General features: G+C 44.1%; 1 protein-coding gene across 6 annotated transcripts; it reads right to left on the reverse strand.

Annotated features, from left to right (window-relative positions):
* Positions 1-28,303: 28,303 nt before the first annotated feature.
* On the reverse strand, positions 28,304-97,989 carry arhgef37 (Rho guanine nucleotide exchange factor (GEF) 37). Of its 6 annotated transcripts, none has more exons than XM_084332317.1 (17): positions 97,861-97,989; positions 97,054-97,148; positions 85,552-85,659; positions 83,229-83,362; positions 78,390-78,964; positions 75,318-75,447; positions 70,098-70,245; positions 65,894-66,093; positions 65,298-65,428; positions 56,403-56,507; positions 54,389-54,502; positions 53,082-53,251; positions 50,643-50,790; positions 49,435-49,563; positions 44,826-45,021; positions 43,396-43,565; positions 28,304-32,787 (listed from the first exon to the last, which is right to left on the reverse strand). In XM_084332317.1, exons 5-17 carry the CDS (start codon positions 78,948-78,950, stop codon positions 32,554-32,556), a joined length of 2,436 nt encoding a protein of 811 aa, XP_084188443.1. In that variant the 5' UTR covers positions 78,951-78,964; positions 83,229-83,362; positions 85,552-85,659; positions 97,054-97,148; positions 97,861-97,989; the 3' UTR covers positions 28,304-32,553. The 6 variants fall into 6 exon arrangements, with proteins under 6 accessions (XP_084188443.1, XP_084188444.1, XP_084188445.1 ...); XM_084332318.1 differs by having other exon boundaries at positions 83,229-83,366; XM_084332319.1 differs by lacking the exon at positions 85,552-85,659.
* Between the last annotated feature and the right edge of the window lie 46,190 nt (positions 97,990-144,179).

Below are 144,179 nucleotides of genomic sequence, written 5' to 3' on the forward strand. Positions count from 1 at the left end.
AGCTATATGCCAAGGTTCTAGCCACCCGACTTCAAAAGCATATGACATCTCTAGTTCACCCTGATCAGACCGGCTTCATAAGAGGCCGCCTGGTTACTGACAACATCAGACGGTTACTGCACGTGATTAATACCAGCAAGGATGTCCCTACAGCAGTCATGTCCTTGGATGCAATGAAGGCATTTGACAGATTGGAGTGGTCTTACTTGTGGGCAGTTCTTAGAAGGATGGGATTGGGTGAGGGTTTCATTCATATGATCAAAGTTCTCTACACAGGGCCTTCGGCCATGATCTTAACGGGGAAGTTCTGCTCGCCACTCTTCTCTGTCTCGCGCTCTTCCAGGCAGGGTTGTCCTCTTAGTCCCGGACTTTTCGCCTTATCCCTCGAACCTCTAGCTCAATACTTAAGACAATCCCAAATGATATCTCCTGTTTCAATTCAGGGCACACATCACCATATCGGCTTATACGCAGATGATGTACTCCTGTTTATGCAGAATCCCTCCGTCTCTCTACCTCATCTGCTCAGTGTGATAGATGAATTTGGCAGCCTGTCCGGCTTTAAGATCAACTGGCCAAAATCTGCTTTTCTTCCACTTAATGAGCCTGTGAATGCTACCATCCTACCTGCAAACATACTTTTTTTTTAATCCACTTTTTTTCCCATTTTCTATTTTTCTCCCATCCCAATTTCGTATCGTCCAATTCAACCCTCCCCTGTCTTTGAACGCTGTTTCATGCCTCCCACAAGCCGGCTGCAATGTGGACTAAGTCATACATAGCACGAGTCCCCTCTGATACTCGAGGTAACAGCAGTCGCATCTTTCCACCTGCGCGGCTCGATCTTTCAGCATCGGGGGTCTGGGCTTTGGAGGGGCCCCACCCCCGTCGCGTCCTGATTTTACTGCGCAGGCGCACCAACCGACCTGTAGGAGTCGCTGTCCAGAACGCCCGATCCCCACCCATCAGTTTCCCTCCCCCTAATACTGCCAATGTGTATTAGTATGGACGACCAGCTAAACTGAAAGCAATGTGGAGTGCTGGGCTCGAACAGGGAGATGATCTGTTTGAGCCCAGCCTCCAGTATTCGTGGTGAGCGCCTTGCCCACTGCACCACGTAACCGCCCTACCTGCAAACATACTTATGGTGGAGCACTTTAAATGTCTCGGGATTGAAATATTCCCCACTATTAGCCAGACGGTAAGGTATAATTACTCCAGCTTGGGTGACAGGATTATGAATGACTTCAACAGATGGTCCAAATAAAAAAATGCATTACAGGCCCGTGCGTCAATAATTAAAATGAATATTTTACCCAGAATTAACTTTATCAGCTCCATGCTCCCGTTACCTCCTCCTGTTGGTTACTGGCAGAAGTTGCACTCTGCCTCATATAAATTCGTTTGGAACAATAAACGCCTGCGCTTGAAGAGATCAACTGCCCAAAGGAGTAAACTCGATGGGGGCTTAGTATTTCCAGACTTTAAATATTATTTTCAAGCTTTCTCTCTGAGACCTCTGATCACTTGGTTTGACGCTCAAGCAGCCGTGTCTTGGCGACCATTGGAGGAGAAGATGGTGTCCCCATATAGACTTCAGGATATTGTGTATACCAACATATCAATTAAGCAATGCAAATTACGATTTGGCCCTCTTATCACACATGTGATCCAAACTTGGCGTGACACCCAGAAAGTGGGTACTAACCGCCATCAATGGCACACGCATTCCCCTCTATTCAGTAACAATCTCCGCCTTATTGGACAACAACCATAGGTACCCTAGATGGGAAAAGAAAGGCATCCACATGTTGGGGGATATCTTCGATAACTCTGGTATCCTCTCTTTCCAGGATCTATCCAACGGATAATAAGAGCAGCTCTGAAGGCTCATGGCGTTCCATGGGACGTTCCACTAGTGCATCACCGTTTTCACAAATTATTTTATGACAAAGTGACATCGAGAGGCTTCGTTTCTGACTTTTATCGCCATTTACTTATGTCCTTGTATAAAGACCTCCCCCTGGATATGATTTGGAGAAAGGATGTCCCGGAGTTGGATGTAGATTTTGATTGGGATGCAGTCTGGGAAAATGTTCGGTTATCCTCACGCAACCCAGATCACCAACAGATTCATCAACATTTTGTTCACAGGACTTATTTAACCCCTAGACGATTGAATCTAATGGGTCTCAGACCTGAGGAATGCCCTCCTGTTGAGATTTTTTGGGAAAATGTTACCTCTCAGCTCTCAGACATTTTCTCTCTGACCATACCTGTATCTCCTTCTGTATTGTTATTGAATGATGTCTCTCAATTACCGACCTCTACACATGTGAAAAGACTCATTTTGGCCGGCCTCACAGCCGCAAATATTTGTATTGCCTCACGTTGGATTCACCCAGACAAACTCTGCCCAAAGGTATGGATTCTCACCTAACCTGATGTGATCTATCTGGAGATATCCACTGCACGTGTTATAGGGGTTAATGAATCTAATATAGCGATTTGGTTGGCTGCTGTGGAAATGTTAAATGAATGCATATACATTTGGAAATTTTGATGACTGAATAGTATATTGTGTATATGGCGCACGTTGAGGTCCTGGGGTGAGCTGGGGGGGGAGCGAGCGAGTGTCCATGTATATGTCTTGTGTTTTTTTGGTGTTTTTTGTATAACTAATTATGTATATGTTCTGGGCCCCTTTGGCTTTGGGTCGGAGGGTCACAAGCTCGGGGTGGGGGGAGGGCCCTGGTTCTGGGCCTCAAGGGTTGGGGATCGTGGCTGCTGTGGATGGTGATGGAGGGGGCTCGGGATGATAACTATACAGTCTGTCTCAATTATTGTCTAGTCATTGTTGTGTTAGGTTATTGTCCTGGGATGGCTTTTTGTGTATTATTGTTATTATTGTATTGTGATATGTTTTGTTTCATGTTGGAGAAAAAAATTTTATTAAAAAGATGTGATCAAAAAAAGAAAAAGCTACCCAGCTAGCTCACAACACGGCTACTCAGCTAGCTCACAACACGGCTACTCAGCTAGCTCATGACACAGCTATCTCACAACATGACTACCCAGCTAGCTCACAACACAGCTACCCAGCTAGCTCACAACACAGCTACCCAGCTAGCTCACGACACAGCTACCCAGCTAGCTCACGACACAACTACCCAGCTAGCTCACAACACAGCTACCCAGCTAGCTCACAACACGGCTACCCAGCTAGCTCACAACATGGCTACCCAGCTAGCTCACAACACAGCTACAAAGCTAGCTACTGTTCCCCACTCCCGTTACGGCTCCCGAAAAAGCGACTGAGTTGTGTGAGGGCCGACCATGTCAGCTTGCTTAATTTCTCTGTCATTACGGTAGTGTTCTCAAACGTACATGTCGCGACTAAAAACATTTCCTATGTCCCCGCTACTCCCGAAAAAGCGACAGAGTTGTGTGAGGGTGTAGATATGGTGCAACATGTGTAATTGTGTAATTGTGTATGTGTGTGTGTGTTCTGGATGTAACAGTACTGTATATCTACTCCAGTGCCTCTGACAGATTCGGCCAACAAACGCTGCTGCTGGCGTGTGTAACAGAGATGTATATCTGTTATTTAGTCCTACTGGACATTTTCGTTGACATAAGTAGATTTTTCGTTTTTGTTTATTTATTAAGTTAATATAAACCTTTTTTAAGTGGCAAGTGACGTCTTTTTCGTGCTTATTTGAGAAGGGTCCAGCTGCACAGCCGGAGAGCAACACTCTCAGGGCCGCGCTGTGACTGCTGTTATGTCACTCTCAGCCTAATAGTGGGCCGGTCATTGACCAAACTTTATTTAAATTTTTTATAAATCAATTATAACGGCCCAAAGGCGCGTCGGCCCACCGGAAAAATGTCCAGATTACCAGTCCGGCAGGTAATAGGTATATGATTCAGATGTAAATGTGGGGGCGACAGTGGCTCAGGAGGTAGAGCAGTCATCTGGCAATCCGGAGGTTCCCGGTTCGATTCCCGCTATTCCCGGGCAGTGTGTCGATGTGTCCTTGAGCAAGACACTCAACCCCTAATTGCTCCCGATGAGCAGGTTGGCACCTTGCATGGTCGCCTCCGCCGTCTGTGTGTGAATGTGTGAGTGAATGGGTAAAAATGTGAGGAACAAATTGTAAAGCGCTTTGGATAAAAGCGCTATATAAATGCAGCCATTTACCATTTAGATGTTGTAGCATATTCAATTGACAAATGATCTCTCTCTCTCTCTGGTTTAGGCAAGGTTTAGGTTCATCCTACTCCTTTTCGAACATTACTGTTTTGCTTGTTTGACCCCGTCTGACTCACAGGATGTTGACTGCATACAATACTCTATTTCAGTTGCCGTTCTCCTCTCCTTCCTCTCACATATTTGTTTTACTGTTTTATAAATCTGTCTGTCTGTCTGTCTGTCTGTCTGTCTGTCTGTCTGTCTGTCTGTATGTCTGTCTGTCTGTCTGTCTGTCTGTCTGTCTGTCTGTCTGTCTGTCTGTCTGTCTGTCAGGTCATGGGTCATTAGATCTGACATCTGCATATCAAGCAACACCAGAAGGTGTGTGTGTGTGTGTGTGTGTGTGTGTGTGTGTGTGTGTGTGTGTGTGTGTGTGTGTGTGTGTGTGTGTGTGTGTGTGTGTGTGTGTGTGTGTGTGTGTGCGTGTGCATGTGTGTCTCTCACTTCGTCTCTCAGCAGTGTCTTGGCAAACTCCAGATGGTGTCGCTCCAAGATGGAAGACCCGTGAAGCTTTGCCAGTGGGTTACCAGACCTGGACACAAGAGTGCACATAACAAACACACACACACACACACACACACACACACACACACACACACACACACACACACACACACACACACACACACACACACACACACACACACACACACACAAGTACACGCACACAAGTGCACACACACACAGGGAGGGGTTACAGAGACCAATCATATATCTTGACCTTGGGTACGCTTGGCACTTTGTGTCACAAGGTAACGGAGGCCTAATCAACCAAATCAATCACCATGTAGACTATAGATGAGCCATGTGTCAAGTCAATAACGACTCATTGATCTGCTCCCTCAGGCAGCTTCACCTGGTCTCAAACTCATTCCATCGTGGGCCAAGTTTTCATTTGAACTATACATTGCACCAGGTGAGTTAGTTGAAGAGGTGAGCCAATTAGTGAAATCATCAGCTGGTGTTTAGGCAAGGCTGGAATGAAACCAAGCATACACTCTGCCCACAATGGAATGTGTTCTGCGATAGACAATGCTGAAATTAAAGAACAGGACCCTTTTTTTGCATTAAAATTATTTAATGCACTTCTCCATTGAAGGTAAACTAACATGGACGGCATTCACATCACAGCATGAATAATATCACAATATTAAAAACAGAATGGTGTATCCTGAATAATATCACAATATTAACCACAGCATACTGGATTATCCTGAATAATATCACAATATTAAAGGCAGAATACTGGAGTACCCTGAATAATATCACAATATTAAAGACAGAATACTGGAGTACCCTGAATAATATCACAATTATAAAGACAGAATACAGGAGTACCATGAATAATATCACAATATTAACCACAGCATAATGCAGATCTGACTGTCTATTCTTCTGATAGCAGGTGTTTAATCAAAGATCCCCACTTTCTAGTGTTGCACAAGGACCAATCAGCATGGGTATGGGCGGGTTCATGTTCCATTGATGGGGATTTGATTGGCTGTTTACCTGCGGTCGCAGGATTAATAACGTTAACATTAGTTCGGCCAGATAAACAATCAAAATATACTAATTAAAATGGTTGGACCTGTGAGATTTGTACTTTGTAGGTCTGCATTTTAAATGTAAGGAGTAAAAATTATGTTTTTTTTCTCTGAAATGTAATGGAGTAAAAGTACAAAGTATACAAACCTAATAATACTCGAGTAAAGTACAAATCCCCCAAAACAGTACTTAAGTATTGTAAGGAAGTACAATTACTCAAGTACTTTACACCCCTGTATAACCAATAATTTTTTTTGCTCAAATTGACAGAACGGAGGAACTATAAACTGAATAAGTATCACTGCCCCTGGCTGGTCTCCTCTTAGTCAATTAATCGGTCAGTTTTGGTCTTAGTTGATTGATCAGTAGTTTATATTCAGTTGGTTTGGTCTTAGTCAACTAATCAGTAGATAATATTCAGTCGGTTTGGTCTTAGTTGATTAATTAGTAGTTCATATTCCTTAGTCTTAGTTTTTATTGATTGATTGAAACCTTTATTTATACTCTGAGGTGAGGCCACCTCATTTACAGAACTGCTGAGTGTACAACAAGATAAAACAACAAAACAATGTGCAGTGCAATCAGTTAAAAACAGTTACAACATGAATCATTTAGAAATTAAATCATCCACTCAGGGCATTATGGGGTAGAACACATAGTAGCATACTACAAAAACCTAGGGGTCCGCAAAGACGACTTCAAACTATAAATGGTAACAACCGATGAGGTACTCAAAAAACTGAGCGCCCTCCAACCTAACAAGGCCACTGGCCATGACAACATCCCCTCCAAATTCCTCAGAGACTCAGCAGCCGCCATCACCCCAGTCATCACACACATAATAAACCTCTCCATAAAACAGGGACACGTCCCCAAGGACTTCAAAATTGCGAGAGTGACCCCTCTGCACAAAAAGGGCAGCAAATTAGACCCAGGCAACTACCGCCCTGTTTCTATTCTTACCTCCATCTCGAAAGTCATGGAGAAAATAGTCTACGAACAGGTCGAAAAGTACCTGGCGGGAAAAAATCGTATCTATGAATTCCAATCTGGCTTCAGAACATCCCACTCCACTGACACATGCCTTCTCTATTTGAACGACCACATCAAACAAGAGGTGGACGTGGGCAAATACTGCGGCATGGTCATGCTGGACCTACAAAAGGCCTTTGACACTGTCAATCACTCCATTCTGATTGACAAGCTAAAAGAAATTGGTTTTGATAGTTTATCAGTGAGCTGGATGCAATCCTACCTCGAGGGGAGAGAACAGATGGTGGAGGTAAACGGTACTCTATCCCCCCCTCTCACAGTGAGCTGTGGTGTTCCACAAGGAAGCATACTAGGACCGCTACTGTTCCTAATTTATGCAAATGACATGTCCAGCATGTGATTGCAACTTGTTCTTGTTCGCAGACGACTCAGCCCTGCTGGTCTCTGACAAGAACAAGTTACAGGTTGAAAAATACCCTCAGCTCTGAACTCGGCAGAATCTGCACCTGGCTCGCTGATAACAAACTATCATTACACCTGGGTAAAACAGAGTCCATTCTCTTCGGATCAAATAACAAACTCAGCAAGACCGACGGCTTCTCAGTTACAGTGGGTGACAATAACGCGCTAAAAACAAGATTACAAACATCACAAAACAAACTTGTCAGACTTCTACTTGACCTTACCCCTAGAACCCACCTCACCCCTGCCCACTTTGACAACCTAGGATGGCTTAGAGTAGATGACAGAGTACAGCAACTTGCAATGGGCCTGGTCTACAAGATACACTATACGACTAAGGTACCCATGTACATGTCAAAATACTTCCCAAAGGTCAGTGAATACCACGACCACAACACCAGAGGAAGCTCAACAAATCATGTTAAACCCAGATTCGGCTCAAACAAGGGACTAAACACGTTTCGCAATTATGCCACATCAATGTGGAATGCCCTACCCAAAGCTGTAAAGCAGTGGTCACCAACCTTTTTAAGCCCAAGATCACTTTTTTTTTTTTGGTGAAGGCAAGATCTACCTATTGAAGCGTTGAGAGAAAAAGACAGCCAAGATTGTACTTTAAACTAAATGACTTTTATTTGCCTGTATTCTAATTACATGCAATGCTTTGGTCCAACATTAAAACGTCAAAGTAGAACTATTATGTACGTTCTCAGTCAGTGCTAAGTGCAGTCATCTTATGCAGCATCACTTTTCACATCAAAACAAAAGTAGAACTGTAATGTGGACTTTCTCATATTATTAACATTGACAAACATATTTACAATTAGCATTTTATAAAGTAGAACTGTAATGTGTACTTTCTCAGTCAGTGCTAAGTGCAGCATTACTTTTCACATCAAAACAAAAGTAGAACTGTAATGTGTACTTTCTCAGTCAGTGCTAAGTGCAGTCAGTGCTAAGTGCAGCATCATTTTAACATCAAAACAAAAGTAGAACTGTGTACTTTCTCAGTCAGTGCTAAGTGCAGCATCACTTTTCACATCAAAACAAAGGTAGAACTGTAATGTGGACTCTCAGGGTAGATCTAATTTTCATGGAAAGATCTACAGGGACAATCTCAAAGATCGACCAGTCGATCAAGATCGACGGGTTGGTGACCACTGCTGTAAAGGAATGTGAATCCCTACCCACATTCAAAACCTACGGGAGGCTGCAATTCGAAACTGGCCACCGTAAATGTCCAAACCCCCCCACCCCCACCCCCTCCTAATAGAGAGTCTCCTCCCCACCGCATGTATATATTCTCTCCCCACCGTATGTATATTTCTCTCCCACCCACCCACCCCCTCCTAATGTACAGTCCCCTCCCCATCATATGTATACTCTGTCAGGATCTATGGCTAACAGTACTGTATATTTGCATATCGTATATGTCATAAATGTAACAGTACTAAATACCTGTATGTCATGTATGTCCCTATGCCATAAATGTCATGTATGTTGTGTATGTCATAAATGTCACTATGAATTGAAAATGGGGGACCCTGATGTAAACAAGACAAACTTCTTTCTCTGGTCTGCATCCCCTTAACAATTGTGTGTATTGAGCCGTACTGTATTGTACCCATCTGTTAAATAAAGTTTTAATTCATTCATTCATTCATTCATTCATTCATTCATTCATTCATTCATTCATTCATTCATTCATTCATTCATTCATTCATTCATTCATTCATTCATTCATTCATTCATTCATTCACATTTAAATGCCCTAAGGGAAGGAAGAACTTCGAACTTTAACTTTGACTGAATGTCATTCCAGGACTTTGGGACTGCATAAGAGAATGCTGTCCTGCAGAGTCCTGTACTAGTCCGTGGAACTGTAAATGTGATCCAGTTACTAGATCGTGTTTGATGGGCTGGAGCATTCCTGTCCAACAGGGCAGCTATATACGGTGGCTGTTTGCCGGTCAATGCCTTGAAAATTAGCCAATGATAGTCTCGCCGAGCTGCCAGGGATGGCCAACCAACCTTACTGTAAAAGGATACAATGGTGTGCAGGCACGTGCACACATAGAGCCCAAGGGGTGCTTGAGCACCTGCCTTTTTGAGCCTCATAAAAAAAATTGCCGTTACGCATATAGACTGCCCTTCCAACTGAAAAATGTCAGGATAGAATCAAAATATTAGGTAAATAGAGAGAGATGCCCCATATTCCATTGCAGTTTGCACGGCCTCCTCACCGTGCCTCTCCGCCTATATTTAATGCATAGCGTGGGTGGTGATGATGATGATGATAGAAACCGCTGTGGCGCATACAGTTGAATGCTGGTATTACACTCATTGAGGGACACGAAGAAGTCAAGTCCGATGGGATTTGGGAATCTCAAATACAAATCAGGATTGGAATATAAAATGCATTTATATTAAACAATACAGAATATACAGCACTTCTTGGGGTCTGTAGGGTAAGCACTTATTCCCTCCCCCCTGAACATTTATGGAGATGTATGGGCCTTTTAAGTCAGTGATAAAAGTGTCTTTCAAGGATAAGTGAGCTCCTGCACTGATTATTATAGTTCAATATTCAATATTTGATCACCAAAACCCCCCAAAAAGCATAAAAAGGGGGCCCCCCCCCCGCCCGAAAAGGGACCTTAAAAATCGGGCTTGCGCGCTACGCGCAGTCGGTTAGAACACACACAGGTATAGTGCCCTTTTCAGCCTTTGAGCACCTGCCCCTCTAAAGTCCTGTGCACGTCCCTGATGGTGTGTATCATCATACCTATCTCCAAGAAGAGAAACTGAGAAGTTTCTCAGTATGAAATTTAAAGGTTCATTTTCCGTCTATCCACAGGCCCAGATATTTATATTCAGTGACTCTGCTAATTTGTGTACCATTTAGTGATGATATCTGTAAACTATTGTAATATAAATGTTTTGCCCTGGAAAATATCATGCATTTAGTTTTATTAGAATTGAGAACAAGCTTAAGTTGATGTGGGGCATCTTGCAAAGCAATAAAAGAGAGCTGCAAGTTTTCAGTAGCTAACTGCACAGAATCCGCCATACAATAGATAACTGTGTCATCAGCATATAAATGGGCTTGACAGAATCCATTTAAAGATGATAAAATATTGTTTATGTAGATTGTGAAGAGGACAGGGCCCAGCACCGAACCCTGCGGAACTCCCTTGCCTATGGATAGAAACTGGATGTTAAATAGTCATGAAACCAGCTAAGGGCATTGTCATCCAGACCAATACTAGTTAGTCTATGCAGTAGAAGGGATTAGTAGATTAATCAGTAGTTAATAGTCTGTTCTGACTTAATCGACTAAATCTCTTGGTCATTTTCTATGCTTTAATTAACAAGGTCCTTTTTTACGAGGCCCTTCTGCATGATTGCACCTGGAAAACACACTTTTACAGACAGCCATACACTTGTTTTGGAGCTGTCCTTATACCATAACATTTAGAAAATAATTTGCAATATATTCGTTGTAACATCTCTGTAAAAATGTTATTACTATACAAAGATGTGCTGTTTGGTTTTTATGACTTTATGACTTTACTTTTATATTATAAATATTTGTATTATTTTTGCAAAATTTCACATTCACAAAAGTATATTTTATAATAGAAATCCTTTATTTAATATCTTTATGAATTAAATGCAACGATACATACACAATTACACACTATTCTGCATTCTACAAACCTCAAACCCTTAGTATACACAAATTATATAATTGTCTGAACTGCTGAACTTTTCTTTTTAATATTATAATTTTCTTTTCTTTCATCATATAAATGTAAAACTACCAACAAGTTGGTCGCAGTCAACCAGCAACTGCTAACGGGTTGAACATTTAACTCAGCTGGTTAGTGCGGCCGCCTGTGGATCCTATGGTCCCAGGTTCAAATCCACACTGGTGGCAGTGGTGGGATCTCACTGCCCTGTATCCAGGTTCACGTAGCAACAAGTCAAGTCAAGTCAAGAGTTTTAATTGTCACGGCATACAGGTATACAATGAAATGCGGGTGGTCTTGCCCGCAACGATGTGCAATACAGTAGTACAACATATAATAGAATCAAAAAATGAAAAAACAACATTGTGCAGTAAACAGGTAACAGGTAACATGGAGTGACATCTCGGTATCTGTACATAGTTATTTACAGAGCATGTGGGACATGCTAGTTAGCTTTGGTAGTGCAATACACTGTTCCTGTTATTCTAATTTAAAGTGTCCTTTCCTTTGGCCATAAGTGTGCGTGTGTGCGACATGAGTGTGTGCCCGCTCATGTTAAAGTGTTAAGTGACTGCTCGTGTGTGTGTACAGGGGTTGGATCTTAGTGCCTTAACCCCTGGGAAGGTGTGTGCATGGACGAAAGAACATGCAAGGACGGACTTCTCTGGGAGAGGACGACTGTAAAACTACAAAAAAGGTGGTCGCAGTCAACCAGCAACTGCTAACGGGTCGGATCCTTTAGCTCAGTTGGTTAGTGCGGCCGGATCCTATGGTCCCAGGTTGAAATCCACCCAGTTACATAAATATTATTTATTTACCCCTTACTTGCATACCGTATAATATGTACAGTATGTGTATGTATTATGTACAGTATTTCAATCTTGCAATAAAACAAAATAAATCGAATAAAAACAACTGTTAATCTACCTACACTTGAAAGGCGCATTGTCTGCATGCAGGTTTAAATTGGCGGCTTCCATCATTGTTTTTGGTTGTAGCATAAATCAGTTTAGTCACACCTTTTATTGCCCTTTTATAATTATAATTATAAGTCCACTTCCTGAAAGTAATCATGCCAAGCTTACTCGATGTTACGACCCTGGGTCATATGGGGTTTATCTTGTGTATTTATTATTCTGTTTTGGTACTGTCCATTGGCTTTCCTTTCCGGGTGTGTCTTGAGTGTGTGTGGGCACACCTCTTCTTATAGGCTGAGTGATTGCAGTGTGCCTGGTGGCTGCCACTGATTGGCTGATCATCATCTCTACGACCATATATAGGCGCTACCTGACCTACAGTCTGTGACAGTAACCTCCTCTCACACTTCCCAACCAGACCTCTTTGATTTAGTTCCTATTGTGTTTGTGACAATTTTATAATGTTAGTTTGGGAGCCATAGGAGTGGGCCTCCTTGTTTTCTCTTGTGTTTGAAATAGGAGTCAGGTATCCACTGTAGATTTGTATACGTTTAGTACTGTATTTTATTCTTGGGACTTTTTTGATCATGTAGTTTAGTTTGATTATTTAAAAGGTAAGATTGTTTGTTTGTTATTTTGGACTTGGTCCACTCCCTTTATTATAATTTGTATGGAAATACAGTATAATAGATTGTTAATATTTTGCCATTTACTCTTTGTTATGATGAGATGGATTTTTGGGAATTGAGATTGGAGGGTCCACACAATGTTATGCATTTTGAGTATCCCCTAGACGGGGCACAACACATAATAAAACCCGGAAGACAGACATCCGGGCAATTTTAAGATTACTGAAGGGGTAAGAAAGGTCTACTCAACCATCAAAAAGTTAAGAATACTGAACCTTGTACTGGACTGATCATACACAGTAAATTTCGCAGAGTAAATTTTACTCAAACTGAGTTTGAGTAAAATTTACTCTGCGAAATTTACTGTGTACTGTGGGGATGTTCAGACACAGCCTCTCTCTGTTCCTCTCACTCACTCTCTCCCCCTCTCTCCCTCCCTCTATGCACACGCATGCAAGGTCACATGCACATAGACATGTATGACACAAACACACATGGAGCATTTTATTACCACATCAACACTAAAGAGACATCAGGGCATAAGCAGCAAACATGCAGGTAAATCATTTTACACGAACACACACAGTCCTACATGATAAAGTCATCCATGACCTCGGACGAGAGGAGGAGAAATGGAGAGGCAGGAGAGGAGAGAGAGAAGGGGAGAAGATAAGGAGCAGAGGAGAGGTCATTACTCGGATGAGAGGAGGAGAGATGGAGAGGAGGAGAGGTCATTACTCGGATGAGAGGAGGAGAGGAGGAGATAGGAGGGTCACAGGTTGAATAGTGGTGACAGGAGAACAGAGGGGAGAGGAGTCGCAACGCTACCAGACGACGGGGCAGAGGACGGAGATAAGGAAGAGGAGGAGGAGAGGAGGTATAGAGAGGAGAGGAGATGCAGGACAACATGGATTCATTCATGATGATTCCTCCACATAGCTGGTGTGAAACAACTTGGGGGAATAAACGTCAAAGCTGCAAAGGATACACTGAGAAAACTTGTGATGTTTACAATGAAAGAGAACAAGGAGGAGCTATAATCACTATGATGATTCCTCTATAGCAGTGGTGCCCAACCAGTCGATCGCGATCGACAGGTAGATCGCGGGCTGATTTCAAGTAGATCTTGATTAATAAAATTTGATTATACATTTTTTTTTTTTTTTTTGCTAAATCAACTCTGCCTCTCTTTGTTAACTACAACAAGCAATGCTGTTTGAGGTCGGACTCGGCACTGACAGATTTGTGTTCATTATGCTGCTTTTATAAAGCCTCAAATGACGGCTTACAATATACAATTTTGGCTGGTAGCTCTCGGGCTAGGTGGTAAATAAAAAAGTAGATCTTGGTTCAAAAAAGGTTGGCCACCCCTGCTCTATAGGGTCACTAATGTAAGGTATAATGAGGGGTCAGCTATAGGAGAGGAGATGGAAGAAGGGAGGAGTTGAGCCATCATATTTTTCATACCAGTGCTTGTATTCCTATGCTTTTTTGTTCTTACTTCTATTTTTATTTTAATAAAAAGAATGTCTTAAATACTTTAGATACTATTGCTACTATGTGTGTATGTATGTATGTATGTATGTATGTATGTATGTATGTATGTATGTATGTATGTATGTATGTATGTATGTATGTATGTATGTATGTATGTATGTATGTATGTATGTATGTATGTATGTATGTATGTATGTATGTATGTATGTATGTATGTATGTATGTATGTATGTATGTATGTATGTATGTATATGTGTTTATATTACATGTACTGTATATATGCATATACATACCAGTTATTTGCTTGTTCTATTTTACATCCATCTATCATCCATAGCAACACCCATATATCACCGACACCCTGATGGGGATCCCTTTGAACAGCCCATCTATTTCTAGGTTTTAGGGAGTTGTTCCTTATCCTCCTTGGGGGTGTTGCAAAATTGTGGATTTTATGGTGGTTTTTATTGTGGATCTATTGTGATGTTATTTGTTGATCTGTGAAGCCCATTGAGGTAATTCGTTGTGATTTCGGGCTACACAAATATATTTGATTCGAGTTGGTGTTAAGATGACTCTAAAGATGAAGTGAAGAGGAATAAGATGGAGCAACCAGTGCTATGATGACTCATATAGGCTCACTAATGTGAATAATGAGAAGCAGAAGAAGAACAGAGGGAAGGAGAAGAGGAGAGGAGATGGAGGAGTTGACACTAACATGACTCTTGTGTGAGTTTTGGAGATGATAAGGATGAGGTACGTTGAAAAGAAGGAGGAGGAGGAGGAGGAGGGATCAATGCTCCACTGATTAGTTGATCAATTGTTTTTCAAATGCTCTTCCTTTTGCGTTTATTGTGTTGCTTTATTGTATCTGGACATCATTGTAAATTAGTTGACTTGCCCTCAATGATCTTCTGAGATTAAAGACACTAGGAGGATCATTCTGACATCAATATGTCATTGTAATTTCAAGGTCTTTGTCTTGGCAGTATCCCTGTAGAGTTGAGACAGAGGAGAATGAAAGACACTTGACGAGTCCATCGATATCCTTTATTTTGGATTGATATTGTGTTTTTCCGGGTTGGACTGGGAGTTCTGCAGAAGGCATTATGGCGCAAAGTAAGCCTTTCCAAAGAAAACCTGCTTTAAGTCCAAATTCTCAGTTAGCAGGGCCAGGGACGTGCACAGGACTTTAGAGGGGCAGGTGCTCAAAGGCTGAAAAGGGCACTACACTTGTGTGTATATATTAACCGAGCGCTCGTAGCACGCGGACCTTTAAAAAAGTGAATATCAGGAAGGCAGCAGGTCCAGACGGACTCGTCAAGTGTCTTTCATTCTCCTCTGTCTCAACTCTACAGGGATACTGCCAAGACAAAGACCTTGAAATTACAATGACATATTGATGTCAGAATGATCCTCCTAGTGTCTTCAAAAACCCTGGGTAGACAAATCCGTCCGTGAAGCTCTGAGAGAGCGCACCAAAGCATACAACGACGGCCTAGAGGCAGGCAACATGAATGACCACAAGGTGGCGCGATACAACGTAAGGAGGACTGTGTCAGAGGCCAAACGACGCTACAGGGATAAAATTGAACTCCAGTTTGAACAAGCTGACTCTAGAGCTATGTGGCAGGGGCTCAAAACGATGACAGACTACAAAGGCGCCTCCCTCAAACTGAACAGTGACATCTCCTTAGCAAATGACCTCAATACCTTCTATGCGAGGTTTGATGCTGGTAATAACAACACCAGCTCACAAGCCTCGGCAATGGGGGGGGGGGGGGTCGGCTGCTGATGGAGGCGCAGTGTTCAGGGTAACAGAGCATGAGGTGAGGCGGACCTTTAAAAAAGTGAATATCAGGAAGGCAGCAGGTCCAGACGGCATCCCCGGCCGCGTCCTAAAAGTCTGTGCCGACCAACTGGCCCCAGTATTCACTGACATATTTAACCTGTCCTTAGAACAGGCTGTCATCCCCACCTGCCTGAAGAAGTCCACTATTATCCCTGTACCCAAAAAATCCAAGCCTGCTTGCCTCAACGACTACCGCCCTGTAGCTCTCACCTCCATAGCCATGAAGTGCTTCGAGAAGCTAGTAAAGGGCTACATCTGCTCCTCCCTCCCCATCAACATGGACCCCCTGCAATTTGCATACCGCCCCAACAGGTCCACGGAGGACGCCATATCCCATGTGCTGCACACAGCAGCATCACACCTGGACAAGAGGCAGGGGAACTATGTGAGAATGCTATTCATCGACTACAGCTCGGCATTCAATACCATAGTCCCCTCCATACTCATAGCCAAGCTCAGGGACCTGGGCTTGGGCTATGACCTCTGCCAGTGGGTCTTGGACTTCCTGACTGGCAGACCCCAGGTGGTGAGAGCAGGCAACTGCACCTCCTCATCCATCACCCTCAACATAGGGGCCCCCCAGGGCTGTGTTCTGAGTCCCCTCCTCTACTCCCTGTACACACACGACTGTGTGGCTCAGCGGAGTAGCAATACAATCGTCAAATTTGCTGACGACACAGTGGTGGTGGGCCTGATCTCTGCCAACGACGAGAGGGCCTACCTGGAAGAGGTCAAGGTCCTGGCGGGATGGTGCCAGGAAAACAGCCTCTCCCTGAACGTCAGCAAAACAAAGGAGATGATTGTGGACTTCAGGAGGTCGGGGGTCAAGGACTACAGCCCCCTCAGCATCGACGGGGCACCGGTTGAGAGAGTCAACAGCTTCAAGTACCTCGGAGCCCACATATCCGAGGACTTGACATGGACCACACACATTAACAGTGTGGTGAAGAAGGCACGACAACGCCTCTACTTCCTCAGGCGCCTAAGGAAGTTCCAAGTCAGCCAGAAGATCCTTAAGAACTTCTACTCATGTACAATAGAGAGCATCTTGACCGGCAACATCACCTCCTGGTTTGGGAATAGCACTGCAAAAGACCAAAGCAGACTACAAAGAGTGACACGTTCAGCCGAACGCACAATTGGAGGGGGGCTCCCCACCCTCCAGAACATTTACTACAAGCGTTGCAAGGGGAAGGCTAAGAGAATTATTAAGGACTCGAGCCACCCGAACAACTGCCTCTTTGAACTGCTGCCGTCAGGCAAGCGATACAGGAGTCTCAAGGCGAGCACAGAAAGACTCAGAAGTAGCTTCTATCCCCAGGCCATCAGGCTGCTAAACGAACAATGAATGAACACTACACAACAACTACCACCAAACACACATAGCACACACATCCACACGCACACACTCACTTTAAACAAACACACTGTAGCACCCACTCCACACACTTTATAGCACACACCCACTTTAAACAAACACACTGTAGCACCCACTCCCCACACTTTATATTTATGGATGAAGGATTGCACTACAACTCGTACACCTTACTGTAAATTGTACCTAAAATTGTACCTCATCCCATTTCTGCTTTGCACTAGATAGTACTGTACATTAGTACACTGCATAGTATTGTGTATTGTATATTATATGGTAACTCAGAACATTGTACATATGTCTATACCGAACACTGTGACCTCATTTTCTTCTTCTAAATTCATGCTATATTATGTTATTATGTTATTTGATACTATCTTGTCTAGCACAATCTCTGGAGCGTAACAGTAAGAAGCATTTTGTATGAAAGTATTCTGTACTTCTGTATGACAACTATTAAAGAACTTGAACTTGAAAAAAGAAAAAAAAGCACGATTTTTAAGGGCGCTTTTCGGGCGGGGGGCCCCCTTTTTATGCTTTTTGGGGGGTTTTGGTGATCAAATATTGAATATTGAACTATAATAATCAGTGCAGGAGCTCACTTATCCTTGAAAGACACTTTTATCACTCACTTAAAAGACCCATACATCTCCATAAATGTTCAGGGGGGAGGGAATAAGTGCTTACCCTACAGATACCAAGAAGTGCTGTATATTCTGTATTGTTTAATATAAATGGATTTTTTATTCCAATCCCGATTTGTATTTGAGATTCCCAAATCCCATCGGACTTGACTTCTTTGTGTCCCTCAATGAGTGTAAAACCAGCATTCAACTGTATGCGCCACAGCGGTTTCTATCATCATCATCATCACCACCCACGCTATGCATAAAATATATAGGTCCGCGGAGAGGCACGCTGAGGAGGCCGTGCAAACTGCAATGGAATATGGGGCATCTCTCTCTCTTTACCTAATATTTTGATTCTATCCTGACATTTTTCAGTTGGAAGGGTAGTCTATATGCATAACGGTAAAAAAAAAAAAAAAAAATTCAAAAAGGGCACTTTTTTGATGATGCTCAAAAAGGCAGGTGCTCAAGCACCCCTTGGCCTCTATGTGTGCACGTGCCTGAGCAGGGCTGTTCACCCTCTCCTCTCTTCATCAAAACAATCTCCATGCCGGTGGGCGGGAACAACCGGTAAAACAGGAAGTGACAGGATTAATGGAAAATGTGGTTATTATCATGATAATTTGGCTATTGTTTCTGCAATGGTCTCATTTGTTTACTGTAATTATACCAAGGTATTACACCCAATCTGACAATGATATATTTTGTTGAAAATCCAAGCTATCTGTAGCTTTAAATAAAGGTTGAATTAATGAATGAATGAATGATTGATTGAATGAACGCATTCATAAATCAATGAATGAATGACCCGGTGTGAGGTACATCTCCCCACGCTAAATCTGTTCTTTCCGGGTTGAACGACTAACATAATAAATTAATATATAAAGTTAATCTTGGTAGGCGGCTGGGTGGCGCAGCGGACATTGCGCTCGTCACCAACGCAAGAGACACCGGGTTCGACTCCGGCTGTCGGCGTTGCCTCCAGCTTGGGCCAGTCGTAATACTAACTCAATTGGCAGAGTTAGCGGGTGGAAGTCGATGGGTGGTAATCTTGACGTTGTGGACAGCGACTCCTACAGGTCGGTTGGGGACGCCTGCACAGCAGAGACAGGAAATGGCGGGGGTAGTGTGAGCCTCCCACACGTTACACCTCGCCAATGAGAGTCCGCGCTGGCAGGTGAAAAGATGTGACAGGCTGCCTCCTCGTGTATCGGAGGGGACACGTGATGCAAGGCTTCTATCCTCCCTACAACCGGCCAGTGGGGGGCATATGCGAGCAACGTTCAAGACACGGGAGGGGAGAATTGGCACAGCGAGTAATTGGGATGGGAGAAAAATAGAAAAAGAGGAGAAAAAGTGGATACGTTTTTTTTTTTTGACATTTCATGTTAACCTAACCCTAACCTTGACCCTAACCCTAACCACTGACCCAGAAATCTGGTGGATAAGCTGTCTCCAATCACTGTTATGTTTGTGCTTATTCAACACTTACCTCTTATCTCTAGGAACATGGAATTTATCCACCACCTTGAGTTCATAGTACATCTTGATGGCACACTTGACCAGGTCCAGCTCGGTGTGTTCAAGGTCATGGAAGTGGAACTCAAAGATCTCTGCCTTCTTAGAGTTTGGAGGGAGGGAGGGAGGGAGGGGAGGGAGGGAGGGAGGGAGGGAGGGAGGGAGGGAGGGAGGGACAGACAGACAGACAGACAGACAGACATACAGGCAGGCAGGCAGGCAGGCAGGCAGGCAGGCAGGCAGGCAGGCAGGCAGGCAGGCAGGCAGGCAGGCAGGCAGGCAGGCAGGCAGGCAGGCAGGCAGGCTGGCAGACAGACAGACAGACAGACAGACAGACAGACAGACGCAGGCAGGCAAACAGGCAGGCAGGCAGACAGACAGACAGACAGACAGACAGACAGGGGTAGGAGTGGGGGGGGGAGGTTGGGTAGGAGGGGTGGGTGGGGGACACTGTACAACTGTACAAACAAAACTGTACATTGGAATATTGACAAGACCATACTTGGTCATTTACTGTACATTGGAGGGGGTTGTTAGGACATTTACAGGGGCCAGTTTCGAATTGCAGTCTCCCGTAGGTGTTTTTTGAGAGTGTTTTTGAAAGTGGGTAGTGATTCACATTCCTTTACAGCTTTGGGTAGGGCGTTCCACATTGATGTGGCATAATTGCGAAACGTGTTTAGTCCCTTGTTTGAGCCGAATCTGGTTTAACATGATTTGTGGAGCTCCCTCTGGTGTTGTGATCGTGGTATTCACTGACCTTTGGGAAGTATTTTGACATGTACATGGGTACCTTGGTCGTGTAGTGTATCTTGTAGACCAGGCCCATTGCAAGTTGCTGTAGTCTGTCGTCTACTCTAAGCCATCCTAGGTTGTCAAAGTGGGCAGGGGTGAGGTGGGTTCTAGGAGTAAGGTCAAGCAGTAGTCTGACCAGTTTGTTTTGAGATGTTTGTAATTTTGTTTTTAGCGCCTTTGAGGTGCTTTGGTACCATGAGGTGCAAGCATAGTCGTAGTACCCTTGAATGAGTGCTCCTGCCAGAGTCTTCAGGGTATTCTTGTTTACCAGTGAGGAGATCCGGTACAAGAATCGAGTTCGTTGGTTGACTTTTTTTATTACATTGGATGCCATTTTGTCACAGGAAAGATTTGCCTCTAGGATGGAACCCAGGTAGGTAATATCTTCTTTCCTTGTGACAATATTGTCACCCACTGTAACTGAGAAGCCGTCGGTCTTGCTGAGTTTGTTATTTGAACCGAAGAGAATGGACTCTGTTTTGCCCATGTGTAATGATAGTTTGTTATCAGCGAGCCATATGCAGATTTTGCCTAGTTCTGAGCTGAGGGTTTTTTCAACCTGTAACTTGTTCTTGTCAGAGACCAGCAGGGCTGAGTCGTCCGCAAACAGGAACAAGTTGCAGTCACAAGCTGACGACATGTCATTTGCATAAATTAGGAACAGTAGCGGAACTAGTATGCTTCCTTGTGGAACACCACAGCTTACTGTGAGGGGGGGGGATAGGGTACCGTTTACCTCCACCATCTGCTCTCTCCCCTCCAGGTAGGATTGCATCCAGCTCACTGATAGACTATCAAAACCAATTGCTTTTAGCTTGTCAATCAGAATGGTGTGATTGACAGTGTCGAAGGCCTTTTGTAGGTCCAGCATGACCATGCCGCAGTATTTGCCCGCGTCCACCTCTTGTTTGATGTGGTCATTTAAATAGAGAAGGCATGTGTCAGTGGAGTGGGATGTTCTGAAGCCAGATTGGAATTCGTAGATTAGATTTTTTTCCGCTAGGTATTTTTCGACCTGTTCGTATAAATTTTTTTCCATGACTTTCGAGATGGAGGTAAGGATAGAAACAGGGCGGTAGTTGCCTGGGTCTAATTTACTGCCTTTTTTGTGCAGAGGGGTCACTCTCGCAATTTTGAAGTCCTTGGGGACGTGTCCCTGTTTTATGGAGAGGTTTATTACGTGTGTGATGACTGGGGTGATGGCGGCTGCTGAGTCTCTGAGGAATTTGGAGGGGATGTTGTCATGGCCAGTGGCCTTGTTAGGTTGGAGGGCGCTCAGTTTTTTGAGTACCTCATCTGTTGTTACCATTTCCAGTTTGAAGTCGTCTTTGTGGACCCCTAGGTTCTTGTAGTATGCTACTATGTGTTCTACCCCATAATGCCCTGAGTGGGAGGGTAATTTGTTTACCAGTGTTGTGGCTATGTTTGTGAAGAAACTATTTAAGTAATTGGCTACATCCAGCTTTTCTGTGATGAGTGTGTTGTCCGTCTTTATGTTTATGTTTGAGAATCTGGTTTTAAGTTTTTTACTGCAGCCTAGTTGGTTATTGAGTAATTTCCAAAGTTCACATGGTTTGTTTTTGTTTTCCTCGGTTTTGTCATTGATGAAATTTTTTTTTGCTGTTTTGATCATGGAGTTTACATCATTTCTTAGGCTATGGTTAGACTAGTGTATTCCTGGCGTTTTTTTTATACGTTTTTGACGACGTATGATGTCCTATCTACACAGAAACGTGTTTTTTGGCGTTTTTTTGTGGATACGGCTGAAACGCAAAATTGTGTTTGCGTTTGGAGATACGCAAAAAAACGAGTCGACAAACAGCGTGTAGTCAGCACGCTAGCCGTTGTTGCGAAAACGCCCATGCGCAGTAGATACCATCTGCGTGCCCTTCCGGTGACAGCAGAGTGTGTGTGTGTGTGTGTTTGGGACAGAGCTCCGTGTCCCAAATAGCTTCAGCTACCATGTGTTGTCAAGTTATTGTTATAAGGACCCCAGTCCAAGCTACAACAGTCTGCATTCCCTTAACAATTGTTTGTATTGAGCCGTATTGTATTGTACCCATATGCAATATGTTAAATAAAGTTTACACCCATTCATTCTGCTAGCATTACCGATGGCATGAGCAGCTGGCTAACGTGAGCTATCAGGATTCAGACCCTGTTAGCTCAGAGTTCCTCTTTCAACTTAAGAAGCATTAAACAAAATGGCCCAGTCATCTATTCACCTTTGTTTAATACACACAGCGTTGTCTCTAATGTTATCTAACTACTGATAGCTCGCGATATCATCAGTTTTGATGCTGGCTAAGTAGCGTGAGCTAACGTTAGCTTCTAGCCACAATGCTATATTGTTATAATGGCATACTCCATTGACGTTAGCATGCAGCTAACAATGCTACAATGCTACCGATCGTTTTTTAGCCTAAACTATCCGCTCTTGGTGGTCACTTGTGTTGATGTTAGTTTTGTTTCATCAACAAATGACAGGCAGAACACACAGTGAATGTATCCGTTTTGTTTATTGCACTTTTATTAGGCTTTGCTGAAAAAAGAATTGCTGCATTGAGCAAGATGGTGGCGCGGCATAGGCGCCTGCCTTATTGACATTTTGCTGGAGCTTCCAGGAAGTGTATTGGCACATTTGTTCTGATTGGTTGAAATTGCCTTCATGTTTGCCACCTACTGCCACCTACTGCTTTGGCAGTGTACTACATCAGTGTGCTCTGGTGACAAAAACGAAAAAAAAACGAAAGTGTGACTCGAGGCGCATGACGTCGCGGCGATACGCGGCGATGCGTATAAGAAAACAATACGAAGATGATACGAAAGGTGTAACCTCAGCCTTAGTCTGTTTCTTTCCAGTTTGAGTTCAGTCACGTGGGCTTGGAGTTCACTGCTCGTGCTTATGGTAAGCTTTGACTGACTTTTACGAAACTCAGAGCATTTTTTGTCTCTGGTTTTCATAGCGGTCAGTATTTCAGCGTGCATCCACGGCTCTGCGCGATTTTTTACCCTGGTGGTTCTTAGGGGGGCCATGTTGTTTAGTATTGTTGAAAATTTGGTTTTGAAGCCAAGCCATGTTTCTTCAACCAGTGTACCATTGAGCTCATCTGACCAGTCCAGACCCTCCAGTTCAAGGTTAAAGGCCTCGCTAGAGTAGGTTTTGTGGTCTCTAGATGTGACTGTTTTGTGACAGCCAGCCTTTTGTTTTAGCTTTTTGCGGGTACAGAATATCATATAATGATCACTTAACCCGCATGCTATAACCCCTTTATTGGCGATCTTGGACTTGTCAGAGGTCAGGATGAGGTCAATGGTAGTCTGTGTTGTCTCACATACACGTGTGGGTTGTGTGATTAGCTGGCTGAGGCCGTGCAGATCACAAAACCTATTGTAGGATTTGAAGACGGGTGCATCTTTTTGTTGCATATCCGTGTTCCAATCCCCAATAAGTAGAGGCGTTGTAGAGGAAGTAGAGGTGTTGTCGTGCCTTCTTCACAACACTGTCAATGTGTGTGGTCCATGTCAAGTCCTCGGATATGTGGGCTCCGAGGTACTTGAAACTGTTCACTCTCTCAACTGGTGCCCCGTCGATGCTGAGGGGGCTGTAGTCCTTGACCCCCGACCTCCTGAAGTCCACAATCATCTCTTTTGTTTTGCGGACGTTCAGGGAGAGGCAGTTCTCCTGACACCACTGTGAGAGATTCTCTAAGATAAGATAAGATAAGATATTCCTTTATTGATCCCCTTGGGGAAATTCAGGCATCATAGCAGCATGGGGGGGAGGGGGGGAGGGGTACAGGTAGTAAAACAACACAGTATACAGGTAGTAAAAGACAACACAGGCAGTGTAAACAATTTGATCAATATGGTCAATATAATTTACTATCTGACTAGCTGAGGAATATTCACATTATTCACAGTGTCACATGAGGTGCAGTATGCATGAGGTAGTGTTATAATTTACTATCTACTGAGTATACATTAATCAAAGTACCAGGGTAGTCTACTTTGTCCCCCTTGGGTTCCTATAAGTCCCAGGTCAATGTCTGGTAGCAGTCGCTGTCGCTGCCCCCTGTTGTGGGGCCTGGAGGCTGCTAGTCGCTGCCCACTGTTGTGGAGCCTGATGGCCGCTGGTATGAAGGACTGTCCGAGGCGGTTAGTTGAGTGTCGGGGGGGGATGAGTCTGTGGCTGAACGAGCTTCTCATCTTGACTAGCTCGTCGTAGAGGGGGTGGTAGGGGTTCTCCATGATGGCATCCAGCTTCCTTATCATCCCCCTCTCTACCATCACCTCAAGTCTAGGTAGCTCGACTCCCACCACGGAGCTAGCCTTCCTCACCAGCTTGTTTAGCTTGTTGGTGTCCCTTGAGTTGATGTAGCCTCCCCAGCATGCCACAGCATAGAAGAGGATGCTGGCCACAACAGACTGGTAAAAAGACTGCAGCAGTTTGTTGCACACATTGAAGGACCTGAGTCTCCTCAGGAAGAACAGCCTGCTCTGTCCCTTCCTGTAGAGGGCCTCTGTGTTGTCCGACCAGTCCAGTTTATTGTTCAGGTGTACCCCAAGGAACTTGTATGAGTCCACCATCTCCACATCCACCCCTCGGATGGAGATGGGAATCGGGGGGGGCCTCTTCTTGCTCCTCCGGAAGTCCACCACCAGCTCCTTGGTCTTACTGGTGTTGAGTTGGAGGTGGTTGCTGTCGCTCCACCCCACGAAGCTCTCCACCAGGGCTCTGTACTCCTCCTCATCATCGTCTGTGATGTAGCTTACGATGGAGGAGTCGTCTGAGAACTTCTGCAGGTGGCACCCGCTGGAGTTGCGGCAGAAGTCTGAGGTGTAGAGGGTGAAGAGGAAGGGTGACAGCACAGTTCCCTGGGGGGCGCCGGTGTTGCTCACCAGTACGTCAGACTGACTGTCCTTTAGTCTGACGTACTGTGGCCTCTCAGTGAGGTAGTCCTTGATCCTCTTCCAGTACCTCTTCCAGGTAGGCCCTCTCATCGTTGGCAGAGATCAGGCCCACCACTACTGTGTCGTCAGCAAATTTGATGATTGTGTTGTTGTTCCGCTGTGCCACGCAGTCATGTGTGTACAGGGAGTAGAGGAGGGGGCTCAGAACACAGCCCTGGGGGGCCCCTATGTTGAGCGTGATGGATGAGGAGGTGCAGTTGCCTGCTCTTACCACCACTCTTTACTTAGATTTACTGTAGTACTTTGAACGATTAAAATGTATTTGACTGTAGTGTTCTCCTATCAGAAGGACTCCTTGAGTCATTGTGTCCTCAGTCATCCTTGCGCCACCAGCAGCCAGTCTGTTGTTATTCCATCATTTATTTTCTTTGTTGACAAAACCTGGCCCCCACTTATTTTATAAACCTATGCATTTGAAAAGGTTTTTTCTTTCCCCAGCCAATCTCTTAATTACATCAATATTGTGCCGTCAGAATAGTATTGTGTTTGTAGGTGAAGTATTTACCTGCCTTGTTTAACAACCAGGAAATATGCTCAAGAGAAAGTTGTAAATAAGTAGTTGAAATCTAATAATCCATGCACAAAAAAATATGTCTCCAGTGAAACTCTTGGTTAAAAGATTATGTATAATTATCAGAGTGGCTCCATGCTACCTGCTAGTGGTGAAAAAACTATTATTGTAGCTCTAATTTCACTGATATTTTATTTACCGGAGGTTAGTACAGTGAGAGAATGTATAAGAGTGAATATTCTCATCATAGGTTTCACTGTTATCACCTAAATCCCATATTCTCAGGTGTGGCTCCCTGGCCTGGGACACAGTCTAATCAGATGGAGTCAATGGCCTATTACGTCTAAATTTGGAGGTCCTTGAGATTAAAGCTTTTGAGAACCACAGCTTGGAGCAGTTAGCTGTGGTTCTGTCAGTGACCAGTAGGTGGCAGTGTGTTGCAAGGGCATCCAGTGGACCAGAGGAAGAAGAGTTGCTATTTTTAGACCAGCTTCAACTAGAGGACAAGGTATTTATAGCCAGGCCTCAGTGCTGCCATACTGCTGGGGGTATCAGCTTCACACATGTGCGCGCACGCATGCACACACACACACACAAGGCATGCAGTCACACACAAGAGTGAATGCATAAAAGCAGCACACACACACACAGTCATTGAGAGGGTATCACTTGTCTGCAGGGAGTGATACTGTATCAAACCTCAGCTGACAGAGAAAATGGGAGCTGACTCAAGCACTGATGCAACCACACACACGCACACACACACACGATAGGCTGGCATCTAGACAAACCTGAGTTGAAACATGCAGCATCTACACAATGCATTCAGCCCCCTTAACTTTTTTCCACAATTTGTTGTTTTATTTTAAATGGATTTGATAGATTGAACTTAACATATATCATATGAAGCAAGAGTCATGTCATGTTAGCTCACTAGAAAAGGTGATAAACCAGTTAAGCTAAATTCTGGAAATAAAATGGGCATGAGCATTTAAAAAATGTTGACCTTTCACCTCAAGATATCAGAATGAAAAGGATATCTTACAGCCATGCCCAATTCATGCTAGTCCAAAACCATGCAGTGCACCTTTGCATGCAGTTTATTTGACAATAAATAAAGGCAATCAGATGATTACAACACAGCTTAGATTATTAATTCATTGTCTTAATACAGTCTTGTTTCCATTGTAGTCCTTGATGTGTTGACAGTGAAGACGACTTAAGTCCAAGGCAGCATCCAACAAAACATGTTACTTTTTGTAAGTAAATACCAATTGTAGAATACACTGGTATATTGTGTAAGTGTATGGTAAAAGAGTACATCTAATCTAATCCTTTTTGAATTAAGTATGTGGAAAGTAAGGGGTTGAATACTTTACGAAGACATTGTATGTTGATAGACGATGCAGAGTAATAAAACATGATACCGGAGTCTCATGGCAAGCACAGAGAGACTCAGAAGAAGCTTCTATCCTCAGGCCATCAGAATGCTAAATGACAATAACACTATGTAACAACCATCAAATGCACTCACAGCACACACATCCACACACTCACTTTAAACAAACAACTCACTGCAGCACCCACTTTACCCACTTTAGAACACCTAAACACACTTTATATTGATTGGTAAAGAATTTGCACTACAACCCATACCTCATTACACCTTACTGTAAATTGTACCTAAATTGTACATCATCCCATTTCTGCTTTGTACTGTATAGTATATTGTATGGTAACTCAGTTACTTCTACTCGGCATTGTACATTGTATATATGTATTGTATATACTGAACACTTTTGTCTACGTACTTGACTTCTATTTTATACTTGCTATACTTATTTTATACTTTCGTCTAGCACAGTCTCTGGAGCAAAACAAACAGAAAGCATTTTGTATAAAAGTATTCTGTACTTCTGTATGACAACTAATAAAGAAACTTGAACTTGAACACAGTAGCAGTGTTTAAGTGGCTCTAAAAGCCTATAGCCACTTCTAGTACACACTTCACTGACCACTGAATCCTACTAATGCTCCCTTTGGAAAAGCTGTGCTCACTCTCTCAAAGATACAAACACGGGTTCTCTCTAGAATACACACATCTGTTGGACATACATGATAGAAGAGTTGGGGTTAGCAGCATACAATACTAATATAAATAATAATGAAACCTCTGCTACAAATACCTTAAGAATACCTTAAGAATACCTTTCAGATACCCGTTTTTAGAAGCGATTACTAAGCAAAAGCAATCTGGTGGGGACCAGACTCGCCACGGTTCAAATACAAACAAATGCAAAAGGTCCACACAAGAGCAATATCAATCAATAAGAATATTTATTGAATTAAGGCAAAAATCCAGTTTGATAAGCAAGAGAATAGTCACAAGACAGTCCGATGGTCAAAAACACAAAACAGGCTCGCCGACAGAAAAAGGGATTGTTCAATACTCAGGGTAGTCGTCCGGTCCAGGGTCAGTACACAAGGGGGAATCTCAGCCAGTCCAGGGTCCAGTACACAAAGAACACCTACTCGCTTTCTCCTCACCTCGGCTCTCACTACCTCTCACCGTCACAACTCTGAATGCTCAATCTCTCTCAATAACACAACTCCTCAACACACTTAGACAGATATCTTTTCATTCATCTTTACTCAAATCAATCAGTAATCTTTCCATATGTTGCCTTCAAAATGTACCCATGTGTTTATGACCTTTACACACTTAGTAGCGTCAGTTCTTCAGTATCTCAGTGGGCAGTCCAACCCGGGACTAGTACCGCTATGGTTGGGGTCCGGTTCACCGGGGCCAACCATGCTACACCTAGAAGCGTACAGTAGTCTCCAGATTGAAACGCACACCTCGTCCGCGCCTCAAAGCACCTACTGTAGTGATTGGGGGCAGCGGTGGCCTAATAATAATAATACTAATAATGCTAACTAATGGTTAGAGAAGCGGGTTTGTGACCGGAAGGTCGCTGGTTCGATCCCCCGGACCGGCAGGAAAGAATATGGGCTGGGGAAGTGAATTAATAACTCTCTCCTATCCCCTTAACACCAACCGCTGAAGTGTCCTTGAGCAAGGCACTTAACCCCCAACTGCTCCAGTGGAGTTGCTCAGTGGCCAACGGTGGCAGACTGTGGTTGTACTGGGCAGCTCCCAGGTGTCAGACTGTGGTTGTACTGGGCAGCTCCCAGGTGTCAGACTGTGGTTGTACTGGGCAGCTCCCAGGTGTGAATGGAACTGTGTGAATGTGAAGCAGGGCATTCCTGAAAAAGAGCATCTGTGCTCAGCGAACCTACCCTGGGTAAATAAAGGTTAATAAAATAAAATAAAAACTCTGCGCTTCAAAGCACCTCCTGTAGTGACTTTTCAATCGCAAATTTGATCCTGGTATTTTTTATCATGTCTATTTTATTTCTATTCTATTATTATTCGATTGTATTTCTTTGCACAATCGAAGCGGGCATGGCCACCTTCATTTCACTATATGTCTTGTGTATGTATGTGATGAATAAACCTCTTGGATCTTGAATCAAACGCTTCAAGGACAGAACTCACCCCAGTGCTCAACCAGCTACATGTACAGTATGATACTTACGGACAGGACCGCAGTTTCAATCGCTCGTTGTCATTGGAACAAACAACACCCAGTGGTAGAATTACCAAAATGGTGGCATATTTCTGTGCCAATAGATGTGTTTTGAGCTGGAGAGAGTCTACTGTATGCGTCCGCGATACTTGTACGGTCGTTCATTGTTATGCCGATGATACTCAACTCTTCCTCTCCTTCCCTCCCTCAGATATCCACGTCTCTGAGCGGATCTTGGCCTGTCTGTCCGACATCTCCGCCTGGATGACCACCAACCACCTCAAACAAAACAGAATTGCTCCACCTGCTGGCCAAATCCTCCCCCCTGACCGACCTCTCCATCACAGTCGAGAATGCAGCTGTGACCGCGTCCCCGACCGCCAAGAACCTTGGTGTCGTCCTCGACGACCAGTTGAACTTATCTGCTCACATCGCAGCGAGAACCAGAACCTGCAGATTCCTCCTGAGCAACGTCAGAAGGATACGCCCCTTCCTGACAAAAGAAGCCACCCAACTCCTCGTCCAATCAACAGTCATCTCCCGCCTCGACTACTGCAACGCACTGCTAGCTGGCCTCCCGGCCACTGCCACCAAGCCTCTTCAACTCATTCAAAACGCAGCGGCCCGCCTGATCTCAAACCTACCGAAGTCAGCCCATGTCACCCCACTTCTTAGGGACCTGCACTGGCTCCCCATTGCTGCACGTATCTGCTTCAAGGCCCTCGACCTAGCATACCGTGCGGCAAAGGGAACCGCTCCCGCCTACCTCCGGTCAATGGTCTCTAACTACACACCGTCAAGACCCCTACGCTCTGCATCTTCTGGCCGCCTCAGACCTACTCCTATCCAAGCTCCCGGAGGGTCATCAAGGAAAACCTGCCTTTTCTCAGTCCTTGCCCCACAATGGTGGAATGAACTACCCATCCCAGTTAGGACAGCCGAATCCCGTCCAATCTTTCGCCGTCGACTAAAGACTCACTTCTTCAACCATTATCTGAAATGATAAAATAAAAAAAAATAGAAAACTTACTGTCATGCACTTGTCCTAATAAACTAACCTACACTGTAACACGCAACACTTTGATGAACATTGTTACTCAGCTGATAGAGTTGTGCCCTTCTTGCTGTCTTGTCGTACAGAACTTGTAAGTCGCTTTGGATAAGAGCGTCAGCTAAATGACTAAATGTAAATGTAAATGTAAATGTACGGTGCTTTGGATAAATGGTGCTGCTGCCGTTCTGGAGATTAAAAAAAATACACCGTGGACTCGTTGGGTTTCTTGTACTTTTATTCAGTCCACAGTCAGTCACTCCGCATGATAATGATGCAACAAGTGCTGCATTGCAGAAGCTGTTCGTATGTCTACGGTGTGTGTGTGTGTGTGTGTGTGTGTGTGCATGTCTACACACTCTATATATGTATACCTGTGTGTGTGTGTACTATAAATGTATACCTATGTGTGTGTGTGTGTGTGTGTCTGTCTGTATGTACTATAAATGTATACCTATGTGTGTGTGTGTGTGTGTGTGTGTGTGTGTGCGCGCACGTTGTTCAGTAAATTTTTGGCAACACTTGAGTCAAAGACCTTCACGATTCACCCAAGGCACAAGAAGCCCGGCTACAATCAAATAAATAAAACAAATCAAATAACAGTTAATAAGCAATAAATTAGAATACAAAAAATTTCACATACAGCTTGTAATGAGACAAATACAGCTATACATAAAATACATATGTTAAATGTGCCACGAGAGCAGCACGCGCCGAGGTGACGTCAGGTGAAATCTACAGGTCAACCTGGACAATACATTATATACAGGGTTACTTCAAAGCTGGTTGTGCAACGAGCACCAATACTGACAAAAGTTATCTCTCTCTCTCTCTCTCTCTCTCTCTCACACACACATGCACACACACACACACTTTGTAGCTAGCATTGGTCTATCACACCCTCCAGTGGTAAGATTGAGGAAAGGCACCCGGGCACGCAAACACACACACACACGCGGGCACACACACACACACACACACGCACGCACGCACGCACACAGGCACGCACTCACACACACACGCGCACACACACACACACCAGGGTAAGTGTGTAGGCGCTCACAGACACAGTTATGTATGCGTGCACCGTCTCCTAGCACCCTCTCTGACATTCACAGTGATGACAAGGCTCATTCCGGGCCCAGCGTGGGAGCTGCTGCCGGGGCCGCGTGACGACACGCCACCGGGATCACGGGTCCAGTAACAGCCTCTCGTGTTGGGCAGCACTCGACTCCAGAGACACGTCCTCGTCGGAGCAGCGGGGATCCCACTGGAGGAGACTAAATCATGGAGGATTTTGCTTGTATCGAAAGGGGTTATTAATACTAGGCGACTCTGGTAAATTAGTGGTGAAGTCAGAAGTGTCTACATTGTTCCTCTGTTGTTGCTGTACATTTTCCATAGGGTCTTATTTTCGATTTTTCAGACTGGTGTTTAACATCATCGGTAAGTGTGAGGTAAGCCTTGGAGAGGCTGCACAGAGGAACTTGATACAAACAGTAAGTAACAGCTTGATACAGTATAGACAGAGAGAGTGGTGCGTTGCCTTAATGGACTCAGGAGAACTTCAATCCCTCTAAAAGCAGAGAGAGAAAGGAGAGAGAGAGAGACGGAGAAGTGACTGAAAGACAGGCGAGTGGAGAGTAAAATAAAGAGGATGAGATGGAAGTTAAAAGAAACAGCAAGAGAGATAAAGAGAGAGAGCAGGAGATATCCAGACCGATGACTGTGTTTTCTTACGTCTGATTCACTCCAGTCAGCATTCTCTTTCTCTCCTCCTTCGCTCTCTCACCCTCTACTTCTCTGCTCTTCTCTCCATCTTCTCTCTCTCTCTCTGCACCTAATCTCTCTCTCCCACTTTTAAGTGGATTTCCGTGTGTACTCTGAATGTAAGCAATCACGCAAAAGCGCACGCACACACACACACACACACACACACATACACACACACACATGCATGCAAGCAATCACCCACACACACTGCTGATACATGCGCTCATGCACGCACGCACACACAGACACACACCCTGTAAAAAGTGACATTGGGGTGGTGCCTAGAGTACACTGCAAAAAGTCTTCAAGTGATCCTCTCTTGCTAGGGATCATGGGATAGGAGTTCAGTGTCATTAAAATCCATTCAGTTCCTTCCTTTCCCTCTGGGAATGTCTCTGATCTCTCCCATCTCCTACTCCCTCCCTCCCTCCCTCCCTCCTAGCGGCGCGGCGCGGAGGCGGTGGTGGGCGACGCCCCGGGCAGCATGGATGGCATGGGCATGACTCTCAGGTAGTTGGAAGGCACGTAGCCTCTCTGCCCGCCCAGCGCCTCCACCAGGCTCCACTCCGGGCTGCCCCGCTTGTCGTGGCGCTCCAGAACCCTCACGGGCTCGCCGGCCCTCATAGACACCTCGTGGTTGCCCCGCGCCGTGAAGTCGTAGGCTGCGATCACCTGGGGACAACAGAGAGAGGGAGGGGGGGGGTTTGATTGATTGATTGAAAATTGTATTAACAGATCGCAGAATGGGTACAATACAGTACGGCTCAATACACACAATTGTTAAGTGGATGCAGACCAGAGAAAGACTTTCGTCTTGTTGGGCTGGGCGATATGGCCTCTAAATGATATCACGATATGTTTTTGCTCCATCACGATATATATTGCGATATTTTGCTATTTCCTCTAAAGCACTTAAAAATGCTTGATTTAACCCTTTGATGGATACAGTCACGCCAATATGATGATTATATAAACCTCTGTTGTCAAGGCTCGTCAATATAACCCCCCCCACCCCCCCTTTCTTCACTAATGGAACTGGTGTCGTGGATCACTCCCCTGTGAGCGTTTCCAGGGTTAGCGGCTAACGTTAGTTAGCTTAGCTTAGTTAACGGCTAACTTAGTTACCACCTCTCTAGGCGTATGTGCGTGTACGTGACGTAAATTGGGCGAGTGTGTGTGTCTGTGTGAGGGAGAGAGGAAAGTGCTGCGCTAAAGTAAGTCTCATCTCAGCCGCGGCGGCTTAGAAACTGACGTGAGGTTTTGTGCAAAACATCACAATGTCCACGATATGTTTAAAAAGTGTATCGTGAATGAATTGTACCCGATATTTACTTAATATCGTCATATTGCCCGCCACCTCTAGATCAGGGTTCCCCATTTTCAATTCATCATAAGGGTCAGTAATGATAAGAAGGACTAGAACTTCTTCATGGAGTGATGTATTCAAAATCACAGGTACTTGTATGACAGACACACACTTTACCAGTCAAGCTCACTCTTGAATTATGACAAGGCAGCAGTGAGATTCCTACCAAGGCCACCCACACTAAATACATATACATTCATGTTACTTAACTGAAAGGCACTTGGATAAAAGCTTCGGCTAAATTGCACATGTTCCGTTATGCCGTGCAATACAACATAAGCGAGGTAGGTTGAGACACCTGGTTTATAGGACACAGGCATTCAAAATACAAGTCCAAACACACACAGGCTTACTAATGACCAGAGTCGTGTATTGACATGATGAAGTGTCCCGTCACTGCTAAATATACCTGTGTTTGGCCTCCTGCTGGTCATTAGTACCTCTCAGTTCACCTCTCGACAGTGGGGACGTTAGCTTAGCCTCATATCAGCCTCAATTAGCATTTGGCGTGTATAATAACTGAGAAAAAAAAGTGCTAATGAACGATCCAGGGGGGGGCTAGGTCAGAGGTGTGAGTGTTTTGCCTTTCCCCCATACTCATCCTCAATTAGCTTTTCACCAGTGTCATGGCTGATATGAGAGACAGACTCAGGAACATGGCTGACGGTCACATGAGAGACAGACTCAGGAACATGGCTGACGGTCACATGAGAGACAGACTCAGGAACATGGCTGACGGTCACATGAGAGACAGACTCAGGAACATGGCTGACGGTCACATGAGAGACAGACTCAGGAACATGGCTGACGGTCACATGAGAGACAGACTCAGGAACATGGCTGACGGTCACATGAGGGACAGACTCAGGAACATGGCTGACGGTCACATGAGAGACAGACTCAGGAACATGGCTGACGGTCACATGAGAGACAGACTCAGGAACATGGCTGACGGTCACATGAGAGACAGACTCAGGAACATGGCTGACGGTCACATGAGAGACAGACTCAGGAACATGGCTGACGGTCACATGAGAGACAGACTCAGGAACATGGCTGACGGTCACATGAGAGACAGACTCGGGGACATGGCTGACGGTCACATGAGAGACAGACTCGGGGACATGGCTGACGGTCACATGAGAGACAGACTCGGGGACATGGCTGACGGTCACATGAGAGACAGACTCGGGGACATGGCTGACGGTCACATGAGAGACAGACTCGAGGACATCACATGGCTGACATGAGACGAACAACCTCTTTGGTCCGAGCCATCACTCACTTTTAAAGGCCAGACATAGCTACATCATCTGCGCACATATACACACGCAGACATCACGATGTACACACGCAGATGCACGCGCACACACACACACACACCATACTGTGTGTTCATGGGCACACGAATTAAGTGCTTTTTCTCTCTCACAATACAGATGCGTGTATGCATGCACACACATATACATTGTAGTGCTCTCACACACACACACACACACACACACACACACACACACACACACACACACACACACACACACACACACACACACACACACACACACACACACACACACACACACACACACAGTCAAGGGGCTCGCTCTCTCTCTCACACGCTCTCCATCCAGCAGTATTTACGAGGCCAGCAGGCGGGGGGTCTTGTGAAATGTATGATGATGCCTGGGAGATGAAGCATATACGTTATTAGAGATGAAACCCATATAGATACCGGTGTCGGATATCGGTCATGAGATAATTCCCCCCGAAACTAAAAATCTGATACCAAGGAATGTGGAACACGCAACAGGAATGAAAGCAAATGATTTGTTGCGTTCTCGACACACACAAACGCACGATAGATCTCTCTATTCCTGGAAAGCTGAGTATGTGCGTGTATGTGACGTAAATTGGGCGAGTGTGTGTGTCTGTGTGAGGGAGAGAGGAAAGTGCTGCGCTAAAGTAAGTCTCATCTCAGCCGCGGCGGCTTAGAAACATTGATTATATCTCGATAATTCTCTGTCCAATGACCCCAAACCGACGGTCCGTTCGGCGAAAGTAATGGATGAGAGCGGTACTCAAGTTCGGGTCTCGTGGGAATAATTGGTATCGCTGCTTCCCTATGAATTAACGGAAGAAACAAGAGGCTTGATACTCAGCATGACATGGGTAAACAGCTAAGTATTGGCTTTCTCATTAACCTTCTCTCACACACGCACGCACACGCACACACATGCACACACACACATCCATCATCCGTTTCCCCCGACAGAGCGAATCCCACACAGGGACCTGCCGTGTTTGTGCCCAGGCGCCTGAAACCATCACACTGTCACAGATCAAACGTTCCGCTAAACGGATTGAACGCGTGCACGCTTTGGAAGCTGACATTTAGCCCAGATGTGAAAAGAGCCACGGAAAGCAATTTATTTTTAGGACGTTTCTGTCTGTGAAGGTCTGAAGTCCATTGTTGTTATTCGGTCGCGTGTGGAGCTGATCGGTGACAGTCATCCAGAATAGGATTCAGGCGACAGTGTTTCCACAGACAATGTGCTTCTAGGAAGATCCCTAATGGCACAGCGCTATTAGTGTTGGGTTCATCTGGAGAGGTACATGACTTCCTGTAAAACCTGCAGTTTGATGAATATACGGGGCCGGTTGCAAAAAACACCACACAAGTTGAGATTTTCCTAAGAATCCAATTCAAGGTTTCCTTCAAATAAAATTGGGTGCACAGAAAACCCTTAACCCTTTCACTGCCGCACTACCAAACGGTTAACACTTTCACTGCGACAATACACAGAAGGTTAACCCTTTCACTGCCACACAACAGCAGGTTAACCCTTTCACACTACCGACCGTAACCGTAAGTATTTAAGTATTTTCCTTAAGTCAATCTGCGCCAACAACGTTTATATACGTGTTTGCTCGACAACCGTTGAACGCCAACCACGTATATATACGTTATTTGGTCAGTTTTTTCTGATTTAATATTCTATTCAATGTCACGGACCTGTATGTTGCCGTTAAAAAGCATACTGGGACCCCGATGGTGCAGTACCGGCCAGATCCTGCTAGGTGGCAGTATCGAGAGTGCAGTAAACCCTGTTCCAGACCGTGTGTTACATTTAAACCCCTCCGGGCGCTGAATTTAGAAAGCCAAGTAGATCGCTTCATCCGACCACTTTGAAACGCATCTAGCACACTCGATCCATAAGTTGTGCCAAATTATGTCCGGGACCAGATGGACACCAATACTGGAAATCGCGAGCAGACAATTGGAATATTCTTTTTGGAATACCCTGTGATCAAAGGTAAGGACTATCTGACATCAATTCCAGCTTGATCGTACAATGTTTTCATATCGATCCAGCTGATCAGCGTGTGTGGTGTTCACAATGAATGCCGTTACTGGCAATCAAAGCATCAGAAACGCCCCCCCCCCCCCCCCCCCCCCCTTTCATGCATTCATGATGAAACATAATACTTATTATATACATTTGATTTGGAAATAGTAGCGTGTCAAGGGATGAAACGCCAATGCTTTTAGTAGAATTCACGTAGCACCCTATAACTCAGCTTTCCAGGAATTAGCCCGGATCACGGGATAACACGCAAACGTATACATGAACAAATTTCCTGTGCTAGATGCGTTTTCAATATAAAGAGACCAGTGATGTCATTATGAAGAGGCTAAGGCTAGTGATGTCAATATGAAGAGGCTAGTGATGACAATATGAAGAGGCTAGTGATGACAATATGAAGAGGCTAGTTATGTCAATATGAAGAGACTAGTGATGTCAATATGAAGAGAGGCTAGTGATGACAATATGAAGAGACTAGTGATGACAATATGAAGAGACTAGTGATGACAATATGAAGAGGCTAGTGATGTCAATATGAAGAGACTAGTGATGTCAATATGAAGAGACTAGTGATGTCAATATGAAGAGGCTAGTGATGTCAATATGAAGAGAGGCTAGTGATGACAATATGAAGAGACTAGTGATGTCAATATGAAGAGAGGCTAGTGATGACAATATGAAGAGACTAGTGATGACAATATGAAGAGACTAGTGATAACAATATGAAGAGACTAGTGATGTCAATATGAAGAGACTAGTGATGACAATATGAAGAGACTAGTGATGTCAATATGAAGAGACTAGTGATGTCAATATGAAGAGGCTAGTGATGACAATATGAAGAGACTAGTGATGACAATATGAAGAGGCTAGTGATGTCAATATGAAGAGACTAGTGATGACAATATGAAGAGACTAGTGATGACAATATGAAGAGACTAGTGATGACAATATGAAGAGACTAGTGATGTCAATATGAAGAGACTAGTGATGACAATATGAAGAGACTAGTGATGTCAATATGAAGAGACTAGTGATGTCAATATGAAGAGGCTAGTGATGTCAATATGAAGAGGCTAGTGATGACAATATGAAGAGGCTAGTGATGTCAATATGAAGAGACTAGTGATGTCAATATGAAGAGACTAGTGATGTCAATATGAAGAGACTAGTGATGTCAATATGAAGAGGCTAGTGATGTCAATATGAAGAGACTAGTGATGTCAATATGAAGAGAGGCTAAGGCTAGTGATGTCAATATGAAGAGAGTCTAGTGATGTCAATATGAAGAGACTAGTGATGACAATATGAAGAGGCTAGTGATGACAATATGAAGAGACTAGTGATGACAATATGAAGAGACTAGTGATGACAATATGAAGAGACTAGTGATGACAATATGAAGAGGCTAGTGATGTCAATATGAAGAGGCTAGTGATGTCAATATGAAGAGACTAGTGATGACAATATGAAGAGACTAGTGATGACAATATGAAGAGGCTAGTGATGTCAATATGAAGAGACTAGTGATGTCAATATGAAGAGACTAGTGATGACAATATGAAGAGACTAGTGATGTCAAGTCAATATGAAGAGACTAGTGATGACAATATGAAGAGACTAGTGATGTCAATATGAAGAGGCTAGTGATGTCAATATGAAGAGACTAGTGATGACAATATGAAGAGACTAGTGATGACAATATGAAGAGACTAGTGATGTCAATATGAAGAGACTAGTGATGTCAATATGAAGAGGCTAGTGATGACAATATGAAGAGACTAGTGATGTCAATATGAAGAGACTAGTGATGACAATATGAAGAGAGGCTAGTGATGTCAATATGAAGAGACTAGTGATGTCAATATGAAGAGACTAGTGATGACAATATGAAGAGGCTAGTGATGTTAATATGAAGAGACTAGTGATGACAATATGAAGAGGCTAGTGATGTTAATATGAAGAGACTAGTGATGTCAATATGAAGAGACTAGTGATGACAATATGAAGAGGCTAGTGATGTTAATATGAAGAGACTAGTGATGTCAATATGAAGAGACTAGTGATGACAATATGAAGAGACTAGTGATGACAATATGAAGAGGCTAGTGATGTCAATATGAAGAGACTAGTGATGTCAATATGAAGAGACTAGTGATGACAATATGAAGAGGCTAGTGATGTTAATATGAAGAGACTAGTGATGTCAATATGAAGAGACTAGTGATGACAATATGAAGAGACTAGTGATGACAATATGAAGAGAGGCTAGTGATGTCAATATGAAGAGACTAGTGATGTCAATATGAAGAGACTAGTGATGACAATATGAAGAGACTAGTGATGACAATATGAAGAGACTAGTGATGACAATATGAAGAGACTAGTGATGACAATATGAAGAGACTAGTGATGTCAATATGAAGAGAGGCTAGTGATGTCAATATGAAGAGACTAGTGATGTCAATATGAAGAGGCTAGTGATGTCAATATGAAGAGACTAGTGATGTCAATATGAAGAGACTAGTGATGTCAATATGAAGAGACTAGTGATGTCAATATGAAGAGAGACTAGTGATGTCAATATGAAGAGACTAGTGATGTCAATATGAAGAGAGACTAGTGATGACAATATGAAGAGACTAGTGATGACAATATGAAGAGACTAGTGATGTCAATATGAAGAGACTAGTGATGACAATATGAAGAGGCTAGTGATGACAATATGAAGAGAGGCTAGTGATGACAATATGAAGAGGCTAGTGATGACAATATGAAGAGACTAGTGATGTCAATATGAAGAGAGGCTAGTGATGTCAATATGAAGAGACTAGTGATGTCAATATGAAGAGAGACTAGTGATGACAATATGAAGAGGCTAGTGATGACAATATGAAGAGACTAGTGATGACAATATGAAGAGACTAGTGATGACAATATGAAGAGACTAGTGATGTCAATATGAAGAGACTAGTGATGACAATATGAAGAGACTAGTGATGACAATATGAAGAGGCTAGTGATGACAATATGAAGAGACTAGTGATGACAATATGAAGAGACTAGTGATGACAATATGAAGAGACTAGTGATGACAATATGAAGAGACTAGTGATGTCAATATGAAGAGACTAGTGATGACAATATGAAGAGACTAGTGATGTCAATATGAAGAGGCTAGTGATGTCAATATGAAGAGACTAGTGATGTCAATATGAAGAGACTAGTGATGACAATATGAAGAGACTAGTGATGACAATATGAAGAGACTAGTGATGTCAATATGAAGAGACTAGTGATGTCAAGTCAATATGAAGAGAGGCTAGTGATGTTATATGACATAAGTGGACCATGCACTTGTGTTTTTAAATGCACCACACCAGTCTTTTTGACAGTACATTTGTTCTCAAGGTGTGACTACTGGAAAATATGCTATTTGGTATTGTCTCGACAAAAAATTTATGTTTTACAACTCTGGTCTTCATATACTCTTTCAAGTGTAGGCTAACCAAAATAATTTACAACTAAAATGCAGTTGCAGCTATTATAGATGTAGGGGCCCATCATTGATATTAGTCACTCCATTGATACCTAATTATGACTTGACCCCCACCTGCTGGAGAGAATAAGAAGTGCAGCTTGAACCTGCTGGGAGGAAAGTCCCGCCTGACGAGCCTCTCGTGCATAAATAGGGAGGTGTAGTGGTTACGTCATTGCCGTTTTGCGTGTGCCACCCTCTGTCCAACGCAATGTATTTCCCCATTTCCCATTTCTAAATCGTCTCGTTTAATACAAATAAAGCATTAACATTTGCATGGTGTACCTTTCTGTGATTATTCATCCACAAACTATAGCTCAACATGAAAATATTCGCAATTAATCATAAAAAAAATAAAATCGCCAAATTTTATTTCAACCAAAAGTGCTTAAACAATAATGTTAGTGATGGAAGGGAACTAGTTTTGTGCAAAAATGGAAAGCTTTTCAATTTCCATGCGGCAGAATTGTTACAATAGCCGATAATTAGGGATGTCCGATATTATCGGCCTACCGATATTATCGGCCGATATCGGCATTAAAATGTGATATCGGAAAATATCGGTATTCAAAAGAAATTAAAATTTAAATTTCTTTTTTTACATTTCTAGAACCTTTATTTACCCAGGCAAGCAAGTAAGAACAAATTCAGATTTTATTTATTGTCAAAAGTATGCATAATGTTGTGTTAATTCAACAACAAGAGATATGTAAGGGATAATGTATGGCTAGGAGGTCATTGTCGCAAAATAATTGACCGACACGGAGTTTAAAATACCGAGGCGCCGCGCCGAGGTGTTTTAAACGGAGTGAAGGTCAATTATTTTGCGACAATGACCGAGTAAAGCTATACATTATCCCGCTTATTACATGGCTAACTTACTAACAATATACCTAATTCATTTGACAAATCGCAGTTCTGTGGCTCTGTCAGCCCAAATAAAGTGATTATTATTATCGCGAGCAGCAGCCTCTGTTCTGGCTCCGCTGTGTTCAGGCTCCGCTCGTTGCTCCGCCCCCTGTCATCGCCGGCAGCACTGAATTGCACTGAAACAGTGTGTGTCAGTGGGCTTGATTGCGAACAGCTGCGCTCTGCGGTCATTATTGAAAAATCTGCGGTCATTATCGAAAAATAATGACCGCAGTCGGGGGGCTGTTGACCAATCACAAGCAAGCATTTCGGCGAATGTGAAAACGCCATGTAATAAGTAATGTTAATTACCTGAAATTATTCAGTTTTTTGGGGGGGAAACCCTGCATATATCGGTATCGGTTGATATCGGTTGATATCGGTATCGGAAATTAAGAGTTGGACAATATCGGTATAGGTAAAAAAGACAATACCGAGCATCCCTACCGATAATCCATTTTCCCAATGATGAATCCCTATACGGGTGGAACAACCAGTGACGTCAGACTACACCTCCCTAGGGGAAGCAGACTCAACACAGAATGAAGAAAATAATCTGTTTTTATTATTTCTATTTTATCTCTATATGGGATGGGATGTTTTGGGCCCCTACGAGTTTGGTGGTCTGCGGTCTCGGGCTGGTGGGGGCCCCTGGTTCGGGGTCTCGGAGTGTTAAAGGGGCGTGATGCTCTGACTCACTGGGGCGCTGGACTCGGGGTCCTCATGGGGTGGGGGCTGTAGAGGTCGGGACGGGGGTGGTTGGGGGCTCGGGGATATTTCACTATTTCACCGTTCTACGTTTTATATTATTTATACTGCTTTATTGATTCATTTAATTTGATTTAATTGAATTGTCTTGTCTTGTCGTTATTGTAATTATTATTGTTGAAGTACTGTCCTGTGATGTCTTGTGTATTATTATTATTACTGTATTGTGTTGTGTGACATGTAAAAATGGAAAAGAATTCAAATAGAAATGTGATCACAAAAAAATTAAAGAATGGAGAAAAGAATCCGGGTCTGGTAATGAACATGTGAGGAGCAGTAACACTGCTATGGGCTCAGACAAGTAGCCCGGCTCTCATAGTTCATCTGAACAATGATTCCTCTAATGTGTGATCGTATGCAGTGAGTAAAATATCTGATTTATCTGGCCTGCTGTCAATCTCTCGTACCAAGTGCAGAGTCAATTATTTAGAAAATAAAATAATTTCAAAGAAAGTTTGGGGCCTTTAATGATTATTAATTTTAACTGATGAATATTAGTTGAGTATCCCTGATGTAGGGCTTCCAGCTCTGGTTTCAAATGACCTCATATCCCAATAAAATCACCATGGTTACTGTCATAGTGTCCTCATATCCCAATAAAATCACCATGGTTACTGTCATAGTGTCCTCATATCCCAATAAAATCACCATGGTTACTGTCATAGTGTCCTCATATCCCAGTAAGATCACCATGGTTACTGTCATAGTGTCCTCATATCCCAGTAAGATCACCATGGTTACTGTCATAGTGTCCTCATATCCCAGTAAGATCACCATGGTTACTGTCATAGTGTCCTCATATCCCAGTAAAATCACCATGGTTACTGTCATAGTGTCCTCATATCCCAGTAAAATCACCATGGTTACTGTCAGTGTCAGTACACCCCTACACTGAACCAGCCCTAGGTTACTGTCATAGTGTCAGTACACCCCTACACTGAACCAGCCCTAGGCTACTGTCATAGTGTCAGTACACCCCTACACTGAACCAGCCCTAGGTTACTGTCACAGTGTCAGTACACCCCTACACTGAACCAGCCCTAGGTTACTGTCATAGTGTCAGTACACCCCTACACTGAACCAGCCCTAGGCTACTGTCATAGTGTCAGTACACCCCTACACTGAACCAGCCCTAGGTTAGTGTCATAGTGTCAGTACACCCCTACACTGAACCAGCCCTAGGTTAGTGTCATAGTGTCAGTACACCCCTACACTGAACCAGCCCTAGGTTAGTGTCATAGTGTCAGTACACCCCTACACTGAACCAGCCCTAGGTTACTGTCATAGTGTCAGTACACCCCTACACTGAACCAGCCCATGTGCGGATGTGTTACCTGGAAGCAGGGAAGGGTCATGGCTCTCATTGGCTGGCTCTCCGGCGAGTAGGAGTGTCTTCTGATGGAAGCTCCGTCCCCTGGCAAGCCCAGGTGGGGCGAAGGGGGCGGGTCTTCTGTTGCCTGGTGATAGCGAATCAGCTTGGAGCAAGGGACGTATCCTCTTGGACCTGAAGCAGTAGAGACAATGAATAGTGAGTGATGGGGACAGCCATGCTACTGTATTCATCTCTGCTTTTTGAAGAAACTCTTGTATCTCAATAGAGTCAACTCTTCAGGAACAGAAATATATATAAAAAAAGAAAAAAAAAAGGAATGCACAATGTGAAACATGTTGTTCCATTTCCATGTTTAATACCACTTATATTAATCAAATAGTTCTGGAATACTTTTATCTTGGCTAATTTCCCCAATGACACCAATGTATTTTTTTTTATTAAACAATGCGTTTAAAATGGATTGATTGAGTACATAAAGCACTGTGTACATTTTCAATTCAACATGAGGATATTTTTACAATGATTTAGATGTGGATTACTATGTTAGTATAATAATAATGATATGGGATGCAATAACAGCAATCAACCAACAGGTGGCGACACTGACCTACTCTTCAAAACCCACAAACTGGCACCATAACGTTTCTGATCAGGCAGTCAGCTGTTTATGCTGCTTTCTCTTACTTCTCATCACCGGCCTCACTCCACGGTGCGTCCACCCTCACTGATAATGGCCGCCAGCATGCTTACTACTGGTGCCTTCCTTGTCTAACAACACCACTCAAAACATCACAGCAACCTCCAGCACTGACCAGCCATCTCCTGCAGTACCTTCTGACAACTAGCGTTCCTTCCTCACTAGAGCTCATATAGCTAACCAGTGGTCCAGCCAGTAGGTTCTTTGCTCTAACCCCCAGAGTCACCAGTGGTCCAGCCAGTAGGTTCTTTGCTCTAACCCCCAGCGTCACCAGTGGTCCAGCCAGTAGGTTCTTTGCTCTAACCCCCAGCGTCAGCCAGTAGGTTCTTTGCTCTAACCCCCAGCGTCAGCCAGTAGGTTCTTTGCTCTAACCCCCAGCGTCAGCCAGTAGGTTCTTTGCTCTAACCCCCAGCGTCAGCCAGTAGGTTCTTTGCTCTAACCCCCAGCGTCAGCCAGTAGGTTACATGTTCTAACCCCCAGCGTCAGTCAGTAGGTTCTTTGCTCTAACCCCCAGCGTCAGCCAGTAGGTTACATGTTCTAACCCCCAGCGTCAGTCAGTAGGTTCTTTGCTCTAACCCCCAGCGTCAGTCAGTAGGTTCTTTGCTCTAACCCCCAGCGTCAGCCAGTAGGTTCTTTGCTCTAACCCCCAGCGTCACCTGTGATCCAGCCAGTAGGTTCTCTGATCTTACCCCCAGCGTCACCTGTGATCCAGCCAGTAGGTTCTTTGCTCTTACCCCCAGCATCGACCAGCCATCTCCTCTTGTCCCCCCGGGTGTCGGCCTCGCTGATGATGGCCACCAGCTCGCCCCGGGCCAGGGTCAGGTCCAGGTCCCTGCTGCCCACCACCGCACTGGTCACCTGGTAGATCCTGCCGGTGCCGTGCTTCTGGGTCAGCTGCTGCAGGCGCCGCACGGAGGACGGGCTGAGAGGCTGGAGCACAAACACATGAAGACACTCAGAATCTAGGGCGGCTAGGTGGTGTAGTGGGCAAGGCACTCGCCACCAATGTGGAGACGCTGGGTTCGCGTGTTCGAATCCAGCTCTCCACATTGTTTTCAGTTTAGCTGGTCGTCCGCAGTAATACACATTGGCCGTATTACGGGGAGGGAAACTGATGGGTGGGGATCGGGCGTTGTGGACACTGGACAGCGACTCCTACAGGTCGGTTGGTGCGCCTGCGCAGTAGAATCAGAAAGTGTCGGGGGCAGCGTGAGCCTCCCACGCGTTACTCCTCGCCACTGAGAGATCGAGCTGCGCAGGTGAAAAGATGCGACTGCTGTTACCTCAAGTACCGGAGGGGACTTGTGCCATGTATGACTTAGTCCACATTGCAGCCGGCTTGTGGGAGGCAAGAAACAGCGTCCGTGACAGGGGAGGGTTGAATTGGATGATACGAAATTGGGATGGGAGAGAATATAGAAAATGGGAGAAAAAAGTGGATAAAAAAAAAAAGAAACTCAGAACCTCTCCAGAACCCGGTCTATGGGTCGGCTGCTTCAAACGCCGCTGAGACTGAGAGGACAGTGAGGTCGGAGGCACAAAAACATAAACAAACTTAGAATACAATAGAATAATATCATGTAGATCTTTCTAGAACCACATTTCTGGGTCGTTGCTTCATACGCTGCTGAGAGGATGGGCTCCAAGGCCAGAAATACATTTAATTATTTTTCTATTGTAATTATTTGAAGCTATAAATATATACCAAATGTCTATCAGCCTGTTAATCAAGTTGGAGTCCTGATGACCTGACGTACAGTAAGCCGTCTGACGAGCACACGGAATGTGACCCATTACAAAAGGGAAAATCCACCCTAAAATACAATTTGCATTATGTTGCAACACTGTATGGCTCCGTTTTGATTTGTGAATATGGAACTATGGTCTCCCCTTAAGCTGAAGACCAGAGAGACAAGACTCTAGTGATGATGTCATCAAGAGACTAGTCCTGGAGCTGTTCTGTAGACAGTGAATAGTGGAACAACTCCCAGGGCACTGTGACAGTAACCATGGTGATTTAACTGGGATATGAGGACACTGTGACAGTAACCATGGTGATTTAACTGGGATATGAGGACACTGTGACAGTAACCATGGTGATTTAACTGGGATATGAGGACACTATGACAGTAACCATGGTGATTTAACTGGGATATGAGGACACTATGACAGTAACCATGGTGATTTAACTGGGATATGAGGACACTATGACAGTAACCATGGTGATTTAACTGGGATATGAGGACACTGTGACAGTAACCATGGTGATCTTACTGGGATATGAGGACACTATGACAGTAACCATGGTGATTTAACTGGGATATGAGGACACTATGACAGTAACCATGGTGATCTTACTGGGATATGAGGACACTATGACAGTAACCATGGTGATTTAACTGGGATATGAGGACACTATGACAGTAACCATGGTGATTTAACTGGGATATGAGGACACTATGACAGTAACCATGGTGATTTAACTGGGATATGAGGACACTATGACAGTAACCATGGTGATTTAACTGGGATATGAGGACACTGTGACAGTAACCATGGTGATTTAACTGGGATATGAGGACACTATGACAGTAACCATGGTGATTTAACTGGGATATGAGGACACTATGACAGTAACCATGGTGATTTAACTGGGATATGAGGACACTATGACAGTAACCATGGTGATTTAACTGGGATATGAGGACACTATGACAGTAACCATGGTGATTTTACTGGGATATGAGGACACTATGACAGTAACCATGGTGATTTAACTGGGATATGAGGACACTGTGACAGTAACCATGGTGATTTAACTGGGATATGAGGACACTATGACAGTAACCATGGTGATTTTACTGGGATATGAGGACACTATGACAGTAACCATGGTGATTTTACTGGGATATACGAGGACACTATGACAGTAACCATGGTGATCTTACTGGGATATGAGGACACTATGACAGTAACCATGGTGATTTTACTGGGATATACGAGGACACTATGACAGTAACCATGGTGATTATAATGGGATATGGGCACATTTTCAGATTCAGAGCTGTAAGCCCTAGATTTAAATAAAACCCATTTGAATGTAACAGTTCAAACGAGAATTCTATGAGTTGGTCACTAATTAATTGTGTCATTCACTGTCCAAGTGATATAGCACAATGTAAAATTCTGTTTTAGGGTGGATTTTCCTTTTAGGACTTACAAATATGCAGTCAAACCCGAAACACAGGCTACGTACGGTGACACCTGTTTCAGTGGAGGTGTGTTGGTTTAAACACATGACTTCCTGCTTTCCCTCTTGGAAAAGGACACCTGACTCAACAAGACTGTGACCAAAATGATTAAAGGTGACGCGTGTAACACTTTCACACGACGACACAGCTGTCACAGCTGTTAAAGCTGTTAAAAGCAGCTCAAAGATCCTACAGAAGTGCTGGGTGGCGCAGCGGACTAAGCGCTCGTCACCAATGCGAGAGACACTGGTATCGAATCCGGCTGTCAGCGTTGCCTCCGGCTTGGCCGGCCGTCATACTGGCTCAATTGGCAGAGTCAGCGGGAGGGAAGCCGGTGGAGTGGTATTCTGGTCATTGTAAACAGCGACTCCTACAGGTCGGTCAGGGCGCCTGCACAGCAAGGGAGGGAGATGGTGAGGGTAGTGTGACCTCCCACACGTTACACCTCACCAATGAGAGTCTGCGCTGGCAGGTGAAAAGATGCTGCTGGCTGTGTCCTATGTCTCGGAGGAAGCATCTGATAGACTTCAGGGCTCCCTAGACCGACCAGTGGGGGGCACATGCGAGCAACAACCAGGAAGGGGAGGGGGGAATTGGCATAACGACAAAAAATTGGGATGGGAGAAAAACACAGAAAAACAGGAGGAGAGGCGGCTGGGTGGCGCAGCGGACATTGCACTCGTCACCAACGCAAGAGACACCGGGTTCAAATCCGGCTGTCGGCGTTGCCTCCGGCTTGGGCCGGCCGTCATACTGGCTCCATTGGCAGAGTCAGCAGGTGGAAGTCGATGGGTGGTAATCTGGACGTTGTGGACAGCGACTCCTACAGAGAATCATTAAAGACTCCAGTCACCCGAACAACTGCCTCTTTGAACTGCTGCGGTCAGGCAAGCGATACCGGAGTCTCAAGGCGAGCACAGAAAGACTCAGAAGAAGCTTCTATCCCCAGGCCATCAGGCTGCTAAACGAACAATGAATGAACACTACACAACAACAACCACCAAACGCACATAGCACACACATCCACACGCACACACTCACTTTAAACAAACACACTGTAGCACCCACTCCACACACTTTATAGCACACACCCACTTTAAACAAACACACTGTAGCAGTGTAGCACCCACTCCCCACACTTTATATTTATTGATGAAGGATTGCACTACAACTCGTACACCTTACTGTAAATTGTACCTAAAATTATACCTCATCCCATTTCTGCTTTGCACTAGATAGTACTGTACATTAGTACACTGCATAGTATTGTATATTATATGGTAACTCAGAACATTGTACATATGTCTATACCGAACACTGTGACCTCATTTTTCTTCTTCTAAATTACATGCTATATTATGTTATTTGATACTATCTTGTCTAGCACAGTCTCTGGAGCGTAACAGTAAGAAGCATTTTGTATGAAAGTATTCTGTACTTCTGTATGACAACTATTAAAGAACTTGAGATCGACGCCTGCACAGCAGAGACAGGAAATGGCGGGGGTAGTGTGAGCCTCCCACATGTTACACCTCGCCAATGAGAGTCCGTGCTGGCAGGTGAAAAGATGCGACAGGCTGCCTCCTCGTGTACTGGAGGGGACACGTGATGCAAGGCTTCTATCCTCCCTACGACCGACCTGTGGGGGGCATATGCGAGCAACGTTCAAGACAGGGGAGGGGAGAATTGGAAACAGCGAAATTGGGATGGGAGAAAAATGGAAAAACAAGGAGAAAAAGTGAAGAAAAAAAAAAGATCCCACAGAAGACACAGACCAGTAGATTCTCTAGAACATGCCCTTTAGATCCGACTGAAGATCCTCGACAAAGACTCTAGTATGAGACATGTGGATACTATTTGACAGCAAGAAGGGGGGGGGGGGTGCACAAAGACTTGAAGACACCCACATGCATGTGCAGTCATACACACACACACACACATACATACATAGAGGCATGCATACACCCCACCCCCCCCAATGTTCCCTAGCAACAGCCACCACCGACTCCTGAATGAACAACAGCAACATCTCTAACAACAACAGCAACAACAACAACAACAAGACTGAGCCTCTTCTCTCTGAGATGCCAACCTGGACAATGGGGGCATTGAGCGTTTCCTCCACATTCCGACACACACTCTCCAGCCGCGACGCCCCCTCCAGCACGGCACACTCCACCCACTCCCAGAATGCACCAGGCTCCAGAGAACTGTGAGGGAGCTGGAGAGGGAGAGAGGGAGAGAGGGAGGGAGAGAAAGAGAGATTACACCACAAGCAACGTTTCCATGCAACTTGAGTACATACAACTGAGATGCTTCTGAATTAGCATAGCATCATGGAAATCAAGTGACATCATCCGCAACGTGCAACTGCAAATAAATGACATGTATGCCGGCCTTAGACTTTTGATGCTCTTTAAAGATACATCTCACTTACAAGCAAGGCTGTCAAATGAGAGGGACAGAGGGACAGAGAGAGAGAGAGAGAGAGAGAGAGAGAGAGAGAGAGAGAGAGAGAGAGAGAGAGAGAGAGAGAGAGAGAGAGAGAGAGAGAGAGAGAGAGAGAGAGAGAGAGAGAGAGAGAGAGAGAGAGAGAGAGAGAGAGTGAGAGAGCGAGCAAGAGAGCGAGAGAGAGAGAGAGAGAGAGAGAGAGAGAGAGAGAGAGAGAGAGAGGGAATAATAATAATAATAATAATAATAATAATAATAATAATAATAATAATAATAATAATAATAATAATAATAATAACTTTATTTGTATAGCACTTTTCATACAGAGGTTGCAGTTCAAAGTGCTTCACAACAGTAAAAAATACAGGCATAAGCGGGCATAAAAAAGATAGACAGGTAGCAAAGTATGGCAAATCACAGTGTTTCACATTAGGATCTAGCATCCCAATAGGCTCTCCGCTTACAGTTTTCAGTAACAGGGAAGCAACAGACAACAGGGTAACAGGACAGGTTTACAGGCCTTGGGAAGATTAAAATGGGTCTCTGGAAGTATCGCAATGTGTTGAATGACCCTGTGTAAGCTAGCATTTTTAGCAGTCTAGTCAAGATCAAAGTTGTGCTGTTAGCCTAGCCAATAATCTTCCAAATCAGTTTTGGATCATAATATTTATTATGAAAACGTGGGATGAGAACATTTAAAGACCACGACTGCCCTTACATTCCAGATACCGTGATCAAATACCCAAACTTAAAGACACCCTTTCCCACGGTTTTCACACATTTCTCAATGACCACCATGTACTATGGTGATAGTAGCCATCACACGCAGTATCTGCAGTATTGATGTACCTGCTGGGCGAAGCCGTGAAACAGCTGTTCCATGTCTGAGGCCAGGTCTTTGTGGAGACAGCTGAAGGTCCCCAGCGTGCTCCACATCATCTGCAGAGCCAGGCCGTTGAACTGGGGCAGCTCGTTGAGAAGCAGCGTGTTGATGGTCCTGGCGGGAGTAGAAAACAATAACAAGTACATTAGAGCAGAATAGAACAGAACAGAACTGAACAGAATAGAACTCGACAGTGTAAACGTTCTAAATGGGACCAGAGTTTTCTTCCTGTTGCAGTGCTTTGTGGCGGTGGTGTAGTGGTTAACACTGTCGCCTCACAGCTAGAAGGTCGTGGGTTCGATTCCCGCTTGGGGACCAGGTTGCCGTGTTGCCAGTTAACCCAGGTGGGGTATCTCCCGGGCCTTTCTGTGTGGAGTTTGCATGTTCTCCCCCTGTGCTCGCAAGGGTTTCCCCTCCCGATAAGATAAACCCAATGGGAAAACATGCACAACAGATCGCTAACGCTGTCGCGTCCCTGACGAAGACGGACAGGAGCACTTGGATTGGTCCCCGGGCGCGGCGCACGCTGCAGCCCTTGTCTGCTCCCTGCTGCCCTTGGGGGGAAGGACGACGGGATGGGAGGTGCAGAGAACATTTCATCAGCGACTCAGTGCATGTGTGTGTGTTCCTGTGGGTCGCCCATCGCATGTGTGTGTGTTAAAACGGCATGACAAATAAAGACGTCTTCTTCTTCTTCTTTGCTAATATCAATAGTTGACAGGAAATACACTTGGGTTCAAGCTGTTTGCAATGCAACGTCTACTAGCAGTGGTGAAGGCAGTATTGTGCCTAAGCAGCACTGGCCCACATTGTGCACTGGCCACCCAATCAGAAGGCTTCCTTTGTATTCATAATGTGGAGTCAAAGCTGGATCATTCAATGAATAGCAGTCAATGAATACCGCTTCAATTATATATTTGACTATGTGTTCAAAGCCCCAGGGCTTGCTTGCAGTTTTTCTACTGCCTAATGAAAGCATCATATATTTTTTATTCTAATGTGTACTGTAAGCCAATATTTACGATTGGCCCACCCACATTTATTTTGACCCAGCCAAAGATCTATTGCTGCCTACACCCCTGTCTACAGATTAGATTAGAAGAGAATGCTTTAGAATGGAATAGAATGTCATTCTCTAAAAGAAAGAACTGTTTATCCAAGAGTTTGCCGTTGCCTGGCTAAGACTCATAAACACAAGGAGGCTCAATTATCCCTTACATAAAAAAGTCGGTTCATAAACACAAGGAGGCTCAATTATCCCTTACATAAAAAAGTCGGTTCATAAACACAAGGAGGCTCAATTATCCCTTACATAAAAAAGTAGGTTCATAAACGCAAGGAGGCTCAATTATCCCTTACATTAAAGTATTGCAGTTAGTACAGTAGCTTCTATCATTCCACAGCAAAGAAATCTCAAACCCCGCCCTCTTTTCTCGATCCTCCAATCACAATTGTTGCTTCCTTCAGACAAACTTTGTCAGAGGGAAGCAAGAGTTGTGATAAATGACAGAACCGCCCTCATCCACCTGCCAGTCAAGTCCTGCATCGACTTTCAGATCCTCCTCATCACCTACAAAGCCCTTCACTCCCTTGCCCCCCGGTACCTAGCTGACCTCCTCCATCCCTACATCCCGCCCCGGAGGCTGCGGTCCTCTGACTCTGGTCTCCTCTCCATCCCCACCACCAACCTGCGCACTGTCGGTCCCAGAGCCTTCTGTGCTGCTGCACCCACCCTCTGGAACTCCCTCCCTCCAGACATCACCCACCCTCTGGAACTCCCTCCCTCCAGACATCACCCACCCTCTGGAACTCCCTCCCTCCAGACATCACCCACCCTCTGGAACTCCCTCCCTCCAGACATCACCCACCCTCTGGAACTCCCTCCCTCCAGACACCACCCACCCTCTGGAACTCCCTCCCTCCAGACATCACCCACCCTCTGGAACTCCCTCCCTCCAGACATCACCCACCCTCTGGAACTCCCTCCCTCCAGACATCACCCACCCTCTGGAACTCCCTCCCTCCAGACATCACCCACCCTCTGGAACTCCCTCCCTCCAGACATCCACACCGCTACATCCCTGGACTCCTTCAAATCTCAACTCAAATCTTACCACTAAATGTATTAATGACTTCCCTCTTTTTAACTCTGATTTCCTTCCCCTTTTGTCCCCTCCTCGGTTAACCCATTTAGACCTAAGACGCCTGCTAAAAATGCATTATATAGCCTGCATATACACACAAATGTGTTTCCCGGTTTCAATGGGCTAAGTGCCTTGGGTTTCCTGAAAGGCGCTATATAAAATTAAGAAATTATTATTATTATTATTATTATTATTAAGAGTTGTGATCAATGAGAGAGGGCAGGGTTTGAGATGGGTCAGTTTCATGGTTCTCCTGCGTACTTGTACGTGTTGGCCACAGCCTGCTCCTCGTAGCTCAGGGTGGACCTGGCTTCTATCAGCTCATAGTCCAGCAGCTTGTCCAGCCTCTTCCTGATCAGGTTCCTAGGACCCGCCAGGAGGTCACGCAGCGCACACAGCGGCTTGTGGATCAGAGCACGCATCCTCTTCTCCTGGAGGGGGGGGAGAGAGAGAGAGAGAGAGAGAGAGAGCGTGTGAGTGTGTGAGTGAGTGAGTGAGTGAGTGAGTGAGTGAGTGAGTGAGTGAGTGAGTGAGTGAGTGAGTGAGTGAGTGAGTGAGTGAGTGAGTGAGTGATGGTAAACATGACATACCCATCCACCTGCAGCTGCCTATTCTAACAGTAAACATGTCATACCCATCCACCTCCATTCTGGGCAAGGTAGATTATTATTACTTACAAAGAGTGACACGTTCAGCCGAACGCACAATTGGAGGGGGGCTCCCCACCCTCCAGAACATTTACAACAAGCGGTGCAGGGGCAAGGCTAAGAGAATCATTAAAGACTCCAGTCACCCGAACAACTGCCTCTTTGAACTGCTGCGGTCAGGCAAGCGATACCGGAGTCTCAAGGCGAGCACAGAAAGACTCAGAAGAAGCTTCTATCCCCAAGCCATCAGGCTGCTCAACGAACAATGAACACTACACAACAACCATCAAACGCACATAGCACACACATCCACACGCACACACTCACTTTAAACAAACACACTGTAGCACCCACTCCACACACTTTATAGCACACACTCACTTTAAACAAACACACTGTAGCACCCACTCCCCACACTTTATATTTATTGATAAAGGATTGCACTACAACTCGTACACCTTACTGTAAATTGTACCTAAATTGTACCTCATCCCATTTCTGCTTTGCACTATATAGTATTGTATATTAGTACACTGCATAGTATTGTATATTATATGGTAACTCAGTTACGTCTATTCTGCATCGAACATTGTACATATGTCTATACTGAACACTGTGACCTCATTTTCTACTTCTAATTTACATGCTATACTATGTTATTTGATACTATCTTGTCTAGCACAGTCTCTGGAGCGTAACAGTAAGAAGCATTTTGTATGAAAGTATTCTGTACTTCTGTTCTGACAACTATTAAAGAAACTTGAAAACTTGAAACTTGAAACTACTCCTCTCCACGTCGAGCATGACATGCAAACATTAGACATTGTGAGAGAGACATAGATGGATTCGTATTGCCGTGTTAAGAGACAACGATTCTACTCTCAACAGTAACGAGCATAGAACAGCGTCAGTTTGACTCACAAAAGCAGGAAGTATCCACTGTCTGAGGGCGGTGGTGATTTCTTTGTAGCATATCGCTGGCTTCTCTCCATCCATGTCCAAATCAAACTCATCCGTCTTGCAGGACAGGAACCTCTGGAGAACAGGAAGACAGAGGGGAGTGTTGTACCGTTATCCCTTGTACTTGATTATACCACAAAGCTACTAACAAGTATGGGACGGATGGAATTATGGTTATTGCTATTATTGTGGGATTATTATTATAATTATTACAGACAGAAGGGGCAACAGCTACAGACAGAAGGGGCAACATGTACAGACAGAAGGGGCAACAGCTACACACAGAAGGGGCAACAGCTACAGACAGAAGGGGCAACAGCTACACACAGAAGGGGCAACAGCTACAGACAGAAAGGGCAACAGGTACAGACAGAAAGGGCAACAGGTACAGATAGAAGGGGCAACATGTACAGACAGAAGGGGCAACAGGTACAGACAGAAGGGGCAACAGGTACAGACAGAAGGGGCAACAGGTACAGACAGAAGGGGCAACAGGTACAGACAGAAGGGGCAACAGGTACAGACAGAAGGGGCAACAGGTACAGACAGAAGGGGCAACAGGTACAGACAGAAGGGGCAACAGCTACAGACAGAAGGGGCAACAGCTACAGACAGAAGGGGCAACAGGTACAGACAGAAGGGGCAACAGCTACAGACAGAAGGGGCAACAGCTACAGACAGAAGGGGCAACAGCTACAGACAGAAGGGGCAACAGCTACAGACAGAAGGGGCAACAGCTACAGACAGAAGGGGCAACAGGTACAGACAGAAGGGGCAACAGGTACAGACAGAAGGGGCAACAGGTACAGACAGAAGGGGCAACAGGTACAGACAGAAGGGGCAACAGCTACAGACAGAAGGGGCAACAGCTACAGACAGAAGGGGCAACAGGTACAGACAGAAGGGGCAACAGCTACAGACAGAAGGGGCAACAGCTACAGACAGAAGGGGCAACAGCTACAGACAGAAGGGGCAACAGCTACAGACAGAAGGGGCAACAGCTACAGACAGAAGGGGCAACAGGTACAGACAGAAGGGGCAACAGCTACAGACAGAAGGGGCAACAGGTACAGACAGAAGGGGCAACAGCTACAGACAGAGGGGGCAACATGTACAGACAGAAACAGAGAGAAAGGAAAATAATTGGAAAAAGAGGAACACGAGAAAAGGGGTAGAGAGGGAAAATGTGAGAAGCAGAGGGGGGAGGGGGCTGAATGCTAGTCCTTGTGGCGTCTGGATAGGAATAGAAAACTCAAGTTTCCATATGGGTTAAATAAAGAGTGGAAATATATATTCCTGAAAATTACTTGACCTCAAGCTACCAAAGGGAGGGTCTGAATTTACACTGGAGTGAGTCATAAACATACAGCAACGTGGATCAGACGCGGCTTCAAGAGGAGCCGGCGTGAGAGACGCCCTCGGTGCCGCTCTGAGTCACACCGACCAGTCCAGCCCACAGGTGGAGACGTAAGTCGACTGGGAAACATCCAGTAGATGGTTCACTCGGATAAACTGATTCTTTAATTAAGGGTCCCAGTGATCAGAGAAGTGGTTTTAGGAGCCGAGTTTGCAAACCGAGGGTTGCTAGACAACCACAGGACTCTCATGAAATAAAATGTGGTTTGCAGTGTTTTTTACGATAAAGTGTCCTTTCCATCATAAACTATAAAATGAGACAAAAGTATAAAAAGAGAAAACCATCCGAGCGTCTAAAAAAACAAACGTTACAACCGTCTCCTGACGTCACTGTGAAGGAGGGCCTCGATGGTTTTCGAGGATAAGTTCAAGTTCGCTTTTATTTGTCACGTATAAAGTACATGTATATTACAGTGAAATACTTGGTTCTGTATGAGCCGCTGAGAATGTGCTTCATACAGTAAAAAAAAGTAAGTAAAAGAGGAATAAGTCCCAACACTATACAAATATACAATATACAAACTAAAGTACAATGAAAGGCGATCATTTGTGAACTCACCTTCAGATGGCGCAGGTAGGTCTCGACGTTCTCGTGGAGTTCTAAGATCCCGCTCTCCAGGACGTAGAAGAACCCCTCCAGAGCGTCGAACTGTTCGTCCACCAGCTGGGAGAGAAGCAGGCTTCATTACTACACATGTTATATTACTACAGCTGGGAGAGAGGACAGGCTTCATTACTACACATGTTATATTACTACAGCTGGGAGAGAGGACAGGCTTCATTACTACACATGTTATATTACTACAGCTGGGAGAGAGAGGACAGGCTTCATTACTACACATGTTACATTACTACAGCTGGGAGAGAGGACAGGCTTCATTACTACACATGTTATATTACTACAGCTGGGAGAGAGAGGACAGGCTTCATTACTACACATGTTATATTACTACAGCTGGGAGAGAGGACAGGCTTCATTACTACACATGTTATATTACTACAGCTGGGAGAGAGGACAGGCTTCATTACTACACATGTTATATTACTACAGCTGGGAGAGAGGACAGGCTTCATTACTACACATGTTATATTACTACAGCTGGGAGAGAGGACAGGCTTCATTACTACACATGTTATATTACTACAGCTGGGAGAGAGGACAGGCTTCATTACTACATGTTATATTACTACAGCTGGGAGAGAGAGGACAGGCTTCATTACTACATGTTATATTACTACAGCTGGGAGAGAGAGGACAGGCTTCATTACTACATGTTATATTACTACAGCTGGGAGAGAGAGGACAGGCTTCATTACTACATGTTATATTACTACAGCTGGGAGAGAGGACAGGCTTCATTACTACACATGTTATATTACTACAGCTGGGAGAGAGGACAGGCTTCATTACTACACATGTTATATTACTACAGCTGGGAGAGAGAGGACAGGCTTCATTACTACACATGTTATATTACTACAGCTGGGAGAGAGAGGACAGGCTTCATTACTACACATGTTATATTACTACAGCTGGGAGAGAGGACAGGCTTCATTACTACACATGTTATATTACTACAGCTGGGAGAGAGGACAGGCTTCATTACTACACATGTTATATTACTACAGCTGGGAGAGAGGACAGGCTTCATTACTACACATGTTATATTACTACAGCTGGGAGAGAGGACAGGCTTCATTACTACACATGTTATATTACTACAGCTGGGAGAGAGGACAGGCTTCATTACTACACATGTTATATTACTACAGCTGGGAGAGAGAGGACAGGCTTCATTACTACACATGTTACATTACTACAGCTGGGAGAGAGGACAGGCTTCATTACTACACATGTTATATTACTACAGCTGGGAGAGAGGACAGGCTTCATTACTACACATGTTATATTACTACAGCTGGGAGAGAGAGGACAGGCTTCATTACTACACATGTTACATTACTACAGCTGGGAGAGAGGACAGGCTTCATTACTACACATGTTATATTACTACAGCTGGGAGAGAGAGGACAGGCTTCATTACTACACATGTTATATTACTACAGCTGGGAGAGAGGACAGGCTTCATTACTACACATGTTATATTACTACAGCTGGGAGAGAGGACAGGCTTCATTACTACACATGTTATATTACTACAGCTGGGAGAGAGGACAGGCTTCATTACTACACATGTTATATTACTACAGCTGGGAGAGAGAGGACAGGCTTCATTACTACACATGTTATATTACTACAGCTGGGAGAGAGGACAGGCTTCATTACTACACATGTTATATTACTACAGCTGAGAGAGAGGACAGGCTTCATTACTACACATGTTATATTACTACAGCTGGGAGAGAGAGGACAGGCTTCATTACTACACATGTTACATTACTACAGCTGGGAGAGAGGACAGGCTTCATTACTACACATGTTATATTACTACAGCTGGGAGAGAGGACAGGCTTCATTACTACACATGTTATATTACTACAGCTGGGAGAGAGGACAGGCTTCATTACTACACATGTTATATTACTACAGCTGGGAGAGAGGACAGGCTTCATTACTACACATGTTATATTACTACAGCTGGGAGAGAGGACAGGCTTCATTACTACACATGTTATATTACTACAGCTGGGAGAGAGGACAGGCTTCATTACTACACATGTTATATTACTACAGCTGGGAGAGAGAGGACAGGCTTCATTACTACACATGTTATATTACTACAGCTGGGAGAGAGGACAGGCTTCATTACTACACATGTTATATTACTACAGCTGGGAGAGAGAGGACAGGCTTCATTACTACACATGTTATATTACTACAGCTGGGAGAGAGGACAGGCTTCATTACTACACATGTTATATTACTACAGCTGGGAGAGAGGACAGGCTTCATTACTACACATGTTATATTACTACAGCTGGGAGAGAGAGGACAGACTTCATTACTACACATGTTATATTACTACAGCTGGGAGAGAGAGGACAGGCTTCATTACTACACATGTTATATTACTACAGCTGGGAGAGAGGACAGGCTTCATTACTACACATGTTATATTACTACAGCTGGGAGAGAGGACAGGCTTCATTACTACACATGTTATATTACTACAGCTGGGAGAGAGGACAGGCTTCATTACTACACATGTTATATTACTACAGCTGGGAGAGAGAACAGGCTTCATTACTACACATGTTATATTACTACAGCTGGGAGAGAGGACAGGCTTCATTACTACATGTTATATTACTACAGCTGGGAGAGAGGACAGGCTTTATTACTACACATGTTATATTACTACAGCTGGGAGAGAGGACAGGCTTCATTACTACACATGTTATATTACTACAGCTGGGAGAGAGGACAGGCTTCATTACTACACACGTTATATTACTACAGCTGGGAGAGAGGACAGGCTTCATTACTACACATGTTATATTACTACAGCTGGGAGAGAGAGGACAGGCTTCATTACTACACATGTTATATTACTACAGCTGGGAGAGAGGACAGGCTTCATTACTACACATGTTATATTACTACAGCTGGGAGAGAGGACAGGCTTCATTACTACACATGTTATATTACTACAGCTGGGAGAGAGAGGACAGGCTTCATTACTACACATGTTATATTACTACAGCTGGGAGAGAGGACAGGCTTCATTACTACACACGTTATATTACTACAATCCAAGAACAAAAAAACAAAAACAAAAAGGAATTATTTTTTTTACTGATATTGCAATTGCGATATGATTCATGATATAAGGGGGAATAATACGTTTTGCATCGTTATTCTCGTTTTCATTGAAAATCCTATTAAAATAATCATGTGTCAGCCGGTGTCATAATGATAATGAGCTGGGTGCTGTATAATAATAATAATAATAATAATAATAATAATAATAATAATAATAATAATAATAATAATAATAATAATAACAATAACAATAACAATAATAATAATAATAATAATAATAATAATAATAATAATAATAATAATAATAATAATAATAATAATAATAATCATAATCATAATCATAATAATCATAATAATATAAATGTATTATTATTATAATCATAATAATCATCATGGTTGTGGGGATCTGTACCAAACAAAGATGTTTTTAAGTCTGTAGAAACACTGCATTTAGAAAAGTATTTTGACACATTCATGATGTCATCAGATATAAAGTCTCTCCCACATTCAACAACCAGTGTTAAAACACATTCATGACGTCATCAGATATAAAGTCTAGCGGAAATTTGGCCCCATAATTACCCATGCAATCCGAACATGGCGGGAAACACAAAAAAAATATCCTAACCCTCAAAAATGGCATAATCACACTCCCATATTCAATAACAATGCACTCTTAATGGGAAAACGTCCTATAAGATTCCCTATATGGGAAGAGCAAGGCATACACTCATTAGGGGATATGTTTAATAACCAGGGCTTCTGTAGTTATGGAGAAATATGCACAAAGTTTAACCTCACCGAGTCCACATGGCTTTTTTACATACAGTTACGCCTATGTTTGAAGTCTCACGGTGTTCCATTACACATACCAGTTGAACACCACAGATACCACACATTTTTCTATGAAAGAGAAACATTGGGAGGTTTTGTATCAGGTTTTTATTATCAATTACTAACGTCCTCGTATGAAACCCTTCAACTAGACACTGTCTGGAGGAGGGATATTCCAGACCTGGAAAGTGACTTTGATTGGCAAGAAGCATGGGCAAATGTCCATCTTACATCAAGGAACCCGGACCATCAACAAATCAATCTTAACTATATTCACAGGACATACTTGACTCCTATAAGACTGAACAGAATGGGCCTGAAACAGGACTCAAAATGCTCCCAATGTACAAATGGAGACGAAGGGACATTTATGCACATGTATTGGGACTGCCCACCAGTTAAGGCATTCTGGAAAGATGTGACCCATCAATTATCAAAACTCGTATCTTGGAATATACCAGTACACCCCTCTGTATTGCTTTTAAATGATGTTTTTGAGTTTGCAGTAAATCCACAGCTAAAGAGGTTGGTCTTATCGGGTATCACAGTAGCTAAAAAACTGATCGCATCACGCTGGTTTCAACTGGAAAAAATGTGCCGGAAAGTTTGGTTTCTTACATATCTCGATGTGATATATCAAGAAATATCTACAGCAAGAATTCTGGGTCTCAATGAATCCAAAATGTCAATGTGGGTAGAAGTGGTGGAGAGAATAAAAGCTAGCTTATAATGGTAGTGTCTGGTTAGGAGTGAGGGATAATGGAGGTGCTATCCAAGGAGGGGTCCGGGAGGGGGGGGTTCGAGCTGGAGCATATGTGTGTAGGGTTTTAGAAAATAGGTATTAGGGGTATGTCCTATATAAGCATTTGTATAATTGTTAATTTCGCTGGATATACACTGTATACGGTTAAAATATTATTATAGACTTTTTTTTTGTCTTGTTTCTGTACTTGCATGTAATTTTAACCACCTTGACTGTTAGTTTCATTATGCATTATGTGTTGAGTACTGACTTTTAATAATTTTGGTTTTGCAATAATAAAAAAAAATATAAAAAAAAATATATAACGTCTCTCCCACATTCAACAACCAGAGCTAAAACACATTCATGATGTCATCAGATATAAAGTCTCTCCCACATTCAACAACCAGAGAGCTAAAACACATTCATGACGTCATCAGATATAAAGTCTCTCCCACATTCAACAACCAGAGAGCTAAAACACATTCATGACGTCATCAGATATAAAGTCTCTCCCACATTCAACAACCAGAGAGCTAAAACACATTCATGATGTCATCAGATATAAAGTCTCTCCCAGTCAACAACCAGAGAGCTAAAACACATTCATGACGTCATCAGATATAAAGTCTCTCCCACATTCAACAACCAGAGAGCTAAAACACATTCATGACGTCATCAGATATAAAGTCTGAAGCTGCTCCAGAGACAATGAATTGGGGAAAAGCTGAGAGCAGCCGAGGGATGTTGTGAACATACTGTTACATTTACCGTTTTAGAACCGAGAACATGACTATAGAATAAAGCAAATTTCGATATAAAAAAAAAGATCCTGTATTCAAATTCATTGTCTATGAAGCAGCTCCAGAGTTTATAACTGATGACAAGTTTGAGTCGTCTCTGGTTTCTGACTCACGTTCACAAATATTGATTGAACTTATTGATTGATACTTTCCTAGGCCACGGAAATAACATTATTGATGTGGGCGGCGTTCCTCTTTAAATGGGGCTGTGGGCCAATTGCTGGTTGGTTCACAAAAGGACAAGCGTGGCAGTATATTTTAAGGAGTAATGTTTAAGGTTAAATCGCTTATTTGAAGTACCCCCATGATGAATTATAACACGTGTAACTTTAGGATTTGACGTCTCTCTTAAATGTATATAAGTGCAATCGCTCGAGCGCTTGACTCGCAAACATCATTACAAGCGCGAGGCTTAAGGATTGGTCACGATCCAAAACCATAATGATGACAAGAGAATCTATCATCGCACTCCAAGCGGGACGCTGGAAAGTCGCCATGTGCTGTGAAGAGACTCTGGGAAACACTCTGCGAGGCGCCTCACATGCTTGTGGTGATTGGGAGCAATTTAACCGCGGCAGCATTTCTCATTCCGCTCCCAAGCTACACCGCCAGTTATACACAACAGCAACATTCATTCAGCGTACATTATTAAGACCACATACAAGTGTCGTCAACCAATGTTGTTTTCTTCAACTAATGCCTTCTCAAGTTGTCCAGTCCATTGTGTTATCCTTAATGTGAAACAGCTCGGGTTATAATAGAATGACAATCGAAAGGAACGGCATCCTAATTCAGTAGAGACGGAGATGCAGTAACCACCACAGGTCATATTATACAGTATGTTCCCTCGCCTGGTGTCACGGCACCTCAGGTTAATTATTAACGACTGAATTACAGTAGGCTACGGTGTGTACTGGAAGACCGCTTTATGGCCTGATGGCCCACAGAGCACTTTGGGTGTCTTCATTATCTGTAATAACATGGTATTAGAATGGAATGTAGGTAAGGTCAATAGCAAAAAGACACAGAGTGGACTAAAGTACACTTTACATATTATAGGTTTAGTGCTTAAGACAGTAGCTTTGGAGAAAATACAGTTTCATGGGTCTGTTTAACTACTGAGTTAAGATATTGTTTGTACCGGGGAGACCGCTTTACAGCTCAGGTCCAAGTTTCCCCATAACCCTCTTAGCACTAAGATCAACTTAGTGTAATTTGGAGTGAATGGCTAAAATGTTCTTAATGCCAAGATGCTTTTGGGAATATCTGGACCCAGAGGCCAGTACAGTAGCTTCAGATACATCCAGTAACATGGAAGTAGGACGAAAAGGACTTTAGATTCATATCTTATCAGTGACATATTATACGAACAAAAAAAATTATATATTTAAATATGAACTAAACAGTAACCTTGGACATATCACGGTTTCACGGTTGTGTCATAAAGCAGTGGACTTGAGGACTGGTTCATGATTCAGTAGTCCACACAGAGAGGCAGGTAATATGTGACAGATGTGTGTACAGTAAATAGAAAAAGAGGCACGGCACGTCAGTATGACATGTTTCATATGCTGGTAAACAACATGGAGCCTCAGCAGTTACTTTATGTGTGTGTCATGTCTTGTTGTGTTTTAAGTTAATTTATGTGTGTGTGTCTTGTTGTGTTTTAAGTTACTTTATGTGTCTGTCTTGTTGTGTTTCTAAGTTACTTTATGTGTGTCATGTCTTGTTGTGTTTCTAAGTTACTTTATGTGTGTCTGTCTTGTTGTGTTTCTAAGTTACTTTATGTGTGTCTGTCTTGTTGTGTTTCTAAGTTACTTTATGTGTGTCTGTCTTGTTGTGTTTCTAAGTTACTTTATGTGTGTCTGTCTTGTTGTGTTTATAAGTTACTTTATGTGTGTCTGTCTTGTTGTGTTTTTAAGTTACTTTATGTGTGTCTGTCTTGTTGTGTTTCTAAGTTACTTTATGTGTGTCTGTCATGTTGTGTTTCTAAGTTACTTTATGTGTGTCTGTCATGTTGTGTTTCTAAGTTACTTTATGTGTGTCTGTCTTGTTGTGTTTTTAAGTTACTTTATGTGTGTCTGTCTTGTTGTGTTTCTAAGTTACTTCATGTGTGTCTGTCTTGTTGTGTTTCTAAGTTACTTTATGTGTGTCTGTCTTGTTGTGTTTCTAAGTTACTTTAAATCCATGAGAAACGCTTTAACATCTGAGGTGTGTGGTTTCCATGAGAAACACTTTCACATCTGAGGTGTAGCGGTCAGGTGGCGTAGCGGAGATTGTGCTCGTCACCAATGCAAGAGGCTGCGGTCTCCCGGAGAGTCAGCATTGCCTTGGCTTGGGCTGATCGCTATACTAACTCGTTTGGCTGAGTTAGGGGGAGGGAAGCCATGGGTGGGTCCTGGGCGTTGTGGACAGTGACCCCTACAGTTCGGTCGGGGCGCCTGCACAGCGAGGGTAGGATCTGGAGAAAGGTAGTGTGACCTTCCACATGTTACACTCCCCGGTGAGAATCTGCGCTGCCAGGCTGGCTGCCGGCTGGCTGCACATGTGTCGGAGGAAAGCATGTGACAGTCTCCGGCCTCCCGGACCAACAGTAGGGGGGGGTGCGCAACAACCAGGAAGGGGGTTGGGAATTGGCATAACGACTAACAGTGGGATGGGAGAAAAATCGGAAAAAAGGAGGGGAAAAAATATAATAAAAAAAAAATAATAAAAAAAATAACATCTGAGGCGTGTGGTTTCCATGAGAAACGCTTTCACATCTGAGGCGTGTGGTTTCCATGAGAAACACTTTCACATCTGAGGCGTGTGGTTTCCATGAGAAACGCTTTCACATCTGAGTGGTTTAATTTAATTTAATTTCAAACCTTTATTTATACAGGTAAAAATCTCATTGAGACATGGTCTAATTTACAAGAGCGACCTGATCCACCAAACAAACATAACAAATACATAAAACAAGTTACACAACTAAAAGTCTAAGAGAGGCTACAATCTAGATACTGTACATTAAATTAAGAGCAAGAACAAGAACAGGCCCCCATGGATGCCCTTTCAATATTGCGTATAAGAAGCTTAAAATATCCAATGGGAATTCGGTTCTGGAGCCTCAGTTCCTTTTGCAATGAGTTCCACATAGATGGGGCAGAATAGGAAAAGCCAAGGCTGTTTTTCCGAGTTCTGTGCGGGCAAATGGTACAGAGAGAGTTAAAAGATCCTGTGACTGCAGGCCAAAACGACTCTGTTTCTGCACCATGAGGGACGACGGGTAAGAAGGGAACAGAGCGAGGAGAGCTCTATAACACAGTGGTTTCCATGGCACAGCGGTGATTTGCTGCCCAGTGAACCTACCTTGGTTGAGATGCCAGTCTCGTGTTTGATGTACTGGCTGAGCCTGGCGGTCTTCTTCGCGATACTGTGGCCGTTGATGCGGTTGATCTTGTCCTTGATGGTCAGGGTCTCCGTCTTCTTGTACTTGTCAGCTGAAACCACGAGGGAAGACAACTAGGAGCGTGACAATCCCAATAATAGAAATACAGCATATTGAAATAAAGTAAAGTATCGGTAAGTAAAACTATATTGACAATATTCTCCTTCTCTTGAGTCGGAGGGGGGAGGGAAGAGTACGCTATGCCAACACACATATATAATTACACACACACACAAACACACACACACACACACACACACACACACACACACACACACACACACACACACACACACATATATAATTACACAACACACACATATATAATTACACACACACATATATAATCACACACACACACACATATATAATTACACACACACACATATACAGTATATAGACACACATATAACATAGAAGTAGAGCTCTGTAGTATGAACGCATTTTAACACAAAGAATAAAAAATTCTCATCCACACACTCATCCACACACTCATCCTAACACCTGTGCTGCTCACCGACTTCTCGGAAGCGCTTGTACTCATTAATCCGGCAGTTGAGGGCGATGGCGGTGTGGGCGGTCTGCTCCAGCAGGGGGTAGGCCGAGTGGCTGGGCTCCGTGTGCTTCTTGATGGTCTGGAAGAGCAGCGGGTATCGGGCGATCCTCTGGACCGGCATCACCAAGAAGAAAGTTAATGAGGTGGCGTTCACTTCCGGCCTGGAATCAAATCAAATGTATTCGTTAGCCTCGGAAATCACAAGGAAATTCCCCCATGGGCTTTAGTTTACAGGTCAATAAGAAACATCACAATAGATCCAGAACAATAAAAACACCGTAAAATCCACATATGAAACACCCCCAGACTTTCCCCAATGAAGATGAGGAACAACTCCCTAAAACCTAGCAATAAGAGAAAAAAGGGGGAGAAACCTCAGATGGGCAGTTCAAAGTGTCATAGTCACGACGGAAGCCTTCCTCACCCCTCATCCTCTCACGCCCTTATATGGGCAACATCCGATCCCCGGACTCCCACGCTGGCAGTGGGACTCTAATTGACACAGCTGTAAGGGATTCCCTCGTCAGCGAGATCATACTTCAGCCCACGGACCCTGCTCTACCCTCGTCGGAGTGTTCACCTAACTACCTAGGTACGACAACCAACCCTAGCCTTGCTATCCTTGTTGAATTACCTTGTCCTAATATTGTTCTCTCTGTGCCCAGGACCTCCGCTCGAAGACACCACCCACCTGGACGCCCCGTGCTGCACAAGGAGTGCACCTGCTCTCATCTATTTGCACATTCTTGTACCTGTCACACATTCAGCCCTGTAAACCTGTCTGCTTGGGGGTAATCATTAAAACCAACCTAAAAGGCTGCATTCTCTCTCCTCCTGTGTTCTGCTATTGGGCTCCGCCAGCCCCTATCCCCACACAAAGGGGACCCCCCATCAGGATGTCGGTGATTATATAGTGTTGCTATGGATGATGAATAATTGGTATGAATGTATATATATATACATGTAATGAAACACATATACATACATGGTATATAAAGCAGGGTTCGAAATTAACGGGGGCTCGGGGCAAAATGCCCTTGAAAATGGACAAAATGCCCCCGAATATCAGTTAAGGGGGGCAGAAAATGCCCCCGACAGTTTACTAATTATATATATAATTATATATATGATCTACAGTGCGAGCATTTCCCTTGTATTTGGCCCTAATAATATGTGTGTGTGCGCCACCCGGAAAAATCATTTACTCGAGACGAGTGACGATTACAAAACAGCTCCGCTGTTATAATAGTCCCACATTACACAAGGCGCATAAACGTCCAATCACAGTAGCGCCCGAAAACAAAGTCACGGTACCGGCTTAGGCAAGTTATACATTCAGAATCAGACAACGCAAAAAAATCAGCCAGCCATGAAGCCCATTCATTTTTATTTTGAGCAAAAGAGAGACGAGGAGAAAGAGAGGAATCCGGCTGACATGGCTTTTGAAGTGATATTCGCACGTGTTTTTGCGGGTCCAGTCCCCACGGTATGTTGACAGAATTCGCAAAACACCTTATCGACTGAAGCATAAAAGTCATTAGGATACTGCTCTGCTCTGAATTTAGGGCTTAGTGGGGAATTTCTTCCGACGTTAACGTTAACGACGCACCGAAGCAGCTAGACCATTTCTCCGTGTTGTGTGTAACACGCAGCGGTCCCCGCCTCCTCCCTCCTTGCAACAAACGTTCCACCCAAAAACGGAATTTCTATTTCATAATGAATTAAATAATTGTATAAAGAATTTTCAATGTTCTGTCATCTAATAATATATTCCATTACCTTTCCTATCTGTATCAAAGTAAAAATGTTGGTATCATAACAACACTACAACATACAAAAGCAGCTTGACAACCGATATCCTTTGCGTTTGATTGATTGAAAACTTTATTAACAGATTGCAGAATGGGTACAATACAGTACGGCTCAATACACACAAGTTAAGGGGATGCAGACCAGAGAAAGACTTTCGTCTTGTTTACATCAGGGTCCCCCATTTTCAATTCATAGTGTGCACACGCACAGTATAATAATGCATGAGATAAATAGTTAATAAACTCTGTGTTACTTGAACAATTTTCACTGTGCTCCTAAATTTCTTTGTGTGCTCCTACATTTTTATTTAGATTTTATTTATTAACATTTTATTTAGGAGCACATGTGCTCCTTGGGAAAAAGGTTAGCGTAGAGCCCTATATATGGAGACATTAACATTACATTATCAAACATAGGGACGAAGACTGTAAAAAAAAGTGTCAACAATGTTTTATAATCCTTATGTTAATTTTCATCATAAAAATTCAGTGCCCCCGAAATACAAAAAAAAGCCCCCGAAAATCAATTAAGGGGGGCAAAAAAAGCCCTTGAAAAAAAATGTTAATTTCTAACCCTGATATAAAGTACATAAGAACATTTACAAATTTGAATAAAATAGAGCTAAGAACAAAAAAGCATAGGAATAGACAAAGAAATAAGGTTTTGTTACGGGGGTGCGCCCTATTAAAAAGGAACACGTCAACATTAAGCGATTACCGTCTTCTCCAGGGTCAGACAAGAAGATAGATACCAATTTCTTTTTTAATGCCAGGGGTGTGAGCGGATCGGCGCGGGCGAGAAATCCGCTCTTTAAAGCTTGGTCCGCTCCGCTAATCGCTCATGTTGACCCCGCCCCCAAGTCGCTCACCGCTCACCTTGAATCGAGCGCTCCCCGCGCCACATCGCTCGGCAGATTTTTTCTTTTTTTTGGAGCATGGTGTAAATTAACTCAAACTACAACAGTCTACACCCCCTGGGCCCCTTAACAATTGTTTGTATTGAGCCGCATTGTAATTGTACCCATTCTGCAATGTTAAATAACGTTGTTTATCCATTCACTAGCTCTATTAAGCGATGATAGCTAGCCGAGCCACAATGCTATGGTCGCTGCCATTAACGTTAGCATGTAAGCTAACGACAACAACAATGGCGTCGATACTTTTTCTAACAGGATGTGAGTGACAAAGCCTGAACAGGATATCACAGGTTCACCCTTCTCATTGGTTGAAAATGGCCTTCATGTTTGTACATCGCCATCTGTTGCTTTGGCATTGTACTACATGTATATTACATCAACAGTGTTAAACCACTGTGAGCGGCCTGGAGTGGATTGGAGCGGAGGAGAACTCTCGCTCCGGACGTCGCGCCGACCCATTTTAAAACCCACTCCTCGCTCACGTCAAAACCGCCCGCCCGCTCCGCTCCCCGCACCGCTCACGCGCCGCTCACATGGCCTGGCCAGGGGTAGGAGTTTCATTCTACAAACATTATGAGGTCACTGATATTAAATGTACAAAATTGGGTTTTTCTTGTAAATAGCTGGCTTATGTTCATATTCACAATTCCATCCAAATAGAACAGAAAATAGAGTTTCCTGTTGTTCTAGTCTACACGCTGAATACATTGCCTACCTCACGCAATGTCTGTAAAGTCAATTGCTTCGCTCACGCAATGTTTACCAATCCGTGTGAAGTTTCACTTTCGGTTTTGGGGGCAAAGTTGCAATGAGTCCGACCTCCTTTGATTGACAGGGAGTTACAGCCTGTTAGATTTCAAGGAAGAGCGTATAAGACCAATCTCTTTGAAGTACATGGTTGTGTTTGAACGCCTCCAGTGCACTCTCTGTTTGTGTTCTACGTCACCCCCGCATGCTCCTGGCCTGCGTCCTCGTCCTCGTGCTGGAAGAACGCGAGATACACAATTTCCGGAGACCCCTTCTCCTACCGTGCGCTGTAGCGCCATTCTCATCCAATAGTGGTAAAAAATTCCATTGGATACTGTTATGTTTTTCACCGAAGGTTCGGGTCAGAACTCTGTTGTAAGGCCTATGAAGTCCTTTTAGATGGTAAATGGTAAATGGACTGCATTTACATTGACAACTTATGCCTCACAGAGGCAACCATACTCATCAGGAGCAGTTAGGGGTTAAGTGCCTCGCTCAAGGACACCTCGACACACTGCCTGGGAGGAGCCGGAATCTAACCCGGGAACCTTCAGATTACCAGACGACCGCTCTACCTCCTGAGCCACTGCTGGTAGATGTGTAACTGTGACTGAAGGGCTATACAAATGAACGTGACTTGGTCCAAAAATGTCTATGAAATGACACGTGTGTGTTTCACGAGGAGCTTACGCTGAGCTCTTGACGATTGCGACGATCTCGGTCCAGAGCGCCTCCTTCTGCTTGTAGGCGTTCTCCATGTCGGTCACATAGCTGTAGTTGGCCAGATACTCCCTATAGGCCGACTCGATGTCCGACGACAGGCTCAGGAACGAATCACCTGCCAGGAAAAGGATGATAAAAAGGTGCACTTCAGTCATTTGATTGGTTGTAATCGGCCCCGGGGGCCCCTGGCAGGGCCTGCCTTACAGACCGCAGAAGTGACACGCCTGCCTAAAGCGTTGCGTGTTTCCCAGAAACACATGGCTGTTATCCAGTTTGCTTGATCTACCCGACCAAACCGGCGAGAAGCTGCCATTCCACAACTCAACAAAAAAGGGTCAAAGGGTGAAATGTATACAAGTTAATAATAATATGGCGGTTAGGTGGCCGAGCGGAGATTGCGTTCATCACCAACCCCGGAGCTGTGAGCTGGATTCGCCGATTCGCCTGTTCGAATCCAGCTCACAGCTCCGGGGTTGTCACCAGCTTGGCTGGCCGTCTGCACTAATACAATTGGCTGTATTAGAGGGTGGGAGAAGCTGGCGGGGTGGGTCCGGGTCGTTGTAAACAGCGACTCCTACAGTTCGGTCGGGGCGCCTGCTAAGCGCGGATAGGACCTGAGGGGGATAGTGTGGTCCTCCCACACGCTACGCCCTCTCAATGAGAATCCGCGCTGCCAGGTGAAAAGAAGCGGTGATTGGCTGGACGTGTGTCGGAGGAAGCACGTGATAGCCTCCACTCTCCCAGATGATCTGACTGTGGGGGGTAAGTGCGCAGCGACCAGGAAGGGACTGGGAATTGGCATACGACTAACATTGGGATGGGAGAAAAATCGGAGGAAAATGGAGGGGGAAAAAGACTAAAAAAAAAAAAAAAAAAAACAAGTTAATAATAATTTTCTTTGGCGAATATCTTTGCACATAGCAATTTTGTGTTCATAGGTGCGGTATTATTAACTCAAATCAGAAAACCTCTGATCATACGCAAAAGGAGCAGACATGGCCGTCCGGCAGCCCGAGTCCGTTGATGTCAGCAACATTTTTAATACAGCGTTTTCTGATCCGTGATCTCTATTAGATCATTTGCCTCATGCAACCGAACCCAGGAACTCAGGGAATTAGATGCACGACGACGATCTGTAAACAAATTAGAACACACTGAGAGTACGCTTCCAATCAAAAGGCTACCGGCTTCATTGAATGTGTTCATTGTTTTTCAGTTGTGACTCCAGTTTAGTTTCCCCCCCCGGATCAGGAGGTGCGTAAACACAACCTGGCATGCTAGACCTCAGGAGGGGCATTCCATGTGTCCCCCTGGTTCAAAAGCACCTATACTTTACTACGGTATGGACAGTGTATGATATTTTTCAATATAAAACGTGTCTCACTTAAAAAGGGATATTTCACTTTAGTAGAACTGAAAAACAGCGGTCTTACGTCTATGTAAAGTAATCTACAAGTAAGCTCTGCTGTCCCTGTGGCCCTCGTCAACGACACATGTCCTCCCCAGGTGTCAGGCTCCTCACTCGCCTACATGCATTCAGACCTGGTCTAAATATCACACTTCTGAAGTATAAACAAAACAACTGCTGTAAAGAATTCAATAAATCAGACAATTCTGAGTCAAAGGTACATGTTTGTTTTGGCATTTGATGCGTGTTTACAGATGTATGAACCTTTGAACAATAAAAGCAGATCCAGGTCTGTTGTAGGTTTGAGTGTGCTGTGTATCTTTGCCTTACGGGTAAATGAATGGAAGTGAATGAGGAGTCTGGGACAGCTGGAAGGAATGGTGGATTTGACAGTGGACGACCGGGACAGTAGTGGTCACTAGCTTACTGGTGGATTACTTTAGATAAGAGGTAATAATGTTGAATTTTGACAAGTTCTACGAAGGTGATCTGTCCCTTTAAGTGGTGTATCATATAGCATGCTTCCTTAACTGCGAGATAAAGATGTCAATTATGTTCTTGTTTACCGTACTTTTCGCACTATAAGCCGCACCTGGATATAAGCCGCAGCAGCTAAATTGAATGATGTGTACATATATAAGCCGCACTGGACTATAAACCGCAGGTGTTTTAATGTTTAATTACCATAATGTAAGGGTTCGTGCACAGAGGGGATTGTCGGGAAAGAGATGGCTGTTTGAGGAAGCTCCCATTTATTAAAATTTTTGTTAAAAACAGTAACGGTATCTAGGTACTAACGATAGCTACTTAGCCAACACTAGGTAGCTACTAACGTTAGCTCACGGAACGATAGAGCCAACACTAGGTAGCTACTAACGTTAGCTCACGGAACGATAGAGCCAACACTAGGTAGCTACTAACGTTAGCTGACGGAACGATAGCTACTTAGCCAACACTAGGTAGCTACTAACGTTAGCTCATGGAACGATAGAGCCAACACTAGGTAGCTACTAACGTTAGCTCACGGAACGATATAGCCAACACTAGGTAGCTACTAACGTTAGCTCACATAATGATAGAGCCAACACTAGGTAGCTACTAACGTTAGCTCACAGAACGATAGAGCCAACACTAGGTAGCTACTAACGTTAGCTCACGGAACAATAGAGCCAACACTAGGTAGCTACTAACGTTAGCTCACGGAACGATAGCTACTTAGCCAACACTAGCCAACTACTGCGAAATTGAATGCCAAACTGATGATATCAGACGTTGATATCAGGAGCTATCAGTAGCTAGCCAGCTAGATAACATTAGACAATGCCTCATGTATTAAACTAAAGTGAATAGTCGACTAGGTCATTTTGTTTAATGCTTCAGTTATGTTGAAAGAGGAGCTGCTCATGCACTCGACTGTGAGGGGGAGGAGGAGGGCTCGACTGTGAGGGGGAGGAGGAGGGGCAAGGCGTGCACTGCTGCAGCAGATTTACGAGTCTGATCTGACGGTCACAGAGCTGAGGGAGCGAGCCCAGTTAGCTGTACAAATCCATAGATTAGCCGCACCGTTATATAAGCCGCAGGGTCAAAAAATGGGGGGAAAAGCCGCGGCTTATAGTCCGAAAAGTACGGTAGTATTTTTCAAATGTATAGGCTATTGTGTCAAACCAGGAAAACTGTGAAAGACTCTTTTCAGTGTACCGATGTTGAGAGACAGATATGCCTCCGGAGCCATGTTCAAAACCAGCCTGCTTATCAGCAGGTAACTAACATTCTCTGCCCTGTGGTGTTGCTATGGCGATAGAGATTGTAGATGAATAATGGAATGGAAGAGTGGTTTACTGCTCAGCTCGACACGGAATCTGTGCTTCACCACCCGCATTTCAGCTTTGTGATGACGTTTGGTCTACGAATCGTTGATTAGATGGAACTGAAAGACATGGATATGTCATTTGTGATATAAAGAGCAATATTTATTCTTATTCTATGCTAATTTTATTGTATTTATATTATTGGAAGCTGCTATGGGTGAGGAACCACAACAAATTGAATTTCACTCTCTCTCTTTGCTGTAACGTACTGAAATACATAAAGGAATCTGAATCAGAATAATTGTTTCTAAGATGATCGAAACATAAACTACAAATTAGCAATGAACACATTCTTCTTATTCTCTTGTTGATTACCTCAGCTCGTGATACAAGCATTAACACTAGACCACAGGTACATATGAGATTTTAATTGTATTTGAAACCAGATGAGTGTTTCCCATCAGTCAAATAGAAGACACTTATGTGTGAGTTTCAAGGAAGTATTTGATTTCTGACCCCTAACACCTACATCATGATGAGTACCACCAGGTATCAACTTCCGTGGAAATCAAGTGTGTGTGTGAGAGAGAGAGAGAGAGAGAGAGAGAGAGAGAGAGAGAGAGAGAGAGAGAGAGAGAGAGAGAGAGAGAGAGAGAGAGAGAGAGAGAGAGAGAGAGAGAGAGAGAGAGAGAGAGAGACTCTCAGTACGAGCAACGCAAGTAAGCATGCACTGCGTTCTGTAAGAGAGAGTGTGTGTGTGTGTGGGGGGGGGGGGGGGAGGTACCACCAGGCACCAACTGCCCTGAAAATGGTGTGTGTGTGTGGGGGGGGGATATTAGAGCATGTGTGTGTGTGTGTGTGTGTGTGTGTGTGCGCGTGTGTGTGTGTGTGTGTGTGTTTGCATACATGGAGAGGTGACAGTCCCAAATGCCTAGTGTTAGTTCCTGCTAATTATCAGGTGTGAAAGTATAGGTGTTTGCTAATTGGAGTATAATGTGACATAACATTAACCCACCTCCCTGGTTAATTCAATAGAACTGAAGACATCGATCTAGATACCACTACTATCATTCAGCTAACACCCAATAGATTCCAAAACGTCCTGAAATAAAGTTCAATAAACATGTGTTTACCAGGCAACAAATTAAATCAGTGATAGAGATATTGCCTGATATTATTGTTACAAACAACATTTTGTCTGAGCAGATCAAATAAATGTCAAGGTTTTGGTGTGTAAATCTTTTTTGAATTGTTTTTATCTAACATGACCTGGCTCAAAAACATGACCTGTCTCAAATATAATGACCTGGCTCAAATATAATGACCTGGCTCAAATATAATGACCTGGCTCAAATATAATGACCTGGCTCAAAAACATGACCCGTCTCAAATATAATGACCTGGCTCAAAAACATGACCTGGCTCGATTATCTTGTTTTCATACTCTTTGGGAGCCAAAATCATAATTGAAAATAAGATTTGATTAACCGCCAAGCCCTATCATCCATCATTCCAATTCACGGCTTGATGCTGCATTCTGTATTGTCTGTTAAATCTACCAATACAGCCATGAGGCTGAAATAGGCCTAAGTGGCCTTGCAGTGCGAGAGATGATGCATTTTCTCCACGTCGTGTGTCTTTCAACAGTGTTATGGTGCACAACGTGTAGGCTACACCAAAATGAGGTTCCTATCCTAACATTGTCAGAAGGCCTGAACCACAATTATAACCTCATTTTGGTGCAAGAGCTCACACAGACATGCTGCGGCCTAGTGAAATCAGAGCCCCATTCCTCGTCTATGGAGCAGGAGCCAATGATCGCTGACTCAAGGGTTTTCTCTCTTGATTTCTAGCATTAGGGGAGAGAGCGGTGCGTGATCGCACACACTGACCGAACAGGAAGAACGTAATGTGAATTCTTCAAATGGATGGAATTGATAACAGTGGCATGTTGAACGCCGTGTCTCTTACAGAGGGTTTCCAGGAAGAGGGAGTCTCCGGGCTGCACCTGTTTCTGGTCCAGCAGGCTCAGCAGGCGTCCAGACACCTCCATCACCTCCTCGATGTACAGGAACATACTGTCCAGGTTGGCCAGCGGAGGCTGGGGACGACACACCAGCACACAGTTAATCATGTCCCAGTGTACAATAGAATAGAAATACTTTATTCACCCAGAGGGACATTTGGCACTAGAGATCGCTCACAGTGAACATTTAGGTAGTCAAAACAAAAGTCATGAATAAGAATAAAAATAAGACTATCAGAATAAAATATGCTCCGGGATATACATTTTCTATGCTATGTATATACATTCGAATTTAAAATATACAGTCAAAATATACAGTAAGTGACGTGTACTGTACAGTAGAAAGTGTGGAATTGTACAGTGTCGATTTAAGAGTAAAGTAAGAGTAAAGTAAAAGTATTTTATTTTATATAGTACTGTCACTCTGTTTTTCCTATTGCTTTTGTGAGTTTTTCCTTGGTAGTTTATTGTGATGTTTCTTGTTGACTTGTTTAAAATAAGACTTGTCCAGCCCATGTGATTTCAGGCTTTACAAATGCATTTGATTTGATTATGTGCATGTGTGTTAAGTTTGCATGCATGGAGAGGTGACGGACGCTCCCAAATGCTGAGTGGAGTGCTCCTGCTAATTATCAGGTGTGAAAGTATTAGTGTTTGCTAGTTGGCTAACAAAACAATAGCCTATGTGACATCACAAGATCCACACCCACCTTCCTAGTTAAAGTCAATAGAACTGATCCATCTATCTAGAACCGCTACCATCAGCTAACCTAACACCCAATAGATTCCAAAACGTCAGAAAATAAAGTTCAATAAACCATAAGAATGCAAAGGAAAGAGCATTGCACTATCACGATAAGAGCTCTCTGGACAAACTGTGCACGTGGCCAACGGAGGACTTGAAGACATAGTTTATGATGTCATCCATACAGTCTGAGAGCTACAGTGGAGTAGCCTTAGTGAAATCCATCTTCTATAAATAAGTGGTCAAAAAAATACTCAAAACACAGTACCGACAGCAGCCTGGCTACTAGCTAGATCTCATAATGACCGGTCGAGGCTGTAGGCTGAGCATGAGACGCGGGCGGTTTTAAATCAGCGAATGAGAGAATAATGGTCACTTATCGGTTGAGTGGTGGATAATCTGCACGCACAGCTGCACGAAACAGAACACTGACTATGCTGTATGACAAGGCCATCATTCATCCACAACAAAGTTTCGCTCTCTATCTCTCCATCCCCCCCCCGAACCTCTCCAACCATCCACCCACCATTCATCACCCGCTCTCGGTTGACCATGGGAAGGTTGACTGCGTTTGGCTGCTGACCGTGTTCCACATTCACCACTGTATCTATTCAGATAAGATATGACCGTCTCTAGCTACTCCTCCCTCTCGCTCCCACCATCGCTCACAGTCCCTCAGACCCCATACGCCCACCTCCATCTTTTCATCCGTCCATCATGCAGCCATTGCAGCCTTACACATTCCTAGGCCCATCGCTCTCCTTTCCTCCAGCTCTAATCCATCCACTCCTCCATTCATTAGTCCATCCATCCATTCATCCATTGCTCATTCACTCACATTATGACTTCTTTGGCTTATAGCTCATGCCATCTTTTTCCATTCATCTCCATCCATGCGTGGATCTCTTTCCCTCCCTCCCTCCCTCTCTCCATCCATCCATCCAATACATCCATCTGCTCCAGATTTTATGGCTCATCCACACTTCTCATCTTGTTTCATTGTATCTATATCCATCCATCCATCTTCCAGGGTTGATAGCCACAGCTCAGACCTTCAATGTTGTCTGTTCCTTTCATTACATCCCTCCCTCCCAGTAATTCATAGCATGATGCTTATTGCTCAGGCTTTCCAGCTCATAAAGCCAGATTCCATAAAAGCCCAGATTTTACGAGACCTCATTTAAACACCCGGGCCCGCCAGTAAGAGATTCAATTACACTGGGAGGTAATGGACAATACCTTAGAGGTGATGACAGATAATAACACGAAAGATAATAATAATAATAATAATAATAATAATAATAATAATAATAATAATAATAATAATAATAATAATAATAATAATAATAATGCATGGTGGTGCCTCAGCATAATAGTTCCCCTGCATGCCATATTGGTAATCCAATCACAGTGACTGTAATGTGATTGAGTGCATTAGCCTAGATGCTACACGTGTCACCTGTATTTGTCATATCGTGTATCATAACCTTGTGCTTAGTGTGCTAATACAATACGTATACTACAATAGAATACTTCACACAGGGAAGAGAAGAAGAAAAATATGAAAAAATAACTGGTTAATATAGTTAACTAGTATACAGCTCAGACACTAGGGCAACAGTATTTTTAACAGTGTTCTTAAAACAACCCTCAAGGCCCAGAACTGTTTGACTTAGATACGACACGTCCAAAAGGTTCTTTTCGAATTAATCTCGTCTCCAGTTCTTGTGGGAGACACAACAAAGCCCCTAAACCCATCTTTTGTTTTCATTCTCTCATCTTTGTTTACCTTTCTTGTTATATCCGTTCATCGTTTGACGTCATGTCAACTTTGTACTTAATTGTAAGCCTGACCAGAGCTCGCTCTCACTTTCTGGTGAGATGCTTTTGTGTACGTACACATTTGTCTCCGATTGTAAACTGAGCACACTCTTTCTATGGCCATAGAAACAGATAATAGATGTTCCATTTCTATACAATTTGACTCATTTGAATTTCTAACAGTTCACCGTCATGGTGGCTGATTAAATATATTCCACAACACATCCTTCAACGTGTGTCTCTGTGTCAAATGCATGAGCAGCAGAGATGCAAACAGCAAACCGCTCCGAGCACGGCCCTCTGCAGCAGTGTTTACTCATTACAAACACTGGCACGGTGCTGAAACGTGGCCATTTGGACTAATAATAGTAAACTCTTCTGTCCCACGCATATATTTGAGACACAGTGAAGGACAGTATCTTCCTCTGCGTCCCAGCCGTCTGTAGCCCACCTGTATCTTCTGCAGGTTACCCCTGATGGTGACCGTGCTGAGTTGGAGCATCCGGAGGTAGTTCCTCTCCGTGTAGACCATCTCCTCTGTAGCCATCAGCTGTCTCTGGGCTGCCCTCTCCCTGGCGGCCACCTCCTCCTCCTTTGATCGCTCCCTAGCCGCCGCCGCCTCCTCTTCCGGAGACTTCTCCTCCCGCGCTGTAGAACTACTCCCCCCTGTACTCCTTTCTTGGTCTCCCGAAGGGCTTTTTAAAGTCACATCCGAAGGAGGAGTCTTTTGATCTAAGAGTTCGTGGTCTCTCTCACCAGAGTCCTCCACCGGTTCCTGTACGAACACAGTTACGCTACATTCTGCCGTCTCCCCCGCTGGACAGAATGCCTCCTCTTCCGACCCCCTCTCCTCCTCTTTGGCTCCATCATTCCTCTCCCTTCCCCTCTTCTGCATCGGATCGCTCTCCTCCACGGCCTCCTCCGTGCCTCCGGGGGGAGAGAGGACAGAGGAGGCCTGCTGAGGGACGGCCAGCTTGGGGGACGCCGGCGGGGGCCTCCTGGGGACCTCCATGTCGGAGGAGATCTCTGAGAGAGAGAGAGAGAGAGAGAGAGAGAGAGAGAGAGAGAGAGAGAGAGAGAGAGAGAGAGAGAGAGAGAGAGAGAGAGAGAGAGAGAGAGAGACACTAGTCAGTGTCGTGTCATCTGCAAATAACACCTTTGACACGTAATGAATGCGGATCATGAAATGTACTCTTTTATCCACGGCTCACCGTAGCCGGACAGTTTTTTGGAATAGAGGAGAACCTCAATTAAAGTGTTGTTTCGTTTATGCACATGCAAGGCCATTAATAAAATATTATTGATTCATACCTTGTTTATGCAACTGAACTAATGTAATTATATATTTCTACATTCTCTTTCTATTTCACACACACACATTGTCAAACTACGTTAGTCACTTGGTTTGGAGTAAGAAAACAAGATAGTAAGTCATTGCAAGTGCTCTCTTGTACACACTTTTTTTGTATCCACTTTTTCTCCTTATTTTCTATTTTTCTCCAATCCCCAATTTCGTATTTTCCAATTCTTCCCTCCCCTGTCTCGAACGTTGCTAGACTATGCCTCCCACTGGTCGGCTGTAGTGAGGACAGAAGCCTTGCATCACGTGTCCCCTCCGGTACACGAGGAGGCAGCCTGTCGCATCTTTTCACCGCAGCAGCTCGAACTCTCAGTGGCGAGGAGTAACGCGTGGGAGGCTCACGCTGCCCCCGATACTTCCTGCTTCCGCCTCACCGGCGTCACCCAACCGACCTGTTGGAGTCGCTGTCCACAACGTCCAATCCCCACCCAACGGCTTTCCCACCCTCTAACACTTGCCAATTGTGTTAGTATGACGGCCGGGCAAGCTGGTAGCAACGCCGAGAGCTGGGCTCGATACCAGCGTCTCCTGCGTTAGTGGCGAGCGCCTTGCCCACTGCGCCACTCAGCCGGCCCTTGTACACACTCTCTCACACACATAGACACACACACATTCCTATACACATGCTCAAAGTTTATGTCCTTGTATTGGTCACTCTGGTAGATTATGTACCTGTAAGGTACAGTATATAAGCTGGTTGATGGCCAAAGATGTTGCATCATCTTCCCCTGATGCATCAGTAATGGACCTTTTGTAATTGTCACAAGATTTTAGTAAAGATTGGTCAAATTGAAATTGTCTGGATATCTTTTATTCAAATCTCAACCCACTGAACTAGATTTAATAATATTTTTTGAAAGACATTTCTCTTGGGTTTTCTCCTACAGATGGAAGGCAAGCTGCCGAAGTGGCTGGCAGAGTAGACAAACTGGAATGTACCAGGGTGGCAGCTCGTGTTAATTTCTCACCCGGGATGAACAGAAGGACTGACAGAGACGAAGGGAGATAACAGTTCTATTACAGCACTGTAACTCCTGCATACTAGGGGAGGGCCAACCAGTCCTGGTCGACGAAGACCAAACAAACGGCTTAAACAACTGACTGACTATAAGGAGGCAGCCCTATTAGTATGCCTTAGGGGCCATGAGGTAGTACAGCTATTCAGCAAAGTCACTCTGGTCTATTGGACGGGATCCAGCTGTGGCCTGGGCCCTGTGGGACGGGGGAGAGACAGGGGGGAGAGGCTAGTACCGCACTGCTAGCTATGTGGGACAGGGGGAGACAGGGGAGAGACAGGGGGGAGAGGCTAGTACCGCACTGCTAGCTATGTGGGACAGGGGGAGACAGGGGAGAGACAGGGGGGAGCGGCTAGTACCGCACTGCTAGCTATGTGGGACAGGGGGAGACAGGGGAGAGACAGGGGGGAGCGGCTAGTACCGCACTGCTAGCTATGTGGGACAGGGGGAGATGGGGGAGACGGCTCTTACCGCACTGCTAGCTATAGAGACAGCATAGGGTGATCAATAAAAGCAACAATCAACAGTCAGGGAGACATTGATGGGATTACAGCGACAGGCCCTTGGAAAACTCCCCCACCAGCGCTGACAGACACACGATAATTATTGTATTTGTAAGATAATCGTCGTATTTGTAAGATAACTATTGTATTTGTAAGATAATTATCGTATTTGTAAGATAATTTTGCCCTCTTTGATGATGTATGATCAATAATGCCAAAAGTCCCCTAATGTATGATAATTTTATCATTTTGTGACCTTTAGTATTAGTAGTTTCAATCAGTTATTCACTTCTCCTTTGCCTAAGGACAAAGTAATTTTAGTTCCTACCAGTCATTGTTTAGGGGGGGGGGGGGGGGGGGCGCACTTGTGTAACTGAAATCACAGACACAGTAGCCTATGAAGATCGCACCACGGCTATGTGGAACTTGAGCTGATAATGTAAGCATGTTATTAATTAAATTTCCATGTATGACTCTTGGGTATGACTTGCAAACGATCATTTCCTTCTCTTACTTCTCTGGTGCGATACTTTTCCCATCAGGCCGTCCCCCACCCTGCAAACTAGTATTTATATTCTATCTATCCCAGTGGTTCTCAAACGGAGGTCCAGGGACCTGAGGTGTAGCCGAGCGGTCCCCTGACTACTAGTAATCTGCTGCAGAAACAGGCTGTTTTTTTGGTATTTGTTTTAATGCAAGCGATGAAGCGAGCCCTTAAGAAGACAGCAACCAGTTTGAGAAGTTGCCGATATATCCTGTCCTGTATCAGTGCTGTAGGATTCTCTGAAACAATTCCTCCAGGTGTGTGTGCCGTAGCAGAGCAGAACTTCTTCCTGGGACCACATCTGTATATTGAGAGGATAGTATATATGGCCGGCTACTAGTCGAGTTGTGGATCATCCAATAGTTGTAAAACGCTCATCACAGCACGACCCATGTGTTAAGGTTTCAAACCGTGCCCTGGCGCTCGCTTAGCCAAACTCATGGCCAACTGTTTGGAAACAACAGAGACGCTCTGTATTGCCTACACCACATGTAGGAATTGGCCTAATCAATCACGTTTTTATTCATATAGCGCAAGAGTTATACGCAATGGGCTTCACACAGACATCTAAAGAAGACGTTCAAACGGAACTACAGGATCAGTGATAATGTGAAAACTGAAAACAGATGAACCCGTGGGCTTTGAGGAATACAAATTATGGCTGGGTTATCGTCCACATAGACAAAACATTATGGCTGGGTTATCGTCCACATAGACAAAACATTATGGCTGGGTTATCGTCCACATAGACAAAACATTATGGCTGGGTTATCGTCCACATAGACAAAACATTATGGCTGGGTTATCGCTTCGATTTCATCACACATCCACTGCAAAGTTCAGATTAAAAAAGATTGATCTTGGGATGTCAAGAACTGACTCGATTCATATGCTCAATGTTTTCCAGACTTTGTTCCTGGACCTACTTATAACATGCTTGTCTGTGTGTGCATTGTGGTCTTTTTAACCACATTACACCCAGGAGTAGAAGCTAGACACAAGAGAGAAGGCGCTGGGCCCTGGGCTGTATTGTTGCTTCTCCACTCGCATGCCGGGAAGAGAATGTATTGTCATGTGGGTTCTCTGAGCTGGAAACAGCATGTGTTCAGCATGAGGGGAGCCCTGCAAGCCGCTTAAAGAGCTCAGCATTGCTGCTGCTCAGACAATTAGCTTTGAGACGGCTTAATTTAACTCATTCGGTGGGTTTTAAGTGCAAACGGCAAAGACAAGTCTATTTCTGGGCAGAGTTATTTAACTGAAATAGTGAGACTTCTTACAGGTTTTTTTAGACGGCTGAATTTGACATGTTTGGTAGATTTAAGTGGGAAACGTACAAAAAGTGAGTTATTCCTCTGTGGAATCTGTGCACGCTTCTTAAAAAGGGGCTACGGTTGCTGCCACACAGTAGCTTGAAGATGGTTCTATTCATCTTGTTTGGTAAAAAGGGGCAAACTGCTATATTCCGTTCTTTACTAATAATGCAACAAGTCATTTCACCTGTCCCCTTTTCATCCAACCAAAAGGCTCCGGGGCTTCAATCAATCAACAAATCAATCAATCACTATGCAAAGGTTACCAAGGCAAAGTTTCAGTTTCTCTTATCTACCCATAGGCAGGCACACACACACACACACACACAAGTCAAAACAACCGCAGGAGAGATAACTAGTTGCCAGCGGTTGAGCTGCCCAAACATACGACTCGTAATTAGAAACCCTACCATAACAAACCGATTAAATCAGACCGGTGCACCAGATCTCCCCGGTGAACACTTTGTCCCGTCAGCTCCCAGAGCCGCGGCTCCCTCGCCACTGTCCACCGTTTGAGTGCTTATTATAAACCCGCTATGAGATCATAATATCATTACCTTGTGCAGAATCCCTGATTCAGCTGCGGTGGACCTCGGTCTCTCTTCCTCTCTCTCTCTCTCCCTCTCCCTCTCTTTCTCTTGTGCCGTGTGTCCCAACACTAGTGCAGAATCTGGTGCAGTAGAGAGGAAGCCTGCCTGGCAGACAGACAAAAAGCACACACACACACACACTGCTGTAACTTTCTCCAATGACTCACAAACAGCAGCCTACTGCTGGGCCTCATGTGGGGGGTGTGTGAGTGAAGTGAGTTGTCTGTGTGTGTGTGTGTGTGTGTGTGTGTGTGTGTGTGTGTGTGTGTGTGTGTGTGTGTGTGTGCGTGTGTGTGTGTGTGAGTGTGTGTGTGTGTGTGTGTGTGTGTGTGTGTGTGTGTGTGTGTGTGTGTGTGTGTGTGTGTGTGTGTGTGTGTGTGTGTGTGTGCGTGTGTGTGTAAGAGTTTGTGAGTGTGTGTGGAAGGGGGATGGGTGTGGAAATAACAGGGAAAGAAGGGTCAGCAAGCTGTTTTGTAGAGGGAGGAGAGTGGGGAGGAGGGAGGGGTGCTTTGACATGCGCACATTCACGCACACACACACACACACACACACTCACACACTGCTGAATAAGCTTATTGACTGCAGCAGCCGGCGTGAAGGGGAGGGGAAGTGACGCCTGCTCAGAGCATATCTGATTGGTCAGCGAGCCGGCAATCTAGAGCACTGAACCAATCAGAAGAGAGACTTGAGAGACGGCGGCCAACAGAGGAACAGAGAGTTAAAGGAGATGGATGTTTTCTTCCTGGCAGGAAACAGAAGCACCGTGGGGGGCTTCCTCCTCCACCCATCCTATTCCAATTGCCATGTAATTGTATTGGATTTTCCGGGCTGACATCGTTTCAGAATGAGTGGGACAATGTTTTATAGCGTCTAGAAGTTTCAACTGTTCAGGAATAACAGTTTCCACACGTTTCTTATTGAGAGAAAGTAAGGGTATGGTAATGGCAAGTAGTTATGTATATCCCGGACCGTATTTTATTCTTTATATTATTATTCATATTTTAGTCTTATCGACTACCTAAATGTTTATTGTTTGCTCTGAGCGATCTGTAGTGCCGAATTTCCCTCGGGATAAATAAGGGATTTCTATTCTATTCTATTCTATTAACAGTGACGTGAATTACACTGTGAGAAAACGGCGTTTCAGTCAGTGTTGGACAAGAGGATGAGTACTCCTTTTGTAAATAAAGAAGTGTGTTAGAAAGACCCAGTATTTATTCATCTGTATATCCTATGTACAGCAAAAATATCCCTTCCACTCCTGCAAATACTCTTGTCTATTCCATTTATTACGCTCCTATTACTAATTCTGTATAGATTCTAGTCTCAGATTATATTTTTGATCCTGCATTTGCACAATAGCTCACAACACTTCTTTAAAAAATACACTTACACCAAATACATTTAAATACAATTTCGATTTAAATGTTTTATTTCTACATTTATTTTTGTATAATGAAAACGTTTAGGGGTCAGAATCAGTATTTGCCGTCAAGACGGTATCAGTGCAAACCTACCTGCTCTGTGAGTAAACACTGGGAGCTGCAGCCGTTTGCTCCAGCTGGATCAAATACAGCTCAACAGAACTCTGGCTGACATTTAACACATTCTCTGCCAGTACTAAAGTCTATGGAGATGTTCACCTTCTTTGCAGGGCCATAACTTTTTAAATTGTATTGCTAAATTGACATTACTATGGCCCATTCAACATCGATTAGCTATCGTTCAGGATGTAGGAACGTTTTACTTTTTCATTCATACGAAAATACCGTCTAGAGTATAAATATGCTTTTATCGTTTTCTGCAGTATTTCCTAGAACGTGAGATATAGACATAAATGCATATATTAGATTATCAAATGGCGTTTGATACCGATCAACGTTATATAAAAAATTTCAACTGTACATGGTCCTAAGCGTTATGACTGATCATCCGCGGGTGAACGGAGGGGGGGGGGGGGGGGGGGGGGGGGGTCGTTTATAATTCCGTGACCGACGTTAAATGATTTATGTAGTATGGGTGATATATAGATCAGAGCAGTTTGTATCGAAAATGATGAAGAAAAACGCTGAAACTCACGGCAGCTTCCTCGTAGCATTGAGCGATGAGAGTGGAGCAAACAGATCCCAGTTATGTGATGTGGATCGATGCGATCCAGTTCCGGTTTGTATAATACTAATATACGCCCAAATCATGTGGATTATTGAGTTATGGCAAAGATTCATATCCACGTGTGTGTCTTGAGTCCAGGGACGATAAACGAGTGGCCGGACGGAATAGGGAGACGCACCGGTATCACAAGAGATCCACTTCCGGTTGCAACTGGCCAATCAGCCACCAGGTGGCAGTATTGAAGCGTTGCAGAGTTGTGATGGCTCCCGCAGCATATGACAAGGCTCTGTGAGTGAAATATGAATACCATGATGAAAATATGAAATATGAACTTGAAACACGTCGTACGCCGTTATTGGCAGAATTCGCATGAACTTGACACCCGTCGTACGACATGAATGGCGCAGGATGTGTTAAAGATCCCATGCAGATGAATTTGAAACCCTTAAAAAATCGATGGTATGAACTATTTTGAACATAATTTGTATATATATATATATGGATTTTTCCCACCAAAATGTTTAATAAACTATAAAAATTTCTTAGCAGCATTTCTACACCTTTACCCTCACTGAGAACACAAGGATCTATGAATATGCAAATTAACAACAAGCCCTCATTGATATTTACCAGGAATTACAAGTCGGCAGCTTATATTCTTTCAAGACATGTCAATACCTACTCAGCTTTCCGTGTAGCTGAAGCTAAAAGGTGTAAAGTTACGACATATTGGTGTATGATAGGATCGACCAATTAGTGACATCACAAATGCAACTCAGATTTCAGGGAAGAACTCTCCCTTCAGAGGATTGCACAACAAACAACAACCTGTATAGTCAAAGTCATGCCTCCAATATGAGTTAGACACAAAAAAAACTAGTGCTGTCAGGCGATTAAAAAAATGTATCTAATTAATTACAGGATTTGTAGTTAATTAATCTAATTAATCGCATTTTAATCGCATAACCATGCCTGAAATTCTATATTCTATAATCATATTTCCAATTGCATGTGTCCAGATGGCAGAATTCAGTACTGTATCTACAAAACCTTCTGTTTAATCATCTTCCATCTATTAATTTGCTTAGATTTCTCAGGTCTGGTCAATTTGAGCATGGTGTTATTCACAGTCAAAGATAAAAAAAAAATGTATTGATATTCTCATTTGGTTCATTACAATTGACCCACGCAGATTGATTGATTGAATGAAAATGTTATTAACAGATTGCAGAATGGGTACAATACAGTACGGCTCAATACACACAATTGTTAAGGGCATGCAGACCAGAGAAAGACTTTCGTCTTGTTTACATCAGGGTCCCCCATTTTCAATTCATAATGAATTGTAAGTAAGGGTGCAACTTGCACCGTGCAATCCATTCTTTGTGGATCTAGCCCACAGTATTTCTGACACTGGGAATACATTCCCTGAGATTCATAGATGTCCCTAGAATCAGATACCAAGAACATGCAAATGGACCATGTTAAAAAAAGTCTGTAAATGTGTATTCTACAATTAATGAGATACAAAAAAAAGAATAAAAAAAAGAATATTATAAAAAAAAAAAAAAATTGTAATTAATTTTGAGTTAATTTTCATAACGCAATAATTTGCTGTGTAATTAATTAATCTAATTAACGCGATAAACTGACAGCCCTAAAAAAAACTAATTTCTGGGTAAAGAGGAACTTTAAAGATCGGGCTGAGTAGTATGTGCTGACTGAGCGAGTAGGGTATATCTGCAGAGCCGCAAGCCCAACGTCTGGGCGGGACTTCGGGGTTTGTACTCTGTGTGACTGTGCGTGGGCGGGGCGTCGGGGCTTGTACTCTGTGTTGTTTCCTGTAAAACCTGTATGTAGTCAGTTTGTGCTGTTTATTTTTAACCCTAACCATAACCCTAACCTTAACCCTAACCCGCAACACGGAACATCCGGTTATCCTATAACCATAGTTATATGAGTATAGCGAGCGCTCTGCACTCTAGTGAAACTATCCCTTTATCCAATCTAGCACTGAATAATTTTTCTCCACATGTACACACCCATCCGCCTGGCCACACCCACATCCGCTCCTCTACATAAGCGGGGTCATGGCCACACTAACAGCTCCTTCCCAAGTCTTTCACCACCGAAGGCGAAGACCACGGGGTCCTCAGTGAGTCAGTGCAGAGCGCTCGCTATACTCATAGGATAACCGCATGTTATATTATCGTATAGCTTACTAGCACTCTAGTGGAACACAGGAGCTCAGAAGAGCGGAAGCTCGACAAATGTACCCGCTGAGGCCCCCCACAACCATCAAAACCGGGGAGGACCAGAGCCCCCGGACCCCCCTAGAGGGGGACGGGAGGGAATCGGATCCGACTGTGCGAAGAGGGTTTAGCACCTCAACGCACAGGGTGAGCAGATCGTGGGACTTACCTTCACAGAAGGACCCGCGACCACTCAGGCGCGCATCCCACATGCCACTAAGGAACGAACGGGAAGGAAAAAAACCTGTTACAGCCCCCAACATCACAGGGGCAAAGGTCAAAAACCCAACCCCGTGGCAAGGCCGTAGCAGCGGAGAGCGGACCCAGCCCCAGGAACAGCCTGAGGGCCAGGACCCCCCGAAAAACGGGGCCCGGTGAGGTCAACGATGCCGTAGCATCGGGACCCCACCAGACGGTCACTGATGACACCACCCCCGGCACACTCTCGGGCAGAGGGGGTCATGGCCGGCCTCAACCCGTCTGCTACCAACACACCGGAGAACCAACCACCTCCCTATGTTTAGTTTAACAGGAGGCGGTTGTTCCCTTAACCCACCAAGAAAAAACCTAGAAACAAAGTGTTTCAGTTTCCAAAGGGTTAACCCAGGCCAACAGGTCGACGGGAACGAGTCCGGACCTGGGCCTGGCGGACCGAGACCTACACAGGGATGCCCAGAGGGGTTGACAGCAACCAGCTCGACAGCCCCCTCCCATCCCTGCCCAGCAGGGGGAGGGAGGAGTGAAACAATGGAGAAGGACCAGGCCCCCAACACAGCACAAGGTACAACACAGTATGGACCAAGCATGTCACTGTTATGGGCAAGCCGTAGTGGCATACACATGACACACACATCCACGACATCAATCCCCACGAAGCCCGGACCGACCCGGCATTTTCCCCCCGGAAAAGCACAAAGTCCTTTGGGGTACCAGAACAGCAGATCTGCGCCCCGGCGGACAACGGGTTAACTGACTTGGTCCGGCATGACCAGAACCAGTCCATAGTCACGCCGCCATCCCCAGTCCTAAGAGGGGGGTAGGTACGCGTGTCGATCTAAAACATCACAGAGGGCACCACCAAGATGGACAGAACGTGAAATGCGCTGCTCCTGGCGGCCCACCTCATGGGCGTGAGACCCCTCCGCCAATGTAATGATCTACTCCGTCATCTGCCCCCGGAGATGCACGTGAGTCATCGAGTCTTGCACTGGCGCTCGGTAGAGATAAAAAATCTCCTTCCTAGTCGCCAGCATAAAAAACACCGTTTCTATGAATTGGGCAACCAAGGCGCGCCGGCCTAAAACGTGGTTCCACATTGGAAGCACCCAGGACCAGCGCTATATGCACATCAACAACCCGAAACACATCAATGGTGAATTCTAATAAGAAAACGACGACGTTCCCTCCATGCTGTCTGGGACGAGCAGCAGGAAGCCGGTCAATAAGACACAGACACAGGCCTTATATGACGCGACTGAGGGCAACCCCGTCAATTCTGCTCACATAAGAGGGGAAGACAGAAGTTCCCCCAGAGAGACCTCCACATGAGTACAATTGAAAAAGATACATGCAATAATAATTGGGCCAAGTGACCAACGGCCCAATACACACTGTAATAGAGAGCAGAGCAGAAAACGAACAGTTTTCGAATGCAACGCATCATCCAACTTTGACAAAGACAGCGGTCTGCAGCACAGAGCCTGTAACCTCACGGATGTCTCCTGGCCAATAGGAAACGCACCCAGTGACGTATCCCATGGCCGTGACTCACCCATCCTAACAGGGAATGGAACCAGGGAACCCCCTCCCCCTTCCTTCCCCCTCCCTGTGACGCGCTGCCCCTCAGCCGACAGGGAAACCTGACAGGCAGGAGGTCCCACCTCCTGGCCAATCAGTAAGGGGGGGGGGGGGGGGGGGGGGGGGGGGGATTTTATCAGCCCACCCCTCATGAGTCATCACTAGGGATGGGTACCTTTCACATTTGAACCGATACGGTACCGGTATCGGTACCTGTGAATCGATACCGGTACCCAACGGTACCTTTTTTCGGTACTTTAGGGTGCTTTCTCACTCACCATTCAGGTCCGTTCCGGTCCGTACCGTCCTCATTCCGGGTTGGGTGCGAACTTCACCCCTCCCTCTCCCCCCTCTAGTTTGTGTACACACTTCAGTCTTGGTTCTGTTTACGGTTTGCGTTTTGAGCGTGTACGCTTGCCGTAGGCGATGATGTCACGCTCGAAAATGTAAACAGGAAGAGTGTTAACACAGTATAGCCACTGTAGCACTTATTTTTCAGCAAAGAACGTGCAATAAACAAAACGGATACATTCACTGTGTGTTTTGCCTCTCATTTGTTGATGAAACAAAACTAACATCAACACAACTGAACACCAAAAGCGGAGTTTAGTCTCATCGGCGCCGATTTTGTTAGCTTACATGCTAACGTGAATGGAATATGCCAGTATAACAGTATAGCATTGTGGCTAGCAGCTAACGTTAGCGCACGTTAGTTAGCCAGCCAGCACCAAACTGATGATATCGGGAGCTATCAGTAGCTAGATAACATTAGAGACACCACTGGTCTAATAGAAATAAATGCATTCGAACAAGAAACCAATGTATAGACATAGCAATGGCAAACAAAATTGCCAGGCCTAATGCGAGCCAGGGAAGTGCTGTGCATTGTAACGTGGCTTCATGTTTTCATCCACTGAGCTGTGAGGCTCCACATGCTTGTTGTTGAGGTCTGAACTCGCAAATTGCCCATAAATATCGTTTTTGTGGGTATTGTCCAGTTGTTGCTGTGTGGTTTTATCTGCCCAAAATTCAAGCAAGCATGAAAGCATTACAGTAACGACGTTGTGTGTGTCACGCCCCCCCGCTCCCACTGGCCCACACCCGAGACCACCTATTTCATCGGTCCAGGTTCAGCGCCCCCGGGGACAAATCAGCGGGGGACGGGGACGGGGAGGGAGTGTTCTCACTCAGACGGACACACCCCTTTTGGGTGCGAAGCGGCGCTGATTCAACCCCGAATGGTGAGTGAGAAAGGGCCCTAAGTCCCAAAAAATTTATTTACCTACCTCAGTCGTAAAAAAAAAATCAAAACTTCAAATAACTACAATTTCGACCGTTTTCGGCTTGCCATTGCTCCGACTGCTTTGTTGTTGAATCAAGTCAAATCCTAGGTAAGCATATATTGTGCGTGTGAACGTTGACATGAAAAAAAAATAAAAGAAAAAATTCGGTACCCATCCCTAGTCATCACCCCTCACCCCTGATACGATGCAACGACAAAGCAGAGCCATGACACCAGTCATAGCGTGCTACATGAAAACGCATTATACCTGTTAGGGTAACAGCTTCACATTCTGCACGCCAGCCCCACAGACGATAACCTCGTCTGTGCAAAAACTGGTTTTATACATGGTTTCAGGTTCATGTGCGAACTTGCCACCTGAATTTTTACACCTTTACCCTAAAATAAGAAAAACACAGACCAAGAGAGGGGCCAAGGGCCCTGGTACAAGAGCTACACATGTAACTTCTGTAGGCCAACACCTAACCCAGTTGTGGATTCAAAGCCACGTTTACCTAAACATGAATACGATACACACAACCCTCCATCACAATAAAAAAGGGCAAAAAGTTCACTCTCGCTACTGTAAGAGGAACGCCGTCTTTTATGATGAGAGAAGACATAAGTCCTCGATTAAGTGCTGGTCACAGCAGGCCTTGCTAAGTCTACATGACAAAATCATATTTGAGGGGGGGGGGCAGGGGCAAACCGGGAAATAATTTCACCCACCCCTCACCACCTTACCCCTGATACGACGCCAAATGTGTAGAGTAAAAGCTTTACATCATGCACGCCAGAACAGCCGAAGACCTTGTTTGAACAGGTTTCCCACAGCTCTGCTTATGTGTGAAAAAAACTTGCCACTTGTTATCTTCATCATTACCCTCAAGTAAAGAATAACATGCTAAGAGAGGGACTCAGCCCTTGATCATATGCCACTATGCACAGCATTGTAGGGTAACCCAGCCAGTTGTGGGCTCAGCCACGTTGTCTAAACGTTACATGAAGACACACAACTTCTCATCATACAACAAAAAAACCCAGTGCATTTTTACTCGCGTAAAAAAACAACGCTGTTCCTAGGTAGAGAGAAAGGCACAAGCCTTGGCCAACGCTAACCCAAGCTATACAAAGCGACCAAGACAATTCTCACACAGCACACGTCGTATCTCCAAATGTAGTGAAGTAACATATGTTTTGTAGACAAAGACATCGTTATTAACAAAAACATTCAGGAGGGGAAGGAAGGAAGAGTGGGGTAATGTCCAATGGACACCTTACCTGCACCAAGGAACGCAGGACGAAAGGCTGCAACACAGGTTGGTCCACCACTTCGACGAAGGCCTCTCGCTGGCTAGGCCAGAAGAAGCAATGGCCGGACTCCGGCCAGCGATCGGTATCGGCCGATATTCAGTATAAATATGAGATCGGTGAATTCCGATAATGCTTTATTTTCACCGATCGTGAAAACCGATCGAAAAACATGATCCAATTCTTAGCGGAGATCTCACTCGCTGAGTTCTGTCTCAGACACACAGAGCTGCAAACTGCCGCTCCTCCTCCTCCTCCTGCCCCTCCCTTACCCGTGTAAACACAGAGGAGGCTCTGCTCTAGTCTAGTGCATGAGACCGTGAGCTAACGTTAGCTACCGAGCTATCGTTACTGTTTAAACAAAATTACCCAGTCAACTATTCACTTTTAGTTTAATACATGAGGCATTGTCTAACGGTATCTAGCCGTCTAGCTACTGATAGCTCCTGATATCAACAAATGCTCCAGCAATAGTCTAGTAGTGCATGATAGCTCACGTTAGCTCATGTTAGCTCACTGTTCAAAACGAAATGTCCCATTAAACTAAATAGTTCACTGAGGCGTTGTCTTAACGTTATCTAGCCGGCTAGCAGTAGCTACAGATAGCTCCTGATATCAATGTCTTATAACATTGATTCGATGCGTATTCAAGCCCTGGCTTGCATCGCAGTCACAAACGGGGCTAGCTGAGGGAGTAGGGTATATCTGCAGAGCCACAGCCGCAGATACCCTGCTGAGGGCATGCTGAATGTGATTTGACCATAGTATACACTAGGGCTGTCCCCGACTAAGGATTTGGATGGTCAACTAGGATTGGCCAAAATTTGCCATTAGTCGACTATTGGTCGACTTAAAAAAAAATTAATAAAAAAAAGGATAATATTTAATTTTTTTCTTTTCTTTTCTTTTATCATTCCATTTGGGCTGTGGGGGTGCTTAATGTCTGAAGGAGTCGACTGAAGGCTTCTTGTTCTCTGCAAAAGCATGCAATTGGTCCACTGATGGATACATCTTGATATTTGTCTAGTCTAGTGTGTTCATTAGATGGGTGAAATCCTCTTTCAGTGCCTCTGTGCCTGTTTTCATAGGTAGTTAGCCTCTGGTATGCGTGCCATTAGCGTTAGCCATGCTTCTAGGCCTATTTTCTTTTGGAAAGAATGATAAAAATTATTATTATATTCGACTAAGAGGTTGGCCAGTCGACTACGGCTCCTTTCGACCGATCGATTAATAGGGGTCAGCCCTAGTATACACACAGACAGTGGAGATAGCGAGCATTTTGACTTGTTGCGTGGTGGCGATGTCTCGCAGATAATACAACGACAAGTATAATTATATAATATATATATTTTATTAAAAAAAATTAAAAAAGTATATATATTTTTTTTTTATAAAACCAAAAATGATCGGTATCGGCCGATATGGCTCAAGACGATCGGTGATCGGTATCGGTGGCAAAAAACGTGATCGGGGCATCCCTAGCATCAAGCTAACGTTCCCAGCCGAGCGCAGCCGGCAGCTAACGACGTAGCTAAACAGCTAACTGGCTAACATTTAGCTCATACCGGCTATCGCTAGCCACTAGCTACTGTAAAACTGTACAACGTGAGAAAAGCAATACAGGCCAACACTTCAGACAGCCGCTGTCTTTTCCTCTTCTTATCCGAAGAAAAAAGGGAAAAAGGCAACACACGTCCCTCTTCAGAACGGTGTTTACCAGACACAGCGGTGTCGGCACCAAGCCCCTCGTTGAACGCGGGCTATAGCCGACCTGAGCATGGAGATATTCTCATAACGAACACCAAGCTCACCTCCCTCGCACCGGGTGTTTTTCATCTTGAAAAGCGGGGCCAGCACGGCGACAGTGGGTATCCGTTTGTCCAGAGACCCAGGGAATTGAACCGCAGATTCGGAATCACGGTCCCAGGAAAACAAAGCTACGACTTCACTTGAGGAGGAGCTAATGTTATCGTGGGGCATCAAACTAGAACCCCCTCCACGCCGCTAAGGGGCACCGAAAAGGATCCTAGCCTGGAGCCGACCTTCGTAAGCTGTGTAGTTGTTCCCCCCCACAACTGACACACCTGGCGCCCGCGTCGCAAAAAAACATCACCCGCCCAGAGAGGCCGTCAGCCCTCACACGGCCGATCGCCTCCCAAGCAAAGTGTCCAGCTGCAGAGCCGGAGGCAATGCCGGCGGGGATTGCTCAGCGACGCGAGCCCCTACTGCGAAGCGCTCATGGAGGTCAGAATGATCATCATCTTCTAGACACTCCGGTGGCAAAGACATTATCGCTGTATTTCCTCGAAAAATAGTGAGAGAGAAAACAAAGATATAATGTCAACGCAGCTCCTTTTCTCCAAACGTAACTCCTTTCCAATAACTATTTCGGCACTAAACTAAAGTGGTGTATACAGTCACTTTTCGGTGGTGAAAATAGGGAAGGAGTTGTTAGTGTGGCCACGACCCCGCTTATGTAGAGGAGCGGATGTGGGTGTGGCCAGGCGGATGGGTGTGTACATGTGGAGAAAAATTATTCAGTGCTAGATTGGATAAAGGGATAGTTTCACTAGAGTGCAGAGCGGAAGCTATATATAACACAGAAATGCAAATGCTGTCGAGTCCTCACTGCTTGTAAAAATAAACAGCACAAACTGACTACTTCCGGGTTTTACAGGAAACAACACAGAGTACAAGCCCCGACGCCCCTCCCACGCACAGTCACACAGAGTACAAGCCCCGAAGCCCAGCCTCACACAGAGTACAAGTCCCGAAGCCCCGCCCAGATGTTGGGCTTGCGGCTCTGCAGATATACCCTATTGGACCGAGCAGCTCAGGAGGACGTGACGTGACACACAGGGGCGTCGTTTTGGTATGGCACGGTATTGTCATTTGTGACGCGCGTTGCCGCATTATAGTTGAACGCCAGACAGAGGTGGCTGCTCTTTGTCTCAGAATAAACAACCAAGCTGCCAAGTACCCACCTGGCTACCTGTCTTTGCATAACAATAGCTCAGGCCAATGGATCAAGCTAATAAATTTGGCCTATCTGGTCAGGGTCTTCAAATATGATGTCTGGGGGCGCATACAGACAGAGACAGTGAAATGAGGGTGGACTGGCCATGCCTGCTTTGTAGATAATAAATCTCTCTCTCTCTCACACACACACAACGCAGTATGCACGTTCCGAGACTCGCACGGCGTTGTCATAAGTGAATTGTATAGAAACAACTCACCAAAATGTACTATTGCACAACTGATTTAAAAAGAAAATCTACGAAGCTCCCCCCACCCCCCGCAAGCTTCCAACTATACGTAGCACCGGCCGCAACAGCCACCCTCCCTCCTTGCCATACCTTGGCTTTTACTGAAACGACGCCACTGGTGACACATGGTCACCCTGCAGCAGATAACCGTCTACTGTGACCAGAGGTTAAAGACTCAATCTCTTCCTGAGGTCGTCATGTCAACAGGTATGAGACAATAGAGGACTTCACTGCAGGAAGACTCAATAAGCTAAGGAATGTGACAAGGCAGCGACTAATCTAGATCAGATGGTTATTTCAGTAAGGAATGCTGCAGGTTGGGTATAAAACAGGCTTATTCATTATAGTGAATCATCAGATATGATAATAGGATGATGATGAATGGATGGATGACACTTTTGTATGTTCGAAAACAGGGTGGAAAGGAACCCAACCTGAGCGTGACATGATAAGAGCACTCTGTGTGAATATGGTCAATAACATTTCTTTAACTTAGTCGGGGCCCAAAATTGGAAACACCTTTTTTTTGTTTTGTTCCCCACACAAGGTAATATAAAAGTCTGTCTCTGGTATTAATCCTAGTATGTTTTAAGGTCCCAAGGTGAGACTAACTGTACACTATATGGGTCCAACACCAAAAGCCCTTGCAATAGAATAGACATTTAAAAACATTGACATTTAAAATATCTTCTAGTGGCTAGTGCATTATTGCTATTGTAGGAAATGAATTACACATACATTTTCTCACTTGACCATAAGATTCACCCTATGACCATAATGACCATCCTATCCTTCTCCTCAACCTCTTCATTCATAAGTCTTATCCATGAGCTTAACCATCATCCTCGACCCCACCCTCTCATTTGACCCCCATGTCTGCTCCATTGTAAAAATATCATATTTTCACCTCCGCAACATTGCCAAAATCCAAAGTCACTGCCTCTCCCCCCCTGCTGCTGAATCCCTCATACACGCCTTCATCTCCTCCCACCTGGACTACTGTAACTCCCTCCTCACTGGCATCACCTCCCCCTCCCTCCATAAACTGCAGATGGTCCAGAACTCAGCCACCCCCCTCCTCACTAACACCCGGTCCCGTGAACACATCACTCCTGTCCTCCACTGGCTCCAGATCAAGGAACGCATCAACTTCAAAACACTACTCCTCACCTTCAAAGCCCTCCATAGCCTGGCCCCCCCTACCTGACTGACCTGCTTCTCCCCTACCGCCCCACCCGTTCCCTCCGGTCCTCTTCCACTCTTTCCCTCACCGGAAATGACCGGGCATTTTCACGAGCTGCACCCAGACTCTGGAACACCCTCCCTCGGACGATCAGAGACTCTCCCTCACTCTCCACCTTCAAATCCAGACTCAAAACCTAACCTGTTCTCCCAAGCATTCAACCTTCCCTACGCATAACCACCCTCCTCCAACCTACCACCCCCTTTTCCCCTGCCCTACGTTCTCTCCTCTCCTGCCCCCCCCCCCCCCCCCCCCCACCCCCCTCGGTTTCCCTTACTCACTTCCCGACTGTCTCCCCTACTGACTCCTGTATTTGTTATCCGTTACTCGTGGTTTTATGTTCTTGTGTATTCATATTGTTCTCCGTTTCCCTGTGGTTCTATGTTTCTTTGTTTTTTTGCCTATTGTCAGCGACTTTGGGTCATTGAAAAGCGCTATACAAAATAAATGAATTATTATTATCATCATCCATAATAGTCTTATCCATATGAGCTTCATCATCATCATCATCATCATCCAATAGTCTTACCCATATGAGCTAAGCGTCTCCATTCAGGGCAGCAGGTGCAGCAGTGGGAGGACGGGGCAATCGGGGCATGGTCGGACGGACCAGCTTCCTAATCACTGGAGGACAGAAGACAGAAGACCAAACATCATTTTTACATCATCAAAATCAAGTGTTTGTTTCTGTCTGTTTTTCTTCTTCGTCAGTCAGCCTGTCTCTGTCCTGTCCACTACGGGCAGCACTGCTGATTGATTTGTTGATCTCTGTCACAAAGTTGGTCGGTCAAACTTCCAGTCTTTCTGATCATTCAGCTGCACGCATTTTACTGTACGTTAGGAGGAATAATGACCATGGCTTTCCTCAATCATTAATGACCCTTTCATCAGTCATGTGTGTCCTCGGTTACACCGCGTTACACAACAGTGATCTACGGAAATTAATCTATATTTTATGGACCTTGTCAACAACAACTAGTAACAAGCTACAATCAGAGATATCCCCGCGCATCTTTGTATTTTCAAATGTCGGCACTGTCTGCGCTCTAATAATAATAATAATAATAATAATAATAATAATAATAATAATAATAATAATAATAATAATAATAATAATAATAATAATAATAATAATAATAATGTCAAAAGGTAGAAGCGATCCCCCACTTCCAAAAGCCACAACACTACAATAGAAAACAGCGTCCCTACTCCCTAGGTTTCAGTTTAGCGCCGCTTTTTACCAAAAGCGACGTTATCTGCCTAGTAACTAAACCTATTTACAGCTCAATAGGTACGATAAATTATGCTAACGTCAAAAATGTTGTACCGTCCTTACATTGACCAACGACCATTCACCGATCTCCAACAGGTGGTTTATTGTCTCCGTATTATTCCCTTGTCGCAGTTTATGCTGATGGATGTTGACAGTGGACTCGTTCACCTGTTGTCTCTCCGGCATGCTGCCTCCCTCCTGGTGACGTGTATATTTTACCTAACAGAGTTGCACTTCCGCGTTTGGTTTGCGCGATATGATTGGCCAGTGACGTTTTTTCAGCGCCAATCGCGTTACTCCTAACAATCGCGCCAGCAGGCTGTTACCCTAACCCTAACCCTAACCTTAACCCTAACCTTAACCAACTTCGAAGGAGAGTGACTTCGAAAGAGTCGCCAAGCTTAACCCGCTTGTTAGGAGTAACGTGATTGGCGCTGAAAAAAACGTCAGTGGCCAATCAGATCGCGCAAACAGAACGCGGAAGTGAAACTCCGTTGGGGAAAATATACACGCTGCCCTGCCTCCTTGGCTCACGTGACGTCACATGTTTATTCCGCATATTAAATGATCATTGATTGATTGAAATTTGTATTAACAGATTGCAGAATGGGTACAATACAGTACGGCTCAATACACACAATTGTTAAGGGGATGCAGACCAGAGAAAGACGTTTGTCTTGGTTTACATCAGGGTCCCCCATTTTCAATTCATCATAATAATGACATGTGCTGTAGGCCTACAAATGTACATCCTATCAGTAGGCTACATATTTATACAAAATAAAAATAAATGTCTAGGCTATAGTATAATAAACTTCTGTTTGGGATATTTTGTTAAAAGTAAATAATATACCAGGCGGCTTTGCTCAAATGTGCCTATATTCTATTCTATTCTTTGGTATTCTATTCTATTCTATAAAAACTAGGCTATTAATACACTAAGAATGCAGACACAACTATTTTATCATATTTGCTCAGTGAATTTGTAGTTGGCGCCGGTAATGCTGAGCACATCTGTGTCCTTTGTCATCGTTCATGTGCTTCAGCGACATCTAGTGGTCGCGGCTCCTTTCTTCCATGCAGTACTATAGCAACTGAACTGAGGCACATCTAATCATTTCCAACTACTACCCCAAATCCGTTCGAAAATGACAGTAAAGTGCTTCTAAAGATAAAGAGAGAGAGAGAGAGAGAGAGAGAGAGAGAGAGAGAGAGAGAGAGAGAGAGAGAGAGAGAGAGAGAGAGAGAGAGAGAGAATGGGTCTCCATTTCTAAAAGGTCTGAACCGAGGACTCAAGTGATGATAGATAGATAGATAGATAGATAGATAGATAGATAGATAGATAGATAGATAGATAGATAGATAGATAGATAGATAGATAGATAGATAGATAGATAGATAGATAGATAGATAGATAGATAGATAGATAGATAGATAGATAGATAGATAGATAGAACATTATCTAGTAATGTAGTTCTGTCTTTAACGTTAGTAACAACACAGCAGTAATACATAACATCATCTAGTAATGTAGTTCTGTCTCTAGTGTAACGTTAGTAACAACACAGCAGTAATACATAACATCATCTAGTAATGTAGTACTGTCTCTAGTGTAACGTTAGTAACAATACAGCAGTAATACATAACATCATTTAGTAATGTAGTTATGTCTCTAGTGTAACGTTAGTAACAATACAGCAGTAATACATAACATCTAGTAATGTAGTTCTGTCTCTAGTGTAACTTTAGTAACAATACAGCAGTAATACATAACATCTAGTAATGTAGTTCTGTCTCTAGTGTAACGTTAGTAACAACACAGCAGTAATACATAACATCATCTAGTAATGTAGTTATGTCTCTAGTGTAACGTTAGTAACAATACAGCAGTAATACATAACATCATATAGTAATGTAGTTATGTCTCTAGTGTAACGTTAGTAACAATACAGCAGTAATACATAACATCTAGTAATGTAGTACTGTCTCTAGTGTAACGTTAGTAACGATACAGCAGTAATACATAACATCTAGTAATGTAGTTCTGTCTCTAGTGTAACGTTAGTAACGATACAGCAGTAATACATAACATCATCTAGTAATGTAGTTCTGTCTCTAGTGTAACGTTAGTAACAATACAGCAGTAATACATAACATCTAGTAATGTAGTACTGTCTCTAGTGTAACGTTAGTAACGATACAGCAGTAATACATAACATCTAGTAATGTAGTTCTGTCTCTAGTGTAACGTCAGTAACAATACAGCAGTAATACATAACATCTAGTAATGTAGTTCTGTCTCTAGTGTAACGTTAGTAACGATACAGCAGTAATACATAACATCTAGTAATGTAGTTCTGTCTCTAGTGTAATGTTAGTAACGATACAGCAGTAATACATAACATCTAGTAATGTAGTTCTGTCTCTAGTGTAACGTTAGTAACAATACAGCAGTAATACATAACATCTAGTAATGTAGTTCTGTCTCTAGTGTAACGTCAGTAACAATACAGCAGTAATACATAACATCTAGTAATGTAGTTCTGTCTCTAGTGTAATGTTAGTAACGATACAGCAGTAATACATAACATCTAGTAATGTAGTTCTGTCTCTAGTGTAACGTTAGTAACAATACAGCAGTAATACATAACATCTAGTAATGTAGTTCTGTCTCTAGTGTAACGTTAGTAACGATACAGCAGTAATACATAACATCATCTAGTAATTTAGTACTGTCTCTAGTGTAACGTTAGTAACGATACAGCAGTAATACATAACATCATCTAGTAATGTAGTACCGTCTCTAGTGTAACGTTAGTAACGATACAGCAGTAATACGTAACATCTAGTAATGTAGTTCTGTCTCTAGTGTAACGTTAGTAACAACACAGCAGTAATACATAACATCTAGTAATGTAGTTCTGTCTATAGTGTAACGTTAGTAACAACACAGCAGTAATACATAACATCATCTAGTAATGTAGTACTGTCTCTAGTGTAACGTTAGTAACAATACAGCAGTAATACATAACATCATCTAGTAATGTAGTTCTGTCTCTAGTGTAACGTTAGTAACTGTTGTGAAGGGCCAGATTAAACCGAATATATATATTTATTTATATATATATATTTAATTGTATTTGTATATTCTCTAATATTCCCTGATATCCCTTGTATATTCCTTGTACAATTCAAGATTCAAGATTCAAGATTCAAGAGTTTTAATTGTCACGGCATACAGGTATACAATGAAATGCGGCTGGTCTTGCCCGCGACGATGTGCAATACAGTGGTACAACATATAATAGAATCCAATAAAATACAGTGGTACAACATATTAATAGAATCCAATAAACAGTGCAATAACAGGTACATGGTGTGCCATCTCGGTATCTGTACATTAGTATTTACAGAGCATATAGGACATGCTAGTTAGCTTTAGTAGTGCAATACACTGTTCCTGATGTTATACTACTTTAAGTGGCCTTTCCTCTGGCCATAAGTGTGCGTGTGTGCGGCATGAGTGTTAAAGTGGCTGCTAGTGTGTGAGCGTGCTCAGCGTGCGTGTCGTGTATGTACTTGTGTGTGGATAGTTCAGTTTCTGTGTCTCTCAATGTTCATTGTTCAAGGCTCTGATGGCCTGGGGGAAGAAGCTTAGCCTAAGCCTCTCCGTCTTAGTCTCTAGAATTCGCAGGCGTCTGCCTGACCTCAGCAGCTGGAACAGGCTGTTATTGGGGTGGTGGGGGTCTTTCATTATCCTGCCGGCTCTGGATTTGCACCTCTTGTTGTATAGAGCCTGCAGGGGAGGTAGCGCAATACCCGTGGTACGCTCGGCTGAGCGCACCACACTCTGTAGGGCCTTCTTGTCCTGTGCCGTGCTGTTCCCATACCAGGCAGTGATGTTTCCGGTCAAGATGCTCTCTACAGCTCCTGAGTAGAAGGACTGGAGTATCTTCCCCGATACTCTGAACTTCCTTAACTGTCTCAGGTGGTAGAGGCGCTGCTTCGCTTTCTTTACTACTGTGCCTATGTGTGTTGACCATGTCAGGTCCTCTGAGATGTGGACCCCCAGGTACTTGAAGCTGCTCACCCTGTCCACGGTAGCCCCGTTAATCCTCAGTGGTGTGTGTGTCTCCCGCTGTCCTCTCCTATAATCCACGATCAGCTCCTTGGTTTTACCAATGTTCAGGAGCAGGCTGTTGTCCTGGCACCAACGTTCCAGTACCTCAACCTCCTCCCGGTAGGCCTTCTCGTCGTTGTCCGAGATCAGCCCCACCACCACCGTGTCGTCGGCGAACTTCACAATGGAGTTGGAGCTGAACTTGGCCACACAGTCGTGTGTGTAGAGTGAGTACAGCAGGGGGCTTAGAACACAGCCCTGGGGGGACCCGATGCTCAGGGTGATGGTGTTGGAGGTCTGCATTGAATGCAGGCATTGAATATCCATTCTAGCCTACTGAACATCCCATAATAGTCTCCATTCTACTATTGGTCGAGACCTTGGTGCCAGGCTGCCATACCCCCCAGACCCAGTTCAAACGTACCGCTCAACATGTACGAACAAGTCCTAGTTCCGCGTAGGAATCTGGCTACCGCACCACTAATGGTACTATTTGTTCATAGTGCGTATATATACTGCGCTACTAAAGTAGGACTTCCTTTTTAGTCCAGTTTCTTACCCTCCAATAGAGTGACAGACGTAAAGCCTCCCCGCGACGCCACGTGTGGGAGTAAGGCCAAGTTCGGCCTACCATCGGTATTGAGACATCGTGTATATTAATATTTGAATAGTCATATTTGGCACTATATCGTCGAGTTGGACGTAGTCTATTAAGCTAATAATAGTCTATTCATATGTAGTGCTTCGTGCGGTGAGAATACTATCGTAGTCAGTACCCCCATCGTTTCGGGTAGAACTGGCTGCTTATCCAGGGTGGCCGACCCCATGTGAGGCTGCACCCGAGGAGCCCCAGAGCCGACGAGCGAGTGGACCTGCATACCGGATTATTCTACCGACGACAGCCCGCCTTCCCAGGCACGGATTATGCTTTGTATACAGTGATTATTCTATGGATAAAGACCAACACTGCCGTGTGTTGGAAAACCCCCCCCCCCGGAGAGGACGACAGGTGAGGAGACGCTCTACACGACGAGGTCGCTTCACGTCTCTCCATCGTGGACCGGAGGAAGCCGGCCCACAGAGAGTCCAACTGCTTTCATCTGTGGATCGAGGATCGCTGAGGCACCGAGCCGCACAACCGTGGGTTCTCCCAGGATACCCTCGGCCAGACGGATACAGCCAGACTCTACCCCCCCCCCCCTTCTCCAGTTGTCTTACAAGCGACCGGAATTCCCCCCTAGTGTATCCAGTTCTATAATCATTAAAGTATCATTGCTATTATTCCTTAAATATTCCAGGTTGTATATTTACCGCCTGCGCCACCAGAGATTGGAAGTTCTCTATTGATATACCAACGAATACTCATTTGCCATAAAAGTGCATCCTATTTCAAATCATAAATGTAATTAAGTGATTGCTCTACATACCTTTTGCTATGTATTAATTATTATTAAACGCAGACTTTCGACTTGGTACATTTGTGTTGGATCGTTTCATCTACGTGGGAGTGTTTACCATAATTATTTATGCCTAGTACTGGGTGGCCAGAGTCTAAAGTACAAGAGGTAGTGGTAGTAAGTATCATATCTAACAATACAGTCAGGGAATTGTACCCCTCAGTTACAATTGGTCCTTCGAGCCGGATGGTAATTAGTGTAATATTAATATAGTGTTATTAATATTGAAATGGCCTATGATGAACACTCCACGAAACGATCCTCCTAACCAACGCCCGCAGCGCGAACGACGGCTCCCTCAGTACCTAGAGGCTTACGCTGTCAGTCAACAACCTAGTCTTCTACTAACAGTAAACGCGGTAAAACTAGAAAGTAAAAGTATGTCTAACCCCAATGCCCAGACTACCCCGACCATAGAGGCCCCTACGGGTTCTAATGTAACTGACCAAGCTCACGGTGGGGACCAGTGGGAACCAGACATGACTTCACACCCCGCCAGTACTGAAGAAGTAGTCCCCGATGAGTCCCAGGAGGAATACAACGCTACCGAGAGAGAACTCGGCACGGAAGAAGACGGGGAGAGCACCGTGGAGATAGAGCTCCAAGGCTCCGCAAGGAGTACCCCGAGGGAAGGCTCCCCTATACAACCGCCTTCTCCCAGCGAGGCAGAGAGGACCCTACAGCAGGCCTTCCTCATCAGCCTGAACGCCGCTGCTGAACGCGACCGACTGCAGATCCAGCAGCGGAGCGAAGAAGAGCATATACGTCTAGAAATAAGACGCATTCAGATGGAAGAGAATGTGGCCCGAGACCGAGCAGACAGCCAGCGAGCAGCTGCTGGTGCTCTACGGGACGCAGAGCGCGACAGACAGCAAGCGCAACTAATAGAACAGCTGATCAGACGGACAACACCCTCTCCCTCCGCCAGAGGCTCCAGGAACTCGTCTAGACACACCTCCAGGGCGGCATCCCCTAGCCGAGTAAACAACCCTGAACTTGACCAACAGACGAGGTCTATACCCCCCACAGACCACCTCCCCCCACCAGTCCAAGCGAGACCTAGCAACCGGGAAGGAGCAGCATATCCTGTGGAGAGGCTAAACCAGAGACTACAAGCACTGGATGACCTAACTGAAGACGAAGAGGAAGAGGAGGAGAACCGCGCCCGACGACAGCACAGTACTCTACCGGACCAGGAGGTCCGGTACAGCCCAGGCTATACTCCCGCGGAGCTGCGCTACAGACCCCCGACTCTATACACGGGTGAGCACGACGCACAACCCGCACCGAGGAACAGCACCTGGACAAGCGGGCCATGGTACACTGCCGGTACCAGCCCATACCAAGGAGCGGGAGGAGACTCGCCTAGGAGGCCTCTCCCCCAACGCTCGCCGATGTATCCACAGTCAGCGTCATACATTGGCACGCCTATGGTACCCGACTTCACCCAAGAGAACCGGGCCCAGTATACAGAACTCCGCATGTGTCTGGAGACCATGTTGGTGGATGTATTGGATGAACGCCATAAATACGCCATCCTACTGAAGCACTTAAAGGTACTCCGCGCACATAATATAGCGCTCGCCTACGCGACTTCCACCACCCCATACACAGCAGCGCTGGTAGCATTGGACCAGAGGTATGGGCGCATATGGGATTACGTGATCCAGGAGATCCGACACATCGACCTGTCCATCAGAGTGCAGTCCCTGGTAGGGATGTTGGGAGCGCAGAGAGAGAAGGGGAGGCATGAACTTTACGCCAACTCAAATGTGGAAAGGATCTTGGAGAAGCTGCCGCCCGCTCGACAGGAGCGTTTTAGGCGGCAGAGAGACCACCGAGACCCGAATGGCCCCGAACCGAACCTCCTCGATCTAGCAGACTTCCTGGCGAGAGAAGTCAGCAGCCTACGGCTAGATACATTCGGACGGAGCACCCCTGGCTCCAGAGAAGGAACCAGACGACTAAATGATGGAAGAAGATCGGTGACTGTGATGCACCAATCGGAGTCAGTACCGAGCAGCAGGAGCCACAGTACCCCCTCCAGAACGGAGAAGTGGAAGATAGTGTGCCCCTACTGTGAGAAAGAACACTGGCTAGCGCAATGTGACTCCTTCCCCAAGCTGAACGCGGAGGAAGCAAGTCAATGGATAAAGTCCAACAAGCGCTGTTTTCGCTGTGCACGCTCACACATGGCAGCCGAATGCCGCTTAAAGAAAAGGTGCACCAAGTGCGATGGAGCCCATCTGGACATACTTCACGACAGTAACAGACGGCGCCCTTCACCCGCACCATCCAGCAGCAAAGCGAGCGTCATGTACATCGATCCCGCCAGCAGCAGTGGAGCCCGAGTACTCCTAAAAGTAGTGCGTGTGACACTAAGCTACCAGAATAAAGTCCTGGACACTTACGCCGTCCTCGATGACGGGTCAGAGAAGACCCTTCTGCTCGCCTCCGCTGCGGCCCAGCTAGGGCTGCGGGGAAGCGAAACCCAAATGACAATTCGGACAATAAGACGAGATTTGAAGACGATAAAGGGCGAGAATGTCTCATTCTCTATCGCAGCAAGCGGCCAGCCTGAGCGACGGTACCAGATTACAGATGCTTTCACCAGCCAAGAAATAGGACTGTCGCGGTACACATACCCCGTCGCCAAGCTGATGGAGAAATATGCACATCTGCGCAAGTTACCGATCCCGCTCATAGACAATGCTATGCCGACCCTGTTGATAGGCTCCGACCATGCAGACCTCATTGTCCCGATAGACCGGGTTCATACCGGACCCCGAGGCTGTCCTGCAGCAGTCGAGACCCGTTTGGGATGGACACTCCAAGGCCCGCTCGCCAAATCTCTCAACCGAAGTACAGCCACTAGATGTCTCCACTCCCGAGTCACAGAGGGAGAAACCGCACTCCTGCAACACGTAGAGCGGCTATGGACCTTGGAACAAATGCCCTTTAAGAACGGAAAGAAAGACATTTGCTCTAAAGATGACATTTACGCCATTCACCTCCTCGAGACAGGGACCAAGAGATTCCCGGTCAACGGCGTGTTGAGATACGCCACGCCACTCCTGCGGCGAGAAGGAATGCCTACTTTCCACGCCAAGACAGACGCCACAGAACGGTACCTGCTGAACACGGAGCGGCGCTTAGCCAAGAACCCCGCCCAAGAGAGTGTATACCGCGCCGAGATTGAGAAGCTCATCACAGCGGGACACGTCACAAAGATGGACATTAAAGAGGCTGACCAGACCACTGAATCGTGGTACGTGCCTCACCACAAGGTCCATCACAACGGTAAAGACCGCATAGTATTTAACTGCAGCTACCAGATCGGATCCCAAAATCTGAATAAAGAGTTACTGCCCGGTCCCACACTCGGCCCCTCCCTACTCGGCGTTCTACTCCGCTTCCGCCAGGAAAAGGTGGCCATCAGCGGGGACATTAAAGGAATGTTCCTGCAGGTGAGATTAGTAGAGGAGGACAAGCCCCTGTTACGGTTCCTATGGAGAGAGAAGCCAGGAGATGAGCACCCAGCCATCTACCAATGGGAAGTCCTCCCCTTCGGAACGACGTGCAGCCCCTGCTGTGCTACATTTGCACTACAGAAACATGTAGCAGAGGACCCAGCAGCGGACGAAGAGGTCCGACACAGCGTAAAGAACAGCTTCTACGTAGACAACTGTCTACAAAGCCTTTCAACCCAGGAAGAAGCCGAGGCTCTCCTGATTAAACTCCGCGCCTCATTGATCAAAGGCGGCTTTGATCTCAGGCAGTGGGCCAGCAGCGATCCGCAAGTACTGCGCAGCCTCTCCTCCGAGGACAAGGCAGCCAGCAGCGAGACCTGGATGGCTACAATCCCGGGAGAAGCCCAGGAGATGACCCTGGGATTGGTGTGGCGATTCAAAACAGATTCGCTTCACTACATTTACATTTACATTTACATTTAGTCATTTAGCTGACGCTTTTATCCAAAGCGACTTACAAGTTCTGTACGACAAGCCATCAGGAAGGGCACAACTCTATCAGCTGAGCAACAATGTTCATCAAAGTGTTGAGTGCTACAGTGTAGGTTAGTTTATTAGGACAAGTGCATGACAGTACGGTTAGTTAGGGTTAGATTTTTTTTTTTTTTTTTTTTTTTTTTTTTTAATTCAGATAATGGTTGAAGAAGTGCGTCTTTAGTCGACGGCGAAAGATTGGACGTGATTCGGCTGTCCTAACTGGGGTGGGTAGTTCATTCCACCATTGTGGGGCAAGGACTGAGAATAGGCGACTTCTCTTTGATGACCCTCCCGGAGCTTGGATAGGAGTAGGTCTGAGGCGGCCAGAAGATGCAGAGCGTAGGGGTCTTGAGGGTGTGTAGTTAGAGACCATTGACCGGAGGTAGGCGGGAGCGGTTCCCTTTGCCGCACGGTATGCTAGGTCGAGGGCCTTGAAGCGGATTCGTGCAGCAATGGGGAGCCAGTGCAGGTCCCTAAGAAGTGGGGTGACATGGGCCGACTTCGGTAGGTTTGAGATCAGGCGGGCCGCTGCGTTCTGAATGAGTTGAAGAGGCTTAGTGGCAGTGGCCGGGAGGCCAGCGAGCAGTGCATTGCAGTAGTCGAGGCGGGAGATGACTGTTGATTGGACGAGGAGTTGGGTGGCTTCTTTTGTCAGGAAGGGGCGTATCCTTCTGACGTTGCTCAGGAGGAATCGGCAGGTTCTGGTCGTCGCTGCGATGTGAGCAGAGAAGTTCAACTGGTCGTCGAGGACAACACCAAGGTTCTTGGCGGTCGGGGACGCAGTCACAGCTGCATTCTCGACTGTGATTGAAAGGTCGGTTAGGGGGGAGGATTTGGCCGGCAGGTGGAGCAATTCTGTTTTGCTTAGGTTCAGTTTGAGGTGGTTGGACGTCATCCAGGCTGAGATGTCGGACAGACAGGCCGAGATCCGCACAGAGACGTGGATATCTGAGGGAGGGAAGGAGAGGAAGAGTTGAGTATCGTCGGCATAACAATGGTAGGAGAAGCCATGAGACGTGATAATGTTACCCAGTGATTTAGTGTAGAGGGAGAAGAGAAGGGGTCCTAAAACCGAGCCCTGGGGGACACCCGTCCGCAGGGGGCGGGTGGCCGACAGGGTCCCTCTCCATGACACTTGGTAGGAGCGGTCATTGAGGTATGATGACAGCCATGTCAGCGCAGAGCCAGCCACTCCCATTCCTGCGAGGGCCGCAAGGAGGATCTGGTGGTTGACTGTGTCGAAGGCTGCAGATAGATCTAGGAGAATCAGGACAGAGGAGAGGCCTTTCGCTTTTGCTAAGTGAAGTGCCTCTGTGACCGCAATGAGGGCTGTCTCTGTGGAGTGACCAGTCCTGAAGCCTGACTGATTAGGGTCTAGGAGGTCATTCTGTAAGAGATAAGTAGTAAGTTGGTTGGATACAGCACGTTCAAGTGTTTTAGAAAGGAAGGAGAGAAGAGAGACAGGACGGTAGTTGCCTATGACAGTAGGGTTCAGGGTTGGTTTTTTTATGAGCGGCGTGACTCTGGCTTGTTTTAGGGAGGTGGGGACCACCCCCGAGTTGAGTGAGGAGTTGATGGTTGCAGTTAGGAATGGGAGGATGTCTGGTGCTATGGTCTGGAGGAGTGGGGAGGGTAGCTGGTCCAGCTGGCAAGTAGTCGGACGGTTTGACGTTACCAGTGTCAGGGTCTCTGCTTCTGTAATGGGAGAGAAAGATGACAGAGTGAAGGATGAGGTTCTCGATTCAGCATTTGGAATGGGTGGGGGTTGGGAGAAGGAGCTGCGGATGTTCTCCACTTTTTCCTCAAAGAAGATCGCAAAGTCTTCGGCAGAGAAAGATGAGGGAGGGGGGGGTGGGGGGGGAGTGAGGAGGGAGGACATGGTAGCATGCAGTTTGCGAAGATTCTTGGCAGAGGCCTCGATCCTATGGTGGAAGAAAGAAGCTTTGGCATTAGTGATGGTTTTGGAGAATGTTAACAAGAGGTTGTGATATGTGTCGATGTCAGCAGTGAGGCGTGACTTTCTATACTTCCTTTCAGCTGCTCTCAGGACCTGTCTTTGTTCTCTCACTGGATCTGTCAGCCATGGACTGGGTGGGGAACGGCGGGCAGGTTTCTCAACGAGGGGACAGAGCTTGTCGAAGGAGGTTGCCAGGGCTGAAAGGAGGGTGGAGGTTGCCATCTCTGTGGAGAGAGCAGAGAAGGTGTCACTCAAAGGTAGAGCGGATAGTATGTCAGAGGAGAGGGTGGAGGGGGATAGGGAGGGCAGGTTGCGTCTGAGTGAGACTGTTTGAGTTGGGGTGAAGACCTTTCGGTTAAGCATGAGAGTTAGTGAGAAGGATATGAAGGAATGGTCAGATACATGTAGGGGAGTTACCGTGGTGTTAATGATGCTGGAGTTACGGGAAAATATGAGATCCAAGGAGTTGCCTGCTTTGTGGGTGGGAGGCATGGCAGTGGGAGTCAGGTCAAACGATTGTAGGAGGGAGACTACTATGACTGACTGAGATGAGTCAGGCAGGTTGAACTACAGACACAAGCCCCTGACTACGGAGCAGGGAAGGCCGGCGGCGGCGCCGACCACCAGACGGAGTGTGTACACAACACTCGCCCGACAATATGACCCGCTAGGATGTATTCTACCGTACACCACCAGGGCAAAAATGATTGTACGAGCATTGTGGGACAAGGACCAGGGCTGGGACGACCCCATTCCCGCACACCTTGCATCCACCTGGAGAGAGTGGGAGATGGAGCTCCACTCACTCCCAGGCGTTAATATGCGCCGAAGCTACTTCCCACCCATGGTGAGGCCAGAGACATGTAAAATGGACTTACACGTCTTCAGTGACGCCTCAGAGGTCGCATACGGATCAGTAGCCTACTTGCGGGCCCAAGAAGAGGGGGGAGAGATCTACACAGCATTTGTCCTCGCCCGCTCGAGAATAGCCCCACGCAAGCAACAATCTATCCCACGTCTAGAGCTCTGCGCAGCCCTAGCCGGAGCGCACCTAGCCACGCTCATCCAACGTGAGCTCACCATACCGGTGTCTAGAACAATCCTGTGGTCAGATTCCACGACAGTACTCGCCTGGATCAAATCGGACTCATGCAAGTACAAAGCCTTCGTGGGAGTCAGAGTCACCGAGATTCAAGACTTAACCGAAGAGTTAACCGGAGAAACAGAGTGGCGCTACGTTGATACAAAACAGAACCCAGCTGACGTCATCACCCGGGGAATGCCCCTAGATGACCTCACCCGTCGCAATGCTTCCAGCGAACATGTCTAGACTGCCGCAAGTGGCGCGCGCAGCCCAGCATACCAAGGATGGCTGACCTTCCTCCATGTCGCCTCCGAATCGGTGACAAGCCATTCCACTCAACGGGTATGGACTGCTTTGGCCCGCTGCACATAAAGAAAGGAAGAGGAACCGAGAAGCGGTGGGGTATTGTATTCAAATGCATGACCACCAGAGCGATACACATCGAGCTTCTCCCGACCATGAGCACAGACTCATTCCTTATGGCCTTCCGTAGATTCACATCACGGAAAGGAAGACCGTCTACACTATTGTCCGATCATGGGACAAACTTCAAAGGCGGCGAAAGAGAGCTGAGAGAGAGCTTCCAAGCTATGGGCCCAGAACTTAAGACCCACCTCGCTCCAGCACAGATTGACTTCCAATTCAACCCCCCAAACGCACCCCACTTCGGTGGTACTTGGGAACGGGAAGTGCGTTCCATAAAGACAGCCCTGTACGCAGTACTTGGGGCCCAGACTGTGGCGGAAGAAGTCCTAATGACAGTCCTCACGGAGATTGAGGGAGTATTGAACTCTAAGCCCCTCGGCTACGTCTCCAGCGATGTGGCGGATATCGACCCAGTTACCCCCAACACACTCCTGATGGGGCGGCTAGATCCCGCGTTACCCCAGACAATGTACCGGCCTGAAGAAGCGAACGGCCGACGAATGTGGAGGTACAGCCAAGTATTAGCCGACAAGTTTTGGAGCAGTTTCCTACTGCACTACCTACCGTCTCTACAGACCCGCCAGAAGTGGGTAAAGGAGAGAGACAATTTGACAGAAGGAACAGTCGTCATGATTATTGATCAATCACTGCCCAGAGCTATGTGGCCGGCCGGCCGCGTAAGCAAAGTGATCACCGGTGCCGACGGCAAGGTCCGAGCAGCTGAAGTGCTTGTCCAGGGTCGCACTTACACCCGTCCCGTGGCGAGGCTCATAGAACTGCCCCGACTCCCAGACACAATCGATGATGACCATGACCCTATAACCCTATGACTTTGTGAAGTTGACTGACCCCTACAGCAAACCCTTATGTGTAAATAGACAACGCGATTAATCTGTCTCTGCTTAACTGATTAGGTCTGGGACCAATCAGGGGGTGGCTGTTGTGAAGGGCCAGATTAAACCGAATATATATATTTATTTATATATATATATATTTAATTGTATTTGTATATTCTCTAATATTCCCTGATATCCCTTGTATATTCCTTGTACAATATGCATTGAATATCCATTCTAGCCTACTGAACATCCCATAATAGTCTCCATTCTACTATTGGTCGAGACCTTGGTGCCAGGCTGCCATACCCCCCAGACCCAGTTCAAACGTACCGCTCAACATGTACGAACAAGTCCTAGTTCCGCGTAGGAATCTGGCTACCGCACCACTAATGGTACTATTTGTTCATAGTGCGTATATATACTGCGCTACTAAAGTAGGACTTCCTTTTTAGTCCAGTTTCTTACCCTCCAATAGAGTGACAGACGTAAAGCCTCCCCGCGACGCCACGTGTGGGAGTAAGGCCAAGTTCGGCCTACCATCGGTATTGAGACATCGTGTATATTAATATTTGAATAGTCATATTTGGCACTATATCGTCGAGTTGGACGTAGTCTATTAAGCTAATAATAGTCTATTCATATGTAGTGCTTCGTGCGGTGAGAATACTATCGTAGTCAGTACCCCCATCGTTTCGGGTAGAACTGGCTGCTTATCCAGGGTGGCCGACCCCATGTGAGGCTGCACCCGAGGAGCCCCAGAGCCGACGAGCGAGTGGACCTGCATACCGGATTATTCTACCGACGACAGCCCGCCTTCCCAGGCACGGATTATGCTTTGTATACAGTGATTATTCTATGGATAAAGACCAACACTGCCGTGTGTTGGAAAACCCCCCCCCCGGAGAGGACGACAGGTGAGGAGACGCTCTACACGACGAGGTCGCTTCACGTCTCTCCATCGTGGACCGGAGGAAGCCGGCCCACAGAGAGTCCAACTGCTTTCATCTGTGGATCGAGGATCGCTGAGGCACCGAGCCGCACAACCGTGGGTTCTCCCAGGATACCCTCGGCCAGACGGATACAGCCAGACTCTACCCCCCCCCCCCTTCTCCAGTTGTCTTACAAGCGACCGGAATTCCCCCCTAGTGTATCCAGTTCTATAATCATTAAAGTATCATTGCTATTATTCCTTAAATATTCCAGGTTGTATATTTACCGCCTGCGCCACCAGAGATTGGACGTTCTCTATTGATATACCAACGAATACTCATTTGCCATAAAAGTGCATCCTATTTCAAATCATAAATGTAATTAAGTGATTGCTCTACATACCTTTTGCTATGTATTAATTATTATTAAACGCAGACTTTCGACTTGGTACATTTGTGTTGGATCGTTTCATCTACGTGGGAGTGTTTACCATAATTATTTATGCCTAGTACTGGGTGGCCAGAGTCTAAAGTACAAGAGGTAGTGGTAGTAAGTATCATATCTAACAATACAGTCAGGGAATTGTACCCCTCAGTTACAGTAACGATACAGCAGTAATACATAACATCATCTAGTAATGTAGTTCTGTCTCTAGTGTAACGTTAGTAACTGTAACTGAGGGGTACAATTCCCTGACTGTATTAAAGATTGTGATATATTAAACCACTACTAGTTATGTACTTTAATTACTGGCCATACAGTACATGAATATATATGGTGAACACCCACACAAGAATACGGCATTGACACATAAAGTTCTATTTGGAGGGTATTTATTATTATTAAGCAACGTTAGGTTACAGATTGAGAATTAGGCTCGCGCTTGTATGGCGAAGAACACACGTAAAGTCAGTCAAGAGCGTAAGTCAATGAGAATAGTATGAATACTAGGATGGGTCTAAACTGACGCCACCTGTGGTATAGCAATTACATAGGGCACACTAGTACCAGCTGGAGACACTGGGGGGTTCCCTCCGGGTGTAAGGCCGGTAGGGGTAGAGGAATGTTCGGGTACAAAGTCTGGGTCACCGAGGAATAACGAGGCTCCAGATACAGGAGCCAGTGCATGTACTCCCTTGATCAGCAGACAAAGCAGCAGTTGTAATCCAAGTATGCTCGCCAGCATGGACGACAGCTAGCCAGCCTCTTCCTAGAGGCGGGCCCGAGTGATGATCCTCACGGGGGTAAATCCCAAACGACAGTGGGATCGACGGTTCTCTGCTCCAGCGGTCACGGTCCCAAAGCAATATAATCCAACCAGAAATGGTTCTGCAGTCGCCGGTGTAGGTTCTCCGGTGTACATATCCAACGGTTCTCGCCTAGGACTCCTCGGGTGGGGGCACGAATTTAGGCCGCCCAGCCTGGATAAGTGCACTAGCTATATACACGACGAACCGGTGGTAATGCTGGTCACTGAAGAACTGTAGCCGCACGATACACTATAAATTATAGACTATTACTTCACATTAGATTAAGTCGAACTCAACATTACTGCGTTAAACTCTGACACTTTAGCAATCTATTCGCACGCGGTTCTCAATGCTCTATTTAGAGGCAAAGTGGCTCACTTCACTGCACGTTGTCTCATGGTGAAGGCATCAAGGTTTTGGTAAGACAAGTGCTGCTGTGTACACCTGCGCCGTATTTATACGTAAGGTGAATTATCTAGTGCCAACCTCAGTTCTGTCTCGTATTACTGCGCAGACTCTGGACATGTTGAGACATGCCCGGAGTTGCCTTTGAACTTGCCGTTGGGGGCTTGGCCGTTGGCGCCTAGGGGTCGCTGTCCAATAGGAGAGCGAATATTACTCTGGTTTGTACACAGGTAAAGGGATATTCCGTGTATATATACAAATAATAAACAAGGGATATCAAACGATATACAAATATTATACAAGGGATATCAAGCAATAAATATATTCGGTTTAATCTGACCCTTTGTAACAGCCGCCTCCTAATTAGTCCGCACCTAATTAGATAAAGCAAAGACAGATTAATAGTCCTGTCAACTACTCAATGTCTGTTGTGGGGAGTAGGGCAATCTACAAAGTCAGTGGGTCATGATCGTCATCAAGGGAGTCAGGGAGCCTTGGCAATGCTATCAGCCTCGCCACGGGTCGGATGTGGCGGTCCGTCCCTGGGCAATAACTTCTGCCGCTCTGACCTTTCCGTCGGCACCAGTGATCACTTTGCTTACGCCGGCCACATAGCTCGGGGTAGTGACTGGTCCACGATCATAACGACTGTGTCCTCCGTCAAGTTGTCTCTATCTTTTACCCATTTCTGGCGGGTTTGTAGAGACGGTAGGTAGTGGAGGAAGAAACTGTTCCAAAACTTGTCAGCCAATACTTGACTGTACCTCCACATTCTTCGGCCGTTCGCTTCCTCGGGTCTGTACACCGTCTGTGGGAGCGCGGGGTCCAGCCGCACCATCAAGAGAGTGTTGGGGGTGACTGGGTCGACATCTTCTACATCACTTGAGACGTAACTGAGGGGCTTTGAGTTCAATACTCCCTCGATCTCTGTGAGGACTGTCGTGAGGACTTCTTCAGCCACGGTCTGGGCCCCAAGCACGGCGTACAGAGCTGTCTTTATGGAACGTACTTCTCTTTCCCAGGTTCCCCCGAAGTGAGGAGCGTTCGGGGGGTTAAACTGGAAGTCGATCTGAGAGGGAGCCCAGAAGTTCTGGGCCCATGACTTGGAAGCTCTCTCTCAGCTCTCTTTCTCCGCCTTTGAAGTTTGTCCCGTGATCAGACAACAATATAGACGGTTTTCCCTTTCGTGCTGTGAATCTCCGGAAGGCCATGAGGAATGAGTCCGTACTCATGGTCGGAAGGAGTTCTATGTGTATTGCTCGGGTGGTCATGCATTTGAATACAATGCCCCACCTCTTCTCCGTCCCTCTTCCTTTCTTCACGTAAAGCGGGCCGAAGCAGTCCATGCCGGTGGAGTGAAAGGGCTTGTCGCCAAGTCGGAGGCGACAGGGAGGCAGGTCAGCCATCCTGGGTATACTGGGCTGTGCTCGCCACTTGCGACAGTCTAGACAGGTCCGCTGGAAGCGTCGTACTGCTTCTCTTCCTTGCAGTATCCAATAGCGACGTCGGATCTCAGCGAAGACTCTCTCTGCCCCAGCGTGGTGCACATCCTCGTCGTATTTCTTTATGATGAGCTCGGTGACCTTGTGTCGGCTGTTGAGGACTATAGGAAACTTGACGTCATCCGTTAAGTCCAGGGCTCGTCTCAGACGACCACCCACCCTGATGAGGTCATGGGCGTCGCGCTCAGGGGCCAAGTGGAGCAGTCTGCTGTCTGACGGGACTGGCTTTGATCCCTGCAGACAGTCTAGCTCGTCGGGGAACGAGTCTCTTTGGGCTCGCTGTAGCAGACGGAGTTCTGCTTCTTCGTAGTTAGCTGCATTAATGTCGGTAGTGGGGGGAACCTCAGGGTGGTGCCACAGGAATGTCTTTAACTGCGCACTCTCAAGGGTGGGGCAGTCCTCTATGGACCTTGTGGTGGGGCCTTGTGGTGGGGCACGTACCATGATTCGGTCGTCTGGTCGGCCTCTTGAATGTCAATTTTCTTTATGTGTCCCGCTGTGATTAGCTTGTCAATCTCAGCGCGGTACACAGTGGCTTGAGTGGGGTCTTTGGCTAGACAGCGGTCATCTTCTTGAAAGTGTCACATTGAGACAGCCAATGTTCCTTTTCACAGTACTGGCATACAATCTTCCACTTCCCTTTCGTCGGGGGGGTGCTGTGGTTCTTGTGCTGCGGTACTGACTCGGCTTGGTGCATAACGGTCACTGACCGGCGGTTATCATTAGATCTCCGAGGTCCATCTCTTGGGCTTGGTCCACTCCACACGAACGTATCCAGTCGTAGGCTGCTGACTTCTCTCGCGAGGAAGGCGGCCAGATCTAGGAGGGATGGCTCGGGACCGTCGGGATCACGGTGGTCTCTCTGCCGCCGAAAGTGCTCTTGGCGGGCTGGAGGGAGCTTCTCTAGTATTCGTTCCACATTAGAGTTAGCATATAGTTCATGTCTCCCTTTCTCCCTTTGGGACCCCAGCATCCCTACCAGGGATTGTACCTTGATAGAGAGGTCATCCAATGCTCTATTGTCTTTGGCTGGGGGGAGGCGGTCGATATTTCTTATTTCTTGTATCACGTAGTCCCATATGCGTCCATAACGCTGGTCGAGGGCCACTAGAGCCGCGGAGTATGGGGTGCTTGAGTTGGAATATGCCAGCGCTATATTATGCGCTCTGGGCACCTTGAGATGCTTGAGGAGGATGGCATATTTGTACAACTCATCAGGGACGTCGGACATCATAGTCTCCAAGCACATCCGTAATTCCGTGTACTGTGCTCTGTCCTCGTGCGTAAAGTCTGGGAACGTCGGTGTGCCAAGGTACGATGCCATGGATGGCTGGCACATTGGTGAGCGTAGGGGAGGAGGCCTCCTGGGCGAGTCTCCCCGTACGTGTTGTCGTGGGCTGGTACTTGGTGGGTACCAGAGGCCGGGTACCCAGGTGCTGTTCCTCGGTGCTGACTGTGCGTCAAACTCACCCGTGAGTTGAGTCGGGGGTTTGTAGCGCAGTGACTCGGGGCTGAAGTCTGGGCTGTACTGGGCCTCCTGGTCCTGAGTACGTTGCTGCTGGTGGGCTTGACTTTCCTCCTCTTCCTCTTCCTCTTCTAGGTCCTGAAGTCTTCTATTCAGTCTCTCGGCCGCGTAGGCCGGTTCTTCCCGGTTGCTGGGTCTCGTATGGACCGGTCGGGGAGGGGGTTCGGAGACGTAGATAGGATCCTTCTGTTGGCCGGGTTCCGGGTCGCTTGGTCGGGTAGGGGAAGGTGCCATCGACCCTTGTCGTGATGATGTCCGGGAGCTCCGTGCGGAGAGAGGGGGTGTCGCCCTGGCAATCAATTGTTCTATCATCTGCGCCTGCAGCCGGTCGCGCTCTGCTTCGCGCTGGGCATGGGCGGCGTCGCGCTCTGCTTCGCGCTGGGCATGGGCGGCGTCGCGCTGTGCATTGGCGGCGTCGCGCTGTGCATTGGCGGCGTTGCGCTGTGCATCGGCGCGGCCTCTTTCAATGTTCTCTTCCGTCTGAAGGCGTCTGGTCTCCAGTCTTATGCGATCGTCTTCACTCCTTTGTTGCGCCTGGAAGCGCTCTCGCTCGGTTGCAGAGTGTTCGCGTTCACTAAGGGCTTGCGCTTGGAGTTGCGCGTGAAGGCGCTCTCGTTGGTCTGCAGATTGTTCGCGCTCGCTCGTCTGTTGAGCCTGAAGGCGCTCTCTTTCCATGGTAGAGTGTTCGCGCTCACTTAATTGTTGCGCCCGGAGGCGCTCTTGTTCCATGGAAGAATGTTCGCGCTCACTAAGCGTCTGTGCTTGAAGTCGATCGCGTTCACCCTGAAGTCGATCGCGTTCGGTGGAGGCTGTCAGGGTGGCGATGAAGGCTTGCGCCAGTATCTGGTCCGCCTCGCTGGGGGATGACACTGACGGAGGTGATCGGCTTCTGACAGTGCTCGTTGGAAATCTGTTCTCCTGGCGCGCCCCGAGGTCCATCTCCTGGGCGCGCTTCTCTTCTGGTGGTGTGTCGGGTTCTGTCCCTGGAGCGCTTTCTTTATCCTGGAGCTCTCCGGGGACTATCCCGTTGACGTTGTCTGGGGGTATAGTCATGTCATGTCCCCCCTGGTCCCCCCCGTGAGCTTGGTCAGTTTCGTTAGAACCCACTGGGGTCTCTACTGGCAGGGTCGCCTGGTCGGTAGGATTTGACATGCTTTGACTATCCGCTTTATCCGTATTTAACGTCTGGTTAAAGCTAGGTATTAGAACGACAGCGTATTCCTCCAGATAGGGAGGTGGCTGATGTTTGCGCTGCGGGCGGTCTAGCTTGGGAGAGCCGCTTGGGGAGTGTTCACCGCTGGCCATGGTTAATATCAATATTATATTAAATATTACACTGATACTCTCCGGCTCGAAGGACCAATTGTAACTGAGGGGTACAATTCCCTGACTGTATTAAAGATTGTGATATATTAAACCACTACTAGTTATGTACTTTAATTACTGGCCATACAGTACATGAATATATATGGTGAACACCCACACAAGAATACGGCATTGACACATAAAAAGTTCTATTTGGAGGGTATTTATTATTATTAAGCAACGTTAGGTTACAGATTGAGAATTAGGCTCGCGCTTGTATGGCGAAGAACACACGTAAAGTCAGTCAAGAGCGTAAGTCAATGAGAATAGTATGAATACTAGGATGGGTCTAAACTGACGCCACCTGTGGTATAGCAATTACATAGGGCACACTAGTACCAGCTGGAGACACTGGGGGGTTCCCTCCGGGTGTAAGGCCGGTAGGGGTAGAGGAATGTTCGGGTACAAAGTCTGGGTCAACGAGGAATAACGAGGCTCCAGATACAGGAGCCAGTGCATGTACTCCCTTGATCAGCAGACAAAGCAGCAGTTGTAATCCAAGTATGCTCGCCAGCATGGACGACAGCTAGCCAGCCTCTTCCTAGAGGCGGGCCCGAGTGATGATCCTCACGGGGGTAAATTCTGTGTAGGTGTAGGTTCTCCGGTGTACATATCCAACGGTTCTCGCCTAGGACTCCTCGGGTGGGGGCACAAATTTAGGCCGCCCAGCCTGGATAAGTGCACTAGCTATATACACGACGAACCGGTGGTAATGCTGGTCACTGAAGAACTGTAGCCGCACGATACACTATAAATGATAGACTATTACTTCACATTAGATTAAGTCGAACTCAACATTACTGCGTTAAACTCTGACACTTTAGCAATCTATTCGCACGCGGTTCTCAATGCTCTATTTAGAGGCAAAGTGGCTCACTTCACTGCACGTTGTCTCGTGGTGAAGGCATCAAGGTTTTGGTAAGACAAGTGCTGCTGTGTACACCTGCGCCGTATTTATACGTAAGGTGAATTATCTAGTGCCAACCTCAGTTCTGTCTCGTATTACTGCGCAGACTCTGGACATGTTGAGACATGCCCGGAGTTGCCTTTGAACTTGCCGTTGGGGGCTTGGCCGTTGGCGCCTAGGGGTCGCTGTCCAATAGGAGAGCGAATATTACTCTGGTTTGTACACAGGTAAAGGGATATTCCGTGTATATATACAAATAATATACAAGGGATATCAAACGATATACAAATATTATACAAGGGATATCAAGCAATAAATATATATATTCGGTTTAATCTGACCCTTTGTAACAGTAACAATACAGCAGTAATACATAACATCATCTAGTAATGTAGTTCTGTCTCTAGTGTAACGTTAGTAACAATACAGCAGTAATACATAACATCTAGTAATGTAGTACTGTCTCTAGTGTAACGTTAGTAACGATACAGCAGTAATACATAACATCATCTAGTAATGTAGTTCTGTCTCTAGTGTAACGTTAGTAACAATACAGCAGTAATACGTAACATCATCTAGTAATGTAGTTCTGTCTCTAGTGTAACGTTAGTAACGATACAGCAGTAATACATAACATCATCTAGTAATGTAGTTCTGTCTCTAGTGTAACGTTAGTAACAATACAGCAGTAATACATAACATCTAGTAATGTAGTTCTGTCTCTAGTGTAACGTTAGTAACAATACAGCAGTAATACATAACATCTAGTAATGTAGTACTGTCTCTAGTGTAACGTTAGTAACAATACAGCAGTAATACATAACATCATCTAGTAATGTAGTTCTGTCTCTAGTGTAACGTTAGTAACAATACAGCAGTAATACATAACATCTAGTAATGTAGTTCTGTCTCTAGTGTAACATTAGTAACGATACAGCAGTAATACATAACATCTAGTAATGTAGTTCTGTCTCTAGTGTAACGTTAGTAACGATACAGCAGTAATACATAACATCTAGTAATGTAGTTCTGTCTCTAGTGTAACGTTAGTAACAATACAGCAGTAATACATAACATCATCTAGTAATGTAGTTCTGTCTCTAGTGTAACGTTAGTAACAATACAGCAGTAATACATAACATCATCTAGTAATGTAGTACTGTCTCTAGTGTAACGTTAGTAACAATACAGCAGTAATACATAACATCTAGTAATGTAGTACTGTCTCTAGTGTAACGTTAGTAACAATACAGCAGTAATACATAACATCATCTAGTAATGTAGTACTGTCTCTAGTGTAACGTTAGTAACAATACAGCAGTAATACATAACATCTAGTAATGTAGTACTGTCTCTAGTGTAACATTAGTAACAATACAGCAGTAATACATAACATCATCTAGTAATGTAGTTCTGTCTCTAGTGTAACGTTAGTAACAATACAGCAGTAATACATAACATCTAGTAATGTAGTTCTGTCTCTAGTGTAACGTTAGTAACGATACAGCAGTAATACATAACATCTAGTAATGTAGTTATGTCTCTAGTGTAACGTTAGTAACGATACAGCAGTAATACATAACATCATCTAGTAATGTAGTTCTGTCTCTAGTGTAACGTTAGTAACAATACAGCAGTAATACATAACATCATCTAGTAATGTAGTTCTGTCTCTAGTGTAACGTTAGTAACAATACAGCAGTAATACATAACATCATCTAGTAATGTAGTACTGTCTCTAGTGTAACGTTAGTAACAATACAGCAGTAATACATAACATCATCTAGTAATGTAGTTCTGTCTCTAGTGTAACGTTAGTAACAATACAGCAGTAATACGTAACATCATCTAGTAATGTAGTTCTGTCTCTAGTGTAACGTTAGTAACGATACAGCAGTAATACATAACATCATCTAGTAATGTAGTTCTGTCTCTAGTGTAACGTTAGTAACAATACAGCAGTAATACATAACATCATCTAGTAATGTAGTACTGTCTCTAGTGTAACGTTAGTAACGATACAGCAGTAATACATAACATCATCTAGTAATGTAGTTCTGTCTCTAGTGTAACGTTAGTAACAATACAGCAGTAATACATAACATCATCTAGTAATGTAGTACTGTCTCTAGTGTAACGTTAGTAACAATACAGCAGTAATACATAACATCTAGTAATGTAGTACTGTCTCTAGTGTAACGTTAGTAACGATACAGCAGTAATACATAACATCATCTAGTAATGTAGTTCTGTCTCTAGTGTAACATTAGTAACAATACAGCAGTAATACATAACATCTAGTAATGTAGTTCTGTCTCTAGTGTAACGTTAGTAACAACACAGCAGTAATACATAACATCATCTAGTAATGTAGTTATGTCTCTAGTGTAACGTTAGTAACAATACAGCAGTAATACATAACATCATATAGTAATGTAGTACTGTCTCTAGTGTAACATTAGTAACGATACAGCAGTAATACATAACATCTAGTAATGTAGTCCTGTCTCTAGTGTAACGTTAGTAACGATACAGCAGTAATACATAACATCTAGTAATGTAGTTCTGTCTCTAGTGTAACGTTAGTAACGATACAGCAGTAATACATAACATCTAGTAATGTAGTTCTGTCTCTAGTGTAACGTTAGTAACGATACAGCAGTAATACATAACATCTAGTAATGTAGTTCTGTCTCTAGTGTAACGTTAGTAACGATACAGCAGTAATACATAACATCATCTAGTAATGTAGTTCTGTCTCTAGTGTAACGTTAGTAACAATACAGCAGTAATACATAACATCATCTAGTAATGTAGTTCTGTCTCTAGTGTAACGTTAGTAACAATACAGCAGTAATACATAACATCTAGTAATGTAGTTCTGTCTCTAGTGTAACGTTAGTAACAATACAGCAGTAATACATAACATCTAGTAATGTAGTTCTGTCTCTAGTGTAACGTTAGTAACGATACAGCAGTAATACATAACATCTAGTAATGTAGTTATGTCTCTAGTGTAACGTTAGTAACGATACAGCAGTAATACATAACATCATCTAGTAATGTAGTTCTGTCTCTAGTGTAATGTTAGTAACAATACAGCAGTAATACATAACATCATCTAGTAATGTAGTTCTGTCTCTAGTGTAACGTTAGTAACAATACAGCAGTAATACATAACATCATCTAGTAATGTAGTTCTGTCTCTAGTGTAACGTTAGTAACGATACAGCAGTAATACATAACATCATCTAGTAATGTAGTTCTGTCTCTAGTGTAACGTTAGTAACAATACAGCAGTAATACATAACATCTAGTAATGTAGTTCTGTCTCTAGTATAACGTTAGTAACAACACAGCAGTAATACATAACATCATCTAGTAATGTAGTTCTGTCTCTAGTATAACGTTAGTAACAACACAGCAGTAATACATAACATCATCTAGTAATGTAGTTCTGTCTCTAGTGTAACGTTAGTAACAACACAGCAGTAATACATAACATCATCTAGTAATGTAGTTATGTCTCTAGTGTAACGTTAGTAACAATACAGCAGTAATACATAACATCATATAGTAATGTAGTTCTGTATCTAGTGTAACGTTAGTAACGATACAGCAGTAATACATAACATCTAGTAATGTAGTTCTGTCTCTAGTGTAACGTTAGTAACGATACAGCAGTAATACATAACATCTAGTAATGTAGTTCTGTCTCTAGTGTAACGTTAGTAACAATACAGCAGTAATACATAACATCTAGTAATGTAGTTCTGTCTCTAGTGTAACGTTAGTAACGATACAGCAGTAATACATAACATCATCTAGTAATGTAGTTCTGTCTCTAGTGTAACGTTAGTAACAACACAGCAGTAATACATAACATCTAGTAATGTAGTTCTGTCTCTAGTGTAACGTTAGTAACAACACAGCAGTAATACATAACATCTAGTAATGTAGTACTGTCTCTAGTGTAACGTTAGTAACGATACAGCAGTAATACGTAACATCATCTAGTAATGTAGTTCTGTCTCTAGTGTAACGTTAGTAACAACACAGCAGTAATACATAACATCATCTAGTAATGTAGTTCTCTCTCTAGTGTAACGTTAGTAACGATACAGCAGTAATACATAACATCATCTAGTAATGTAGTTCTGTCTCTAGTGTAACGTTAGTAACGATACAGCAGTAATACATAACATCTAGTAATGTAGTTTTTCTCTAGTGTAACGTTAGTAATGATACAGCAGTAATACATAACATCATCTAGTAATGTAGTACTGTCTCTAGTGTAACGTTAGTAACAATACAGCAGTAATACATAACATCATCTAGTAATGTAGTACTGTCTCTAGTGTAACGTTAGTAACAATACAGCAGTAATACATAACATCATCTAGTAATGTAGTACTGTCTCTAGTGTAACGTTAGTAACAATACAGCAGTAATACATAACATCTAGTAATGTAGTTCTGTCTCTAGTGTAACGTTAGTAACGATACAGCAGTAATACATAACATCATCTAGTAATGTAGTTCTGTCTCTAGTGTAACGTTAGTAACAATACAGCAGTAATACATAACATCATCTAGTAATGTAGTTCTGTCTCTAGTGTAACGTTAGTAACAATACAGCAGTAATACATAACATCATCTAGTAATGTAGTTCTGTCTCTAGTGTAACGTTAGTAACAATACAGCAGTAATACATAACATCTAGTAATGTAGTTCTGTCTCTAGTATAACGTTAGTAACGATACAGCAGTAATACATAACATCATCTAGTAATGTAGTTCTGTCTCTAGTGTAACGTTAGTAACGATACAGCAGTAATACATAACATCATCTAGTAATGTAGTTCTGTCTCTAGTGTAACGTTAGTAACGATACAGCAGTAATACATAACATCTAGTAATGTAGTTCTGTCTCTAGTGTAACGTTAGTAACGATACAGCAGTAATACATAACATCATCTAGTAATGTAGTTCTGTCTCTAGTGTAACGTTAGTAACAATACAGCAGTAATACATAACATCTAGTAATGTAGTTCTGTCTCTAGTGTAACGTTAGTAACAATACAGCAGTAATACATAACATCTAGTAATGTAGTTCTGTCTCTAGTGTAACGTTAGTAACAATACAGCAGTAATACATAACATCTAGTAATGTAGTTCTGTCTCTAGTGTAACGTTAGTAACAATACAGCAGTAATACATAACATCTAGTAATGTAGTTCTGTCTCTAGTGTAACGCTAGTAACAATACAGCAGTAATACATAACATCTAGTAATGTAGTTCTGTCTCTAGTGTAACGTTAGTAACAATACAGCAGTAATACATAACATCTAGTAATGTAGTTCTGTCTCTAGTGTAACGTTAGTAATGATACAGCAGTAATACATAACATCTAGTAATGTAGTACTGTCTCTAGTGTAACGTTAGTAACGATACAGCAGTAATACATAACATCATCTAGTAATGTAGTACTGTCTCTAGTGTAACGTTAGTAACAATACAGCAGTAATACATAACATCATCTAGTAATGTAGTTCTGCCTCTTGTGTAACGTTAGTAATGATACAGCAGTAATACATAACATCTAGTAATGTAGTACTGTCTCTAGTGTAACGTTAGTAACGATACAGCAGTAATACATAACATCATCTAGTAATGTAGTTCTGTCTCTAGTGTAACGTTAGTAACAATACAGCAGTAATACATAACATCTAGTAATGTAGTTCTGTCTCTAGTGTAACGTTAGTAACGATACAGCAGTAATACATAACATCATCTAGTAATGTAGTACTGTCTCTAGTGTAACGTTAGTAACAATACAGCAGTAATACATAACATCTAGTAATGTAGTTCTGTCTCTAGTGTAACGTTAGTAACAATACAGCAGTAATACATAACATCTAGTAATGTAGTTCTGTCTCTAGTGTAACGTTAGTAACAATACAGCAGTAATACATAACATCTAGTAATGTAGTACTGTCTCTAGTGTAACGTTAGTAACAATACAGCAGTAATACATAACATCTAGTAATGTAGTTCTGTCTCTAGTGTAACGTTAGTAACAATACAGCAGTAATACATAACATCTAGTAATGTAGTTCTGTCTCTAGTGTAACGTTAGTAACGATACAGCAGTAATACATAACATCATCTAGTAATGTAGTTCTGTCTCTAGTGTAACGTTAGTAACAATACAGCAGTAATACATAACATCATCTAGTAATGTAGTACTGTCTCTAGTGTAACGTTAGTAACAATACAGCAGTAATACATAACATCATCTAGTAATGTAGTTCTGTCTCTAGTGTAACGTTAGTAACGATACAGCAGTAATACATAACATCATCTAGTAATGTAGTTCTGTCTCTAGTGTAACGTTAGTAACAATACAGCAGTAATACATAACATCATCTAGTAATGTAGTTCTGTCTCTAGTGTAACATTAGTAACAACACAGCAGTAATACATAACATCATCTAGTAATGTAGTTATGTCTCTAGTGTAACGTTAGTAACAATACAGCAGTAATAGATAACATCTAGTAATGTAGTACTGTCTCTAGTGTAACGTTAGTAACGATACAGCAGTAATACATAACATCTAGTAATGTAGTTCTGTCTCTAGTGTAACGCTAGTAACGATACAGCAGTAATACATAACATCATCTAGTAATGTAGTTCTGTCTCTAGTGTAACGTTAGTAACAATACAGCAGTAATACATAACATCTAGTAATGTAGTTCTGTCTCTAGTGTAACGTTAGTAACGATACAGCAGTAATACATAACATCTAGTAATGTAGTTCTGTCTCTGGTGTAACATTAGTAACAATACAGCAGTAATACATAACATCATCTAGTAATGTAGTTCTGTCTCTAGTGTAACGTTAGTAACGATACAGCAGTAATACATAACATCATCTAGTAATGTAGTTCTGTCTCTAGTGTAACGTTAGTAACAATACAGCAGTAATACATAACATCTAGTAATGTAGTTCTGTCTCTAGTGTAACGTTAGTAACGATACAGCAGTAATACATAACATCATCTAGTAATGTAGTTCTGTCTCTAGTGTAACATTAGTAACAATACAGCAGTAATACATAACATCATCTAGTAATGTAGTTATGTCTCTAGTGTAACATTAGTAACAATACAGCAGTAATACATAACATCTAGTAATGTAGTTCTGTCTCTAGTGTAACGTTAGTAACAATACAGCAGTAATACATAACATCATCTAGTAATGTAGTTCTGTCTCTAGTGTAACGTTAGTAACGATACAGCAGTAATACATAACATCATCTAGTAATGTAGTACTGTCTCTAGTGTAACGTTAGTAACGATACAGCAGTAATACATAACATCTAGTAATGTAGTTCTGTCTCTAGTGTAACGTTAGTAACAATACAGCAGTAATACATAACATCTAGTAATGTAGTTCTGTCTCTAGTGTAACGTTAGTAACGATACAGCAGTAATACATAACATCATCTAGTAATGTAGTTCTGTCTCTAGTGTAACGTTAGTAACAATACAGCAGTAATACATAACATCTAGTAATGTAGTTCTGTCTCTAGTGTAACGTTAGTAACGATACAGCAGTAATACATAACATCATCTAGTAATGTAGTTATGTCTCTAGTGTAACGTTAGTAACGATACAGCAGTAATACATAACATCTAGTAATGTAGTTCTGTCTCTAGTGTAACGTTAGTAATGATACAGCAGTAATACATAACATCATCTAGTAATGTAGTACTGTCTCTAGTGTAACGTTAGTAACAATACAGCAGTAATACATAACATCATCTAGTAATGTAGTACTGTCTCTAGTGTAACGTTAGTAACAATACAGCAGTAATACATAACATCTAGTAATGTAGTTCTGTCTCTAGTGTAACGTTAGTAACGATACAGCAGTAATACATAACATCATCTAGTAATGTAGTTCTGTCTCTAGTGTAACGTTAGTAACAATACAGCAGTAATACATAACATCATCTAGTAATGTAGTTCTGTCTCTAGTGTAACGTTAGTAACAATACAGCAGTAATACATAACATCATCTAGTAATGTAGTTCTGTCTCTAGTGTAACGTTAGTAACAATACAGCAGTAATACATAACATCTAGTAATGTAGTTCTGTCTCTAGTATAACGTTAGTAACGATACATCAGTAATACATAACATCATCTAGTAATGTAGTTCTGTCTCTAGTGTAACGTTAGTAACGATACAGCAGTAATACATAACATCATCTAGTAATGTAGTTCTGTCTCTAGTGTAACGTTAGTAACGATACAGCAGTAATACATAACATCTAGTAATGTAGTTCTGTCTCTAGTGTAACGTTAGTAACGATACAGCAGTAATACATTACATCATCTAGTAATGTAGTTCTGTCTCTAGTGTAACGTTAGTAACAATACAGCAGTAATACATAACATCTAGTAATGTAGTTCTGTCTCTAGTGTAACGTTAGTAACGATACAGCAGTAATACATAACATCTAGTAATGTAGTTCTGTCTCTAGTGTAACGTTAGTAACAATACAGCAGTAATACATAACATCTAGTAATGTAGTTCTGTCTCTAGTGTAACGTTAGTAACAATACAGCAGTAATACATAACATCTAGTAATGTAGTTCTGTCTCTAGTGTAACGTTAGTAACAATACAGCAGTAATACATAACATCTAGTAATGTAGCTCTGTCTCTAGTGTAACGCTAGTAACAATACAGCAGTAATACATAACATCTAGTAATGTAGTTCTGTCTCTAGTGTAACGTTAGTAACGATACAGCAGTAATACATAACATCTAGTAATGTAGTTCTGTCTCTAGTGTAACGTTTGTAATGATACAGCAGTAATACATAACATCTAGTAATGTAGTACTGTCTCTAGTGTAACGTTAGTAACGATACAGCAGTAATACATAACATCATCTAGTAATGTAGTACTGTCTCTAGTGTAACGTTAGTAACAATACAGCAGTAATACATAACATCATCTAGTAATGTAGTTCTGCCTCTAGTGTAACGTTAGTAATGATACAGCAGTAATACATAACATCTAGTAATGTAGTACTGTCTCTAGTGTAACGTTAGTAACGATACAGCAGTAATACATAACATCATCTAGTAATGTAGTTCTGTCTCTAGTGTAACGTTAGTAACAATACAGCAGTAATACATAACATCTAGTAATGTAGTTCTGTCTCTAGTGTAACGTTAGTAACGATACAGCAGTAATACATAACATCATCTAGTAATGTAGTACTGTCTCTAGTGTAACGTTAGTAACAATACAGCAGTAATACATAACATCTAGTAATGTAGTTCTGTCTCTAGTGTAACGTTAGTAACAATACAGCAGTAATACATAACATCTAGTAATGTAGTTCTGTCTCTAGTGTAACGTTAGTAACAATACAGCAGTAATACATAACATCTAGTAATGTAGTACTGTCTCTAGTGTAACGTTAGTAACAATACAGCAGTAATACATAACATCTAGTAATGTAGTTCTGTCTCTAGTGTAACGTTAGTAACAATACAGCAGTAATACATAACATCTAGTAATGTAGTTCTGTCTCTAGTGTAACGTTAGTAATGATACAGCAGTAATACATAACATCATCTAGTAATGTAGTACTGTCTCTAGTGTAACGTTAGTAACAATACAGCAGTAATACATAACATCATCTAGTAATGTAGTACTGTCTCTAGTGTAACGTTAGTAACAATACAGCAGTAATACATAACATCTAGTAATGTAGTTCTGTCTCTAGTGTAACGTTAGTAACGATACAGCAGTAATACATAACATCATCTAGTAATGTAGTTCTGTCTCTAGTGTAACGTTAGTAACAATACAGCAGTAATACATAACATCATCTAGTAATGTAGTTCTGTCTCTAGTGTAACGTTAGTAACAATACAGCAGTAATACATAACATCATCTAGTAATGTAGTTCTGTCTCTAGTGTAACGTTAGTAACAATACAGCAGTAATACATAACATCTAGTAATGTAGTTATGTCTCTAGTATAACGTTAGTAACGATACAGCAGTAATACATAACATCATCTAGTAATGTAGTTCTGTCTCTAGTGTAACGTTAGTAACGATACAGCAGTAATACATAACATCATCTAGTAATGTAGTTCTGTCTCTAGTGTAACGTTAGTAACGATACAGCAGTAATACATAACATCTAGTAATGTAGTTCTGTCTCTAGTGTAACGTTAGTAACGATACAGCAGTAATACATAACATCATCTAGTAATGTAGTTCTGTCTCTAGTGTAACGTTAGTAACAATACAGCAGTAATACATAACATCTAGTAATGTAGTTCTGTCTCTAGTGTAACGTTAGTAACAATACAGCAGTAATACATAACATCTAGTAATGTAGTTCTGTCTCTAGTGTAACGTTAGTAACAATACAGCAGTAATACATAACATCTAGTAATGTAGTTCTGTCTCTAGTGTAACGTTAGTAACAATACAGCAGTAATACATAACATCTAGTAATGTAGTTCTGTCTCTAGTGTAACGCTAGTAACAATACAGCAGTAATACATAACATCTAGTAATGTAGTTCTGTCTCTAGTGTAACGTTAGTAACGATACAGCAGTAATACATAACATCTAGTAATGTAGTTCTGTCTCTAGTGTAACGTTAGTAATGATACAGCAGTAATACATAACATCTAGTAATGTAGTACTGTCTCTAGTGTAACGTTAGTAACGATACAGCAGTAATACATAACATCATCTAGTAATGTAGTACTGTCTCTAGTGTAACGTTAGTAACAATACAGCAGTAATACATAACATCATCTAGTAATGTAGTTCTGCCTCTAGTGTAACGTTAGTAATGATACAGCAGTAATACATAACATCTAGTAATGTAGTACTGTCTCTAGTGTAACGTTAGTAACGATACAGCAGTAATACATAACATCATCTAGTAATGTAGTTCTGTCTCTAGTGTAACGTTAGTAACAATACAGCAGTAATACATAACATCTAGTAATGTAGTTCTGTCTCTAGTGTAACGTTAGTAACGATACAGCAGTAATACATAACATCATCTAGTAATGTAGTACTGTCTCTAGTGTAACGTTAGTAACAATACAGCAGTAATACATAACATCTAGTAATGTAGTTCTGTCTCTAGTGTAACGTTAGTAACAATACAGCAGTAATACATAACATCTAGTAATGTAGTACTGTCTCTAGTGTAACGTTAGTAACGATACAGCAGTAATACATAACATCTAGTAATGTAGTTCTGTCTCTAGTGTAACGTTAGTAACAATACAGCAGTAATACATAACATCTAGTAATGTAGTTCTGTCTCTAGTGTAACGTTAGTAACGATACAGCAGTAATACATAACATCATCTAGTAATGTAGTTCTGTCTCTAGTGTAACGTTAGTAACAATACAGCAGTAATACATAACATCTAGTTATGTAGTTCTGTCTCTAGTGTAACGTTAGTAACGATACAGCAGTAATACATAACATCTAGTAATGTAGTTCTGTCTCTAGTGTAACGTTAGTAACGATACAGCAGTAATACATAACATCATCTAGTAATGTAGTTCTGTCTCTAGTGTAACGTTAGTAACGATACAGCAGTAATACATAACATCTAGTAATGTAGTTCTGTCTCTAGTGTAACGTTAGTAACAATACAGCAGTAATACATAACATCTAGTAATGTAGTTCTGTCTCTAGTGTAACGTTAGTAACGATACAGCAGTAATACATAACATCTAGTAATGTAGTTCTGTCTCTAGTGTAACGTTAGTAACGATACAGCAGTAATACATAACATCTAGTAATGTAGTTCTGTCTCTAGTGTAACGTTAGTAACTGTTACAAAGGGTCAGATTAAACCGAATATATATATTTATTGCCTGAGATCCCATGTATAATATTTGTATATCGTTTGATATCCCCTGTATATTCCTTGTACATATATACGGAATATCCCTTTACCTGGTAGCAGGACAGACCATAATATTCGTTCTCCTATTGGAAGCGATCCCCCGGCGCCACTGCCTTACCCCCTAGAGCTGACTTCAAAGGTACCGACGAGATATGTCTGTACATGCCCAGCTTCTGCCCATGAATACGGCTACTGAAATACGAATGGTACTATTTGTTCACAGCGCATATATATATGGCGCAAGTAAAGTAGAACTTTCTCTTAGCCTCTTAGTCCATTGTCCCGTTCAGTCTCGTTCAGTTCCAGTTATCCAAGCAACGTCTCACCCACTACGCAACGTGGGCAGAGCAGGGCTTGCATTGCCCCAAGATAGAGTCTCGTGTTATCCTAATACATTTGTTCAATGTATCGTTCGCTATTTATTAGTAAACCTTCATTACGAGTCAAAGACCACGTGAAGTGGGTAATTGTGCGTCTACATAGAGCATTTATTGCCGCGTGCTAATAGGATAGTAGTAACGTCAAGTTCAACCGTGCACTACCGCACCGGAGGATATCTACACCGGACCAGCAGCACCACCACAGAGGAGTTACACCCCGCCAGCAGTGCCACTTCCCGGCAAGGATTATTATTCTTCATTCTTCACCAAGCTGCTGGAAGCAGAGAACCGTCTACACCCACTGCTGTGGGATCTACGTGCCCGTGGGGACATCACTCAAGCCCGTCTTTGTCGTACCAGAGGCATCACGGCTTTCACCTGCACGGCGCGCATCCTGGGACCAGGCTGCTTTTCCCCGCTGACTCAGGGAGTAACACACCGTCTCCAGGTGCCTTGCTACAGCTCCGTGGACCATTGACATTCATAGAGCTTTGCCCCCCCCCTGCTGGCTTACAACCGGTAGTACCCCCCATCCCAGAATATCCCTAGATTTAATTACTTCCTATTCATTATTGATTTGCCTGCACATTCTATTTGCCTTATAAGCGCATCCAAAGTGACAAAGTGATGTAATCTAATATCCCTTTTATGTAATAAATATTCTAACCGAGTATTTTGTGTGGAAAACCGTGTTATTGTGGAAGTGTTCTAATCTAATATACTTGTGTACAGTATTGGCCAGTAGTACATAGACGGTAGTGATTTAATGATATCAATACTTGATTAATACAGTCAGGGAATTGTACCCCTCAGTTACAATTGGTCCTTCGATAGCCGGAGAATAATTAGCGTAATATTAATATAATATTAATATTGACATGGCCGATGACGAACACTCCACAAACGGTTCTCCTAAGCTAGATCGCCCGCAGCGCAGACGGCAGCCACCTCCCTATCTAGAGGCATACTCTGTCAGTCCAATACCTAGCTTTAAAGGGAAGTTAAACGCGGAAAAAGTAGAAAGTAAAATTATGTCTGACCTTAACAACCAGGTTACCCCGACCACAGAGGCCCTAGTAGGTGCTAATGTAACTGACCAAGCTCACGGTGGGGACCAGGAGGGAACTGACACGACTTTACCCCCAGACAATACCGAAGAAATAGCCCCCGATCAGCTCCGGGAGGAAGACAACCCTAAAGAGACGCGCACCCAGGAGACGGATCTCCTCGGTACGCAACAGGAGAACGGATCTCCAACAAGTACTGCCGGGAGCCGATCGCCCCGAACGGCGTCTTCCCCCAGCGAGGCGGACAAGATGCTGGCGCAGGCACTCATCGCCACCCTGGCAGCCTCCACCGAACGCGATCGACTTCAAGCGCAACAGACGTGCGAGCGCGAACATTTTGCAGGCGAGCGAGAGCGCTTCCAGGCGCAACAAAGGAGTGAAGACGACCGAATAAGACTGGAGACCAGACGCCTCCAGACAGAAGAGAACATCGAGAGAAGCCGCGCCGACGTCGCAAATGCACAGCTCCACGCCAGCGCCAATGCCCAGCGCGACGTCGCCAACGCACAGCGCGACGCTGCCCAGGCCAGCGCCAATGCGCAGCGCGACATCGCCAATGCCCAGCGCGAAGCAGCGCGCGATGCAGCCCATGCCCGGCGCGAGGCAGAGCGCGACCGGCTGCTGGCGGAGCTGATGGACAAACTGGTTGCCATGGCGACACCCCCTCACTCCGCACGGAGCTCCCAGAGATCGTCAAGATATGGGTCTAGGACACATTCCCCTACCCGACGAAGCGACCCGGGACCCCGCCAACAGGAGGATCCTGTCCACGTCTCGGAACCCCCTCCCCGGCCGGTCCATACGAGACCTAGCAACCGGGAAGAACCGGACCACGCCGAGAGACTGAACAGAAGACTCCAGGTCCTAGCAGAGGGAGAGGAGGAGGAGGAGGAGGAGTGTCAAGCCGACCAGCAGCAACGTGCTCTGGCCCAGGAGGCCCAGTACAGCCCCGACCAGCAGCAACGTACTCAGGACCAGGAGGTCCAGTACAGCCCAGAAGTCAGCCCCGAGGCCCTGCGCTACAAACCCCCGACTCAACTCACGGGTGAGTTTGACGCACCGTCAGCCCCGAGGAACAGCACCTGGGTACCCGACCTTCGGTACCCACCAAGTACCAGCCCAAGACGACACGCAAGAGGAGACTCGCCTAGGAGGCCTCTCCCCCAACGCTCACCGATGTGCCAGTCATCCATGGCGTCATACATTGCCACGCCGTCATTTCCAGACCTCGCCTATGAGAGTCGAGCACAGTACACGGAGCTCCGGATGTGCTTAGAGACAATGATGGTGGATGTCGCTGATGAACGCCACAAGTATGCAATATTACTGAAGCACCTGAAAGTACCGCGAGCGCACAATATAGCGCTGGCCTATGCTACCTCTACGACCCCATACACAGCGGCCCTTGCAGCGCTGGACCAGAGATATGGACGTATATGGGATTACGTAATAGAAGAGATAAGGCATATTGACCGCTTACCCCCAGCAACAGACAATCGCTCACTAGACGACCTGTCAATCAAAGTGCAGTCCCTGGTAGGGATGCTGGGAGCGCAACGGGAAAAGGGCATGCATGAGCTATACGCCAACTCTAACGTCGAGAGGATTTTGGAGAAGCTGCCACCCGCAAGACAAGAGTGTTTTAGGCGGCAGAGAGACTACCGGGATCCCAACGGCCCCGAACCATCCCTCCTTGATCTAGCCGACTTCCTGGCGAGAGAAGTCAGCAGCTTACGACTGGATACGTTCGGGCGGAGCACGCCAAGCTCCAGAGAGGGACCCAGGAGAATAAATGATGGAAGAAGATCGGTGACTGTCATGCACCAAGCCGAATCAGTACCGCAGCACCAGAACCACAACACCCCCTCGACGAAAGAGGACCAGTGGAAGATTGAGTGCCAGTACTGTGAGGGAGAACATCGGCTCCATCAGTGCGAAGATTTCAAGAAGCTGACCACGGATGATGTGAGCCAGTGGGTCAAGGACCACCGCCGCTGCTTCCGCTGCGCGCGCAGCCACCTAGCAGCTGAGTGCCACATGAAAAGGAAGTGCAGCAGGTGCGGTGGCACCCACCTGGAGGTCCTGCACGACATCAACAGGCGTCAGCCAGGACAACAGAGTGGGCCCGTCGCGGTAATGTACCACGCCGAGGCGGTGGCACCAGAACCAAAGTTCCACCAGACCGCTCCCCACTGTACCTACTGCGACGGCGGACACTGGCTGGCACAGTGCGCCGAATATAAGACACTGAACCCCGTCCAAGTGAACCAGTGGCGTGAGGCGGCCCAGGCGGGCGCCGCTTACCGCGCAGCACGGTGCGGAGCCCACCAGAAGGTCCAAGGCAACCAACCAACAGGAGTGCTCCACATTGACCAGCACAGCGGGACCCCCCGTGTGCTCCTCAAAGTGGTCAGAGTGCTCCTGAGCCATGAGGACAAAGTCATGGACACTTACGCCGTCCTTGATGACGGGTCAGAGAAGACCCTTCTGCTCGCGTCCGCTGCGGCCCAGCTGGGACTGCGGGGGAGCGAGAACCAAATGACGATTCGGACAATAAGAAGAGATTTAAAGACGATAAAGGGCGAGAATGTCTCCTTCACTATCGCAGCAAGCGGGCAGCCAGAGCGACGGTATAGGATTACAAATGCTTTCACCAGCCAAGAAATAGGACTATCACAGTGCACCTACCCCATCCCACAGCTGATGGATAAATATGTGCACCTGCGTCAACTACCTATCCCGCTCATAGACGGCGCCACCCCGACCCTGCTGATAGGCTCCGACCATGCAGACCTCATCGTCCCGATAGACCGGGTCCATACCGGAACCCGAGGCTGTCCTGCAGCAGTCGAGACCCGCCTAGGGTGGACACTACAAGGCCCCCTCGCTAAATCTCTCAACCGAACAGCAGCCACTAGCTGCCTCCACTCCAGAGCGACAGAAGAAGACACCGGCCTCTCCCCCGTACAGCAGAGGCTATTGACATTAAGCGAGAGGCCCGTGAGAGAACCGTGGGTACCAGAGGGAGTTCGGAACTCCACCCCCCTCAGCTGCGCTTCAGACGTAGCTGACCTCGAACCCAGCACCCCCAGCGACTCCTTGACGGGGCGGCCGGGACCGGCCCCTCCTCACACGGGGTACAGAGCGAACAAGAGAAACAGACGGAGAAGGAGAAAGCACAGCCAAGCCCAGATCAAAGCAGTCTCAGGCCCGCTTCCTCCTAAGCCCCCCTTCATCCCGTCCAGTCGTCATGACCATAGACCAGTCACCACCCCGAGCTGCGTGGCCGGCCGGCCGCGTAAGCAAAGTGACCACTGGTGCCGACGGAAAGGTCAGAGTGGCAGTGCTCGGCCAAGGGCGGATCTACAACCGACCCGTGGCGAGGCTGATAGAGTCGCCAAGGCTCCCCGACTCGCCTAATGACGACCATGACCCCTGACTTTGTGAACTGACCGACCCCTCACAGACATTGAGTAGTGGACAGTGCGGTTAATCTGTCTCTGCTTAGCTAATTAGGTGGGACTAATTAGGGGGCGGCTGTTACAAAGGGTCAGATTAAACCGAATATATATATTTATTGCCTGAGATCCCATGTATAATATTTGTATATCGTTTGATATCCCCTGTATATTCCTTGTACATATATACGGAATATCCCTTTACCTGGTAGCAGGACAGACCATAATATTCGTTCTCCTATTGGAAGCGATCCCCCGGCGCCACTGCCTTACCCCCTAGAGCTGACTTCAAAGGTACCGACGAGATATGTCTGTACATGCCCAGCTTCTGCCCATGAATACGGCTACTGAAATACGAATGGTACTATTTGTTCACAGCGCATATATATATGGCGCAAGTAAAGTAGAACTTTCTCTTAGCCTCTTAGTCCATTGTCCCGTTCAGTCTCGTTCAGTTCCAGTTATCCAAGCAACGTCTCACCCACTACGCAACGTGGGCAGAGCAGGGCTCGCATTGCCCCAAGATAGAGTCTCGTGTTATCCTAATACATTTGTTCAATGTATCGTTCGCTATTTATTAGTAAACCTTCATTACGAGTCAAAGACCACGTGAAGTGGGTAATTGTGCGTCTACATAGAGCATTTATTGCCGCGTGCTAATAGGATAGTAGTAACGTCAAGTTCAACCGTGCACTACCGCACCGGAGGATATCTACACCGGACCAGCAGCACCACGGAGGATTTACACCCCGCCAGCAGTGCCACTTCCCGGCAAGGATTATTATTCTTCATTCTTCACCAAGCTGCTGGAAGCAGAGAACCGTCTACACCCACTGCTGTGGGATCTACGTGCCCGTGGGGACATCACTCAAGCCCGTCTTTGTCGTACCAGAGGCACCACGGCTTTCACCTGCACGGCGCGCATCCTGGGACCAGGCTGCTTTTCCCCGCTGACTCAGGGAGTAAAACACCGTCTCCAGGTGCCTTGCTACAGCTCCGTGGACCATTGACATTCATAGAGCTTTGCCCCCCCCCTGCTGGCTTACAACCGGTAGTACCCCCCATCCCAGAATATCCCTAGATTTAATTACTTCCTATTCATTATTGATTTGCCTGCACATTCTATTTGCCTTATAAGCGCATCCAAAGTGACAAAGTGATGTAATCTAATATCCCTTTTATGTAATAAATATTCTAACCGGGTATTTTGTGTGGAAAACCGTGTTATTGTGGAAGTGTTCTAATCTAATATACTTGTGTACAGTATTGGCCAGTAGTACATAGACGGTAGTGATTTAATGATATCAATACTTGATTAATACAGTCAGGGAATTGTACCCCTCAGTTACAGTAACGATACAGCAGTAATACATAACATCATCTAGTAATGTAGTTCTGTCTCTAGTGTAACGTTAGTAACAATACAGCAGTAATACATAACATCTAGTAATGTAGTACTGTCTCTAGTGTAACGTTAGTAACGATACAGCAGTAATACATAACATCATCTAGTAATGTAGTTCTGTCTCTAGTGTAACGTTAGTAACGATACAGCAGTAATACGTAACATCATCTAGTAATGTAGTTCTGTCTCTAGTGTAACGTTAGTAACGATACAGCAGTAATACATAACATCATCTAGTAATGTAGTTCTGTCTCTAGTGTAACGTTAGTAACGATACAGCAGTAATACATAACATCATCTAGTAATGTAGTTCTGTCTCTAGTGTAACGTTAGTAACAACACAGCAGTAATACATAACATCATCTAGTAATGTAGTTCTGTCTCTAGTGTAACGTTAGTAACAATACAGCAGTAATACATAACATCATCTAGTAATGTAGTTCTGTCTCTAGTGTAACGTTAGTAACGATACAGCAGTAATACATAACATCTAGTAATGTAGTTCTGTCTCTAGTATAACGTTAGTAACAACACAGCAGTAATACATAACATCATCTAGTAATGTAGTTCTGTCTCTAGTATAACGTTAGTAACAACACAGCAGTAATACATAACATCATCTAGTAATGTAGTTCTGTCTCTAGTGTAACGTTAGTAACAATACAGCAGTAATACATAACATCTAGTAATGTAGTTCTGTCTCTAGTGTAACGTTAGTAACAACACAGCAGTAATACATAACATCATCTAGTAATGTAGTACTGTCTCTAGTGTAACGTTAGTAACAACACAGCAGTAATACATAACATCATCTAGTAATGTAGTTCTGTCTCTAGTGTAACGTTAGTAACAACACAGCAGTAATACATAACATCATCTAGTAATGTAGTTATGTCTCTAGTGTAACGTTAGTAACAATACAGCAGTAATACATAACATCATATAGTAATGTAGTACTGTCTCTAGTGTAACGTTAGTAACGATACAGCAGTAATACATAACATCTAGTAATGTAGTTCTGTCTCTAGTGTAACGTTAGTAACGATACAGCAGTAATACATAACATCTAGTAGTGTAGTTCTGTCTCTAGTGTAACGTTAGTAACAATACAGCAGTAATACATAACATCTAGTAATGTAGTTCTGTCTCTAGTGTAACGCTAGTAACAATACAGCAGTAATACATAACATCTAGTAATGTAGTTCTGTCTCTAGTGTAACGTTAGTAACAATACAGCAGTAATACATAACATCTAGTAATGTAGTTCTGTCTCTAGTGTAACGTTAGTAACGATACAGCAGTAATACATAACATCATCTAGTAATTTAGTACTGTCTCTAGTGTAACGTTAGTAATGATACAGCAGTAATACATAACATCATCTAGTAATGTAGTTCTGTCTCTAGTGTAACGTTAGTAACGATACAGCAGTAATACGTAACATCATCTAGTAATGTAGTTCTGTCTCTAGTGTAACGTTAGTAACGATACAGCAGTAATACATAACATCATCTAGTAATGTAGTTCTGTCTCTAGTGTAACGTTAGTAACGATACAGCAGTAATACATAACATCATCTAGTAATGTAGTTCTGTCTCTAGTGTAACGTTAGTAACAACACAGCAGTAATACATAACATCATCTAGTAATGTAGTTCTGTCTCTAGTGTAACGTTAGTAACAATACAGCAGTAATACATAACATCATCTAGTAATGTAGTTCTGTCTCTAGTGTAACGTTAGTAACGATACAGCAGTAATACATAACATCTAGTAATGTAGTTCTGTCTCTAGTATAACGTTAGTAACAACACAGCAGTAATACATAACATCATCTAGTAATGTAGTTCTGTCTCTAGTATAACGTTAGTAACAACACAGCAGTAATACATAACATCATCTAGTAATGTAGTTCTGTCTCTAGTGTAACGTTAGTAACAATACAGCAGTAATACATAACATCTAGTAATGTAGTTCTGTCTCTAGTGTAACGTTAGTAACAACACAGCAGTAATACATAACATCATCTAGTAATGTAGTACTGTCTCTAGTGTAACGTTAGTAACAACACAGCAGTAATACATAACATCATCTAGTAATGTAGTTCTGTCTCTAGTGTAACGTTAGTAACAACACAGCAGTAATACATAACATCATCTAGTAATGTAGTTATGTCTCTAGTGTAACGTTAGTAACAATACAGCAGTAATACATAACATCATATAGTAATGTAGTACTGTCTCTAGTGTAACGTTAGTAACGATACAGCAGTAATACATAACATCTAGTAATGTAGTTCTGTCTCTAGTGTAACGTTAGTAACGATACAGCAGTAATACATAACATCTAGTAATGTAGTTCTGTCTCTAGTGTAACGTTAGTAACAATACAGCAGTAATACATAACATCTAGTAATGTAGTTCTGTCTCTAGTGTAACGCTAGTAACAATACAGCAGTAATACATAACATCTAGTAATGTAGTTCTGTCTCTAGTGTAACGTTAGTAACAATACAGCAGTAATACATAACATCTAGTAATGTAGTTCTGTCTCTAGTGTAACGTTAGTAACGATACAGCAGTAATACATAACATCATCTAGTAATTTAGTACTGTCTCTAGTGTAACGTTAGTAATGATACAGCAGTAATACATAACATCATCTAGTAATGTAGTTCTGTCTCTAGTGTAACGTTAGTAACGATACAGCAGTAATACGTAACATCTAGTAATGTAGTTCTGTCTCAAGTGTAACGTTAGTAACAACACAGCAGTAATACATAACATCTAGTAATGTAGTTCTGTCTCTAGTGTAACGTTAGTAACAACACAGCAGTAATACATAACATCATCTAGTAATGTAGTTCTGTCTCTAGTGTAACGTTAGTAACAATACAGCAGTAATACATAACATCATCTAGTAATGTAGTTCTGTCTCTAGTGTAACGTTAGTAACAATACAGCAGTAATACATAACATCATCTAGTAATGTAGTTCTGTCTCTAGTGTAACGTTAGTAACGATACAGCAGTAATACATAACATCTAGTAATGTAGTTCTGTCTCTAGTGTAACGTTAGTAACGATACAGCAGTAATACATAACATCATCTAGTAATGTAGTTCTGTCTCTAGTGTAACGTTAGTAACAATACAGCAGTAATACATAACATCATCTAGTAATGTAGTACTGTCTCTAGTGTAACGTTAGTAACGATACAGCAGTAATACATAACATCATCTAGTAATGTAGTTCTGTCTCTAGTGTAACGTTAGTAATGATACAGCAGTAATACATAACATCATCTAGTAATGTAGTTCTGTCTCTAGTGTAACGTTAGTAACGATACAGCAGTAATACATAACATCATCTAGTAATGTAGTTCTGTCTCTAGTGTAACGTTAGTAACGATACAGCAGTAATACGTAACATCTAGTAATGTAGTTCTGTCTCTAGTGTAACGTTAGTAACAACACAGCAGTAATACATAACATCTAGTAATGTAGTTCTGTCTCTAGTGTAACGTTAGTAACAACACAGCAGTAATACATAACATCATCTAGTAATGTAGTTCTGTCTCTAGTGTAACGTTAGTAACAATACAGCAGTAATACATAACATCATCTAGTAATGTAGTTCTGTCTCTAGTGTAACGTTAGTAACAATACAGCAGTAATACATAACATCATCTAGTAATGTAGTTCTGTCTCTAGTGTAACGTTAGTAACGATACAGCAGTAATACATAACATCTAGTAATGTAGTTCTGTCTCTAGTGTAACGTTAGTAACGATACAGCAGTAATACATAACATCATCTAGTAATGTAGTTCTGTCTCTAGTGTAACGTTAGTAACAATACAGCAGTAATACATAACATCATCTAGTAATGTCTCTAGTGTAACGTTAGTAACGATACAGCAGTAATACATAACATCATCTAGTAATGTAGTTCTGTCTCTAGTGTAACGTTAGTAACAATACAGCAGTAATACATAACATCATCTAGTAATGTAGTACTGTCTCTAGTGTAACGTTAGTAACAATACAGCAGTAATACATAACATCTAGTAATGTAGTACTGTCTCTAGTGTAACGTTAGTAACAATACAGCAGTAATACATAACATCATCTAGTAATGTAGTTCTGTCTCTAGTGTAACGTTAGTAACAATACAGCAGTAATACATAACATCTAGTAATGTAGTTCTGTCTCTAGTGTAACGTTAGTAACGATACAGCAGTAATATATAACATCTAGTAATGTAGTTCTGTCTCTATTGTAACGTTAGTAACGATACAGCAGTAATACATAACATCATCTAGTAATGTAGTTCTGTCTCTAGTGTAACGTTAGTAACGATACAGCAGTAATACATAACATCATCTAGTAATTAGTTCTGTCTCTATTGTAACGTTAGTAACACCACAGCAGTAATACATAACATCATCTAGTAATGTAGTTCTGTCTCTAGTGTAACGTTAGTAACAATACAGCAGTAATACGTAACATCATCTAGTAATGTAGTTCTGTCTCTAGTGTAACATTAGTAACGATACAGCAGTAATACATAACATCATCTAGTAATGTAGTTATGTCTCTAGTGTAACGTTAGTAACAATACAGCAGTAATACATAACATCATCTAGTAATGTAGTTCTGTCTCTAGTGTAACGTTAGTAACGATACAGCAGTAATACATAACATCATCTAGTAATGTAGTTCTGTCTCTAGTGTAACGTTAGTAACGATACAGCAGTAATACATAACATCTAGTAATGTAGTTCTGTCTCTAGTGTAACGTTAGTAACGATACAGCAGTAATACATAACATCTAGTAATGTAGTTCTGTCTCTAGTGTAACGTTAGTAACGATACAGCAGTAATACATAACATCTAGTAATGTAGTTCTGTCTCTAGCGTAACGTTAGTAACGATACAGCAGTAATACATAGCATCTAGTAATGTAGTTCTGTCTCTAGTGTAACGTTAGTAACAATACAGCAGTAATACATAACATCATCTAGTAATGTAGTACTGTCTCTAGTGTAACGTTAGTAACGATACAGCAGTAATACATAACATCATCTAGTAATGTAGTTCTGTCTCTAGTGTAACGTTAGTAACAATACAGCAGTAATACATAACATCATCTAGTAATGTAGTACTGTCTCTAGTGTAACGTTAGTAACAATACAGCAGTAATACATAACATCTAGTAATGTAGTACTGTCTCTAGTGTAACGTTAGTAACAATACAGCAGTAATACATAACATCATCTAGTAATGTAGTTCTGTCTCTAGTGTAACGTTAGTAACAATACAGCAGTAATACATAACATCTAGTAATGTAGTTCTGTCTCTAGTGTAACGTTAGTAACGATACAGCAGTAATATATAACATCTAGTAATGTAGTTCTGTCTCTAGTGTAACGTTAGTAACGATACAGCAGTAATACATAACATCTAGTAATGTAGTTCTGTCTCTAGTGTAACGTTAGTAACGATACAGCAGTAATACATGACATCATCTAGTAATGTAGTTCTGTCTCTAGTGTAACGTTAGTAACGATACAGCAGTAATACATAACATCTAGTAATGTAGTTCTGTCTCTAGTGTAACGTTAGTAATGATACAGCAGTAATACATAACATCATCTAGTAATGTAGTTCTGTCTCTAGTGTAACGTTAGTAACAATACAGCAGTAATACATAACATCTAGTAATGTAGTACTGTCTCTAGTGTAACGTTAGTAACGATACAGCAGTAATACATAACATCATCTAGTAATGTAGTTCTGTCTCTAGTGTAACGTTAGTAAAGATACAGCAGTAATACATAACATCATCTAGTAATGTAGTTCTGTCTCTAGTGTAACGTTAGTAACGATACAGCAGTAATACATAACATCATCTAGTAATGTAGTTCTGTCTCTAGTGTAACGATACAGCAGTAATACATAACATCTAGTAATGTAGTACTGTCTCTAGTGTAACGTTAGTAACGATACAGCAGTAATACATAACATCATCTAGTAATGTAGTTCTGTCTCTAGTGTAACGTTAGTAACAATACAGCAGTAATACATAACATCATCTAGTAATGTAGTACCGTCTCTAGTGTAACGTTAGTAACAATACAGCAGTAATACATAACATCTAGTAATGTAGTTCTGTCTCTAGTGTAACGTTAGTAACGATACAGCAGTAATACATAACATCATCTAGTAATGTAGTTCTGGCTCTAGTGTAACGTTAGTAACGATACAGCAGTAATACATAACATCTAGTTATGTAGTTCTGTCTCTAGTGTAACGTTA

Source organism: Notolepis coatsorum (assembly GCF_963971535.1).
Source record: "Notolepis coatsorum genome assembly, chromosome: 16".
Classification (NCBI taxonomy): domain Eukaryota; kingdom Metazoa; phylum Chordata; class Actinopteri; order Aulopiformes; family Paralepididae; genus Notolepis; species Notolepis coatsorum.

What these genes read in the sequence shown, in the direction of transcription:
- arhgef37 (XM_084332316.1), bottom strand. An exon ending in GCAATCGTCAAGAGCTCAGC is followed by an intron (nt 66,094 to 70,097) that starts GTAAGCTCCTCG and finishes ATTTGATTCCAG; the next exon opens with GCCGGAAGTGAACGCCACCT. An exon ending in AGTGGATACTTCCTGCTTTT is followed by an intron (nt 53,252 to 54,388) that starts GTGAGTCAAACT and finishes CCCCCCCTCCAG; the next exon opens with GAGAAGAGGATGCGTGCTCT.